The sequence below is a fragment of the Eriocheir sinensis genome, chromosome 67 (assembly GCF_024679095.1).
Source record: "Eriocheir sinensis breed Jianghai 21 chromosome 67, ASM2467909v1, whole genome shotgun sequence".
Classification (NCBI taxonomy): domain Eukaryota; kingdom Metazoa; phylum Arthropoda; class Malacostraca; order Decapoda; family Varunidae; genus Eriocheir; species Eriocheir sinensis.
This window is the reverse complement of record NC_066575.1, coordinates 7,155,460-7,275,459: the sequence shown is the minus strand read 5'-3', so window position 1 is coordinate 7,275,459 and position 120,000 is coordinate 7,155,460. Positions and strand designations below refer to the sequence as shown.

Below are 120,000 nucleotides of genomic sequence, written 5' to 3'. Positions count from 1 at the left end.
GAAAGAAAGAAAGATACATACAAAAACAAAAGCAGACATTTAAAAACAAACAAACAAACAGATAAAAAGAAAAAAACAAAGAATAAAACAAACACACACACACACACACACACACACACACACACACACACACATAACAACAACAACAACAACAACAACAACAAACAAAACACCAAATTAATTCACACAAAAAAAAAAACCAATTCATTTCTATTACATCACTTAAAACACTAGAATAAAAATAAAAGTAAAAATAATAAAAGATCTGACAGGGAGATTAATTAGTTTCCTCCTTTTTCTTGCATTTATGATTAACACACAAAGAGATTTTACTATAATAACACCCTTCCCCTCCCCTCCCCCCCCTCTACCTCCTTTACTTCCCCTCCCTTCTTCCTCTCTACCCCCTCCCACTCTCCCTTCATCTTCCCTCCTCTACCTCCATCCTCTCTACCATTCCTCTTCTATCTCCTTCCCTTTATCTCCTCCTCCTCCTTCTCTACCCCCTTTTCCCTCTCTATCCTCACTCCCCTCTCCCCTCCTTCCCCTTGAAACCCTCCCCTCTATCATCACTCCTCCTCCTCCTCTCCTCCTCCTCCTTCTCTACCCCCTTTTCCCTCTCTATCCTCACTCCCCTCTCCCCTCCTTCCCCTTGAAACCCTCCCCTCTATCATCACTCCCCTCCTCCTCCCCCCTCGATCTTCCCTCCTCCTCCTCCTCCTCCTCTACCCCCTTTTCCCTCTCTATCCTCACTCCCCTCTCCCCTCATCCCCCTTGAAACCCTCCCCTCTATCATCACTCCCCACCTCCTCCCCCCCCCTCGATCCCTCCCCCTATCCCCATTTCCCTTCCCCTTCATGCCAGTCCCCCCTTTCCACCATTCCCCCTACCCCTTCCCCCTCCCCCTCTATTAGTCCATTCACAGCAGCTATTAAGTGAAGAGTAATGACCCCCACACTTCCCCTTTTCAATGACTCACGATTCATTAAGGGAACCATTTAATTAATTTTCGTTTTCCCTGAGTGAGAAAATATTTTATCGCCTGGTCATTTTATTCTGCTTGCTGTTGTTGTTGTTGTTGTTGTTCTTTGTTGTTTGTTGGTCGTTTCTCAAATTGCTTCCGACGTTAATGACTCGTTAGTATTTCATAACTGGTTCAGATATTTCATTGTTCTCTCTCTATTTGTCATGTTTTCTGGATCTTCTTTTCTTATATTTTACGTCCGGTATGGAAATGAGTTAGTCTCTCTCTCACTCTCTCTCTCTCTCTCTCTCTCTCTCTCTCTCTCTCTCTCTCTCTCTCTCTCTCTCTCTCTCTCTCTCTCTCTCTCTCTTCCTTTATTTTTTCTTTCCTTTATTTTCTCTCATTTCTTTCCATTTGAATTTCTTGTCATTTTTCTCCTCTCTTAATTTTCTTTTCTTTTTTTTCTTTTCTTTTTTTTTCCTTTCTCTTCCATTTTTTACATTCCTTTCTTTCTTTTACGTCCTTTTTTTCTTTATTTTTTCTTTCCTTTTTTCCCCTTCCTTTTCTTTAACTCGTTTTTCATCTCTTCTCTCCTTTCCTCTGATCTCCTTCCCTCTCCCTCTCCCTCTCTCTCTCCTTTCCTCTCATCTCCTTCCCTCTCCCTCTCCCTCTCTCTCTCTCCTTTCCTCTCATCTCCTTCCCTCTCCCTCTCCCTCTCTCTCCTTTCCTCTCATCTCCTTCCCTCTCCCTCTCCCTCTCCCTCTCTCTCTCCTTTCCTCTGATCTCCTTCACTCTCCCTCTCCCTCTCTCTCCTTTCCTCCCTCTCTCTCTCTCTCCTTTCCTCTGATCACCTACCCTCTCCCTATCTCTCCTTTCCTCTGATCTCCTTCCCTCTCTCTCTCCCTCTCTCTCTCCTTTCCTCTCATCTCCTTCCCTCTCCCTCTCCCTCTCTCTCTCCTTTCCTCTGATCTCCTTCCCTCTCCCTCTCCCTCTCTCTCTCCTTTCCTCTGATCTCCTTCCCTCTCCCTCTCCCTCTCTCTCTCCTTTCCTCTCATCTCCTTCCCTCTCCCTCTCTCTCTCCTTTCCTCTCATCTCCTTCCTCTCCCTCTCCCTCTCTCTCCTTTCTCTCATCTCCTTCCTCTCTCTCCTCTCTCTCCTCTCTCTCTCTCCTCTCTCCTCTCCTCTCTCTCCTCCCTCCTCTCTCTCTCTCCTTTCCTCTCATCTCCTTCCCTCTCCCTCTCCCTCTCTCTCCCTCTCCCTCCCTCTCTCTCCCTCTCTCTCTTAGCATGCGCCGCTTAGAGTGTCATTAATTTCACGTACGTTGTCGTTGTTATGCTCCTCGTCGTTCCCTCTTGCTGTCGTTGTATGCATCTTTCATTGGCGCAGATGTCATCCGTCCGTAGGAGAGCTGATATATTTTGCTACTTGCTTTTTACCACTTTTTTTTTATATTCCTAGTTTTCCTTTTTCATTTTTTTCATTTTCCTAGTTTTCATTTTTCCCCTTTTTTTCTTTATTTTCCTAGTTTTCCTTTTTCTTTTTTTTCATTTTCCTAGTTTTCATTTTTCCTCTTTATTTTCCTAGATTTCCTTTTTCCCCTTTTTTTCTTTATTTTCCTAGTTTTCATTTTTCCTCATTTTATTTTCCTAGATTTCCTTTTTCCTCTTTTTTTCTTTATTTTCCTGGTTTTCCTTTTTCCTCTTTTTTCTTTATTTTCCTAGTTTTCCTTTATCCCTTTTTTTCTTTATTTTCCTAGTTTTTCTTTTTCCTCTTTTTTTCTTTATTTTCCTAGTTTTCCTTTTTCCTCTTTTTTTCTTTATTTTCCTAGTTTTCCTTTTTCCTCTTTTTTCTTTATTTTCCTAGTTTTCCTTTTTCCTCTTTTTTTCTTTATTTTCCTAGTTTTCCTTTTTCCTCTTTTTTCTTTATTTTCCTAGTTTTCCTTTTTCCTCTTTTTTTCTTTATTTTCCTAGTTTTCCTTTTTCCTCTTTTTTTCTTTATTTTCCTAGTTTTCCTTTTTCCTTTTTTTCTTTATTTTCCTAGTTTTCCTTTTCTCCCTCTAATTTAAGTCCATTGTCAAATTGAGAAATTATACATATTTTATTTTTCTTTGTATTTTTTCAAGTATTTTTATTTTGCCTATTTCTCTTTTATTTCGTTTTTTTCCAATTTCTTTTTCATTTTTTCATATGCAATTGTTTTCTAATTTTCATGCTTTTCATGTTTACTATTAAGGTTTCCATGTCACCCGTCTATCGTACATTTGATCTAGTATAATATTTTTCATTCCTTTCATTTTTATATTTTTCATTTTTCGTCTGTGTGGTAATTGTTTTTTTCTTCCTTTTATTCTTTTCTTTGTCTGTTTTGGTTGTCGTCTGTCTATCGTACATAATTTTATCATCTCTTACTATTCTCTTTTTTCCTTATCTTCTTTTATTTTAAGTTTCTATGTCAAGATTCTCGAGAAATTCAACGTTTTGTATTTTCTATCTTCTCTTCCATTCTTCATCTTTTTTCTCATCTTTGTTTTCTTTATCTTCTTTTCTTCCTTTTTTTTTGGTCTGTAATTGAGGTCTCTATGTCATCCGCCTATTGTACTTTTGAATATATTTTATTACTATTTTCATTTTCTTCCTCATTATTTGTCTATAATTAAGTTCATTTCCCTCTTGTTTTTCGTCTAATAATGAAGGTTCGCATGTCAAGAATCTCAACAAATTAAACACGACACTAATAATTTCCCCTTGTATAATGACACACACACACACACACACACACACACACACACACACACACACACACACACACACACCCACAGAGAGAGAGAGAGAGAGTAAACAAACAAACACAAACACACACACCCACTATCAGCACAACTCCCCGGGGTTACCTGCCCAGGTGAGCCGCGCGGCCACTCTGCGATAAGGCCGTCGATCGTAAACACAATTAGATGAAAATATTCCCTTGTCAGTTTTCTGTTGTCAATTTTCTCTTGTCATTAAGGTGAAGACAACCCACTCGAGGCGCTCTTAAGGAGGAGGAGGAGGAGGAGGAGGAGGAGGAGGGGGTTCACTTGACACAATTATATAAAGTCATCAAGTTCTTATCAAAATTACAACACGACAATGCACTACACTTGACGAAGACGAGACAGGGACGTGTTCGCTCTGACTGACTGACTGACTGACTGACTGATTGACTGACGGACTGACTGGCTCTCTGAAGGATTGATGGACTGAGTGATTGCCGGCCTGTCCGTCTGTCTGTCTTTCTATCTTCCTGCCTGCCTGCCTGTCTGTATGCCTGCGTGCTTGTCTGTATATGTGTCTGTCTGTCTGTCTTCCTGCCTGCTTGCCTGCCTGCCTGTCTGTCTGTCTGTATCTGTCTAGCTTTCTGTTTCTCCGTCTGTCTGTTAATATTCTTTCATTAACCAATAAACTATATGACTGTCTTGCTAAGTGACTGATTAACTGACATCCGGAACTAGCCTCAAGTGGATATTTAAAAAAAAGATGAGCCAAAATGAATGACTGACAGACTGAATGACAGGCACTGAATGACACCTTTTTTTTTTTTACAACAAAGGAGACAGCTCAAGGGCACAAAAAAAGGAAACAATGATAAAGAAAAGCCCGCTACTCGCTGCTCCTAAAAAGAATCCAAAGAGGTGGCCGAAAGTGGGGTCAATTTCGGGAGGAGGGGGGTCCAGATACCTTGGCCGACTAACATAATAAAGTCTTAATTATTTATACAAAAGAGACTCTGATTGACTGACTGATCGATTTGCAATGCCTAACCTAACCTAGCCCAACTTATCCTAAACCAGTCTAACCTATCCTATCCTATCCTAACCTAACCTAACCTAGCCCAACTTATCCTAAACCAGTCTAACCTATCCTATCCTATCCTAACCTAACCTAGCCCAACCTCACCTAAACCAGTCTAACCTTTCCTATCCTATCCTAACCTAACCTAGCCCAACCTAACCTAAACCAGTCTAGCCTATCCTATCCTATCCTAACCTAACCTAACCTAGCCCAACCTCACCTAAACCAGTCTAACCTATCCTATCCTATCCTAACCTAACCCAGCCTACCCCAACCCACCCTAACCCAGCCTAGCCTAACTTAACCAAACCCAAATTTAACCTACCTTAAAATAATTGAATCTATTATACATCCGACAAGATGAATGCTGATTGATTGGTACGCTGACTGAATGACTGACAGGCTGACTGATCAACTTGCAACACCGAACCTAAGCTAACGAAACATATTATACAACATGCTGAGTGACTGACTGATTGGCTTGCTGACTGAATGACTGAATGACTGACTGACTGATTGACCGGCTGACTGACTGACCGACTGACTGATTAACTTATATGAACTGGGGAAAAAAAGTATATATAGAAAAATAAATGAAACAAAGTACAACAATAGATAGATAGATAGATAGGGAGATAGAGAGAGAGAGAGAGAGAGAAGTGAGCTATCATATCCAGTACAAACATTACTTTTCATCACCTCCTCCTCCTCCTCCTCCTCCTCCTCCTCCTCTTCCTCCTTCTCCTCCTCACACCTGCCCGGATGCATAAGTCTCCCTCTCACACGTCTCTCTCTCCGTCATTAGTAAGGATAACACCTCTCTCTCTCTCTCTCTCTCTCTCTCTCTCTCTCTCTCTCTCTCTCTCTCTCTCTCTCTCTCTCTCTCTCTCTCTCTCTCTCTCTCTCTCTCTCTCTCTCTCTCTCTCTCTCTCTCTCTCTCTCTCTCTCTCTCTCTCTCTCTCTCTCTCTCTCTCTCTCTCTCTCTCTCTCTCTCTCTCTCTCATCTTCTCTCATCTTCTCTCATCTTCACTTCTCCTCTCTCTCTCTCTCTCTCTCTCTCTCTCTCTCTCTCTCTCTCTCTCTCTCTCTCTCTCTCTCTCTCTCTCTCTCCACGTACGCAGACTGATCAGCTTCGGGAAAGAATTTACGAGCAGGTAATCGCCTCTTCCTTACGTCTTCATTGAGGAGGAGGAGGAGGAGGAGGAGGAGGAGGAGGAGGAGGAAATGAGAGAATAAGATGCGAGGGTTTGATGACAGGAAATATTTTGCAAGTAAAGTGAAACGAAGAGAGAGAGAGAGAGAGAGAGAGAGAGAGAGAGAGAGAGAGAGAGAATAAGGGGAAGGATCCTCTCTACTCTAACACACACACACACACACACACACACACACACACACGAACAAACAACATCATAAACCAAATTCATGAGGTGATTTTCATTACTTATGGAGTCTCCTTGAGGGGGGGGTGGGGGGGAAGAGGAGGGGGGGAAAATATGAAGGGCGGAGAGAAAGAAGGGGAAGGGAAAGGTAACGAATGGGGAGAGAGAGAGAGAGAAGGATCCTGTCTTCATTTCCACACACACACACACACACACACACACACACACACACACACACACACACCAGCTTGCATGCCGGCGGAGTATTGATATTCAGGCGGCTGGTAACAAGGTGCTTAATTTGACAGACTTACAAAGATGCTGACCCCCCCTACCCCCTCCCCTCCTCCCTTCCCTCTGACCTCCCTGCCCCCTTCCCACTGACCTTCCCTCCCTTCCTCCCCTCCTGGTATGTGCCCTCTCCTACCCCTTCCCTCTCCTACATCTCTTCTTCTCCTCTCCCCTTCCCTTCTTCCCCTCCTTCTATTCGTCCTCCTCCTACCCCTTTCGTCTCCTTCATCTCCTCTTCTCTCCTTCCCTTCTACCTCCCCTTTCCTCCCTTCCTCCATCTTCTCCCAATTGTTCCTCCTCCTTTCTTGCTTCTTTCTCCTCCTCCTTCACCTCTCTCTCTCTCTCTCTCTCTCTCTCTCTCTCTCTCTCTCTCTCTCTCTCTCTCTCTCTCTCTCTCCATTCACTATATTCATTCAATAACTTAGTAACTCCTTTCTTCTTTATTTAATTCCCTCTCACTCTCCACTAAGACCTCCCTTTCTATCCCTCCCTCCCTCCCTCAGTCACGTTTCTCCCTGATAACAAGAGAACACAAGGAACAATTGACTCTCTATTGATACTCTTTTATTCCTTCCATTCTCTTTGTGTTCCACGATGCATTTCATAATTCAATTCTTTCATTTTTTTCCTTCTTTTTTTAAACCCATAATTTCTTTCTTTCTTTCCTCCTCAAGAACATTAACAGCTAATACACTCTTCTTCAAGCTCGCTTTTATACACCTTTATCACATCGTCTTCTGGCAATTCACTCGACACAAAGAAACTCGGAGAAAAAAGCTGATAACACGATTGAACATTGAGAAGAGTGAGTGAGAGAGAGAGGGAGGGAGAGAGGGAGGGAGTCCGCCTCGCTAAACACTGCAAGGGAAACTGAGATGAGAGAAGCTGTGCATGTAGTATCTCTTTGTATGATGATGCTGTGCGTGTATTGGTGTGTTGCAATTTTACTTCGGCAATGAGGAAGAAGGAAAACGAAAATAACAAAAACAATGAGAATAAAGGTTAGGAATGACTGGAAAAGAAGAGAAAGGGAAAGAAATATAAAAATTAGGATGACACGAAGATTAAAATGTGTATATTGACGTGGCGTATATTGGTGTGTTGCAATTTTACTTCGGCAACGAGGAAGAAGGAACACGAAAATAACAAAAACAATGAGAATAAAGGTTAGGAATGACTGGAAAAGAAGAGAAAGGGAAAGAAATATTAAAATAAGAATGAGACGAAGATTAAAATGTGAGTATTGACACACATCCTCGTAGGAGTCAAAGATTTCAAGCTGCACATTTTAACCTTCGCCTATTTATAATTTCCTCCCCATTATATTTTTTTTCACTCTTACCTAACCTGTTTTCCCATCCTCTTTATTGTTTTCTTCTTCCCTTCCTCATTGAACAGGTATGCACTGTTTTTCTTTCAAGGGTGTACATATTTTGCTTGTATTCTTTGTGTGTGTGTGTGTGTGTGTGTGTGTGTGGGTGGGTGGGTGGGTGGATGGGTTTATTCATCGGTGCTCTTCTTCTTCTTCCTCTTTTCCTCTTCTTTTCTCTTCTTCATCTTTCTTTCTCTTTTCTCCCTTCCCCTTTTTTTCTTTCTTCCCTCTCTTCCTTTTCTTCTTTTCTCTTCCTCATCTTTCTCTCTTTCTCTTTTCTTCCTTCCCCTTTTTTTCTTTCTTCCCTCTCTTCCTTTTCTTCTTTTCTCTTCCTCATCTTTCTCTCTTTCTCTTTTCTCCCTTTCCCTTTTTTTCTTTCTTCCCTCTCTTCCTCTTCTTTTTTTCTCTTCTTCATCTTTCTCTCTTTCTCTTTTCTCCCAGTCCCTTTTTTTCTTCCCTCTCTTCCTCTTCTTTTCTCTTCCTCATCTTTCTCTCTTTCTCTTTTCTTCCTTCCCCTTTTTTTCTTTCTTTCCTCTCTTCATTTTCTTCTTTTCTCTTCCTCATCTTTCTCTCTTTCTCTTCTCTCCCTTCCCTCTTTTTCCTCTCTTTTGCATATCCTGTTCTTCTAAGCGACTTTTTTTGTTCGTTACTTCATTCTTTATCGGGAGTGTATCTTTTGCTCAACTCTCAACTCTCCCTCATGGCTGTTCAATTTATCGTTTGTAATTCATGTTTGCTTTTTTTTGGAGTCCTCGATTTCACATTTTTTTACTCATCTAAGTGATCAGTTATTTTTGCAGGAGTAAGTTTTTTTTTCTTCAGTTAACGGTGTATATTTGATTTTCTTCTTACTTATTACACAGAGCTCGGGCGTCTTAAGATAGATTTACCCACAAACAATATATACAGTTATCTTCTTAGAGTTCTTAAATCCATAGAGGTGAATGTCTCGTGTATTCTGCAGCTCCAGGAGAAGTGAGCGTGTCTTGAGAGTTCCTTGCTGGCCATGGCTGATTGTATCTTCGTCTGTTTTGCAAAGGTTAACAGCTTAATTATTGTCTTATTAGTGACAGGGTGAGTTTATTGTATTTCCTTGCTTCACATTTCCTTTGCTATTGTCTTGCTCTAGGTCGGATTAATATTTTTTTCGTAATTCTTAATATATTTCGTATTTATTTGCTCCATTAACAACGACTTTCTTAGCATTTTTATCTTCCTCCACGAAGGGCGAACATTTGTCAGGTTTTATTAAATATACTGAGGTTGAAAGCCGTAGAAAGTTGGAAAGTTTCGTTTAGTCGGCGCAACATCTGTGGTCCTATGCCGGAGAGACAGAAGGGGAAGGAATTATAGGAGAGGGAACAGACCCCAGGAGACGGGACACAACCCCCGATTAATACCTGGTACCCATTCACTACTGGGTGGACAGGGGCGTAGGGTATCGGAAAAGCCGCCAAAATTTTTCCACTCCGCCCGTTGAAAGCCGTTTGTATCCTTCTAGTCTAAGGATCAAAGCTTTTTATATATTCATCAATCCTACAAAACGGTGAACAGCATTCGTATTCCCCGCTAAGTCACCGGACCGTTGGGGACAAAGTTACGGGGGCACGCCTTCCATTTGTCGCCGTAATTAATGAAACGCGTGGAGGTGGCTGAAGCAACTGGGGACTTTGCATTACAACGGGGAAGGAAGGACGGATTCACAGGTCCAGGCGAGGAGAATATTTCCGTCACCCCGCGAGACAACCTCAACTCACCCCTTTGCATTTCAACGGGCACAGGAGGGGCGAGTTTACCGGTACGGGTGACAAAGAGTACCCATATCTCCGCTACTGTGACAAAACCTACCTCCTGCCTCGAATATCAACAGGTAAAAAGGTGAACGGACGCCCAGGTGTGAATATTAGAGGGAGGTAATTTAGCACAAGTTCAGGAGAGGGAAAAAGTTTCTTAACCCTCGCCAGTAAGGTGAAACAGACTCGTTGGCCTGAATACCAACAGGAATAGAGGTGAAGAAAACTCAGGTGTGACCATCAAAGAGAAAGGAAATTTACAGGTTTTGGCGAGGACAAAAAAAGGACATTAACCTTTGAGTGTGTTACAAGACTGACTTGACGCCTAGAAGAATACCACAATATTAATGAAAGAAATTTTACGTGTTGCTGTAAAAAAAAAAAATAAGTGGAAAGGATGACAGGTGTGACAATGAAAAGGGAAGGAAAAAAAATAAAGGAAATTAATTATATGGCTAACAAAAAACAGAAATGCCGTATATTATTTTGCAAAAACTTCTAATAAAAAAAAAATAACTTGGTAAAATTAACATCAATATTTATTTTTTACTGCAGAACGTCATAGAAACAGGTAAAATCTACACTATCATCATTGACAATATTTTTCCTTCGTGATTTTGTTATCATGAAGTAACTGTAACGACCTGGTACAATACATATCATTCCCACAAACTCAAAGGGACAATGCAACGGCTTTCTTACCACCGCACCGCAACCACGCTCACCTATAGCGTATACCCCCAACTCTGCCATCATCACTAACATTATTTTTTTTCTTGATCTATTTGCCCGGCGAAGATGACGGAGTGCGCGGGTACACTCATCTGATAACACGATATATTTATAAATCTTCGTGATGTGAGTTATGTGGTCCATCTCTCCGCTGTTGTTGTTCTCCTCGGACTCACGGTCGGCGGGGGGTTGGGTGGACAGTCCCCTCGGCGCCGTCCCCTTCAAGTTATCTTCCCTATGTCAGTTTCCTATTAAGTGCATTCACCCCACCCCACCTCACCCCCCCAAAGAAACATCGAAAATAAGTCGTCAAATATATCTCCAAGTAATATCCTCGGTAAACTAACACTGAAATGAAAAATTACCGAAAACAAGTACTTAAGTATATTTTCAAGTGTTATCCTCGGTACACTAACCCCAAAAATAAATAAAAAAAGCATCGAAATTAATTATGCATCTATATCTTAAAGTGTTACTACCCCGAGCACACCAAATAAACTCATACTTCACCGAAAACAATAAATCAAACCGCTCTTTTTACGCTCTTTAAACCCAGGAGCACACTGTATACTTATCGAGCATTATACGTATTGTTCTCTATTGACTCTTCATCACGCTAACAATACAGTGGTAAGAACGGGAAGAGGGAGGACGGGAGGATGTACAAAATGATATACTGGCGGAGAGAGAGCGGCGGAAGGAGCGGGCGGGAGGTGAAGGGACACTGATCTCGGGCTGGCCGTGTCCGTAGAGTTTCTTTTCCGCTCGTCAATTTTTTTTTTTTTTCTCTTTTCCGTTCCTATAGAAAATTAATCATCTTCTTCCTCCTCCTTCACTTTCTCCTCCCCCTCTTCTTCTTCTTCTTCTTCTTCTTCTTCTTCTTCTTCTTCGTCTTCGTCTTCTGCTTCTTCTAGTGTTTCTTCTTCTTCTTCTTCTCTACTCCTCCGCTTCTCTCTCCTTCTCTTCTTTCTCCTCCGCAGTCTGTCTCTACGAGTCTTGTCAATACCATCAATGCGACGCCGTAGTGGTGAAATAAGATAATGAGATAATAAAAACAGCCCTTCCCTCTGAGTGTAGGATTAAGCTCATCTCCTTAGTAGTGTCGATCCTCAATCTATCCTCTGTGGTTGTCTTTTAATTCCTCAATATTTTTTTCTCCTGTAATCACACGTCTGTATCTACCAATAGCTGCCTCCTCCTTGCATCCATCCTCAGCATCTATCCTTAATTATTTTGTCAGATTTATTTCCTCCTTGTGTCTTGGGTAATTTATCCGTAATGTTTTTTTTCTTCACTTCCTCAAGGACAGCAGGTGAGGGAAAAATGGCCGGTGCTGTTCATGCAAATAGTGTGTGTTCTTTCTTCTCATTCTTAAATTTGCCTTCTCGTTGACTCTTCTGTTATTCTACGCAACGTTTCTTCGTCACTTACAAATAGTTTCTTCTGCAATATTGTCATCCTCGCATCCATCGTCAATAAACTTCCTTCTGCGTTATAGATTTGCAGCCTCTAAAGTTTTCATATAATGCCTACATACTGTTTCTCCTTCAGTTCTCCTTCCTCTGTGTCCGCAAACATCTCCCTCTAAAATGCGGTCACTTTTGCATCTACCCTCAGCAGATCTTTTTCCTAAGCGATTTTTTCCCTCAATATGTCTTACAAGATCCGTAATGCTTCTCCTTCAGTTCTTTCTTTGTGCCTACATGAAACTTCCTCTAGCAATAGTGTGTGTGTGGGTCCCTTCAGTCAAGCGCTGCGTCCCGTCAGTACGCCGCCGCGGACGGACTGACGTGCGATAAGCGGCCGAAGGAAGGCAAACACGCTTCCGTAAGCCTCCTGCCGCCGCTAATCTTCCTCCGCTCATTGCCACGCGAGTCACGAGGCAACGAGGGAGGCGAAGGAAAAGTGTAGAGCCCACTCCGAGGCCTTGAAGATGCTGTGTGTGTGTGTGTGTGTGTGTACTGGTATATATAAGGTTATTGAGTGTGGTAATGGTGGTGGTGGTGACAGTAGTAATAGTAGACGACTAGTAGCAGCAGTAGTAGTAATAGTAGTAGTAGTAGTAGTAGTAGTAGTAGTAAAAACAATAATAATAATAATAATAATAATAATAATAATAATAATAATAATAATAATAATAATAATGGTGATAATTTAAGTAGTAGCAAAAAAAAAATCAATAATCCCAATAATAATTAGAGAAATACACAATAATTATCAACTTTTCACAAACATTATTATTATTATTATTATTATTATTATTATTATTATTATTATTATTATTTATACTACTACTACTACTACTACTACCACCACTACTGTTATCAATATCATCATCATTACTACTCACATGCTTCATTACTTCCCCCTAAAGCCATGCCATAATCACCTTTTAACGAGACGCACACATTCAAAGGAGGTGGTCAGAGGGTGAAAAGAAACATGCATCCCGCACCTTACCGACCCAAGCCACTTCCCTTAACCACACCTGCGAACACCTGGCCACTTAACATTCCCCTCGGCGTTACCTGCACGGAGTTTTCGATCCATTCACGGCCTTTGATTCTCACTGATGTTATAGATATATTTTTTCTCTAAGCGTTTGACGTCCACGATTCCTTTCAGATGATCAAAGACGAGGTTATATTCACTCTTATTCACCAACATGTACACACACACACACACACACATATGTCATTAGAATGAGTTTTTATTTCCTTTTTTCGTCATATCCTCCTCCTCCTCCTCCTCCTCCTCCTCCTCCTCCTCTTCCATGTCCTTGAACGCTTCTACACGTAAATATATGACCAATAAGAACTTAGATAAATAGTTTTGAGTTATAAAATTTTAATATCCTCTAATTATATTGGTGATCAAAAATGCAATGGTAATAAAAAGTGGAAATATATTAGGAGAAGAGAAGGAAAAAAACATTCATTTATAACAAATTAAAGAAAGATATTAAGAGACCAAACCAAAGGAAGAGAATAAAAAGGAAATAATGACAATAGAAACCAAGAACTGATAAAAAGCAAAGAGAATATGAAAGAAAAAATAATACCAAAGAAATTAGAAGAAAAGAAATTGAGAAAACCAAAACCTAATGCAAATAAAAAAAAAAATAGAGAAGAAAATAAAGAATTAAAGACGAGAGAACATAGAGAGAATAGAGAATAAAAGAAAATAAATAAAGGAATAACACGTAAATGAAATAAATAAAAACAAATAACAATATCATAAAAAGGAAAATAAATGGAAAAAGATGAAGAGCAAAAAAAATATTAATACCAAAACAGAAGACAAATTAAGATCAAGCACAAAACAGACAGCACAAGAAAAAGAAAAAAAAAGTCACCGAGTCAGACAACATATCAAAAAGAAAAAAAAGAAAATAAAGGAGATGGAAATTTAAACAAGAAACACACACTCACACACACACGTTGCAAAAGAGAGAGAGAGAGAGAGAGAGAGAGAGAGAGAGAGAGAGAGAGAGAGAGAATATGAAGAGATAATTGGAAGGGTGTCAAAACAGAGATTAGAAAAGTGACAAGCGAGGCGAGACAAAGATAAAAAGAAACATAAAACACGTACAAACACACACACAAACACACACACACACCGACCACAAACACACAGACAGACAGACAGAAACAAGAAGACGAGACAACAGACAACAGACAACCCAGTTACACCACCACCACCATCATCACCACCACCATCATCATCACTTGCGGGCTAATAGCGACCTAGCCACACGTCCCCCGCAGCGCCAGCCTTCACCGCAAGCCACAGATGAAGACAGCGAACACCAGAACTCGGAAGAAAAAAAAGGGGGAAAAAAAAGGAAAAAAAGAACTCAGCGTAAGAATCCCCCGCTTAATTATGCTTCCACGCAGTAGCCTCCGAAACGACAGGGCGGGGCGATGATTTACGAGTGTTGGGAATGGTGGGGGAATCACTAGCGTTAATATCACCGTGTCAACGCAGAGGGTAACATCAGTGCGTCAGGGGGAAAACGTCAGTCACATAGTGTCGTTTGTTTTGCTTCCGTCGAGGCTGCGTTCCGTCCTTCGCTCGCTCACGCATGCCTGGTTGTCTGTCTGTCTGTCTGGCTTGTGTTTCTGGTTGAATTTGGTGACTTCTGTTTTGGTTGTTATTGTTGTGGTTGTGGTTTTGGTGGTCAGTGCCGCTTACGTGAATCAAAGGTTGTAGCCTAAAATAATGATCTCTTTTGTTAGTGAGTGAGTGTTAGTGTCTGTCTGTCTCTCCCGCTTCTCCTTCAGCGACTCAGGTAAATGATTCTCCGCTACTGTTCCTGTTGCTGTTGTTGCTTTCCTTGTTGTTCCCGGTTAGTCATGAGCTTCTAACGTGACTGGAAATGGGTAAAATAATGGCCTCTTTCATTAGGCAGACATAAAGATACATGTCGGGAATATTTTACACGTGGAATATAACTCGTTGCGGTGAATTAAGTGGGCAGTCGCATGCTACGGCGCGTCTCGGAAGGAGGACGGCCGACTCCTCCCCGTGGGCGCGGCCTCGGTGACGTGCGAAGATGGCGGGCGGCGAGGGGCGGGGCGTGCGAGGCTGCCAGAAAGCGAGAGGGTGTACCAAGCTTATCTCTAATGGCGTTTATTGATCGGTGCGTGAGGCGAGGACAGCACCGAGCCCTCTCACGCCCAATGAATCGCCGTTATCAAAATGGAGGGAGAGTCGAAGTAGGAGTGTTCCAAGGGTAGAGGCGTGGAGGAAGGGCAAGAGGATAAAGCGAGGCTCCCCTTGTGGCACCAGTCAGGCCGCCACAAGAACAGTTAGTCCGCAGATTGAGTTTCAAGTTATCAGTTGATTTTATACACTGGCGGATCGTGTAGGTAAGGGAATTATCGGTGATTTAATGGGTTGTTTGCGGACATGCAACAACAAACACGGGGACGAGGGGAGGGGAAGGGAGGGGAAGGAGGGAGGAGTAGTGACATGTCAGTTACGCGAAGGGAGAGAGGGAGAGAAAGAATAGCAGAAAATATGACTGTCGGAGGTGCAGGCAAGGCAACAAATTCACCTCTGCGGGAATAGTCTTGCCTCGCCCGGCTGTCGCATTTCAGAACAATGAAGGAAGGAGGACGCCGCAGGAAGGACTAAAAGAGAAGAAGAGGAAAAGGAAGAGGAAGAAGGCCCTAGGTGGTGGTGGTGGTGGTGTGTCTCCGTCAGGCTCCGCGCTAACCATTACCGTAGATAATCGCTTTAATCTCCGCGGGATGATAGATAATTTGTCTGTCCCCGTCATGCTGTCACTCCACAATACATTATTATTAATTTCCGAGCGAGATGGCGGGAAAAATGCACCGCTATGAGACCAGTGGCTAAGGAGAGGGCGAAGGCGAGACAAAGGGAGGCGAGGCGCGGAGAAGCGAGTCAGGGTGTCGGAGTGGCTGCGAGAATGTGTTATGCATACGACGCCTTGTCCGCCTTGTTCTCCGTCACCACCACCACCGCCACTAATCCCACCGCTGCCACCATTTATCATTTTTTTTATTATTGATTATTTTTGTCATTTTTTTATTATTTGGGTCTTTTTTTATGCCACCACCATCAATATTTTCGGATCCTGCTACTCAAGGTTTCTTTTTTTTCTTAGTTTTTCAATCATTCTTTTCCTCCACGTAAGATAGATGTCAGACTATTTCTGCGACACAACCACGACCATTACCTCGTCGCCTTCACCACCACCGCCATCACCTCTGACACCACCATCATGCACCACTGATCACTCACTGCCATGGACTTGATAACACCGCAGCTACCACCATGCACCACCAGCACCACCAGCACCACCACCAACACTACCTCCGTCACAATACCACCACAACCTCCAACACCAACACTACCACCAAAACCTTCCATAACGAAACCAGCAATACAAACTTATATAGCCCCTCCATCAGAACATCCCCCCACCACCACCACAATCATCATCGCCACCACCACCACCACCACCACCGCCGCCACCGCCACATCCGCCCGCCTTCCACCATGTAATTTGCACCTTATTCAACGTCTCATAGCGAGGTGGGGAAGGCGATGAGCGGGAGGATTCGCGCACTTAGCAGGGAATAAATCAGCCGCTGTATCATCGGCTACTTCCTGGAGGAGGAGGAGGAGGAGGAGGAGGAGGAGGAGGAGGAGGAGGAAGCGCGTGTCCCCAGCGGCTGCCCCTCCCTGTGGAATCCCTGGCTACTGAAGGAGGATCGGGAAGCGGGGGATGGGAGAGGCGGCGTGAAGGGTCTCATGGGAAAGCCCGTGTCTTCATTTGGAGATTCATGAGTGTGGCGGTGTTGTGTGTGTTTCATGGGGAGAGGAGGGAGGAGATGAACAAGGGTGGTGGTGGTGGTGAGTTATTGTTTTAGTTGGTTTTTTTGCTTTGTTGTTGTTTTTCGCATTACTGTTTTCTTTATTTCTTCATTTTTCTTTCACTTCAAACTGACTTTTTTTTCTTTACACATCGAGAAATTTGGCAAGGAAGACGATAATGAAGCACACACACACACACACACACACACACACACACACACACACACACACACACACACACACACACACACACACACACACACACACACACACACACACACACACACACACACACACACACTACACTAAACCTACACACACACACACACACACACACACACACACACACACACACGTCTATATACTTACTGTCACACAACTTAGCTTACAAGTATAATTACAACTCGGGGTGAAAACGCTTCGCTCGACACACATTTCCAAGGATACGGAGGAGGAAAACCCGCGATTAGAATTAATAAGGAAAAGGAAGCTATACACTGCGATACTTATGAGCTAAATAGGCGCCCGGGACTCGTATAATCATGAGCGATAGATAAACTTTAAGTGTATAATTTGACTCACCCAGCGCGGACGTCAGCGGCTGATCAGTGGACCTTCTGTGTACCTGCCTGGCCGACACGCTTACCTGGTAGTAGAGAGAGAGAGAGAAGGTTGTTAGTAGTGGTAGTAGTAGTAGTAGTAGTAGTAGTAGTAGTAGTAGTAGTAGTAGTAGTAGTTTTAGTAGTAACTGAAGGAGAAGAGATAGAATAAGAAAAAGATGAAGTAGATATTGAGGTTAAAATGTCAAGGATGATAAAAAAAAATAGGAATTACAGAAAACATTGATGAGGTTACATTTTGACTTTCTGACTGACCGACTGACTGTATTATTATTATTATTATTAGTAGTAGTAGTAGTAGTAGTAGTAGTAGTAGTAACAACATATACAAAAAAATATTAAATGCCAAACAAGAAAAAACGCCCAACAAAAACAAAAAAAAACAGCTTGACACCTTCCCTCACCTGTCTGTCAGCTCCGTGTTTACCTGGCCACGCACCTGCACCCTGCCCCTGCCTCGATTTACACACCTTGCAGGGTAAGTACACACACACACACACACACACACACACACACACAAACACACACACACACGTAACTAGTGGCAGATTTCCCAGAAATCTGTGCACTTGATTAAGAATGTGTATGTGTGTGTGTGTGTGTGTATTGATGTATGCTTGTGTAGTAATAGTAGTAGTAGTAGTAGTAGTAGTAGTAGTAGTAGTATCAATGATGAAAGCAATGTGAAAACAATGATGATGATGAAGATGATGAAATTAATAATAACAACAATAACAATAATAATAATAATAATAATAATAATAATAATAATAATAATAATAATAATAATAATAATAATAATAATAATAATAATAATAATAATAATAACAACAACAACAACAACAACAACAACGACAACAGGAACAAGGAAAACGACAAGACAAGTGTATCAAGCAATTCGACTTCATCTACATACAAGATTACGGCCATAAACACGCACACACACACACACACACACACACACACACACACACACACACACACACACACACACACCCACACCCACACAACCTTTCCCACACACACAAAACTCCCCCCCCACACACAACACAACCCCCGCCCCACAACCCCACAACCTTTCCCCCCCACACAAACACACATATCCCCCCCACCTCCCCCCCCCCCACACACACAGAGAGCAGGGCGCGTGTGACACCGTTCCCTCGCCGGCCGCATTATCCTGCCATTACCCGTCATTACCTTGTTAACTGTTCATTATTGTTTCAACAGCTAAGAGTACCAACGACATAATGACCCCTCCCCTCACTCTCTCACTCTCTCACTCTCTCTCACTCTTGCTCCCCTCACACTCTCTCACTCTCACTCCTCTCACTCCCTTACCCTCTCACTCATTCCCTCACTCTTCCCTTCCCCTCTCTCAATCCCTTCTCTTCTCACTCTCTCCTTCCTTTCCTTTCTCTCTCGTTTCTTTCTCTGTTATTCACTTCCTTTCCCTCATTCACTCTTTTCCACACTCATACGTTTCTGTCTTCCTCCTTGCTTCCCTTTCTCTCTCTGTTATTCCTTTCTCTGTCAATCCCTTCTCAATCTCTCCTTTTCCTTTCTCTCTCGTTTCTTTCTCTGTTATTCACTTCCTTTCCCTCATTCACTCTTTTTCACTCATACGTTCCTGTCTTCCTCCTTGCTTCCCTTTCTCTCTCTGTTATTCCCTACCTCCTTTGCACTCATACTAAACACCTCCCTTCTTTCCATTTCTTCCTTATTTCCTTTTTACCGGTCCTTCTCTCTTCCTATCCTCCCTGTCGCCCTATTCTCTTCCTCCCTCTTTCCTTCCCTCCCTCCTTCCCTTACTTTTTTATACTTCTTTTTCTTCATTAACACTCATCATCTACAAGACCTCTCTCCTCTCTTAATATTCCTTTCTGTATTCATTTTTTCTATCCTTCCTTCCTTCATCACCTCCTTATCCTCCCTCCCTTTCACATTCTTCCTTCATATTTTCTCGTCCACTCATTCCCTTCCTCAACAAGTTCTCTGTTCTCCCCCTCCTCCACATTCCTCCTTTCTTCTTTATCTTTTTCTCCTTCCTTCTGTCTCCCTTACGTGTCTTTTCTTCCCCTTGTCTCAGTGTACCCTCCATTCTCCTCCCTTTCCCTCTCTCTGTCTCTCTCCCTCTCCTTCCCCGTGTCCCTCTACCCTCTACCTCTCCCTCTCTCTTACTCACCTGTCCTCATCCCCTCTCCATCCCTCCTTACCTGCCCACCTCCCTCTCCTCCCCCTCCGTCATTACAGGTGATTTTCCATTATCTTCACGTCAGGCACTGCACGTGTTTTATTATGGTAAATGAGCAATTCCCGGAGACGTGCTTTGTCCGGCGCAGCGGCGAGACAATTGGGCGATATTTTACATTCTAACACGTTTGCGTTGGTCCGCGGGGAGAGGCCTGACGCGGCGGGTGAACTGGAGTGTCTAAATAACCTTTGTTTTACCTGTCTGTCCCGCGCACCTGCCGAGACAAGCCGCTAAGTGGAGGTTTTAATGAATCTGGGCCATTCAAGGCAATATCTGCTGCTTCCTCTTAGGGCGAGTGGAGTAGATGGGGTGTTTTGGGGGGAAGGAGGGAGGATGAAGTGGGTTAGGGGGGAAGGGGGGTGGGGCTGTGTGTACGTGTGTGTGTGTGTGTGTGTGTGTGTGTGTGTGTGTGTGTGTGTGTGTGTCACGTGTATGGCGTTGATGAGGTTGTAGGTGTGACAGGATGATGGTGGTATAGTGGTGGTGGTAGTGAAGGTGTTGGTTGAAAGAGTGATAATAATGAGACTGTAGAGTGGATGGTGGTGAATGAAGTGGAGAAGAAAGTGGAGGATGTGGAGGAAACAAGGCTATACAGAATGACAAGAAATGGTATAAATAGTGGAGGTGAGGAAGGATGAAATGGAATGAATGAAGCCAGAATGATAGGTGAAATGGGGGTGAGGGTGAGATTGATGGGGGGGGGGGAGGCGGTGGAGTGAATGAGGATAGGGTGAAGAGGGCTGAGCTGTGGGTGTGTTGGAAGGTGAGGTTAGCGAGATGAGGATAGGGTGAGGATAGAGTGAAGAGGGATGGGCTGTGGGTGTGTTGGAAGGCGAGTTTGGCGAGATGAGAATAGTGAGGATACAGTGAGGATAGAATGAGGATACACTGAAGAGCAATGGACTGTGGTTGTGTTGGAAGGTGAGGTTGGGGAGACCATAAGTAGTAGCAGCTTTGGAAGTATACTAGAATGCGATGAAGAGTGAGTAGTGTCCGCGGTTGGACCAATGCGGCTGGGTGTAATGAAGGTCAGGAGAGGGAATGTTGATATCGTGAAAGTTAGGTGTGAAGTTGATCGAAAAACTATGCAGGCGAAATACACTTGTGAGGATTAAAACTGGATATGAGGAGAACTAAAACAGCAACTCAAACACAATAATAAGGTCAAAATATGAAAATAAAGGAAGGAAACTCTGAAAGGACATAAACCAACCGAGGAAAAGATGAAAGAGAGAGAGTAAAGTAAAGTAAAGGAAAAGAAAGTAAAGAGAGAGAAAATAAAGAAACAAAATTACTTCTGAGAGATGGAACTGAAGGAGAGAAAGGTTAAAACAGCACCCAAGAAAACTAGCAAGGAAAATAATATATGAAAAAGGAAAGGAAATTTGAAAAGATATAATAAGCAACGAAGTGGATGACATAAGAAAATGAGACAAGGGAATGGGTGATAAAAGGGAGACCACAAAGAAATGAATGAAATGGGAGAAAGAGGAAAGAGAGAGAAGGATGCCAGAGGAAAATAAATGAGAAAAAGAGAATGCAGCGAAGCGAAACAGAACACACACACACACACACACACACACAAACACGGACACAGACAAACCACAAAATCACACATAAATAGCGAACAGTAAGAGAAAATAAACCACAAACGCACCAAAAAAATAAATGAGAAGAGATAAGAAAAATGAACACTCACAAAAGAGAAAATAATGCGTACGAATAAGTAAACAAATAACAAGATAAATGAAAATAGTAAAAAAAAAAAACAGGAACTTCCGATTCGCATCCTTGCACATTACGAGATAAATGATGATGATGATGATATTGATAAACAGGAAGAAGAACAAGAACAAGAACAAGAAAAAGCGAAAAAAAGAAGAAAAAGGAGAAAGAAGAAGCGGAAGAAGAAGACGAAGAACAAAAACAAGAACAAGAAGAACAGGAATAAGAAAATAATAAAATAACAAGAATATGGACAAAACATGAAAAAAAAACGAGCAAAAGGAAAAAGAAAAAAGGAAAGAAAAAAAGGAAATGAACACCACCAAAAAAGAAAAAAAAGAACAATAATAATTAATAGAACGATGAACAAAAACAAGAAAAAACAACAATAACAATGACAAATAACAACAACAAAAACAACAATATAATCCCCAACCGAGCAAGATCACGCACACTCCTTAATACGACAACAACAGCAACAACAACAACAATACTAATAACAAAGACTAACTCCCACAAACAACCAAAAAAATAAATAACCAAAACTCAACCACCCAACCAACCAATCCTTCCTTACTTACTTACTTAACTTACTCTCTTACTCTACCATCGCGTTACTTAAGAGACAGAGTAAGTGAGATGATTAGCTCTGATTTACGCCTCACATCGGCCCGAGGGAACCAAGACGGACGCGAAAATTGATACATATGTTGGCAGACCCCATTCATCATGTACCTGACTTCCTTGCTGAGCTGATTTTTGTTTTGTTTTGTTTTGTTTTGAGTCAGGTTCGTGTTTTTGGTTTCGTATCTGCTAAGTGGAAATTGGTTCTGCGTCTGTGTGAGTGGGAGGGGGGTTGGCGTTGTGTGTGTTGGGGGGGCGTTGTGTGAATGGCGGGGAGTTGTGTGAAGGGTGGGGTTGTATTTGTGGGGGGAGAGAGGTTCTGTGTGGGGGAAGGGGGGTTGGGGTTGTGTGTGTGGGGGAGTTGTGTGAGAGGTGGGGTTGTGTTTGTGGGGGGAGAAGGGTTCTGCATGTGTGTGGGGGGGGAGGGAGGGGGGGCTTGCGTGTATGTGTGTGTGTGTGTGTGTGTGTGTGTGTGTGTGTGTGTGTGTGTGTGTGTGTGTGTGTATTTTAGTTGGTTAATTAGTCAGTCAGTCAGTCAGTAAATATGCCATTCTTGCAACTCATTCTCATCATTTTATTATTCAGAATGTGTGTAAAATTTAAGTAAAATATTGCAAATTAGCCTGTAGTTCACCTGTGCGTGTGCGTGTGTGTGTGTGTGTGTGCGAGTGTGCATGTGTATCACCAAACATGTACACACGTTCCTGAAGCTCCCACTAACCAACACGTACACGGATATATAAACAGGATGTGCGGGCGACGTGTCTGTCTGTGTGGAGCGAACGTGGTGTTTCCCCTGAACACTCCCTCCCACGTTACTCACCAAGACAAACGGCGTAAAAACAGGGCAAACAATTAGGGTGTTTTAAGCGCTATCGTCCACAATAAGCATTACACTCTAATAAATGAGAAAATAGACCAATTTATTCTGATCCTCACAATTTAATACTTAGAATAATAATCGTGACGTGGATGAATATATATACCTTGATGGATGGGAGAGACGTACACACACACACACAAACACACACGCACACACATACACATACATACCCCCCCCCCCCACACACACACACACACAAACAGAATCCACTCCCTCTCCCCATCCCACCTCACACACCTAACAAAAAAGAAATACCTAACAATCCCTTGAAACATCCACAACATCCATCTCCGTTTTCTTCGAGGGCACAATAATTACGCAAGCAAGCAGGCGAGCGAGCGAGGAAGAAGAAAACGAGAAAGAATGAAAGATAAAAAATGGGATATGACTCGCCGATTAAAATTCTGGGCTAAACACCGACTCTGTAATAACCCACCAAAATACAACACTGATTACTAAGACACACAGGTAGCACCCTTCACCTGGCCAACCTCACCTGTTCCCCCCTCCCCCTCCCTCACCTCCCGCTCACCCCCCGCCAGGTAAGCTCCATAAATCTTACCTGCAAAGCCCCCGCACACAGGTATATTATGTCGTAATGGTAATTGGTGTATGATTTTCCAGTATGTTTGTTAATCTCTCTCCCTGGCATTCATTTAGGCTAAAATTAGTCCTGGTGTATTGTCTCGTAAATCCCGAAGCGGCTCAGCGAGGAGACGTTCATTGCGGAGGAGGAGGAGGAGGAGGAGGAGGAGGAGGAGGAGGAGGAGGGGAGTTGTGGAGGGGGGGATTGCGAGAACTTCCCTCCCTTCCTCCCTCCCTCCCTGTTTTGCCTTTGGATTTACGAGGCAGACAAGTGTGTTTCTGCTTTATTCTTTTTTTCGTTTTGCTTCGTTGTGCTTTATTTCTTTTCTTTTTCTTCTTGTCTAATGTTCTACGTCTCCATTTTTCTCTAGTTTTCCTCTTCCGCTGTTTTATTACTTTGGCATATCTTCTGTTTGGTCGTAGACATTTTTTTCTTTCTTACTTTTACTTTAACTTCTTTCTTTATCTTTATACGGAGACAATAAAAGGTGTAAGTTATTCTATTTTATTTTTATTCTTGTCTTATTTTCTATCCTCACATCCCTTTTACTTTCCTCTTCCATTTCTTTTTCTTTGTCACCCAACACACAAACACACGTAAAAAAACTTCCCATGCACACACAGTCCCCACCACAACTCACAGGCACACTTTGTATCCCCCACCACACACGGGAACCTCCCCTACACAATCCCCTAGTCACCCCGTCACCCCCACACTACCCTCTCCAGTAACCAACCCCAATCTCTCACCCTCACGAAAGCAAATCCAGGTGAGAAAGAGCGTGTTTCCTCACCGCCAAGTTCTCATTAACCTGGCCGGGCGTTATTACCCTTCCTCTACCTGGCGCGGCTGTCGTAAGGGGCCCGCACACCTGTCCCGCATTTTACGACGTGCAAATCACCGCGTGCTCAGGTGCGTCGCTTAATTGTAATCTCGTAACTCAGGTGTTCAGCATGCGAGGTGTGGTGCGCGCGTTCCGGGGCGTGAATTATTTTGTTAAGATTAGTTTTATTTGCGAGTTTTTTTTTCTCTTTTTTGTTTGGTCTCTCTCTCTCTCTCTCTCTCTCTCTCTCTCTCTCTCTCTCTTGAATAATTTTGTTAAGATTAGTTTTCTTTTCGTTGTTGTTTTCTCTCTCTCTCTCTCTCTTCTTTACTTTTATTTACTTATTTATTAATTTAGTCATCGTTTACAAGGCTATTCGTCGAAGTGGGGTTATATTTCGTTACTCATTTACGCTTTTCTTACTTTATTTACTTAGCTATATTTATTCAAACGTTTCCTTACTCCTTTTTCTTCCCTTCTCTTCTGAGGGTCTTTGTGAAGGGGAGGTTTTTTCTTTCTTTCTTTCTTTCTTTCTTTCTTTCTTTCTTTCTTTCTTTCTTTCCTTCTTTCTTTCATTATTCTTGTATTGATTTGTCTTTGTTTTATTGCGTCTGGTCGTGTGTTGCATATGTTTACTTTTGTGTTGAATTGTTATAGTTGGTGAAATTGCAAGTATTTATCATTATCATTATTATTATCATTTTCATTAACAGTATCATCATCACAATTATTATCAATAAAAAGAGAAGGAAAAGGTGAAGGAGGAGGTGAAGGAGAAATAGGAGGAGGTGAAAACGGTCAAGGGTGAGGTTCTGAATTATCATAATTTTGCATCATATATTTTTGTGTTCCTGCAAGAAGAAGGATGCTTACGAGGAGGAGGAGGAGGAGGAGGAGGAGGAGGAGGAATAAGAAGAAGAAGGAGTGGGAGGAGAAGAGTAGGAATGTAGGAATAAGAAGAGGGAGGAGGAGGAGGAGGAGGAATAAGAAGAAGGAGTGGGAGGAGAAGAGTAGGAATAAGAAGGAGGAGGAGGAGGAGAGTAGGAACAAGGAGGAGGAGGAGGAGGAGGAGCAGGAGAATAAGAATATGCAAAGGAACACGAATAGAAGAATAAAAAGAAAAAGGAAGAAAAGGAGCATACGATAAGAAAATGAAGGAAAAGATTAAGATACACACGAATGAGGAAGCATACGAAGGAAAGACAGCCAAAGAAAACAAGGAAAAAAACAGAGATTAAAGGACGGAAGCAGAAGAAGAGGAGGAGGAGGAAAAGGAAGAGGAAATATAAGATTCAGAAGGCACATATTACCATCATTTCTTACTCTCCCGCTGAAGACTGGAGGCAAAACAACGCACAAAGCAACACACAACACACGCACCCCCCAGCATGACCTCTTCGTACTATACCCTTGATTTAAAAAAAAAAAAAAAAAAAAAAAGAGGATTATCCCACCAGCACATAAGGATACAAACAACAGCGGAAGACGTACAATTATTAACCGCATAATTTCCCCTCAGAGTCGCTTCTTGCCTCCCTAAACACACCGGCGTAGCTTGGGAGGCGCGCAAAACCTTCGTACAGCTTCAGATGACGCTTAATTCCCCGTCGTAAGCTAGGATATAAGAGAGAGCGCGAGACGGAGAGAAGGAGTTACGGAAGACAGATGTAACAATGTTCTTTTATTTTCTGTTGTAGCTCGAAAGAAGAGAGAAAGAAAGGAACAGTAAAAAGGATATATGAAAAGCAATGAAAAGGAGAAGAGAAACCGAATTAGGTGTCTTATTTTTCCTTCTAAAATTTAAACGACTCGCAAAATCAGGCAAATAAAACACAGAAAAAGAGAAAAATACGGAGCTAAGAGGGAGAAGAAGAGAAAAGAAATACTTGTCCTTTTTCTGTAATTCGAACGACTCACAAAATCAAAGAAAAAATATACAGAAAAAGAGAAATATGAAAAACTAGTAGATGAAGAAGAGAGACAAAGAGATAAAAACGAATTAATTATCTTCTCTTTCTTTCTAAAACTCAAACAACCAAACCAAACAAAAGCTAAATTAAAAAAGAAATTAAAAATGACCCCCCCCAAAAAAACAGACCGCTAAACTTCGTCATAAGCAAGGATAGGAAATAAACAGAGAAAAGGGGAAGAGAGAAATCAAATAACTTCATCTTTCCCTTCCTTAAAACTTGGACGACTCACACGAGGAAAAAATTAATAGATAAACTTCACCGTCATAAGGATAGGAAATAAACAGAGAAAAGGCGAAGAGAGACACCAAATAACTTCATCTTTTCCCTTCCTTAAGACTTGGACGACTCACACGAAGAAAAAAATATATAGATAACCTGCACCCTCGTATGTAACAATAAGAGAGAGAAACAGAAGACAGAGAGACAAGACAAGGAGTTAAAAGACATAATTGCTTCACCTAACTTTGCCTTGCCTCTCTGCAACTGAAGATTAGGAGAGATGGAGAGAGTAAGGCGAAGGTTTAAAAAGTCAATTATACTCTATTTCTTTTTATTTTTTTCCTGCAGTTGAGGAATAAGAAAAAAAAAGACCCTAAAAAAAGTTAAAAAGACATAATTACTTCACCTAACCTTTCCTCGCCTTTCCCTCCCATTCTTGTCCTTTTCATTCTCTTCCTTTCCTTCCCTTCTTTTCCTCTCCTTTCCTTCCCATTCCTTTCCTTTCCTTACCTTTCATGTCCCTTTCCTTCCCTTCCCTACCTTTCCTTTCCTTTACTATCCTTTCCCTTCCCTTCCCTTCCCTTCCCTCCCCTTCCCTTCCCTTCCCTTCCCTACCTTTCCTTTCCTTTAGTATCCTTTCCCTTCCCTTTCCATTCCTTCACATGCCTCTCCTCTCCTCTCCTCTCCTTCCCTTTCCTTCCCTTCCCTTCCCTTTCCTTCCCTTCCTCTACTTTCCTCTCCTCTCCTTCCTTTCCCTTCCCTTCCCTTCCCTACCCTCCCTCTACTTTCCTCTCCTTTCTCCAGCTTAAGCCACCCACAAAAAACTCGAGAGATCAAGAACAGTCACAACAAAGGATGCGAGACTCAAAACCACATAATTATTTCACCATTTCTCGTCCTTTTCCTCATCGTGGCCGCTCAGAGAAGGAGTTACGAGCGCGAGAACATCAAAAGAAGGTCGTGAATGCGTTGGTGTCACGTCCAGTACAAAGGATTCTGGACCAGGGGAATTTTAAGCCTTTGCAAGAATGAGGAAAAGATGATGGCGTGTTGGGCTAAGCTACGGTGGTGACATGATAAAGAGATGAGCAAAAGGTGTTAATGAGCCTATAAAGAGTGTTTTTAAAAGGCCATAGGAGTTTATTAAGGCAGTGCATGAGAGGTTAAGCTACGGGGGGGGTTGAAAAGGGTAAAAGAGAAGAGAAAGAACTTGTAGTTAGCATAAAAAGAAGAGGAATATGTAGGAATTAGTGTGACAGGAATATTTTAAGACGCCTTTTTCTTCACTTTTTTTTTTTTCAATTCTATTCTGTCCTATTATATTTTGTTATATATTTTTCTTTTCTTTTCTTTTCTTTTATTTTATTTTCATCTCTTTTCATCTCTTCTCTTTTCTCTCTCTCTCTCTCTAGCTAGCTATCTGTCTATTTATCTATCCATTCATCTCTCCCCCCTTATCTCTTCCTCCTCTATCTCTCCCCCTCTTCTTCTTCCCCTTTATCTCTCCCCCTCCCTTCTCTCTTTCACCTCCTCCTCTTTCTCACCCCCCTTTCTCCTATCCCTCTATCTCTCAAAACCCCTCTCTCTCTCTCTCTCAACCCCTCTCTCTCTCTAACTCACCCCACTCTCTCAACCCCATTCTCTCTTACACCATCTCTCTCCTAACCCCACTCTCTTTAACACCCCCCCGCCCCCGCACCCCTACAAGCCTCACCTCACCTGCCCCTTCTCTCCCCGTAGGATACCTGTCGGGCGGCGGGCGGTCATCCCCATCCCCGGCCTCGGTCATGGGCGTCGGCAAGGGCCCCAGCGGAGGACCCACGCCCTCCACGCCCGTCTCCTCCGCGTCCCTGCACTCCCCGTCCTCCCCAGCACACAAGGGCGGCTCCATGACACCCACGCAGGAGGAGGACAGCATTGAACCCGACGTGGATGTGACGGATGAGGGGGAGATGGAGAGTGAGAAGGGCGTGGGGGGTGACGGAGGCGCTGACGGAGGGGGTGGAGGTGGTGGTGGCGGCGGAGGAGGCGGGGGAGGCGCAGGGGACGGGGATGAGTTCACGCCGAAGAAGAAGCAGCGTCGATATCGCACCACCTTCACGTCCTTTCAGTTAGAGGAGCTTGAGAAGGCCTTCGCGCGGACCCACTACCCCGACGTGTTCACCAGGTAAGGGGGGAGAGGGAGAGGGGGAGGGAGGAGGGGTTAGGGGGAGGGATTGGAGGGAGGGGATGAAGGGGGGGGTGAGGAGGGAGGGGGAGGGGTGCGGTGGCGGGGGGGTGGGATTAAGGGGAGGGATCAGAGGGAAGGGATCAAGAGAGGGGGAAGAGAGGGGGAGGGAGGGGAAGAGGGGGATGGAGAGGGGATAGGAAAAGAGGGGTAAGAGGAGTGGTAGGAGGAAGAGGAAGAAGAGGAGAGGAGGAGGAGGAGGAGGAGGAGGAGGCAGTTATGTTGTTGTTTATTTGAATGTCTAAGTTAATAATGTGATCCTCCAATTATTATTATTATTATTATTATTATTATTATTATTATTATTATTATTATTATTATTATTATTATTATTATTATTATTATCTTTATTATCATTATTATTACATCTACGTCCTCCTATTTATCTTCCTGTTTTCCTCTTCCCCTTGAACAAACCTCTCCTTCCCTACTTCCTTCCCTTGGGTCCTTCCTCCCTTCACCTCCCTTCCTTCCTTCCTTCCTATCAGAACTTCCGTTATCTCCCTTCCTCCTCCTGTTCCCCTCATAACTTTCACTCTCCCTCCTCCCCTCCCTCCCTCTCTCCCTCCATTTCCTCCTTTCTCCTTTTACGTTTCCTTCCTTCCTCCTTCCTTCCTCTCCCTTGCCTCACCATTCAGTTTCTTCCTCTCTCCATTTTACTTCATTCTTCTATTTCCCTATTATTTTTTTTTCTCTCCCACCATCTCCCTCTCCCTCTCTTTCTCTCCCCCCATCGCCTCATTAGCCACACTTGTCGGTCAATTAGAGAGATTCTGAAGGACTTTAATGGGAGAGAGTTTCCGGAGATTGGGGGATGGGGTGGGGGGAGGAGGGGGTGGGAGAGTGGAGGGTAGGAAGGGAGCGGAGAGATAGGGAGGAGGAGGGGGAAGGGGAGAGGGAAAGATGGGGGAGGGGGAGGAAAGGAAAGTGGGGGGGATGAGGAGGAAAGATTGGAGAGATGAGGAAGGAGAGAGAAGAGGGATAGGAGTGGAGGAGAGGGAATGGAGAGGGAGAGGGGAGGGAAGTGGAGTAGAGTGGAGGGAAAGGAGAGAGAAATGAGAGGGAAAGACGGGGGAGAAGAGTGGAGGGGAAGGGAAGGGAACGGAAAGAGAGAAAAGTGGAGAGGAGGGGAGGTAGAGTGGAGGGAAGGAAGGGAGGAAAAGAGAGGGTGGAGGGATGGAGGAAGATTAGATAGTGATAAGGGTGGAGAGGCGAGGATGGAGAGAAGGAAGGAAGGAAGGAAGGAAGGAACGAAGGAAGGAACGAAGGAAGGAACGAAGGAAGGAAGGAAGGAAGGATGGAAGGAAAGAAAGGAGGGAAGGAAGAAAAGAAGGAAGGAAGAATGGAAGGACAAATGGAAGGAAGAAAAAGAAAAAAAAGAAAGGAAGGAAGGAAGGAAGGAAGGAAAGATGGAAGGAAGGAGGGAAGAGAGGAAGGAAACTAAGGATGGAGGGAAAGGAGGAAGGGCTGAAGATGCGAATAACAAAAAACAAAGAAAACAGTAAAAGAAAAAAATGAAAAGAACGAAAAATAATTAAATAAAATCAAGAAGAAAAAAAACAGGACAGGTGAGGCAGATCCGTAATGCTGACAACCCGGGCAATAAACACCGTCAATTAACCTGGGCATCCCAAGGCGCGGCGAGCTGATTGGCGCGCGCACACACACACACACACACACACACACACACACACACACACACACACACACACACACACTCATTAACACTTTTATCGCCCTAATATTGCCGCCGGGACGCACAATCACCGCGCTTTCTGCATTAACTCTGATCAGCGGTTTTAATTAATCTCCCAACCGGCGATTATTATTTCTGCGCCCGATGTTTATTTCCCCATCAATTTGTAAGACTGGATCGTAAGTTGAGTCGGGTTAGCATATGTAAGAGTTAGTATATGTAAGAGTTCGTATATGTAAGGGTTAGTATATGGAAGAGTTAGTATATGGAAGAGTTCAGTGTATAGCTCTAAATCATATAGTTGGGTTAGGTTTTTATATGTAAGGGTGTTGGATTCCAAAAACAAAACATTCAATCCTCTTATATGTCTCGTAAATTTTGTACCCGATGTTTTCTTTTATCATGAATATGTAAGTTTAAACCATAATGTTGGGTTAGGTTAGTATACAAGGAGAGTCGAATTTCCACACAAATTTTTTATTATTTCATCAAACTCTCTTATTCTGAACGTATATTTTGCACCGGATGTTTGTAGGTCACCATCAATTTGTAACTCCAAATTATGAAGTTGGGTTAGGTTAGTTTATGTGAGGGTGTCAAATTCTCCCTTTAAAAACTATTCAATCCTCTTCTATTTCAAAGTTGCGATGGGTTACTTTATACAAAAGCGTCAAATTATATATAAAAAAAAGCTATGCAACCCTCGCAAACCCTTAAGCATAAAGTTGTTCTGGGGTAATTTATATAAAAGCCTGTACAAGCCTCCTTAGACCCTTATTTCGATTGCATAAAACAGTTCGACCTCTGATATACCGTTATTTTCCACTCTCTTTTCCTCTGTTATCTATCAATATCATTTTTTTTTCATCTCAAAGTCAAATTCTGTCCCAATCAAAACTTTATCCCTTCCACAACGCTATTTCACCTTCTTATATTCCTCTCTCATCTATCAATATCATTGTTTTTTCATCTCAAAGTCAAATTCTGTCCCAATCAAAACTTTATCCTTTCCACAACGCTATTTCACCTTATATTCCTCTGTTATCTATCAATATAATTTTTTTTTTTCATCTCAAAGTCAAATTCTGTCCCAATCAAAACTTTATCCTTTCCACAACGCTATTTCACCTTCTTATATTCCTCTGTCATCTATCAATATCATCACTTCAAACTCCTATTCCTTTCCAACCTAAACATTTCGATCCCTTCTATAACGCTATTTCACTTTTTTCACCCATTTGGTCCATCTATATCCTTTCCTTATCCTCTCAAACTCTTATTCCGTTGCTACAAAAAATCCAGCCCTCAAGTAACGGTATTTCCCACTCCTCAGTCTATCAGTATCCCTTTTTTTGCTACCCTCAAACTTATTTATCCCGTGCTACTCAATACATTTCGTTACCGTGTGTTACTTCATCATGGCGTCTGTGCGTGTGAGTGTGGCTTCAAGTGCTACATGATCAATACTTATCCTCCAATTTGTGGTTAAGTTTAAAACCGTAAATCGAGAAGCCAGTAAATATTTTCCAATTAGCGAGTTTCTATTGCGCGTTTTATGCATTTCGTGATTGTTAATTATGTGTTATTGAGCGACTGACAGGCATGCGGGGAGATGGATGACCCGGCACTGAGGGAATGAAGGAGGAAGGGAGGGAAGGAAATAATGAACGAGGAAATAAATTAGGAAAAAATGAAAAGAGTGAAGGAGGGAAAGGAAGGCATAATTGATAGTATAGGAATAAAAGTAAAACGAAAAGTAGTAATAATAATAATAGTAGTAGTAGCATAGTAGTAGTAGTAGTAGTAGTAGTAGTAGTAGTAGTAGCAACAGTAGTTGTAGTAGTAGTAGTAATAATTAGAAGTAGTAATAGGAGTATTAGTTCAACCTCATATCACAACTACTACTAATATCGCTACTACTACTACTACTACTACTACTACTACTACCACTACCACAACCATCACCACCACCACGATCACCACCACCATTACCATTACTACTCTTGACATCTGCAACGGTGCCATAAAGCTCTTCACTGTTAAATAATTCACACACACACACACACACACACACACACCGCCTTATCGTAAATACTTAATTCTCGTTATAAGCAGGATCATTAGCCGTCGTAAAGGTTTATGGCTGTAGGGGAGGAAGAAGGGAAGGAGGGAGAGAGGAAGAGAGGAGGGAAGGGAAAGGGAGGGACGAGAAAAGGGAGAATATAGAAGAAGGGGGAAAGAAGAAAGGTAGAGAGAAAGGGAAGGGACATAGAGGAAAAGTGAGAATAAATATGTAGGATATGAAATAGAGAAGGAGAGAAAGAAAAGGCGGAAAAGAAAACGATAGAAGAATAGAGAGAAAATATAGTTGAGAGAAAGGACATAGAGGAAGAATGGATAATAAAGGAGGGAATAAGGGAAAATGTATATGTAAGGTTCTGATACAGGAGAAAGTGAAAAAGGGAAACAGAAGGGAAGGGGAGGAAGAAGGGAAAGGGAGGAGGAAGGGAAAGGGAGGTGGAGGGAGGGAGCGAGAATGGTAGAATGGTGGATGGAAGGGAGGGGAAAGGAGGGAAGGAAATGGGAAAGGATCGAGAAAAGGGGAGATAAAAAAAGAGGATAATTGAGATAGAGGGAAGGAATAGAAGGGAGAGAAAAGTAGAATGGAGGGAGGAAAACGGGAGAAAACGAAGAGGAAGGGAGGGAAAGAGGAAGAGAAGGAGAGAGAAAGGGAGCTAAGAAAAGGAAAAAAAGAGTAGAAAGGAGGAAAAAGAAGATAGGAAAGAGGGAAAAGATGAGAGAGAGAGAGAGAGAGAGAGAGAGAGAGAGAGAGAGAGAGAGAGAGAGAGAGAGAGAGAGAGAGAGAGAGAGAGAGAGAGAGAGAGAGAGAGAGAGAGAGAGAGAGAGAGAGAGAGAGAGAGAGAGAAACGAGAAGGAGAGAACGAGAACGAGAAAGAACGAAAACGAGACAGGGAGAACGAGAGAAAGAACGAAAATGAGACAGGGTGAACGAGAAAACAAGAAAGAACGAAAACGAGAAAGAACGAGAAAGAGAGAGAGAGAGGGGGGGGGATGATTGCTCTCTTATATCCGGGTCTTAGAGAGGTGCGGCCGTCCTTAGATCAGGCTCACGAGGCGGCGAAACGCGTAGTGGCGAAACACGAGCCGGGACCCGGAATTAGTGGTGATGGGAGGTGTTTATGGGAGGAGGAGGAGGAGGAAGAGGAGGAGGAGGAGGAGGTGATGATAAAGGGCAAGAGGAGATGTTTAGCAAGAAAGAGAAAAGATGAAGAAGAATGAAGATGAAGAACGAGAAGAAGAGGAAAGAAGAAAAAAAAGGGAAGGGAGGAGGGAAGGAGAAGGGAAGCAAGTAATAGGGAGGGAAGGAGAGAAAGACGAAGGAAAGATGTAGAAAGGGAAGGGGAGGAAGGGAGGGATGGCAGGCGAGACAGGAGATAAGGGATGAGAGAGAGAGAGGAAGAGAAGTGATGAAGGATTGAAGGAGGAAGCGAGATAAGAATGAACTGAAAAGAAAACATGCGCTACACGAAAATAAGACACAAAAATCATTCATATCACAAGCCATACGATTACACAACAGCCTCTGAAGTGATATCATGAACCAAAAGGAAAATGAAGCTATAAAAACAGGGTACGCAGGAAGCTTATTATACCGAAATGACTGTTTACGGAAAGGACGGCGTGAAGGATCGCAGAAACAATGTTATAAGAATATTGAGCCCGAAACGAATCACACTGAAGCAAATCGCAATGAAGAAGAAACATACGCTATAATTACAAGGATCTCAGAAACAATAAGTAGGAATATTAAACCCAAAACCAGTCACATTATTAACAAATCGTGATAAAAGAAAAAATATATATACCGTGTTATTGCAAACGTAGAGGAATGTATATGAATAGAATTAATGGGGATAGAAATAAATAGCAGGATGAGAATATATATTTCAAGCCATAATGGAAAAAATATATATACTGTGTTATTGCAAACGTAGAGGAATGTAAATGAATAGAATTAATGGGGATAGAAATGATACATAGCAGAATGAGAATATATATTTCAAGCCATAATGGAAAAATGAAAATAAAATGAAGTAGTAGCACCATTAAATAAGAGGATTAGAATCACTATTAGAATCCAAAATGCGAAATAACAGACTGGAAAAATATAAGAAGCAGAAAGGAAGGATAAGGACACAGGGTCACATCAAGGCCGGCTTTTTTGCAGCTTTTTTTTTTTTTTTTTTTTTTTGACTCCTTACACATTCGAAAAAGAAAAAGAAAAAAAGAAAGGCCATTATCGTAGCCATACACATAAAAAAGAAGATGGAAAAAGAAAGGGCGATATCACAGAAGGGTCATTAAAGTAACATTAAAAGACACATAAAGAAGAAATAAAGGTCACATCACAGAAAGGTCAAAAGGTCAACATTCAAGCATGACCAGAGAGGAAGATGAAATTAAGGTCATATCACAGAGGGGGTCATTAACTTAACATCACAACTAATATTCATAAAGGTCAATTACCCTTCGATACGCACGGTACTAACTTAAAAAGGTCAAGGTGAGTACGAAATGGAAAGGTGGAACAAAAAAAAGGTCACTGCATTCTCTCGCTTCCATACCTGGCTTACGTGACCTGACCCCACGTGACCTGACCCCCACGTGACCCAATCTTACATGACCTGCGCCCCCCACGTGACCTGATCGTCCCTTGACCTGACCCCCCAACGTGACCTGCTCCCCCTCTAACCTGACCCCCACGTAACGACCTCCCTTGACCTTTCTCTTTTGCATAATCTCAAACTGTGACTTTTAGTGCTTTGGAGAGAAAGAATTAGGACGAAGAAAGAGAAGATGAAGATGAGGAGAACTAGGAGATGCAGGAGGAAAATGAGAAAGACGAGGAGGAGGACGGGAAGGTAGAAGAGGAAAAGGAGGACGAAAATGAGGAAAACTAGAAGATTGAAAGGAAAAACAGGAGGAAAATGAGGAGGAGAAAGCAGACGATGAAAAAGAAATATAGAGCACTTAAAGATTGATATAAAGAAGGAGAAATAGGAAGAGGAGGAGGAGGAGAAGGGGTAATAGGGGGAAGAAAAAGTAATAAAAGAAAAGAACAAAAACAGCAACAACCTACACGGCACCACAAAAACATCAACAACAACAATAATATGAGTAAATAACAATAAAAATAAGAAATGAAAATAACAACAGCCACAACAATCGCCATATCCTGATCGCCTCCAACACAATAAAAAATAATAATGAACACAACAACAATAACAACAACAACAACAGCCATCGCCCTGCCACGACCAATCAGCAGCAAATGAAGGCGATAAAAACAAACACACAAACACGCTAAGGGAAAAAAAAAACAGACCAGGAATAAGAAAATTGCTCCCGGTGCATGTTGCTGTTAATTGCCTGCCCCCCCCGAGAGAGAGAGAGAGAGAGAGAGAGAGAGAGAGAGAGAGAGAGAGAGAGAGAGAGAGAGAGAGAGAGAGAGAGAGAGAGAGAGAGAGAGAGAGAGAGAGAGAGAGAGAGAAGGCGGGTAAATAGGCAGGTACACACAAACACACATACATACATACATACAGACAGACAGACAGACAAGTTTACAGACAGGTGTTTTGAAGGTGTTAGCACATGATTTGCTTGCTCTGTGCTACGTGGAGAGATAGGTGAGGAGTCAATCGCCCACCTGAGCACACTTTACCGTACACCTGGCCACACCTGACCCACTAATACTTTCACCAACAACACCTAGCTCATACCTGGTCTTTTTTTTTACAGCAGAGGAGACAGTTCAAGGGCGTAAATAAAAGAAAACAATAATGAAAAAAAGCCCGCTACTTACTGCTCTTGAATAGAGTACATAGGTCTACTCTTTCATCAATACACCTGACTAATCTCATACGGGCGCTAACCAATCAGCCTCTACTCAGGTGCCTCCGACTAGCTGTGTGTTTTGGCAGGCTTCTCCTTCTCCTTGCTCGTCGTACCCGTCTCATCGTGTCTCTCTTTCCCTTTCTCATTTCCTCGACATTAAAAAGATGATGATTACACGTTTCTTGATTGAGGAAGACGACTGCAATGGGAGGAGAAGGAGGAGGAGGAGGAAGGCGATGATAAAAGGCAAGAGAAGAAGAATTTGATGTTTAATTAGAAAGAGAAAAGATGGAGAAGAATGAAGATGAAGAACGAGAAGAAGAAGAAGAAGAAGAAGAAGAAAAAAAAAAGAAGAAGAACAACAACAACAACAAGCAGAACAAAGAATAAGAACAAGAAGAAAGAACAACAAGAAAAAAAACTACAACAGAAAAAACACAAGACAAAAAAAGATAAAAAAAAAAAATAAATAAAAAAATAGAACAGAAAAAGAATGACAACGAAAAAAAAAAAAAAAGAAGAAGAAGACGGATAGAAGAAAAACTGCAAGGAGGATGAAGATAACACGAGGAGGAGGAGGAGGAGGAGGAGGAGAGGTCATCCTGTGTAATGTTATAATGAGGAGGAACAGAAGGAGGTGAGGAGTAATTTATGAGCAGAAAAAAGAAGACAGGAAAACATGATGAGTGTGTGTGTGTGTGTGTGTGTATGTGTGTGTGTGTGTGTGTGTGTGTGTGTGTGTGTGTGTGTTGAGAGAGAGAGAGAGAGAGAAACGTTCCTTCCTTCCTCTTAACTAACATGCAATGACCACCACCACCACCACCACCACCATCATCACCATCACCACCACCATCACCATCACTGCCACCATCAACACCACTATAACATGACCAATATATCTCCCTCCTCCTCCTCCTCCTCCTCCTCCCCAATTTTCACCTAAGAACTGGAAAATGAGTCAACTCTTTCATCTTTTTTTTTTCCTCTCTTCCTCCTCCTCCCTCCCTTCTCCCCCTCCTTTCCTCTTCCTCTCCCTCCCTCCCTTTTCCTCTCCCTTCTCTCCTTACCCTTTGATCCCTCCCTTCCCTTCTTCTTTCCCTCCTCCCTCCTCTCTACCGTACCTACCTATCCTCCTCACATCCCTCCCATCTCTTTCTATCCTATCTCTTTCTTTCCCCTTCTCTCCCTCTCCCTATCTTCACATCCTTTATTTTCTACCTTTTATCTGGACAAGCCTCTTTTTATCTATCATCTTCCACACCTTTGATATTATTTTTCTTTTTATTTAATCAATTTTTAGTCTTTCTTTACAACCTCGTCTCGCAAGATCGTGTTCCCTGAGTCGCCGTGGAAGGGACTCGAAATATAAGTCGCAATGGACGCAAGAAATAAGTCGCGGGTGTTTCTTATTTTCCTCCCATAAGCCAAAGATTACTCCATTATGCTCCTCTTTCAACTCCTGCTCATGTTCCTCCTCCTCTTTTTCTTCTTCTTCCACCTCCTCTTCCTCCTCCTCCTCCGCCTCCTCCTTATCTTCCTTCCTTTCATCTCTAATTCTCAAGCAGATTTTCTTATGACATTTCGTTTTCTTGAAAGGGTTTGGTAATTGTTGTTGTTGTTGTTATTTTCTTGTAGTAGTGGTAGTGGTGGTAGTAGTAGTAGTAGTAGTAGTAGTAGTAGTAGTAGTAGTAGTAGTAGTAGTAGTAGTAGTAGTAGCAAACCAACACACACACACACACACACACACACACACACACACACACACACAAACACAAACAAGCAACACACACACAGACTTCAACGCAACACACACACACAAAACAGGAAAACACCAACACATCACAACACGTCACAACGCAACACTGCCTCCCTCCCCCCCCCCCCAAAAAAAAAACACTGCAACCCAAGATTAAAAAGTAACACCGAGGCAGAAAAATAATGACACTAATTTGATCCTAATGGCCCAAAGGTTAATTATTTCTTTTGTTCAAGCAAGGAAGGTGAGAGGGAAGGAAGAGGGGAGGGAAGGGAGGGGAGGGAGGGAAGGGGAGGGCAGAGAGGGGGAAGGGTATAGGGAGAGAAGAGGAGGAAGAGAAGGAAGATAAAGAAAGGGAAGAGGGGGAGAGAGGATGACAGGGGGAGAGGAGGAGAGGGAGAGAAGAAGGAAAGGAGAGGAGAGGAAGGTGCAAAGAGGGATGGAAGAAGAGGAGGAGGAGAAGGAAAGAGAATAAAAGGGAAAGGGAAGGAGGGCGGTAGATGAGGAGGAGGGAGGAAAGATGAAGAAGGAAGAGAGAAAGATGGAGGAAAGATGATACAGTAAAAGAGAGAAGGAAAGAAGAAAGGAAGGAGGGAGGCAGGGAGGGGAGGGGAGGGGAAGGAGAGAGAAGGAAGGGGGAAAGGAAGGAAGGAAAGATAGATAAACAAAGAGAGAGAGAGAGAGAGAGAGAGAGAGAGAGAGAGAGAAATTCCACCTTCCTGTAAAATCTCTAATAAATTTCTTCTCTGTCGTCGTATATAATGTTTTCTTTCTCTTCCTTTGATACAAAAAATAATAATAATAATAACAATCGCGACAATTCCACGGCGAAAAAAATACTCATACACGAAATTGAATCTTGTCCAACCGCAGCGGTCTATAAAAAGACTATTATTATTATTATTATTATTATTATTATTATTATTATTATTATTATTATTATTATTATTATTATTATTATTATTATTAACGTTATTATTTATTTCGTCGCATTTATTCTTATGTGGTTTCATATTTCATTAGTCAACCTTGTGATCTTAATATTTATACCTGGTCATTACCTTTAACAACAAGAACAACAACAACAACATCTATATCTATTGGTGGATGAGTGGTCAACGTGCTGGCGTGGACCTAGGTTCGAGCCTCACCGAAACACGCTGATTTTCCAAGCCATAACCGAGTGTCGGAAGATTACCCACATGCTGCCCAGATCTTTAATTAACCTTAACTTCAACGGCTTCGTTCAAGAAGAGCACCGGGGGGCAGCATGGGTCAGGCAAGAGTCATACATCACGGCAGCCACTATAAAAAAAATTCGCCCGCGCCACTAAAGGCCGGGGCCGTCCAAGATGCCCCTCAAGAAAGACTACCAGCGGGCTACTTGCAGCACCCAAAAAACTACTACCGGTACTACTACTACTACTACTACTACTTCTACTACCACCACCACCACCACTGTTACTACCACAACTACAAAAACAATGATAATGATAATGCCTTTAACAAAAACTTCATTACACATAATTTACCTTCCTACTCACAAGGTAATTTTCCAACACCAAAAAAAATTTACACCTCCTTCTCCTCCTCCATAGCCTTCACTTTTTGCCCCCGTCCTCCTCTCTCTCTCCCTCATCAAGGCTTTTAACAACACACAATTAATTCTTTGCCGCCGCGAATCTTCTCACAATATAATTCTCCTTCACAGATTGTTCTCCCCCTCTCCCTCCTCCTCCCTCCCTCCCTCACTCACTACTTCCCTCTGGCTCTCCCTTCCCTGCTAACTCCTTTTTCTCTCCCTCCCTCCACCATTTTATACCTCTCTCCCTTACGCAGTCTTTTATTCTTTCAATCTCTATTCTTTTCTGCTTCCATCCTCTTCTATCTCTTTCTCTCCCTCCTTGTCTTACTCCTTCACTTCCTCTTCTTATTTCCCTCCCTACCTCCCACTTCCCTCCCTATTTCTCCATCCTTACTTCCTTATCTCCATTTCTTCTATTCTCCCTTCCTTTTTCCTCTCTCTCCTAACTCCACTTCCCTCCCTCCCTCCTTCTTCCCTTCCTATCGCTCCCCCCTTTCTTATCTCAATCTCTTATTCACCCTATTTTCCTCTCCTTTCCTTCCCTTTACTTTCCCTCCTTCCCTTTCCGCTTGTATTTATTTTTGTTATTTATGTCTGTGAAAGACAGAGAGAGAGAGAGAGAGAGAGAGAGAGAGAGAGAGAGAAATCAGAAGCGTATCCAACACTCCTTAAAACTTAATTGGATTCCCACGAGAACAAAAGCGAGGGAACAGGACGAAAGAAAACGGACAAGCGAGAGAGAAAGAGAAAACGGGACAAGGTTGGCTGTTCTTACTGCGTCTCTCTCTCTCTCTCTCTCTCTCTGCTACAACTATTTTTCCATTTTTCTTTTCTTTCCTTTTCTCCTTTTCCTTTCTTTCCCTATTTCCCCTCCTCCTCCTCCTCATCCTCCTCCTCCTCCTCTTCCTCCTCTCTCTCTCTCTCTCTCTCTCTCTCTCTCTCTCTCCATCCTCTTACTTTCCCCTTTTCCTTTCTCTCCTTTTTCCTTTCACTTCCTACTCCTCCTCCTACTCCTCTCTCTCTCTCTCTCTCTCTCTCTCTCTTTCTCGCGGGTAATTCAGATGTTATCGGTTTCCGGGACATAATTTCGGCTTTGACACAGGAGGCAAGGAAGTCAGGATCCGGGGGAGGAGTCCTTCGCGTAGGATGTAAGGACTCGGAAACGACGACGAAGAAGAAAAATGTCCCGTGAAAAAAGTCGCGTGGAAAAAAAAGTCCTTATCTTGTTGTGCGTCAATCCTTTCTTCCTTCCTTTCTTCCTTGTTACTCCTTGTTCTGTCCTCTCCTTTCTTCCTCCTCCTTTCTTTCCTTCCTACCCCTTGTTCTTTTCTCTCTCCTTCCTTCCTCCTTCGTTCTTCCCTACTCCTTGTTCTGCTCGTTCTTTTTCCTTCTTCTCTTCTTCCTCTCTCCCCATCGTTGTTTATTCATTTAATTTCTCCTTCTTCCTCTTCCTACTTTTCTTCTTTCTCTTTCTTCAATTTTCTTTTTTCTCAGTTTATTTGTAGTTTTTTTTGTATTTTTTGCTACAATGATGTTTCCTTCTCCTCTTCCTCTTCCTCTAATTTTGCTTATCATGTTCTTGTTTCCTGTTTTTTTTCTCTCCTATCCCTTCCTATCCCCTCTTCCTCCTCCTCCTCATCTTCTTTTCCCTTATCTCTCTTCCTTGTGTTATTTTCCCTGCAATATGAGTGTACTTTGTTTTATCGCCTTCTTCCTCTTCTTCTTCTTTTTCTCATTATCTTGTCCTTGCTTCCTGCTGCTTTTTCTTTACTATTTCCCTCCCTCTCATCTTCTTTCCCCCTTATCTCTTCCTTTTTATGTTCACTATAATATTGTTTTTTTTTTTATCTTCCTCTTTTTTCTGATTATCTTGTTGTCTTCTCTTCCTGTTTCTTGTTCTCCCCTCTTCCTCTTCTTCTTCCCTTCCTTTCCTCTTCATTCCTTCCCCGCCTCTTCTTCTTCTTCCTCTTCCAATTCTTTTTTTTTTGTTTCCTCTCTAATGTTAGTTTTTTCTTGCTTACCTTTTCTTTTCTTCCTCGTTTTTCTTCATCCCTTTTGCAACCGAGGTCGTCATCATCAACACCCTCATCATCACCATCATTATCACAATTATGACCACCCTCCTTGTCATTGTTACCATCATTATCGCTGGTCCGCGGCCTCGTCTTCTGCTTCCATCTCTTCCTCTTTTTTTTTAATTGTCATCAGTCGTCATCATCATCTATCTTATGTACACGAATTCTAGCTTAATTTCCCTTTTTCTCTAACCATGAACTTTCCCGGACTCAATTTACTTCAGGACCATATCACAATCATTTCATAATCTATAATATATTCCTTGATTCAGCCAACATTACACGAACCTGAGTAGTCTTTTCAGCTTCAAACCAAAGACTTTCTATTACAGCCTTTAACATCCTCAATACCATCCTAGCTTTGCCTTATCATGGTATCCCTTCACAGCCACGATACTGTCCTTACTTCAACAAATATACTGCAGACTGCCCTAATACCCACCCTAACTCTAACATACAATTTTACGCCTTTTTCAATTTCTCATTTTATTCTTCATTTTCCAGACATATACCATTGCTTTGTCTTCTATTTCAACCTTATATATCCTCCATAATGTCATAACTCTAACACATATTTAACTTTTTTATCAATTTCTCCTTTTATTCAGCATTATTCAGACATCATACCTATCTTTCATCTTTCTATTACAACCTTTAACATCCTCAATACTGTCCTAACTTTACCTTTTCATGATATCCCTTCACATCCTCGATACTGTCCTTACCTTAAAAAATATACTGCAGACTGCCCTTCCTCTTCCCTCGGGCGCTTTTCAATGATCTTACAAATGTCACTTGATTCGAGGGTAACACACAAAATAGCAACCACTGAAGCTGACCTGACTCACCCAAAACACACACATGCACAGCGGAGCCTCACTTACACACCTTGATTTCACCTTTTACTGCGTTGCTTATTGCCGTGAACAGGTGGTGAGCGGAGCGGCGCGGAGTGGCGAGTCAGACAGGTAGGCAAGTTAGGCAAGCGAGTATATAATCATTACCATCACTTTTTTTTTTCGCCAAGCTCCTCCAATTTCGTGCGCTGGCCAGGAACGCAACGAGGGTCTAAGGAGAGCAAAGATACGGTATAACACAATAGATTATACGCGGGAGCAAGTAAGTATATAATCATTAGCATCACCCATTCACCAAGCTCCTCCAATTTCGCGTGATGACCAGGAACGTAACGAGAGTCCACGGGAAGCAAAGATGAAGGGAGTGATATTCTTCAACATACTGGCGTCCAAGCGCACACACATTCAACAAGGCTTTCGTGGGAGTTGTGAGCCTTTCCATGGGTAGTTTTATGGCCCTGGTGGTAGTGTGACTCTTCTTCTGTAGTGTGAACGTAAGAAGACACTCATTAAAACCCGATTTCTCTCCCCATCGGTCTTTGGAATTACTTGATCTGAGATGTGATGTGAGATGTGAGATGTAGAATTACTTGATGCGAGAGGAAGAAGCATCTGGAAATACGGACGAAGAGGCGGTATTTCAAACGCTTCCACCTCCAACATCAACTATTTCCAACAGCCAAAAGGAGATCAATTGGGTTCTAATGAGTGTTGTTTAGGTTTAAGAGGAGGGTATCAGGACACCTCTCCTCCCGAAATTGACCTCTCTTTCGGCCACCTCTTTTGATTATTTTGATAGGAGCAGCGAGTAGCGGGCTTTTTATATTATTGTTTCCTTTGTTTGTGTGCCCTTGAGCTGTCTCCTTTGTAGTAAAAAAAAGAAAAGAAAAATGGTCCATCTACCACCATAAAACCAACCTTGGAAATACACAGAAATCCAATGAAAGAAAGCCTTGCCAAATGTGTGTGCATGGGCGGTGAAGTGTTGAAGAATATGCCCCCAGGATAAGACTACCAGCACACACACACACACACACACACACACACACACACACACACACACACACACACACACGAGACAGCTGATGAACGTAACCGCAATCCCATCAGGCAAGTGTGTATCTTATCTCGTCTTTCCGCCAAATTACCGTGACCGCCAATGAGCTGTCCAAGGGGTGGCAGTAAAGATCATGGATAGCGGTAATGGTATACACACAAGACAGACGGTTAATGACGTGGGTGACAGGCGAGTAAGAACATAAGAAAAACAGCCGCCTTTTCCGCCAGGTTATCGTGAACGGTTTAATTTTGCGAGCTGCCAAAATATGACACAATGAAGGCACAAATCAACATCAATAACAAGTGTACCTGAGACGCGGGAAACAGGTATATAGAACAGGTAGGAAAGTGTGTATTACCATAATTTTTTTCGCCAACTTATCGTGAACGGTCCAATTTTACGAGTTACCCTTGAATGACACAATGAAGGCACAAATCAACATCAATAACAAGTGTACCTGAGACGCGGCAAACAGGTATATAGAACAGGTAGGAAAGTGTGTCATTACCATCACTTTTTTCGCCAATATATCGTGAACGGTCCAATTTTACGAGTTACCCTTGAATGACACTATGATAAAAACCACATATCAACATCCATGACAAGTGTACCTGAGACGCGGCAAACAGGTATATAGAACAGGTAGGAAAGTGTGTATTACCATCACTTTTTTCGCCAACTTATCGTGAACGGTCCAATTTTACGAGTTACCCTTGAATGGTACAATGATAAAACCACATAACATCAATAACATTTGCATAGAACGTTAACGAGAGTAGATGGGAAGAAGATAGGCAAGTATGCGTTAGTCCAGTATGCTCAGACGCTTAAAAAACATCATGAACGGTCCAATTTTACGAGTTACCCTTGAATGACACAATGGAAAAACCACATATCAACATCAATAACACATGCATACAACGTTAACGAGAGTAGATGGCAAGTAGATAGACAAGTATGCGTTATCAAGACACCTCTCCACCCGAAATTGACCTCTCTTTATTTTTGTCTATTATGGGAGCGGTGAGTAGCAGGCTTTTTTTTCTACACTCTTTTTGTTGCCCTTGAGCCGTCTCCTTTGCTGTAAAAAAAAGAAGTCCGGTATTCTCAAACGCTTTCGGTTCCTAAACAACATCTATTTACAAAGACCACGAAGGAGATTAGTCGGGTTCTCATAAGTGTTACAAGTTCATAGTGCAGAAGCCTTGTCAAACTCTCACAAGGCTTATGAAACTGCACGTGGAAATACTGACACAACCTCTACGGAAGCCTTGCCAAATGTGTGTGTGTGTCTAAAGATTTATAAGAATACATCATAAACATCATAAACGGCTTAATTTCGTAAAAACGCCAAAAAGTGACAATTATATATACACAAACCAACATCACTAACACTTACACACTTACACAGGAGAGACGAACAGACAGAAACACAGACAAAGAAGCAAGTGTCTTAATACCATCACCTCTTCCGCCAATTTATCGTAAACGGGACATATTTTTCAAGCGCTGCCTTCGAGTGACAAGCAACGCAAAGACACGCAAGACTCGCAGTGACCAACGACAGCTGGTCAACGGAGCGGCAAGCAGTAGCAAGTGTGTCCATCCCCCCTTCCGCCAGGTTATCGTGAACGCGCCAATTTGGATCGCGAGGTGCCGACAGGTGACACAGCAGAGGTAGAGCGAGATGAAGGAGATAGGACGAGCGTTTGAAGGGTGGCTTAAACGTTTTCATTTCCGCTGGGTCGTTTTCTACTAGGGTTGTTGTTTTTATGTTCTCTTTTTTTTCTTCTGGTTCTATTATGTGTTATTTTACTGTTTGTTCTCTGTTTCTCTCTCCTGTTTCTTTACTGTTGTTCTATTCTTTTCATTTCCGCTAAGTCGTTTTCCTCTGGGTTTTCTTTTTCGTGTGTTCTTTTTTTTTTCTTCTGGTTCTATTATGTTTTATTTTGCTGATTTTTCTCTGTTTCTCTCTCCTGTTTCTTCACTGTTTTTCCATCCTTTTCATTTACACTGTTTTCATTTCTGTTTATATTTCCACCGTTTTCGCTTTTATCTCTTTCTTTTCCCTTATCTTAAAAAATCTCTGTTCTGCCTCGTTTTTTGGTTTTCATTTCGGGTTTTATTTCCTGTTTTCTTCTCTTTTCAATGTGTCTTTCCTCCTTATTATCTTTATTGGTGTTCTTTTCCGTATTTCTGTCCTTTTTGTATTCTTTTTTTATCCCCAGTCTTTCTTCTATAGTTAACTTTATATCATCTTCACTGTTTTATTGTTTTTGTTACTTTTTCCAATTTCCTTTTCCTCCGAGCCGTTCTTTCCTCTTTCTTCTCTTAGCCGTTCTTTGTTCGTTCTTTATCTTCACATTTCTGTCCGTCTCCATAACTGTTCCGGGGGTCGTTCTTCATTTCGTTTTTCGTTCTTCGTTCGTTCTTCTTCATTCTTTTTCCCAATTTCCTTTTCCTCCAGTGGTTCTTTCCTCCTCCTTCTCTTAGCCGTTCTTTGTTCGTTCCTTATTCTCACTTTTCTCTCCGTCCCCATAACTGTCTCGGCGGTCGTTCTTCAGTTCGTTGTTCGTTTTTCGTTCTTCGTTCGTATTTCTTCACTCTTTTCCAATTTCCTTTTCCTCCTAGAGGTTCTTTCCTCTTTCTTCTCTTAGCCGTTCTTTGTTCGTTCTTTATTTTCACTTTTCTGTCCGTGTCCATAACTGTAAAGGCGGTCGTTCTTCAATCTCTTCATTCTTTTTTTTAGTTTTTCTTTTCCTCCTCGCCGTTCTTTCCTCTTTTTTTCTCTTAGGCGTTCTTTGTTCGTTCTTTATTTTCACATTTCTCTCCGTCTTATAACTGTTCCGGCGGTCGTTCTTCATCATGTTCTCACGTTGTCGTTCTCCTCCTTCATTACGTTCATCCTGCCTCTTATCGCTAACATTTCCGCGTTACAACTTCCTTATCAACCCCTGACTTCACCGTAACCCTCCCTTCCTACCCCACCACCTCAACGCTTTCCTCCCCCATCAACCTTACTGCCCACAACCCCCCCCTTCTACTCCCTACCTTTAAATCTTCCCCTTCTATCTCTTTCCAATCCTCCCTTCCCCCTCATCAACCTTACTACCCACAACCCTCCCCTTCTACTCCCTACCTTTAAATCTTCCCCTTCTATCTCTTTCCAATCCTCCCTTCCCCCTCATCAACCTTACTACCCACAACCCTCCCCTTCTATTCCCTGCCCTTAAATCTTCCCCTTCTATCTCTTTCCAAACCTCCCTTCCTCCCCCACCACCTCAACGCTTTCCTCCCCATCAACCTTTCTACCCACAATTCTCCCCCTCACACCCCTTCCCTTTAGATCTTCCCTTCTTCTATCCCTTTCCAAATCTCCCTTCCTCTCATCCATCTCCCTTTTCCCCTTATCATCAGTGTCCTTACTCTCTACCTTCCCCTTTTCTCGTCAATCCCAAATTCAACCCATCTCCTTCCCCTGACCCTCATCCCCCTTACTTTCTATCCTCCCCTTCTTCTATCTCCACAAACCTATCTCCATCAATCGCTCTCCCCTTCCCCATCAACTTCCTCCCCTCACTTTCCTTCTTTTCTTCTTCCATCCCTCCCTAAGCTTCCCTTCTCTCATGTGTTTGTTTCTCTCTCTCTCTCTCTCTCTCTCTCTCTCTCTCTCTCTCTCTCTCTCTCTCTCTCTCTCTCTCTCTCTCTCTCTCTCAATTCCCACCCCTTAAATAACCCTTTTTTACACACACACAAACACACACACGTACCCTTCCTCACTCCCTCTGTCCCTCCCTCCTCCCTTCCTCCCCCCGCAGGGCTCCACAACCGGCCAATAAATCAAACAAATTACAGTGACAGTCGGTTAGCAGAGCGGCCGGGGACTAACAACCGCCGGGGAGCCAATCTGCCGCTAACAAGGTCGTAACAATAGGCGATAAGGCGGCCAGGGCGAGCCGTGGCGAATCGGTGTTGTTGGTAGATTCGCCCCTTTTACCTTCTCGCCCGCCCTCCCTGTGTCCCTCCTCCTCCTCCTCCTCCTCCTCCTCCTCCTCTCTCTCCCAGTCTCCCTTCATACCTACCTGCCTCTCCTGCCTTCTACTTCGCTGTCTCTGTGTCTGTCTCTCTCTCTCTCTCTCTCTCTCTCTCTCTCTCTCTCTCTCTCTCTCTCTCTCTCTCTCTCTCTCTCTCCCTTCATCTTCGAGCCTCAAGTTCTCTCTCTGTGTTTCCATCCCTCCTTTTTCATCTACCTACCTATCTATCTATCTATCTACCCTCCTGTCTGTTACCTCGCGCTGTCTATGTCTGTGTCTCTCTCCCTTCCTCCCTGACTCCTACCACCTCTGTCTGATCCTCCTCTTTTCCACAGCCTTTGCTACCTCTTATCCCTGCTTCAATTCAGCATACTTACACATCTATCATATATCAGGCTTCTCCGTTTCGTTCTTCCAGCATTCCTTGTCTCCTTCCTGTTATCATTACTTTCTTCCTCTTTCCCTTCCTTTCTCAACCCTTTTCTTTCCGATTTTCCATGGTTTTTTGTGTGTGTTCATCCCTTCCTCTTACTCTCCCTTTCTTCTTCCCTAACTACCTTCCTCTCATCATCATCTCTCTTACATTAATCTTTCTTCTTTTTTTCTGTTTAATCTTTAAATCGTATAAAAAAATACATACATATTTTACATATTTTTCTTCTCCGTCTCTTACGTCAACAAGCAAACACACATCATCATCTTGTTTTATTGATATGCTATAAAAGAAGTAAAAGAAAAAGAGGAAAGATTAATGTAAGAATAATAACCAACCTGGAAATTAATCAACAATAAATCACCCGTGTTTTAAAATTTATTGTGTTTGCTCTGCCTGGCCTTGCGTGTGTGTGTGTGTGTGTGTGTGTGTGTGTGTGTGTGTGTGTGTGTGTGTGTGTGTGTGTGTGTGTGTTCATTACCGGTGTTTGGAGTGTTTATTTCTTAGCAACTTAATACATTTTTCAATTTGTTTCGCTTCGTGTCATAATTTTTCAACTTTTCGATCAGGAGAGAGAGAGAGAGAGAGAGAGAGAGAGAGAGAGAGAGAGAGAGAGAGAGAGAGAGAGAGAGAGAGAGAGAGAGAGAGAGAGAGAGAGAGAGAGAGAGAGAGAGAGAGAGAGAGAGAGAGAGAGAGAGAGAGAGAGAGAGAGACGGCCCCTGGCTCTCTAATTACAATCATGTTTACAAATAAAATCCCACTGAGAGGGAGCCAAAAAAGGGAGAGAGAGAGAGAGAGAGAGAGAGAGAGAGAGAGAGAGAGAGAGAGAGAGAGAGAGAGAGAGAGAGAGAGAGAGAGAGAGAGAGAGAGAGAGAGAGACGAAATGGTGGTGGGGAGAAGAGATGAGAAGGGAGCGGAGGAGAAGACTGTGAGGAGGAAGAGGAGGAGGAAGTAAGCGAAACCCGTGGAAAGGAAGGAAGCGAGGGAAGAAGAAGTGAGGAGGAGGAGGAGGAGGAGGAGATAAAGAGAGGAAAATGAGAAATAGGAAAATAGGGGGTGAAAGAAAGCAGGAAAAGAAGGTAACAGTGAAAGAAAAGAGATAAAGTTGAAGGAAGAAAAGATGAAGAGAAGGAAAGGGGCAAAGGAAGAGAGGAAAGACAGGAGGGAAGCGGTAAGGTAAGACAGAATGAAGAGAATGAGGAAGGAGAGGAAGGAGGAAGGATGAAGAGAAGGAAGGCAGAGAGAAATGAAGGAAGGAAGCGATACAAGGAAGCAGGGAGAAAAGGAAAAGTACAGGGAGAAAGGGAGGGAATAAGAGGATGAGGAAAGAAGGGAGAACAGAATAGAAGACAAGAGAGAGGGAGAGAGGAGAGAGAGGAGAGAGGGAGAGAGAGAGGAGGAGCCAATGCTACTGATGGAAATTACTTACAGCTAAACCACTGTTACACACACACACACACACACACACACACACACACACACACACACACACACACACACACACAGTTAATTGACAAATACTTACAAATGTGATCTGATATTCGAAGTACAAAAGAACGAAAGAAATAAACACCCAATTATTTTATTACAAAGAACAATGTATTATCTATTATTTGTCCAAAGAATAAACTAAAATATATTTCTCTGTAAGTAGAAGGTAACACATATCATCTAATTGAAAATGTTGAACGCTTCATGAATAGGACCACACACACACACACACACACACACACACTACCACCACCACCATCACCACCACCAACAACAACAGTAGCAGCAGAAACCATAAAATAAAACCAGTAGCAGCAGTAGAGAAGGAAGGAGGAAGAAGGAGAAAGAGAAACAAAAGAGGACGGAGAAAAAAAAAACTCAAACCTAAAAAAAAGAAGTAACGGAAAGGAAAGGAGAAAAAAAATACGAGAGAGAAAGAAAGAGCAAATTACCTGTGTCGTGAGCCGCGGTATGGAGTGTTATGGCAGGTAATGGGGCAGGTGAGGGGGCTGAGGGCGGCCTAATGGAACAGGTAGACAGCAATTACCGGCCTTGGCTAAACAGGGCGACTCATTAAGGGCGGCAATAAACTCGGAGGTCAATTGTATCGCCCGAGAGGCCTTATCACAGAGCCGAGGCGGATAATGAGACTAATGTGACGATAATTCCTATAATGGCGCCGGAGAAGGGAAGGGAAGGAAGGGGAGGCGATGGATGGATGGGGAAGGGAGGAAGGGAGAGAGGGAGGGACGTAGGGAAGGAGGAAGACGTAGGTATGGAGGGATGGAGAGAGGGTAGGAGGAAGGAACAGTTAGTGAGAATGGGATGTTGATTAAGGGAGTGTGGGAGAGAGACAGACATGTGGGGTGGTATTTAGATAGGTAGGGAGAGAAGGAGGGATGGAGAGAGAACGAGATCGAGGAAAGGAGAGGTAGGGAGAGTAAGATGTCGGTAAAAGGTGAGAAGCGTGTAGGGAGGAGGAAAAAGAAGAGGAAAAGTAAAAGGAACTATTTTGTGTGTCTTACGGAGGGAGTGTAAGAGTGATAGGCATATGGAGGTCGACGTTCAAGATAAACTTTAAAGTGAATAAGGTTTAATGATCAAGAAACTGTTAAGGAGTATCAAAAAGGTCAACAATGGAAGGAAGGAAGGAAGCCAACGAAGAGGAAGAAAAGAAGGAGGGAAAGGACATATGAAGGAAGAGAATAAGGAAAATCAAGGAATCTATATTGTATTCACTTCACGTATAAAAAAAGGACAACAAACAATGAAAGGAAGGAAGGAAGTCAACGGAGAGGAAGAAAGAATGAAGGGAAAGGAGACAAATGAAGGAAAAGAACAATGAAAATCAAGGAATCTATTGCATTCACTTCACGTATAAAGAAGGACAACAAACAATGGAAGGAAGGAAGTGAACGGAGAGGAAGAAAAGAAGGAGGGAAAGGAGAGAACTGAAGGAAGAGAATAAAGAAAATCAAGGCATCATCTATTGTATTCACTTAACGCTAAAAACTTTGACCAGATAAATAGTGGAAAAGAAAAATAAAGAGTAGAAGGAAGAACCAGGAAGAAAGAAAGGAAGGAAGGCAAACAGGAGAAAGAAAGGAAGGAAGGCAAACAGGAGAAAGAAAGGAAGGAAGGCAAAACGGAAGAAAGAAAGGAAGAAAGAAAGGAAAGAAGGAAAAACGGAAGAAAGAAAGGAAGGAAGGAAAAACAGAAGAAAGGAAGGAAGGAAGGAAGGAAGGCAAAACGGAAGAAAGAAAGGAAGGAAGGCAAACAGGAAGAAAGGAAGGAAGGAAGGCAAACAGGAAGAAAGAAAGGAAGAAAGGCAAACAGGAAGAAAGGAAGGAAGGAAGGCAAAACGGAAGAAAGGAAGGAAGGAAGGCAAACAGGAAGAAAGGAAGGAAGGAAGGCAAAACGGAAGAAAGAAAGGAAGAAAGGCAAACAGGAAGAAAGGAAGGAAGGAAGGCAAAACGGAAGAAAGAAAGGAAGGAAGGCAAAACGGAAGAAAGAAAGGAAGGAAGGCAAAACGGAAGAAAGAAAGGAAGGAAGGCAAAACGGAAGAAAGAAAGGAAGGAAGGCAAACAGGAAGAAAGAAAGGAAGGAAGGCAAAAAGAAAGAAAGGAAGGAAGGAAAAACGGAAGAAAGGAAGGAAGGAAGGTAAAACGGAAGAAAGAAAGGAAGGAAGGCAAAAAGGAAGAAAGAAAGGAAGAAAGGAAAACCGGAAGAAAGAAAGGAAGGAAGGCAAAAAGGAAGAAAGGAAGGAAGGAAGGAAAAACGGAAGAAAGAAAGGAAGGAAGGCAAAAAGGAAGAAAGGAAGGAAGGAAGGAAAAACGGAAGAAAGAAAGGAAGGAAGGCAAAAAGGAAGAAAGAAAGGAAGAAAGGAAAACCGGAAGAAAGAAAGGAAGGAAGGCAAAAAGGAAGAAATGAAGGAAGGAAGGCAAAAAGAAAGAAAGGAAGGAAGGAAAAACGGAAGAAAGGAAGGAAGGAAGGAAAAGGGAAGAAAGGAAGGAAGGAAAAGGGAAGAAAGGAAGGAAGGAAGGAAAAGGGAAGAAAGAAAGCAATTATCCAAGCAAGCAGTTCTATTCCAGTCATGTCCGTCACTGAAAAAAAAAGAAGAAAAAGAAAAAAAGAAAGAAAGAAAACCAGTAATCAAGCAAGCACTTCTATTCCCCTCACGCCTCTCACTAAACACCAACCCACAAAAACAAACGAAAAAAACAAAACAATCAAACCAGACGAACTGTACATACAAAACCACAACAAAAGAAAAAGCTAAAAGAAAAGGCCTCGCGCGCTAATAAGAGACGGTCGCCGCGTGGACGTCGACGTTTCATGATAATAATAAAGCGGACGACCATCAATTTGACGAAGCCTCGGGAAGCGAAATTAAAGACGCGGGGTTAATAGGAGACATTAGACGCGCGCAAGACAGCCACAGCAAGTCGACGTTCAATAATGATAAAGTGAAGGATGAACGAGTGGGAGAGAGGAGTTGCTATTGATGTTGTTGTTCTTTTTGTTTTGGGGCTTTGTTCCTTGTTGTTGTTTTTTTGTAAGGAAGATGGGATAAAAGGAAGGAAGAAAGGAAGGGAGGCTGAGGGATGGAAGGATGGGAGGAAGGAAGGAAGGAAGGATAGTTGGCTGGGGGAAGGAAGGAAGGAAGGAAGCAAAGGTCAGTTGATAAAAAAGGAAACAGGTAACTAATTAATTGATAAAAACAAGGAAATAAGACACATTCAAGTCGATGTTTGATAAAAAAATTAAAAAAAAAAGGATGAGTGAAAAGTGCTTAGTCTTTCGTTATTTACTTTGTCTATAAAGAGGGAGAGGAAACCAAGGAGACAAGCTAATAAAATAAAATAAAAACGAGGAAAGATGTAATATTAGGAATTAGACGCATCAAGTCGAGGTTTGATAACGATGACATGATGGCCGAGGAAGAAGTGGTTAGTCTTTCGCTATATCTGCTGTGTTAGTATTGAGGAAGAGGTCAAAGAGGCAAGGTGATGGAGGAAACAGGTAAAGACGTAATACTAGGAATTAGACGCATTCAAGTCGACGTTTGATAATGATAACATAAGGATGAGTGAGGAATCTTGTTATTAGCCAGTGACCATAAAGCAAAAGGAAGGAAAAACGCAGAGTAAATAAAGAAAAGCAGTAGAGGTGTAATAAATGGAATTAGTCGTATCCAAGTCGACGTTTGATAATGATAACATGAAGGATGAGTGAGAAATCTTGTTATTAGCTAGTAACCATAAAGCAAATGGAAGAAAAAAGAAAGAATAAATAAAGAAAAGCAGTAGAGATGTAATAAATGGAATTAATCGTATCCAAGTCGACGTTTGATAATGATAACATAAGGATGAGTGAGGAATCTTGTTATTAGCCAGTGACCATAAAGCAAAAGGAAGGAAAAAGAAAGAGTAAATAAAGAAAAGCAGTAGAGATGTAATAAATGGAATTAGTCGTATCCAAGTCGACGTTTGATAATGATAACATGAAGGATGAGTGAGAAATCTTGTTGTTAGCCACTGACCATAAAGAAAAAGGAAGGAAAAAGAAAGAGTAAATAAAGAAAAGCAAGATGTAATAAATGGAATTAGTCGTAACCAAGTCGACGTTTGATAATGATGATATGATGGAGGAGTGAGAAGTGGTTAGTCTTTCGTTATTTACCGCTGTTTGAGGAGGAAGGTAAACCGGAGAATAAATAATAAAAGAAAACAGGCAAGGATGTAATATTAGGAATTACTCGTATCCAAGTCGACGTTTGATAATGATAACATGAAGGATGAGTGAGAAATGCTTAGTCTTTCTTTATTAGTCGTTGCCCATAAGGAAAACGGAAGGAAAAAAGGCAAATATGTAGAGAAAAACAGATAAAGATGTAAAATATAAGGAATTTGTTGTATCCAAGTCGACGTTTGATAATGATGATAAGATAGATGAGTGAGAAGTGGTTAGTCTTTCGTTATTAGTCATTGACCATAAGGAAAAAACAAGGATAAATAGCAAAGTATGTAGAGAAAAACAGATGAAAATGTAATATTAGGAATTAGACGCATCCAAGTCGACGTTTGATAATGATGACAAGATAGATTAGTGAGAAGTGCTTAGTCTTTCGTTATTAGTCATTGACCATAAGGAAAAAGCAAGGATAAATAGCAAAGTATGTAGAGAAAAACAGATGAAGATGTAATATTAGGAATTAGACGCATCCAAGTCGACGTTTGATAATGATGATAAGATAGATGAGTGAGAAGTGGTTAGTCTTTCGTTATTAGCCATTGACAATAAGGAAAAAGGAAGGAAAAATGGCAAAGTATGTAGAGAAAAACAGATAATGATGTAATATTAGGAATTAGACGCATCCAAGTCGACGTTTGATAATGATGATATGATGGACGAGAGAGAAGTGGTTAGCCTTTTGTTAATATTTACTTTTGTCCGTAAATAGGAAGAATTTAAAGAGACAAATTAATAAAAGAAGAAAGCAGGCAAAAGATGTAATAATAGAAATCAGATGAACGAAAGAGATAAAATGAAGAATGAGAAAAAAATGGTTAGGCTTTCGTTATTTACCGGTGTCTGCAATGAAGAGGAAGATAAGTAAAGAAGAAACAGGAAAATAAGTCAATCATAAAATAAATTAGACACCTCAAGTCGACGTTTGATAACTATGCCATGAAGGATGAGTGAGAAACACCTAATCTTTTGTTATTTAATGCTGTCTGTAATAAGAGGAAGATAGAAACGAGTATACTGAGGGAAAAACAACAAACAAAAAAACTGACAAGGGAATTAAACACATCCAAGTCGACGTTTGATAACTACGGCATGAAGGATGAGTGAGAAATACCTAATCTTCTGTTATTTACTGCTGTCTGTTATGAGAGGAAGATAGAAACGAGAATACTAAAAGAAAAACAACGAACAAAAAACTGACTAAGGCGTAATAAAAGGAATTAGACACATCAAGTCGACGTTTGATAACTACGGCATGAAGGATGAATGAGAAATACCTAATCTTGTGTTATTTACTGCTGTCTGTTATGAGAGGACGATAGAAACGAGTATACTAAAAGAAAACAATAAACAAAAAACTAATATTAGGAACTAGACACATCAAGTCGACGTTTGATAACTACGGCATGAAGGATCAATGAGAAATACCTAATCTTGTGTTATTTAATGCTGTCTGCTATGAGAGGATGATAGAAATGAGTATACTAAAAGAAAACAATAAACAAAAAACTAATATTAGGAACTAGACACATCAAGTCGACGTTTGATAATGAAGACATGATGGAGGAGTGACAAGTGGTTGGTTACTCTGTTGTTTTCCTCGCCGCCTGTCTATTCTCTCGACTTAATAGTATTTCCAACAACAATATAAAAAAATACATAAGCGTTAGGCCCTTAAGAGTAATGGTTTGAAGTCTGTAATACACGAGTCGCCGCTGTGTATTTTCTCGACTTCATTTTTATCTTATTCATTTGTATTTAATCTTATATTTATTAGTATTGCTACAGCCCTTCTCTTCCCTTCCTTTCCCTTCTCTTTCCTTTCTTTGCCCTTCCTTCCTTGCTGCATCCTTTCTCTTCCCTTCCTTGTCCTTCTTTTTCCTTGATTTTCTTTGCCGTTCCTTCTTTACTCTTCCCTTCTATTTCCTTCCTTTCATTAATCTTTCCTTCCCTTTCCTTGTCTTTGCTTCCTTTCCCTTCTCTTCCCTTCCTTTCTTTTCTCTTTCCTTCCTTTTCGTTGCCTTTTTCTTCCTTGCTATAACCTATTTTCCATTCCTTTCTCTTTCTTTCGTTTTCCTTGTCTTCCCTAACTTGTCCTTCTCTTCCCTTCCTTTCCCTTCTTTTCCTTCCTTTTCCTTGTCTTCCCTACCTTGCCCTTCTCTTCCCTTCCTTTCCCTTCTTTTTTCATCGTTTTCCTTGTCTTCCCTTCCTTGCCCTGCCCTGTTTTCCCTTCCTTTCTTTCTTCTTTCCTTCCTTTTCCGTCTTTCCTTTCTTCCCCTTTCCTATCTTCCCTTCCTTTCCTTCTTTCCCTTCCTTTTCCTTGTCTTTCCTTCATTGCCCTTCCATACGTTCCCTTCCTTTCCCTTCTGTTCCTTTCCTTCCCCTTCTCTTCCTTTCCTTTCCTTTCCCTTTCCTTTCTTTTACTTCTCTTTCCTTCACTGCCCTTCCGTACCTTCCCCTCCTCTCCCTTCTCCTCTTCTATTATCTGTTTAAGTTGCCCTTCAGGTTCTTGCATTGCCATAAATAAAACTAAATAATAAGTAAATAAAGAATGCAGTAAATTATGAACGCTTTACACCCATGAAGTGATTCTGTTCATTATCTTATTCTTCAGTCTGATGTACTACAAATTATTTAAACTTTTTTTTTTACTTGTCTTCATCTCTCTCTCTCTCTCTCTCTCTCTCTCTCTCTCTCTCGTTTACTCCTTCATTTTCCTTCATTTCCTGTCTTTTGTCGTCTCATTTATTGCGTTCTCTCTCTCTCTCTCTCTCTCTCTCTCTCTCTCTCTCTCTCTCTCTCTCAAGATGACTTTTTGATGGAAATTACTCGCTGTCTGTTCGTCTGTCTGTCTGTCTGTCTATCTGTTACTCAACCCGCCTAAACCTGTTCGGCGTTTTTTAATTAAAGACGAGAGAGAGAGAGAGAGAGAGAGAGAGAGAGAGAGAGAGAGAGAGAGAGAGAGAGAGAGAGAGAGAGAGAGAAACATGATATACTACTATTACTACTACTACTACTACCACCAATAACAACAACAACAACACCAACGACAACAACAACAACAACAACAACAATAACAATAATAATAATAATAATAATAATAATAATAATAATAATAATAAAGCAAAAAGCTCCCTCCCCCCCTCATTTCCTCCTCTCTCCCTCCCTCCCTCTTTCCTCCAACTCAACACATTTCCTCCCTTGTTTTTCTCCCATTTTTTCCTCCATCTTAATACTGCCTAACTGCCTTCTCTCCCTCCTTTCCTCCGCTCCCCTTCCTTTCCCTCCCCTCCCCTTCCCCTCCTCTCTCCCTTCCCTTTCATTTTCTTCGGCTCACTCCCTTAACTATTAAATTTCTTCCCTCTTCTCAATTTCCTCAACTCCCTTCCCTCCCTTCCCTTCATTATCAGTTTCATGGACGTTCCCTTCCCCTTCACCTTCCCTTTCTCCTTCTTCCCTTTCGCTATTCCGTCTCCTCTCTCCCATCCACCTTCCCTTCCTTCCTTCCCTTCCCTTTATCATCAGTCTCTTATTCATGCACCTTCTCTTTCCCTTCTTCCTTTTTTCTTTCTTCCCTTTCTCTCTATTCAGTCTCCTCTCACCCATCCACCTTCCCTTCCTCCCTCCCTTCCCTTCTTTCACAATGAGTCTCCCATTCACAGTCTTCTTCTTCCTTCCCTTTTTCCTCCTTCACCTCGCCTTCCTTCCCTTCCACACATTTTCCTTTATTTATTTCCCTTCTCCTCCTCCTCCTCCTATTCCTTCCCTTCACCTTCCTTCTTTCCTTCCTTCCTCCTAATTTTTTTTCTTTCCTTTATCTTCTTTTCCCTCTTACTCCTTACTTCCTTTCCCTTCCCTTCCTCACAGACCAACCTTTCCCTTTCCTCCCCACCCTCGATCCCTTCCCTAACCAACACACCACACCAACACACCACCAAACACACCACAACCATAACCAACACCACCACCCCCAACAACACACCACCACCACCAACCAATCTTAACCTTCTCAACACACCACACCAACACACCACCAAACACACCACAACCATAACCAACATCACCACCCCCAACAACACACCACCACCACCAACCAATCTCAACATTCTCAAATCACAAAGCACCTCGGCCAATCCCTTCTCACGGCCACACCAGCGCCAGATTGCCCGCCGCGCGTCACCCATGCATCACACTCACGTCACGTCACGGGCCGGCACAGAGGGGACCAGGGGAAGGGGGCGGGACGGCGGCGGTGGTTAGGCGGTAATTTAGACCCATGGCGACAAGGCGGCGAGCGATTTGCAAGTTAGGAAGGCAATCTGGGGGTTAGTAACATAATTTAGCTTCGCATTTCACGGCTATACGCGATCCCCTTGACCCCCCTCTCTCTCTTTCCCCCTTTCTCTCCTCTCCCTTCTCTTTCTCACTGACCAAGATAAAAGGAGAGAAGAGCAGAGGGGGGAAAGGGTTAGAAGGAGAAGGGGTAATGGAAGGGAGAGGAAAGGTGGAGAGGAGGGAAGGAGAGGGAAGGGAGAGAGGGAGGGAAGGAGAGGCAGGAGAGGGTGTAAGAGGAGGGAGGGTGAGGGAAGGAGAAGGAAGGAGACTGAATGAATTGGAAGAAGGGAAGACGGTGGGATAGGGATAAAGGGAGGGAGAGTAGGAAGGAGGGAAGGGGAAGGGGAAAGAGGGTAATGGAAGGGAGGGAGAGGGAAGGGAGAGAGGGAGGGAAGTGAGGGAGTGAAAAAGGAGAGAGGTAGGAAGGGTGGGAGTGAAGGAAGAGAGGTAAGGAAAGGAGGATGAGAGTGGGGGGAGTAAAGGGAGGGAAGGAGGTAAAGGGAGGGAGGAGCATCAAAGGAAAGGCATATAACGAGGCGAGACATCAAGGCGACTTAAGATGGGCGAATATCTGTGTTTTGCTGTGTGTGTGTGTGTGTGTGTGTGTGTGTGTGTGTGAGAGAGAGAGAGAGAGAGAGAGAGAGAGAGAGAGAGAGAGAGAGAGAGAGAGAGAGAGAGAGAGAGAGAGAGAGAGAGAGAGAGAGAGAGAGAGAGAGAGAGAGAGAGAGAGAGAGAGAGAGAGAGAGAGAGAGATTAGCGGAAAATACTGAAATGGGGATTATGAAGAGAAAAAATAGAGGAGGAGGAGGAGGAGGAGGAGGAGGAACACAAAGGAACACAAAGGAAGAACAAACAACAGCAGACCTAAGGAGGAGGAGGAGGAGGAAACACATCTGCTCCGACGAAGGACAATGGAATGCAAATCGTCGACCACAAAACGACAAACGAGAGAGAGAGAGAGAGAGAGAGAGAGAGAGAGAGAGAGAGAGAGAGAGAGAGAGAGAGAGAGAGAGAGAGAGAGAGAGAGAGAGAGAGAGAGAAACTACGTACTAAACAACAAGAAAAATGAATAAAATAGATAATAAATGACTAATAAAAGGAATGAGCAGTTAAAAAAATATCAGACTCAAAAAATTCCCCTAAACTAAAAAATAAAAATCCCCCCTTAGAAAAAAAATAACAACGAAAAACGAAAAAAAAAAATATACCGCCCACTTAACACAATATTTACTTCGTTTACTGACCACAAAACACTCATTAGAATATCACAAATTTATTCTTACTGTAATGCATAGAAATACAAGCATTAAAGTATATACAAGATTAGAAAAACACAAGTCATTTAAAACCATGAAATTATTAAAACAAAATCCCTTAAAATCACAGGTCAACACAAACATCTTTAAGACTCAACACAATCAAGGTATTCAACACTAACAAAAACCTCAGTAGATTATCTCCCTTGCCAATGTAGGAATCCAAGAGACAAACATAAGGTGACTTCTATACACTAATAACCGCATTCATACAACTCCTATACCAACTTTAGCTGACTTACGTACACTATAGCACTCAACACAAGCAAGGTATTCAACACAAACAGTAACCTCAGTAGACTCTCTCCCTTGCCAATGTAGGAATCCAAGAGGCAACACATAAGGTGACTTCTATTCACTAATAACCGCATTCACACAACTCCTACCAACTTTAGCTGACTTACGAATACACTCTAGCAACCTAATACACATAACACTCGTACCCAATTCAACACTCCAATCCCTTTACTAACTTAACCTCCCCAAGCAACACTATTTCCTCTCCCCAGGGATCAAAGGGGAGAGACATGGGGGTGACTTCTGTGTGCTGTGTGGTGAACCTGCTCCCCTTCCCCCTCCCTTTCTCCTCCCCCTCCCTTCCCCTTCCCTTCCCTTTCCTTCTCCTCTAGGCTAAGGTTTCTACTACTGTGGTCAACATTTGCATAAACTCCGGATACATGAACGGCCCATGAAGAAGAGAAGAGGAGGAGGAGGAGGAGGAGGAGGACGAGAGTAGTGTAGGAAGCAGAGTAAGAGATTGGGGAAGAGAGATGGAGGAGGAGGAAGGAAGAGGAAAGAAAAAGGAACAGAAAGGATGGATAGGTTAAGAAGAGGAAGAAGAGAAGATTGAAAAGAGTAGGAAAGGAGGAGAAAGAGAAGGAGGAAAAGAGAGAGGAGATTGAGGAGAAGAAGGAGAAGGAGGAGGAGGAGGAGGAAAAAGGACCAAATAGTGACTGTGTTAGAAGTAGACTTGAGGGAGAGAGAAGAGATAGAGAGAGAGAAACAAAGACAGACAGACAGACAGACAGACAGACAGACAGACAGTTCCTCTTAAAGTCGTCTATGGAGGAGAGAGAGACCACACGCACGGCTTCCTCCTCCTCCTCCTCCTCCTCCTCTTCTTCCTCCTCACCATCATCTTCATCCTCTTCTATTTACTCTTCCTCTTGTTTACATTAAAAAAAAGAGAAAAACAAATGAGAGAGAGAGAGAGAGAGAGAGAGAGAGAGAGAGAGAGAGAGAGAGAGAGAGAGAGAGAGAGAGAGAGAGAGAGAGAGAGAGAGAAGAGGTTAATAGAGGGGCGGCGAGATAATGAAGACATGGTGGGGAGGAGGAAAATGGTGGGGAGGGGAGAGAAAAATATGGTGGGGAGAGAGATGGAGAGAAGAGGGAGAAGGAAAACAAAGAAAAGAAAATCTGCATAAAAGTCAGATAAACAAAGGAAGAAGAAACTCATAGAAGAATAAAAAAGAAAACTATGAAAATGCGAAAACAATGTATGGAAAATATAAAGAAAAAAGAATGAATTGTAAATGGAAGAAAATTAAACCAGGTGAAGAAAAATTAATATAAAAAAATGGAAAGGGAAAAGGAAGAATAGGAAGGAAGAGAAGTAAGAAGAGGAAGAACAGCAAGAAGAAAAACACAAAAAAAAAGGATGAAAAGAAGGATTAATTAGATATCCTTTAAAAAGTAAAATAAATACAACGGAAAAGCAAAAAAATAAGATCAAAACAGGAAAACAAATTAAAAAAAATATATACTTGAGATTAAAAGAACGCAGGACAACAACTATTAAGAGGGAGACAAAATTTTAACTGTGATGAGGAAAGAAAATAGCGATGAAAAAATAGATATGAGAAGGGAGACTTTTAAAGAAGGGACGTTGGAAGGGACAAAAAGAAACATCATCACCATCATCATCAGCAGCAGCAGTAGGAGGCAACCCAAGGCGGCGGCGCTGCGGCGGGGAAGGAGAGCAAAAGAGAAATTGTAATTGCCACACGCAGACAGGCAAGCATGAGAGCCGGCACGAGGAGGAGGAGGAGGAGGAGGAGGAGGAGGAGGAGGAGGAGGAGGAGGAGGAGAAGGAGAAGAAGAAAAAGAAAAAGAAGAAAAAGAAGAAGAAGAAGAAGAAGAAGAAGAAAAAGACGAAGACGAAGACGAAGACGATGAAGAAGAAGAGAAGGAGGAAGAGGAGGCGAAGGAGGAAACATGGTCACAAGAAAGACCAGGCAACAGAAAGCCCATTGGTACATAACGGGTCTTCCTACTTAAGTGATTTCATATATTCGTTGTTCACTCTATTAATGACTTGAAGAACAGAGTGAAGCACTAGTTCTATATACGCGAGGGAACGTGCACTTCACTCTTACCACGAAAAAAGTAACAATGCAACTCAGTCCTTAAACGAGGCGATCATTTTCGACTGAACTATTCTGCAGGAAGTTTGTTTCAGTGGAGGAGAATGTAAAGCAAAAAGCGAAACAAGTTGGACAAGGAAAAACACTGCAGAAGTTACGTAAAACCAGAATGAAAATGGCAAGTTAAAAGAGGAAAAGAAAGGAAAATGATAAGTTAGAAGAGGAAAACAAAGTGATAAATTTAAAGAAGAGAGAAAACACAACACAGCAATTACATAAAACCAGAATGAAAATGGCGTTAAAAAAGGAAAAATAAAGGAAAATGATAAGTTAAAAGAGGGAAAACAAAGAAAAATGACAAGTTGGGAGAGGAAAACAAGGAAAAATGATACGTTAGAAAAAGAGAAAAAAAAACACAGCAATTACGTAAAACCAGAATGAAAATGGCAAGATAAAAATAGAAAAAAAAAAGGAAAATGATAAGTTAAAAGAGGAAAACAAAAAGGAAAATGACAAGTTAGCGGAGGAGAACAAAGAAAAATGATACGTTCGAAGAAGAGAAAATACACAACAGAGCACTTAAGTAAGACTAGAAGCAAATCAACAGTACTTAGAAAGAGGAAAAACACAACAAAACAATTAACTAAAACAAGACAAAATGACAAGCTGGAAGAGGAAAAACAAGGGACAGTAAAACACACAAATTGAGGCAACCGTTTAGAGAAGAAAAAAATGGACCGAGGAGGAGGAGGAGGAGGAGGAGGAGGAAGAGGAGGAGGAGGAGGAGGAGGAGGAGGCCATTTGGAGCTCCAGTTCTTGGACTAATTAGCGGAGGTTGTTTTGTAATGAGGACTAACTTCTCTCTCTCTCTCTCTCTCTCTCTCTCTCTCTCTCTCTCTCTCTCTCTCTCTCTCTCTCTCTCTCTCTCTCTCTCTCTCTCTCTCTCCCTCCTCCCTTCTCCCTGTCCCTTCTCCCTCCTTCCCATTCTCCCTTTATCCCTGTCTTCTCTCCCTCCTTCCCATTCTCCCTTTATCCCTGTCTTTCTCTATCCTCTTTCTCTCCTCCTCCTCCTCTTCTCCTTTTCTACTCTCCCTTTCTCCCTCTCTTCTCTTCTCTCTTTCTTTGTTTCGCTCCTAATTTCTCTCTCTTACTCTCTTCCTATCCTTTTCTCCTCTCTTCTTGTTTCTCTTATATTTCCCTCCTCCCCTATTTTCTTTTTTCTATCATTCTCTTTTCACTCATCTCTCTCTTTACTTAACAGTTTTTTCCCCTTTCTCATTTATTCCTCCCTATCTTATGTCCTTTTTCTGCCTTCTTCCCTTTCTCTCACCTTTTCTCATCACTTCCTTCCTACTTCCTTCTTTTCTTCTTCCCCTTTTTTTATCTTCTCCCCTTCCTTCTCTCCCCTTCACTTTCCTTCTTCCCTTTCTCTCAAATTCCCCCTTTTCTTCCTTTTTTTTTTTTTACTCTTTTCCTCCCTACTTCCCTCCATCTCCCTATCTTTATCCCTTACCCTAACTCTCCCTCTCCCTACCCATCCATCTCTCCCTCCTCCTCCCCCCTCCCTAATGAGCCCCCCCAGTAGCCGTCGCCCCAACACAAGAGAGAAAAACAGTAATTAAGTCTTAAGTTCCTCATTATTGCGTTGGTTTAAGTGACCACCGACCCTCCTCCTCCTTCTCCTCCTCGTCCTCCTCCTCCTCCTCCTGTTTGTAATGGCGCCTCCTTCTCTCAGTATGGGAACACCGCCACCCACCTTACCTCCTCCTCCTCCTCCTCCTCCTCCTCCTCCTCCTCCTCCTTCTCCTCCTCCTCCTCCTCTTCTCCTCTCCTCTCTTCTCTCTCGGGCCAGTTGCGTCATCTTAGGAGAGATTTTTTTTCCTGTCTGCGTCGTGTCTCCTTTCCGTTTTTATTACGACGAACTCACGACGGAAGAGGAGGAAGAAGAAGAAGAAGAAGAAGAAGAAGAAGAAGAAGAAGAAGAAGAAGAAGAAGAAGAAGAAGAAGAAGAAGAAGAAGAAGAAGAAGAAAATTTGATGATGATGATGATAAAGATGATGACAATGAACAAATTAAAAACTTGACTCAAACAATTATCCTCCATTTTTCTTTTCCATTTCACTTCCATCACATTTAATCCTCAACTCTACGACCCTGGCGATACAGCAACTACAAAACGTCTTCAGCGCCTCCTCACGAGTTCACGCGACATTAAGAAGAGCCTTACAGCCGCACAAACATCTTTTCTATATAGTTAACAAAGACCCAATACAACAATAACACCTCAATAACAACAAGAAATACAGCACCAGGATACCTTTAACACGTCTAAGGCTCACGGGAAGGAAAAAGAAGGAAGAAAGAAGAAGGGTAAGAAAAAAATTATGAAATGAAGGAAAACGTCGAATTAAGTCTCTCAGTCCTACAATACAGAAGACATACATTACAGAAGACTTTAAAAACAAGAAAAGCAGGTCCAGGGTAACGCCAACACCTTTTTCTGGGCTCACACGACGTCTAAAAGAGTCTCTCAGTCGCTCAAATATCCTTCACTAATTCACGAAAGAGTCTATACAACAATAAAACCTCAAAACACAATAACAAACGCAACACTTAGATAGTTTCAACGCCTCTTCTTGGGTTCCCGCGGCGTTGAGTGTCTCTCCGCCGCCTGGTTGTCTGCAAGATGGACGGCGGGAGACGCGGCTGGCGGTGTCGAGGAAGTTGTTAGCGGCCGGAGCGACAGAGCGAGCAGGGAAGCAGCGGGTGTCGCGAATTTGTTCCTCCAGCCTTGCCTCGCCGCTGCCTTTGTCTTGAAACGGTCTGGTCTCGGTCATGTCTCCTCTATCTTGTTTTATCCTGCCTTGTCTTGTTTTGTCTTGCTGTCTTGTCCTGGTCTGGTATCGGTCATGTCTTCCTCTATCTTGTTTTATCCTGCCTTGTCTTGTTTTGTCTTGATTTGTCTTGTCTTGGTCTGGTATCGGTCATGTCTTCCTCTATTTTGTTTTATCCTGCCTTGTCTTGTTTTGCTTTGCCTTGTCTTGTCTTGGCCTTGCTATACGCCTTGACGTTCAACCTTTCCGTGTGTCCAATTCAGAGTTGTTGTTTTGAGGAGAGTAAGGACGAAGAGGAGGAAAAGCACGAAGAGGAGAAAAGAGAAGGAAAAAGAGGACCAGGAGAGACGGAAAAGGAGGACAATAATGATAAGTAAAGGAAGAAAAAGCAGATGATGAAGGAGGAGAAGGAAGAGGAGGGAGAGAATCAAGACTGACTGACTGACTGCCTAACTGCCCAACTGACTAACTATCTGACTAACTAACTAATTGAAAGACTAAGCAATACACTAAAAAAGACTAAAAGACAAAACAATACTCTAAAAAAAGACTAAACTAAAAAAAAATACTAAACAATACACTAAAACAATACAGGAACAAGATCTAGCGAACATTAAACAGCTACACGACTTAAAAAATGAATATTGTTTATGAAGGACTTATCTGCTCCCTAAGTGTGTGAAGAGGAAAACATCTGATACCTCTCACGCCTTCCTCACCTGTCCCACTACCTGTTCGTCATTACCTGTATACTACTACCTCCGTTGAGCGCTGAGGGAAGACAGACCGCAGCGCTAAATAACAACCCTCGTCGGCGGGCGCACTAAAATAAATACACTAACGGTAATATTATTTTTACAGGCCGAGTCACGTGACGGATGACTTGTATTGTTAAAAGTGAGAACAGCTGCTGGGGCGTGGGAGTGTGTGTGTGTGTGTGTGTGTGTGTGTGTGTGTGTGTGTGTGTGTGTGTGTGTGTGGGGGGGGGTGGGTGAGAGAGAGGCACACACACACACACACACACACACACACACACACACACAGGCCTTCCTTTCCTCTTCTTTCTCTTCCTTTCTTTCCCTCTCTTCCAATCAACCTCTTTTCCTCTAATTTTACACTCCTATTCTGCTCTTATACTCTCTCTCTCTCTCTCTCTCTCTCTCTCTCTCTCTCTCTCTCTCTCTCTCTCTCTCTCTCTCTCTCTCTCTCTCTCTCTCTCTCTCTCTCTCTCTCTCTCTCCCTTCACTTTCCTTTCCTTCCCTTTCTCGTATACTTTTCTCTCCATCTCCTTTCCTTTTTAACAGATCTTTCCTTCCTCTCTCATGCTTTCTTTCACTTCCATTCCTTGTCATCACACCTTTCTTCCCACTCCCTTATACATTTTTCAACTCCATTCCACTTTAACAAATCTTCCTTTCCCCTGTCTTACTTTTTTCCACCTCCTTTCCTTTCAAATCGACCTTTCATTCCCCTCTATTATCTTTTTTTTTCATTTCTTTCCTTCTAAACAGACCTTTCACTTTTCTCTCATTATTTTCCACCTTCGTTTCTATACCTTTTTATCATACCTTTCCTTCCTCTCCCTACCTTTTCCTCCTCTATCACCCTCCCCCCTCCTCCCCCACCTCCCCCATCCCCTAGGCGGGCCATTACGAATAAACGGATGACTATCGTAACGAGTCCGCCGTCGTATTATGTCCGGGTGGCGGCAGGAAGGAAGCGCTAATGAGGGCTCTTAGGGGGGATTTGTGGTTGTTCGCCGCCTAATACTCGCCTAATACTCGCCCCTCTGACTTAGCTCATGCCTCCTCTCCTCGTCTTTCGCAGGGAGGAGCTCGCCATCAAGATCGGGCTGACGGAGGCGCGCATACAGGTGAGTCGAGAAATACAGGTAACAGGATTAATACTGATACACCTGTCCTGTTATTAATTAAGGCATGCTAATTATGGTCTACCTGCTTCTATTACTATAACTACTACTATTAATTCTTCTTCTGGTTCTGCTACTACTATTATCACTACTACTACTAATACAGGTAACAGGAGTGATGATTAATACTGATACACCTGTCCTGTTATTAAGGCATGGTAATTATGGTCTACTTGCTTCTATTAATACACCTACTACTATCAATTCTTCTTCTGGTTCTGCTACTACTATTATCACTACTACTACTAATACAGGTAACAGGAGTGATGATTTATACTGATACACCTGTCCTGTTATTAATTAAGGCATGGTAATTATGGTCTACCTGCTTCTATTACTGTGACTACTACTATCAATTCTTCTTCTGGTTCTGCTACTGCTATTATCACTACTACTACTAACACAGGTAACAGGAGTGATGATTGATGCTGATACACCTGTCCTGTTATTAATTAAGGCATGGTAATTATGGTCTACCTGCTTCTTTTACTATAACTACTACTATCAATTCTTCTTCTGGTTCTGCTACTACTATTATCACTACTACTACAAACACAGGTAACAGGAGTGATGTTTGATGCTGATACACCTGTCTTGTTATTAATTAAGGCATGGTAATTATGGTCTACCTGCTTCTTTAATTATAACTACTACTATCAATTATTCTGCTACTTTTTTTTACAGCAGAGGAAACAGTGCAAGGGCGTAAAAAAAATAGTATTATGCTATTATTATTACCACTAATACTAATACTATTACTAATATCAATACTGCTAATACTCGCTGTCTTTTTTTACTCGTTAACATAAACAAATATAAAACATCAACACTTAAAAAAAACCCATAACAACACAACCCGATCCCTTTTTAAGACCCTGTGATAAAGGATTCGTATACATGTTTAAGATAATATATATGTCATCGATACTCTCTCTAAGCACTGCATGAGAACACTGCATACGGGAAAGCTGAATGTGAAGGGCAGAAGGACCTATTTATATTATTATTAAAACACATTAATATTCAGTAGCAACATGTGTTTCCTTAACGACGAAAATAATAATAGATAATAAGAAGAAGACATGGAACAATTGCTCGGTGGGAATACACGTGCATGCCCTTAACAGCTGACTGAATATAAAATGCGAACAAATGCACGAGAAAAAACAATGATGAAGAAAACACCCATGATTGAAAAATAAGAAAGCTAAATTGTTTTCTAATGATGCAAGGGTCACTTTACCACCCCAATTCTGACTACTAAAACACTAATACAGGAAAGCACACACTAATATACAGAATAAAACCCATGATTGAAAAATAAGACAGCTAAATTGTTTCCTAATGATGCAAGGGTCACTTTACCACCCCACTTCTGACTACTAAAAAAAAACATCAACGGTTAAAATAATACAGTCACAAATTACCCTCGTCGAAAATTGAATGACAGCAAATGGTAGAGTAAAAACAACCATGGATTTAAAAAGAATAGCTGGATTGTTTAGTAACGCTGCAAGATTCACTTTATTCCCTCTTTCTGAATACTAAACCAAGACTACAACAGGAAACCACACACTGGTATACAGAATAACACCCATAAATGAAAAACAAGAGAGCTAAATTGTTTTGTTTTGTAATGATGCAAGGGTCATTTTTCTACCCCAATTCTGACTACTAAAATAAGACTACAACAGGAAAACACACACTAATATACAGAATAACACCCATGAATGAAAAAGAAGAGAGCTAAATTGTTTTGTTTTGTAATGATGCAAGGGTCATTTTTCTACCCCAATTCTGACTACTAAAACAAGACTACAACAGGAAAACACACGCTAATATACAGAATAACACCCATAAATGAAAAATAAGAGAGCTAAATTGTTTTCTAATGCTGCAAGGGTCACTTTTCCACCCCATTTGTGTCTACTAAAAAAACATCAACGGTTAAAATAATACAGCGAAATTACCCTCGTCGAAAACTGAAGAATAGCAAATGGTAAGGAAACGAAGATGTCTTGTAATATTGCAATAGATGGCTTAGTATTACAGTTCTGGCTGATAAAACGGCGGATAAGTGAACGAGCGCTTGATAGACATAACAACAGAATAAACTGCAAAAGAAGTAGAAGTTTAATACAGAGAATAACAACATGAATTTAAAAAGAAGATGAGCTAAATTGTCAGTAATGTTCCAATCGTCAACTTAGTACGTCAATTTTCATCTTGCTAAAACAAATGATAAGAGAATAGACGCTAAAAAATATATAATAATGAGAGAATGAATTGAAAAAGTAGACATTAAATATAGAGAATAACAACATGAATTTAAAAAGAAGACGAGTTAAATTGTTTGTAACGTTCCAATTGTCAACTTAGTACGTCAATTTCCATCTTGCTAAAACAAATGATAAGAGAATAGACGCTAAAAAATATATAAAATAATGAGAGAATGAATTGAAAAAGTAGACATTTAATATAGAGAATAACAACATGAATTTAAAAAGACTTGAGTTAAATTGTTTGTAACGTTCCAATCGTCAACTTAGTACGTCAATTTCCATCTTGCTAAAACAACTGATAAGAGAAAAGACGCTAAAATATATATAATAAGAGAATGAATTGAAAAAGTAGACATTTCAAACAGAGAATAATTATTAGTATTACAGTATAAATAAAAAAGAAGAGCTAAATTGTCTGTAATGTTCCACTAGTCAACTTATCACGTCATATCATTCCGCTAAACCAACTGATAAGGGAATAGCCGCTTAAATATACAAAATAACAGCATGAATTGAAGAAAAGTAGAGCTATTTGTGATGCAGCGAGTAGCGGGCTTTTTTTTATTATTGTTTCCTTTTTTTGTGTGCCCTTGAGTTGTCTCCTTTGTTGCAAAAAAAAAAGTGGTGGTAGCAGTGATGGTGGTGTCTGAAGGGGTTGTGGAGGGGGGATTAGTGGTAGCAGGTAGTGATAGTGGTAGGGGTGGTAGTAGTAGTATTCACATCATTGCAAACTTCTATAACATCAAGTACTGCAAGAATAGACGGTCAATAAAACATAATAATAGATGTAATAATAGACGTAATAATAGACGTAACATAATAATAGACGGTCAATAAAACATAATAATAGATGTAATAATAGACGTGATAATAGACGTAATAATAGACGCAACATAATAATAGACGGTCAATAAAACATAATAATAGATGTAATAATAGACGTGATAATAGACGTAATAATAGACGTAACATAATAATAGACGATCAATAAAACATAATAATAGATGTAATAATAGACGTAATAATAGACGTAACATAATAATAGATAGTCAATAAAACATAATAATAGATGTAATAATAGACGTGATAATAGACGTAATAATAGACGTAACATAATAATAGATAGTCAATAAAACATAATAATAGATGTAATAATAGACGTAATAATAGACGTAACATAATAATAGATAGTCAATAAAACATAATAATAGATGTAATAATAGACGTAATAATAGACGTAACATAATAATAGATAGTCAATAAAACATAATAATAGATGTAATAATAGACGTGATAATAGACGTGATAATAGACGTAACATAATAATAGATAGTCAATAAAACATAATAATGGATGTAATAATAGACGTGATAATAGACGTAACATAATAATAGATAGTCAATAAAACATAATAATGGATGTAATAATAGACGTGATAATAGACGTAACATAATAATAGATAGTCAATAAAACATAATAAATTTAATAATAGACGTGATATAATAGACGTAACGTAATAACATAGTCAATAAAACATAAAAGAATAAAAGAAAAGAAAAACTCAAGCTAAATTGTTTCCTATTCTTATTCTTTCTTTTTATCCATATCTTTTATCACAAGTTTCAATTATCACTTCAGTCCATCCTGCCATAAATAACATCAACTAAGTACCACAAGAAAATAAGCTTCATATCGATAATAAGAACATGAATTAAAAACAAAGAGAAGAACTAAATAATTTGTAATCCTTCAATAGACAACTTATCACCTAATTCCACCCTGTTAAGTCATCAGCCACTTCAAAAACAGATGCTCAATATCCATAACAAGAAAATTAATCACAAAAAGTAAAGGTAAATTGCTTGTAATACTCCAATAGTCAACTTATATCATTCCATCCTGTTAAATCATCAACCACTTCAAAAACAGATGCTTAATATACATAACAGGAAAAGTAATTACGAAAAAGTCCAGCTTAATTGTTTGTAATCCCCCAATAAATAACTCATCACATCTAAATTGTTTGTAATACTCCAATAGATAACTCATCACATCTAAATTGTTTGTAATACTCCAATAGATAACTCATCACATCTAAATTCTTTGTAATACTCCAGTAGATAACTCATCACATCTAAATTGTTTGTAATCCTTCAATAGATAACTCATCACATCTAAATTGTTTGTAATCCCCCAATAAATAACTCATCACATCTAAATTCTTTGTAATACTCCAATAGATAACTCATCACATCTAAATTGTTTGTAATACTCCAATAGATAACTCATCACATCTAAATTGTTTGTAATACTCCAATAGATAACTCATCACATCTAAATTGTTTGTAATACTCCAATAGATAACTCATCACATCTAAATTGTTTGTAATACTCCAATAGATAACTCATCACATCTAAATTGTTTGTAATCCTCCAATAGATAACTCATCACATCTAAATTGTTTGTAATACTCCAATAGATAACTCATCACATCTAAATTGTTTGTAATACTCCAATAGATAACTCATCACATCTAAATTGTTTGTAATACTCCAATAGATAACTCATCACATCTAAATTGTTTGTAATCCTTCAATAGATAACTCATCACATCTAAATTGTTTGTAATACTCCAATAGATAACTCATCACATCTAAATTGTTTGTAATCCTTCAATAGATAACTCATCACATCTAAATTGTTTGTAATCCCCCAATAAATAACTCATCACATCTAAATTCTTTGTAATACTCCAATAGATAACTCATCACATCTAAATTGTTTGTAATACTCCAATAGATAACTCATCACATCTAAATTCTTTGTAATCCCCCAATAAATAACTCATCACATCTAAATTCTTTGTAATACTCCAATAGATAACTCATCACATCTAAATTGTTTGTAATACTCCAATAGATAACTCATCACATCTAAATTCTTTGTAATACTCCAATAGAAAACTCATCACATCTAAATTCTTTGTAATACTCCAATAGATAACTCATCACACCTAAATTCTTTGTAATACTCCAATAGATAACTCATCACATCTAAATTGTTCGTAATCCTTCAATAGATAACTCATCACATCTAAATTCTTTGTAATACTCCAATAGATAACTCATCACATCTAAATTGTTCGTAATCCTTCAATAGCCAGCTTATCACTTCATCCCATCCTCCCAAAACATCGAGTCCAACAAGAATCGACGCGCGCATAAACTATACAACACCCGCCTGAACAAGACGAGAGAGACGCACTAAATCGCTACCAAGAGCCGGAATAGCCAACCCATTACCTCATTTAACGTGCATCGCAACCCCCACTAGAGGGACATCAACGTAAAATGTAGAATAACCGCAAGAGCTTAGAAAAAAAAAAAGTAAAATAAGACCCAATTTGTTATGTTATTGAGTGGCGGATGGACGAATCACCCCTCCACTCCACTCCACCACTCACGCCCACTTGCTAAAACCACCACGATCAGGATAAATAAACAAGAACAAAACCCACAAAAACAGCGACATTAACACAAAGAGCAGCGTCGGGGAGTCCTGTTGGTTTAGATAAACTGACAATGAGCGGGTGTGGGTCTGGGAGGTCCATTGTCAAGGTCTTTTATTAAATATTTAGGAGCGGCAAGCGATCGCGACGTATGATTAACTGATATGAGCCGCCCCGTCCCGTCGGCGCCCCACGTTCCCCGCGCCCATCACACCGCGGCGCCAGAGCAGAGGAGGGCAAGACCAGAGAGCCAAATGCCTGTTCTTTAGTGGCTAATGGATATCTCCCACCCGACGGCCGGCAATTTGGGGGAATTTGTACGCAGAGTGAACGTGTTATCGAGCCCCGTTCCTGCCCATTACTGGTTAGCGCAGAGGAGGAAGCCCGCTGGTGGTCCGCTGCTGGTGGTGGTGGGGGGAAGGTGGGTTGTGGGGAGGGGGGAAAGTGGTGTAGGGGGGGAGGTCTGAAGGTGGTCTGGTGGTGATGGTAGAAGTGGTAGTGGTTGTGGTTGTAGTGGTCAGGTGGTTGTGGAAGTGGAGAAGTAGGGGGTAGTCGTAGTAGTAGTAGTATGGTAGTAGCAGTAGTAGTAGTAGTAGTTGTAGTGATGGTGGTAATGGTGGTGATTGTAGTGGTGATGATAGTGGTGTAGTGGAATGGGGTAGTGGTAGTAGTGGTATCTGAAGGGGTTGTGGAGGAGGGATTAGTGGTAGCAAGTAGTGGTGGTCGTAACAGTGGTAGTAGTAGTAACATATGACAGTGGTGATGGTGGTGATATTGAGGGAGGTGGAGGAGAGAAGGGGAGGAGGGTGAAGGGGGGTCCACAAGGGTATCAACAACGCCCCAACTCTTCCCCATTCTCCCCCCATCACCCCCAAACCCCTTCACCCCATCACCCGCCTGGCCAGTTCGCTTCCTCCATTATGTACCTCCTCCATGATTTAGATCGCCCGGTGCAGATTCTCGCATTTCCTCTCATCCGTCTTCCCTAATACCCTCAAATATCCCTTCATCCCTTACAATTTAAATCAATTTCATATATCCTTCCCCCTCTCACCGGCCCCCCCACCCCTCACCCCCTGCCCCCAAGTCAACCCAGAAACCCGCGGCCAACCTGTCTGTCTCCAGCCCAAACTAAAGAAAACTAGCCCAATGTGTGTAAGAAGAGGTTGGTCGTATGTGGTGGTGTGGTTTGAAGAGATGTAAATGCCAACACGTGTCCAGCCGTCTATAACCTTGGTGAATGTGAATGAGGGATTGATATTGTGGCGTGTGGTGGAAGTCCTCATTTCTTTCATCATCTTTTTTTCTATTCTTTTTTCTCCTTTTTCTCTTTATCAATAACTTTCTCTTTTGTCATTCTCGTACATTTTCTTTTTACCTTCTTTCTTCTTTTCATTTTCTTTTCATTCTTGTTTTTCTTGTTCTTCTTCTTCACTTTTTTTCATTTTTTTCTTCTTTTTTCTGGGAGGGGTCAGAGTGGTAGGGCAGAGAGGTGGGTAGGGAGAGGAATAGTGGGGTGGGTGAGATGTAGGGTAAGAGTGCTGGGGGAGGGAAGGTAGTGAGGTGTGAGGGTGGATAGTGAGGGGAGGGGTAGTGGGTAGGTGGGATGGGTAGGAAGAGGAATAGTGGGGTGGGTGAGATGTAGGGTGAGGATGTTGGGGGAGGGAAGGGAGTGAGGTGTGGGGGGTGGAGAGTGAGAGGGGTGGGTAGGCGAGGTGGATTTATGGGGTGGGTTAGTGGGGTGGGTGAGGATGTTGGGGGGGGTAGTTACTGAGGTGTGGGGGGTGGAGAGTGAGGGGGTAGTGGGTAGGTGGGGTGGGTAAGGAGAGGAATAGTGGGGTGGATGAGGTGTAGGGTGTTGGGGAGTGAGGTGGGGGGGGGTAGTGGGTAGGTGGGGGGGGGGCTAGTGGGTGGTTGGTCTGCCTTTCATAATAAAAAGGTCTAGGTGGGTTTTAATCTCTTGATCTGCTCTTATCTTTATCGGCTTGGCTTCCGTCCCTCTTCCCTCCCTTTCCTTCCCTCCTTCCATCTGTCAGCCCATATTAGCACTCCCATCTATCCGTCTGTCTGTTTATCGCTTTTAATTGAGGAAGGTTTGTGTAATAAATAGATTAGTTTCCGTTCTTTTCTTCCTTTTCCTTCCTTCCTTATTTCCTTCTTTCATTCTTCTTTTCTTCCTCAATTCTTTTCTTCCTTCCCCTTTCGTTCGTTCGTTCCTTCCTTCCTTCCTTCCTTCCTTCCTTCCTTCCTTCCTTCCTTCTTTCCTTCCCTCCTTCCTTCCTTCCTTCCTTCCTTCCTGCGTTCCTTCCTTTCTTCGTTCCTTCCTTCCTTCCTTCCTTCGTTCCTTCCTTTCTTCGTTCCTTCCTTCCTTCCTTCGTCGTTCGTTTTTTTCCTTTCTTCCTTCGTTCCTCCCTTCCTTCCTTCCTTCTCTTAGTCAATATTAGCCCACCTATCAATCAATCTACCTATCTATCTATCAATCAATCTATCTGTCTGTCTTGTTTTTAAGGAATGTTTACATGAGAAACTGGTATCATACTGGTACATAAGTTTATATTTATCTGCATTTCCATCTATTTATTTGTCCACTATTCTGCTTATCAACCTCCTATTTCGCTTATTAACACAGGTATCCATATCTGCATCTGTCTACCTGCTTTTTCTTTCACCTGTCTTTTTTCTTATCTATCAATTTCTGTTTCTTCCTTTCTTTTATTTGCCTCACTTTCCCTGCACCTGGCTTTCTTTAATACCTATCTGTACTCATCTATATGTTTCTATGTCATTTCATCTCCTTACCTGGTTTTCCTTTCACCTGGCTTTCTTTCATATCTGTCTGTACTTATCTATTTCCCCTGCATCCAACTTCCTACTTTTCCCTCTTTGCAAATGTCAATCCTGTTTTACCTATCTGCATCCTATTCATCTGTTATCCCATACTACCAACTGCCTACCTGTCCCTTCCTCTCACCTGGCTATCCTGTTTTACGTATCTTTACCCATATATCTGTCTCTCTACCCATAATAACTCCTCTATTTCCTGTTTTTTATCTTGGAATCAACCTCTCTTTGAAGCTGTATAGACCCTCATTAAGCTATTCAATCTTCTAATCCATTCATCTCTCTACCTTCGTTTTCCTTACACCTGCGTCTGTTTCTGATCTATCTCTGCATTCATCTATCCTTCTATTTGTCTTCTTCCTCCTATCTTTATCTTCTTATATACACACTCATCTGTAATACTCTCTACCCCTTCATTTGTCTCCCTTTCCTCTTTCTCTCCCTTCTTTCACCTGTCTCCCTTCTACTATCTCTTCACACATCTTTATCATCTTCTTCCTAATTTTTCAACCCTTCATCTGTCTCCCTTTTCATTTCCCTTCTTCACCTGCTTCCCTTCTTCGTCTATATCTTCCCCCATCTTTCTAACCTTCTTCTAACCTGCCTCTTCGTCTATCTCTCTATCCATTTATCGTGTGTTATGCTTCCTCTCCTCCCCCTCCTCCTCCTCCTTATAACCCATGTACACACCCATCTATCAGGCTGCCTATCTGTCTATCTATCCATATTTTCTGAGGGTTTATTACTGTTATCGACGTCTCCTTCCTGTCAATGCTATCTATCAAAGTGTCGGTCTGTCTGTCCCACCTGTATTATGCAACCGGTCATTCGTCTGTCTGTCTATGAAGTGTTACGTGAGGTCAAGGATCTATGTTTTTTTTAGGCAGTCAGTGAGGATTTTTAAGGAGTAGGAAGGAAGGGAAATACTGTGGTGTCTGTCTGTCTTTCTGTCTGTCTGTCTGTCTGTGTATCTGTCTGTCAGTCTATAGATATGTACAGTTTATCATCTACTTTTCAAGCTATCTATCAGTCTGTTTTATTCTGTATCTATCCATCTAGCAAACTATCTATCTTCCTATCTATTGTTCTATCCAGCTATCTATCTATCAGTCTGTCAATCTATCTGTAATGCATCCAGTAATTCATTCAATCTATCTATCAGTCTGTCTTATTCTGTATCTATCTATCTAGCAAACTATCTATCTTCCTATCTATTGTTCTATCCAGCTATCTATCTATTTATCTATCTATCAGTCTGCCAATCTATCTGTAATGCATCCAGTCATTCATTCAATCTATCTATCAGTCTGTCTTATTCTGTATCTATCTATCTAGCAAACTATCTATCTTCCTATCTATTGTTCTATCCAGCTATCTATCTATTCATCTATCAGTCTGTCAATCTATCTATTATGCATCCAGTCTATTCATTCATCTAATCCATCACCCGGCTCATCATCTATCTATTTACCTGTCAATCTATCTACCTGTCTATCTACCTATGATTACTGACTGGACCAACTACCTCCCTCCCTTCCCTCCCTCCCTACCTACCAATCTACCTCACTCACTCCTACCCACTAACCTCCCTCCCTCCCTAACCTTCCTACCTTCCTCCCTCCCTACCTACATCCCTGCCTACCATCCTACCTCCCTCCCTCCCTCTACCCACCCCCTTACCTTCCTTCCTCCCTACCTACCTGTCTCTCGCGTGCTGTTACCCGCGCTCACCTGCCTGTAAACGATGGATTATTAAGGTGCTTACTCTGTATTGATGGGTCTCATTCTCTCCCTATGATAGTAATGATAGGGCTATTTCTCTCGCTCTCTCCCTCCCTCTCTCTCTCTCTCTTTCTTTCTTGGTCTCTTGTTCTCTCGCTCTCTCTCTTTTTCTTGGTGGTGGTGGTGGTGGTCTTGGTCTCTCGTTCTCCTCGTTCTCGGTCTCGGTTTTGGTCTTGTTGTCTTTCTTCCTTCCTTCCTTCCTTCATTCCTTCCTTCCTTCCTTCATTCCTTCATTCCTTCATTCATTCCTTTCTTCCTTGTTCCCTTCCTTCCTTCCTTTCTTCCTTCCTTCCTCTTTCCACCATAATTACCAACCACCATCACCACCACTAATACCACCACCACCATCATCACCACCACCACTACCATCATCACCACCACCACCACTACCATCACCACCACTACCATCATCACCATCACCACTATGACTCTCCCTTCCTCTCTACTATTCATTCTTCTCCTATTCATTCTCCTCCTCCTCCTCCTCCTCCTCCTTCTGTTCTCTCTCCTTCTCCTCCTCTCTACCTGCATCCTCCTTCCTCCTCCTCCATCATCACCACTACCACCACCACCATCACCACCATTCCCCAATCATCACCACCACTTAAGAAAGAGGTTCCATTGTGGTCTGTCCCTCGCGGGTGCCAACTTAACTGGTGGTGGTGGTGGTGGTGGTAGTGCCAAAATTAGACTTTCGGGTCCTTAAAAATAAATAAAAAAAGATCCCCTTGTCCTTCTTTCCTTCCTTCCTTTTCTTCTTTCCTTCTTTCCTTCCTACTTTCTTTTGTTCCTTTCTTCGTTCTTTTTTCCTTTCTTTCTTTCCATCTTCCTTCCTTCCTTTTGTTCCCTAATCATCTTTTTATCTCCCTTCTCTGTCAGACTTGTTCATCTTTTTTTCTTCAACTTCTACTTCTCTCCTCCTTCCCCTCCTCCTCCTCCTTTTTCTTCTCCTTTTTCTTCATCTTTTATTTCTGCTTCCTCTCCTTCTTCTCCTCCTCCTCCTACTCCTCCTCATTCTCATTCTCATTCTCCTCCTCCTCCTGAATCATCTCGTCCCCTAATGACCTCCATCTGTAATTTTCCTTTGCATAAATCCTCATGACTGATTGGGTGTCATTGTGGTGGTGGTGGTGGTGGGTGGAGTGAGATGTGGAAGAATGGAGAAAAAAAGAGGTAGCGTTAGAAAGACTAGAATAAAAGGGATGAGAGAGAGAGAGAGAGAGAGAGAGAGAGAGAGAGAGAGAGAGAGAGAGAGAGAGAGAGATTAAACCTTAGCCTCGACCCTGTAAACAATTCTGTAATCGGCCCCTTCCCTCCCTCTCCCCCTTTTTCTTTCTTTCCCCTTTTCCTTCTCTCTCTCTCTCTCTCTCTCTCTCTCTCTCTCTCTCTCTCTCTCTCTCTCTCTCTCTCTCTCTCTCTCTCTCTCTCTCTCTCTCTCTCTTTCCTTTGCTTTCCCTCGCCTTTATTTTTTTTCCTTTTCTCATATTCTTCCCTTTCCTCCCTCCCTTCCCTTCTCCCCCTTTCATTACCTCTTTCTCTGTTCCTTCTCTCCTTCCCCTCTAATTCTTCTCCAGCTTTTCTCCTCCACTTTATTTTTATTTCCTTCCTTCCCTTCCGTCTTTCGTATATCTCTCCAGTCCTTTCCTTCACTTTTCTTCCTTCTTTGCTCCATCGTTTTGTTCCTCACATCGCCTCCTCCTTCCGTCTGGAAATATCTCCCACGACCCTCCTCCTCCTCCTCCTCCTCTTCACTTTTCACCTTATTCTCTCTCCCACCGATCCTGTTCCCTTTATTAACCTCCTTCCCCTCCCTTCCCCTCCTTACCTTATTCTGTTTCCCACCGACCTCTATCCACCCCCCCCCCCTCTCCCCCGTGACCCCTCGCTTCCCCTCCTCGCCGCGTCATTACTGTTGTCATTTGCCGTAATATCACCTGATTACCGCGGGCAGCTGTTTCTGCGGGCCAATTACTCGCGTTATTTATGTCATTATCTCATTTGGATCATCGCTAAGAGGCCCGCGCGCCGCATCCCGGAGGAGCGTGATGGCGCCACCTCCTCAGCCGCTCCATCACAGCCTCGCCGCGCCATTAGCCTTTATTATGGAGCCCCGGGATCGCTGCCGCGCGGCCCCGCCATTCATAATTATATCCACGAGGCAGGGCACGTCGCGGTGATCGAGGGGACCCATTTTTACAGCGTCCCCGGCCCATTACGCCGCCCCGCCGCGCCGCGTCCCGGCTCCATTACGACCCTCGCCGCCCGAGCCTCAGTTTGTCCTGCCCTCGTGAGGCCGCGCCGCTCACGTCCACCAGCAGCGCCCTTGTCCCGCTCCAGCTCCTCCCTGTCCTCCCCAGCCGCCCACACCCACCCCTCCGCCTCGGTGTGTGGTTTCCGCAGTGAGCCTCGTGATTAATGCCGGCAATGTTGCCTCATCTGTCGGCGGGCGAGGCTTCCCAGGGCGGCGGGCGGCGCAGCGGGGAGGGGCCGCGGCGTAAGTGTTTCGTGAGCCATAAAACGCTCGGAACTTAATTAATTTTAAGACAGTGTACCACACAAAACGCAATCTTCGTAATGTCTGCTAATATCACAAAATTACAGTCAAGTATATAATTTCGGTGATCACGTATGGACGATGGAGTGCGTGTGCACGCCGCGCGGAGCCGGTGAGGAGAGGCAAGGCGAGGCGAGGTAAGGCGAGGTGAGGTAAGGCGAGGCAAGGCGAGGTAAGGCGAGGTAAGGCGAGGTAAGGCAAGGCGAGGTAAGGCAAGGTAAGGCAAGGCGAGGTAAGGCGAGGCGAGGCGCGGGTCCAGGACTAGTGGTTCCTGCAGCGCGGCGCCGCAACTTTCTGCTCCTGCACCACCTGACGTGTTCCTTCTCCCTCCCCCACAGGTGTGGTTCCAGAACCGGCGGGCCAAGTGGAGGAAGCAAGAGAAGGTGGGTCCCTCCACGCACCCGTACGGCGGCTTCCCCGTGTCGTCGCCGCTGCCGCTGCAGAACCCGGCGCTGCCGCCCACCATCTCCAGCCCCTTCGCCGCCAGCCTCGGCTACATCAGGAAGCCGCCGAGCTTCGACTCTCCGCTTCTGCCTCCCTCGGCGTCTCGGCTGCCGGCCTCGTACCTGCAGGCCACGACGGCCCAGCTGCTGCCCGGCGCCGGCTACCTGGCGGGCGTGTCGGGGCTGCGGGACCTGCACCAGTACCGCGCCGGGCTGCTGCACCCGCCGCACTACCCGCCCTCCTTCACGCACCTCCTGGCCGGCCTCTCCTCCAGGCCGAAGCTGCCTGAGTCAGACTACGCCGCCCTGCTGGCCTCCGTGCCCGGCCTCCAGCCCCCCCTGGTGGCCCCGCCGCCCCCTGTCACGCCCCCAGACCCGCCCCGGACGAGCGGCAGCTCCTCGCGGGGCCGCTCCTCTTCCCCTGTGGGCGCTGTGGGCGGCGTGGACCAGGACCGCCGGGCGTCCTCTATCGCGGAACTGCGGCTGCGGGCCCGGGAGCACGAGCTGCGCCTCGAGCTGCAGCGGAAACACGGCGACGTCGTGACCTGAGTCTGTTTTCTGACCTGACCCCGCCCCGACCCGCCCAGACCCGCCCCGCACGCACGCACGCACGCCCCGGCCCCGGCACACGGCAGGCAGGAAGGAAGGAAGTGCACGCAGTGCCGCCCACAGGATGCGGTGACTGGCCGCGGCGGGGGCGGGAACGCGAGACGTTGCGGCGCCGCGGGTGGCCGGGGCGGCGGCGGCGGCGTGCGAGGCGGCGGATCTTGCGTCGCCGTCCACCTCAGGGCCAAGGGGCCGCGTGCGTCCCTGGCCCCGGTCCACCTCATATATTTTCCCTTGTTGAACGCTCTTGCAGTCACTTGTTACTTAAGGTGCTTTTGTGAACCTTTGGCCTTCGATGATTCCTTCCCTAGACACTCCCTGTAACCGGCTCCGTCCGTCCGTCAGCTGTGCTAACAATACTAACGTAGCCTAAGTTCATTTTAAGTACCTCAGACCTAGCCTAAGTCTGTTGTCATATACGTAATGCCGTCCAGCGCGGGGGGAGAGGAGGGGGACGCGCCCGCCAGGGTGAGGGCCACAGGAAGACCATCTTGACCATGGCAATGGCAGCATGTATTATTTGCCATCTGATCTAAGATCCTTGAACTCTAGGCAAACACAGATGCGCTACACGGGAAAAAAATAACTTTTGGTGTGACGTTTCACTGAATCTATGCAAGACAACAAACACTGAACACTAGAAACCCTTAGATCCGAGATACTGAATGAAGCCATGAGGAAGAAAGATCCACAACTGAAGAATAGAGAGAGAAAGGAGTAGAAGGGGACTTGCAGTGAGGATAAAGGAGGAAGGTATATAGAGAATAAAGAACTATTTTTTTATATAGTAACATATAGGGTCACCAGGGCGCAAATATACAAAGGAGTACATAAGAACATAAGAACGTAAGGAGTCTGCAAGTGGCCGGTTGGGCTATAGAAGGCAGCTCCTATAAGTCAACCCCACCTTATCTCACTATCCATGAATTTATCCAACCTCTTATTGAATGTATCTATGGTATTGGCACCCACAACATGACTGCCAAGCCTGTTCCACTCATCCACCACTCTACTGGTGAACCAATTATTGCCATGAGTAAGAATAAGTAACAAAAACAAGCGTAAAGTATTAGAGGAACAAAAGTTATATGAATACAATGATGGCGCCCGTACCAGCACCCCTGTAAATGATGGTCCTTCGGCGCTCCCCCGCCCCCCCCCTGCCCCCTCTAAACCGTCCGTTCTCACCCCTCCTAACACGAAATCTCCCCAACCATACGCCCTAAAGACCCTTCACCTTGCCTACCCAACCCCCATCGCCCCATACTTGCCCTTCCTACCCAACATCCTACCCAACCATACGCCCTAAGGACCCTCCACCTTGCCTCCCCAAATCTATTCGTCCTCCCCCTCTCTAACACACAATCCCCCCCTATAGTATGCCCCTAACAATGCTCTCCCCACCTCCCCAACTTTCTTTCCTTTTTCAATCCTTCAAACGCAATCCTCCCCAACCTTCACCCTCCCCTCTATCCCATCTACCTCTAACATCCACCCACCACCTTAACCCTCACCCCCACCACAGTAACTAACCCCTACCTCTCTACCTGCCCTTACTATATGTTCTTGATCCACCACTCCACCTGCCCCCACCAACCCCCTAACATCCACCCTCCCCCCTACATATCTTAAATCCAACCCTCCACCTTCCTCTCCACAGCCCCATAACATCCTCCTCCACCTCCCCTAACCCTCATCCCTAACACAAAAAACTCTACCCCTCCTCCCTACATTCCTCCACCGCCCCACTTTTCCTCTCCCCAACCTCCTAACACCCTCCCACCTCTCCTCCCCTCTCCTAGCCCCCCCAACCCATGCCTCATCTCTCTGTTGCCATGTTCCTTGAGATGTTGTTGCAATACAGTTTTGCAAGGAGACACTGTGTTCTCATTATCCTTAATTAACCCTGATTCACCTGCCGGCTGACCTCCTGACCCACCTGTGCTGACGTCATCCAGGTGAGTCACGGCTTGATTGATGGTTTTGTGGTCTTATTGGAAGGTGATTTATTTTCCTTTCCTTATTAAAATGTTGAGGTGATTTTATTGTTTTATTCCTTAATTTATTTGTTGACTAAACGCACCGTGGCTTTAGTGGGTGATTTTTTTTATTACAAATTTTAGGTTAGTCTTTTATTTTTTCTTCATTTATAAGCTACTCGAACGCTGAGGGACTTTCTTGGATACTGATTATTTTTCGTTTTTCAAATTTCTAGATTATATTCGAACGCTATAAGACCTTCTTGATGCTGTTTTTTTTCTTATTACATTTTTTTTATGATATTCGAACGCTATAAGACCTTCACAAATTTTTAGATGATATTCGAACGCTATAAGACCTTCACAAATTTCTAGATGATATTCGAACGCTATAAGACCTTCACAAATTTCTAGATGATATTCGAACGCTATAAGACCTTCACAAATTTCTAGATGATATTCGAACGCTGTGAAATTTTCTAGATGCTGATTTTTTCGTATTACAATTTTTTAGATGATACTCGAACGCTTTGATACCTTGAATACTATTTTTTTTTTCTTATTTCAAATTTTAGGCCATACTTGTGTTTTATTTTTCCATTCATAAATTAACCAAAATATCTGTGGACTTATGCAATGCTGATTTCTCCTTTTTTTTTATTTTTTTATATATATATTTCGTGGCCACAATTTAAGAGCTGCATGAACTCTCTGACTCTAAAAAGCTAATAAAATGTTAATGAAAGGTAATCTAATCCTCTTATCAATTAGCGGAACATATTATCAAGGAGTAGTGGTAATAATTTCGCACAAGGCCTTCAGTTTACCAAGATTTATACGCAAGCAACACACATACAGGTCATGAACATGTATACATTTTCTTATAAATTAAATCAGTGAAGAAAAAAAGGAAATATATGGACATGAAGTACAAAGAGAAGAGACTAAACACACACACACACACACACACACACACACACACACACACACACACACACCACCCTCCGCCCCCCCCCCCCCACCCACCCCAAACACACACCACCCTCCCTTCGATAATTACTCCGACTCGTCAAAATAAACATCAAATAAAATCAACCTCGATAAAATATTTCGCATCGGCCAACAAATGTGTGTTATTAAGTTTTTTATTATCCAAATTATTGAAATTACCGCTCACGTGCAGCGGCCATATTTCTTAGCCGTTAGGGGAGAGGGAGGAGGAAGAGGGGGAAGAGGGGAGATGAGAGGGAAGGGGAGGGAGAAGCCGAAGAGGAAAGATGCGGAAAGACGAGGCGGTAAAGGAAGAGGGGAGAGGGGAAGAGAGGAAGGGGAGAGGGGGGGAGAGGCAGTGGGGGAGGGAGGAGCCGAAGAGGAAAGATGCGGAAAGACGAGGCGGTAAAGGAAGAGGGGAGAGGGGAAGAGAGGAAGGGGAGAGGGGGGTAGAGGCAGTGGGGGAGGAAGTGAGAGGGGAGATGCGGCAGGGCGACTCAGCTATAAAGGATGAGGGAGAGGAAGAAGTGTGGGGAGTGGGGAGTGAAGAGAGGGGGGAGTGGGAGGAATAAGGGGGAAGAAGGGAATGTGGAGGAAGATGAGGGGAGAAAGGAAGAGAATAGAGGAGTGAGTGCGTGAGTGAGTGAGTGAGTGAGTGAGTGAGGAAGAGTTAATTTGTGGAGTGAAGTAGAAAGAGTGTGGGTGAGAGAGGGAGTGTGTGAGTGTTTGTGAGGGAGGAGTATGTGCAGGATGGGTGTGGGGAGTGGTGTGCAAGAGTCGAGGTGAGGGAGGATGACTGGGTATTGGTGAGGAAGGAGGAGGAGAGTGGAGTAGTCGGGGAGTGTTTGATATGGTGTGTGAGTGTTTGTGGGGGTGGAGTGGGCAGGATGGGTGTGAGGAGTGGTGTGCAGGAGTCGAGGTGAGGGAGAATGACTGGGTGTTGATGAGGAAGGAAGAGGAGAGTGAAGTAGTCGGGGAGTGTTTGATATGGTGTGTGAGTGTTTGTGGGGGAGGAGTATGCAGGAAGGGTGTGCGGCGTGGGTTAGGGAGTGGAGGTGAGGGAGGATAAATGGATCACCGTTGCAAGATTGACGTACTCAGAGCATAGTATTTACCGTTTTCTGACGCCTAACTATTGCCAAGAAACATCAGGAATTAACTATTTTAACGATAATTTGAAGTGAATCTCCTTATTGGGGCCCACGAGACAGTTTTTGGGTCGGAAGTCGGTAAATATAAAAGGCTGAGTAAGACAACCAGGCAACTTTGATGTGGATGCTGGTGAGGAAGGGGGAAGGGGCGGAGGATGAGAGAGAATGAGTGCTTGAAAGTGGAAAGTGTGTATCTACTTAACCACGAGAGTTGCGCTTCACACGAGACTATAATGAAGAGGAAGGGGATGGAAGGAAGGAGAGGAGGGAAGTGGGAGAAGGAAGGAAGGATGAAAAGGGGGAAGAAATGGGGGAGAAGGGGAGGGAAGGGGAGAATAAGAGAAAGAGGGGAGGGGAGGATAAGAGAAAAAGAGGGGAAGGGAGGGGAGGGGAGGGAGGGGAGAGGCAAAATGCAACACACAATCACGCTTTTCAAATGGGTATAGTGCAACACAATCTCTATTTTCTTTTTTTTATCTTTCCACACAACAAAAGACTTACAGATGGATATATAAACATTTCTTATGATCAAATCGCTAGTGATATAAGTACCTCAATGTTTAATGTTACCTTTCTACGTACAAAAGAATACTAATACAAGTCTGGTCGAGTAAATGTTCCCAATAAACGAAACAGCAAAGTATTTTATGTTATCTTTCTTACACACAAAAAAAAAACGAATAAAAAAAAGGAAAAAAATGTCAGTTATACCACACACACACACACACACACACACACACACACACACACACACACACACACACACACACACACACACACACACACATGACCCCTTCCCCTCCACACACACTCCCCTCCACACACGGGAGCCCCCACCTCCAACCCTCCCTCACACTCACACTCACACATATACGCAGGATTTCCAACTCACTAACCTATAACGCTGATTACATATTCAACATAAGATCAATTTAGAGCGACGAGCCCAAAAGTCCACATGTGTCAATCAGGAACCAACACACTAACGAACAAGCGGACAGGTAACACGTGTGGCTAAACCGGTTCTTGTTACACACCTGCGTCGGCCGCCACAGGTGTGTTGGGGCGGCGAATTTGATCTAGGAAGGGAAGGACGTGTGTGTGTGGGAGGGTGGGGAGGGAGGGGAGGAGAGGGTTGTGTGGGGGGAGGGGGTTGTATGTGTGTTGGTAGGGGGGGGACATGTCGGTTAGTTAGTAAATGTGTCTGTCTACCTACGAGTATGTTTGTCTGTCTTTGTGTCGAGTATAGATTCTACCTATCTACCTTCATGCCTGTCTGTCTGTCCAAATCACTTTTTTTCTCTCTATCTATCTGTCTATCTGTAAGTCCTGTCTGTATCTTCTACCTACTAAATTCTGGGTTAATTCGTATATCAATTTAGAATAATGTTTTGATAATCGTCATGTGTTATATACCTCTCTACCCACCTATCATACTTTCTTCTACTACCTGATACTTCTACCTACCTATCTACCTATGAAGCGATCTGTCAACCTAATCATCTGCCTCTCTACCTTTTTATCTATCTATCTATCCACGTGAGGTAGGAACAGCGGTCTCGCGTGTGGTGGCGCTGCGGTGTGTCCTCGATGGCAGGTTGGTCCAGTCTGGTTTGGTCTCGTTGTTGCTGATGTCGAGTCGCTGTGAGTCTTTCATCAACATTGCGAGGAGTGTTGTGTGGCTTACCGCAGAGGAGGAGGAGAAGGAGGAGGAGGAGGAGGAGGAGGAGGAGGAGGAGACGTATCACCTTAATATTTTCTGCCAATCACTCCCTCCATCTGTCTCAGTCATATCTCCTCACTCGGGTCGTCCGTCTCCGTCTCTTCTGTCTCACATTAACATCGTCCCCCCTTCGTTATAGAGTGATGGGCGGGATGGAGAGGGAGCGCCTGAACGTGTTGATTGCTGTATTAGAATCACCTACCTTGCTTGGGGCCGCAGAAACACCCTCGACGTCTGACGCTGAAAAAAGGAAAAGGGAGTTGATTTTTTTTTTTCAGCTAAGGAGACAATTCAAGGGCGTAAAGAAAAGTATTAAAAAGAAAAAAGCCCGCTACTTACTGCTCCTGAATAGAGGTCAAAGGAGTGTCCAAAAAGAATTAATTAAAAGCAGGAAAGGTGAGTTCGATTTAAGGGAAGGATAAGGTTGAAATTGAAGAGGAAGAAAAGATGAGCATTGCAGATAAAATGTCGATAATTATAAATGCAAGTGTCCAAACTATATGAGAAAAAAGTGTTTAAACTATATGGGGATAATCTGAGATCGCTGGGAAAGAAGGAAAAGTGTGTTAGATAGATTAAAGGGAAGATATGATTGAAACTGAAGGAGGAAAAAGATGATCACAGCAATTACCATCTACAAATAATTAATAGCCAATGAATAAGCGCTCAAAATATATGGGCAAAATCTGAAAACGCTGAGAAAGGAGGAAAAGTGTGTTAGGTATATTTAAGGGAGGATATGGTTGAAATTACAGAGGGGAAAAGATGATCACCGCAGTTACCATTTTTTTCTTTTTTTACAACGAAGGAGACAGCTCAAGGGCACACAAAAAAGTAAACAATAATAAAAGAAAAGCCCGCTACTCGCTGCTCACAAAAAAAAATCCAAAGAGGTGGCCGAAAGAGAGGTCAATTTACAGATTATTAGCAACCAATGAAAAGACAGATGTATGGTTGGTGTATGGCTCATGTATCTGTGTAACTCTTTGCGAGGGGGGATGGTGGTGGTGGTGGTGGGGGGGGGGGGGGGATGAGGCGTGACCTGACCTCCTCCGCTTCACCCCTCCAAGGCTAATGTTCCCGATCCTGGTGTTCCCCTCGCTCGGGCCTGCCGGCGGCGCGGAAGGGAGAGTCTAATCCAGCGCTGAGCCTCCGTCTGGCCTGATTTAATTAAGTCACACGAAGGTCCTTCCCCTGCCACCTCCTCCCCGCCCATCTCTGACCCCCCCAACCCTGACCAACCACCCTACCCCGACGCTCCACCTGCCCCCTACCATCTGCTCCCTTGACCCATAACCACCCCCTGCCATCTATTCCCATGTCCCCTTCCACCCCACCCTGACCTGCTGTCCTGTCCTTAACCTCCACCCTGCCTCCTGTCCCCCTGCCATTTGCTCCCATGTCCCGTCACCGTTCCCTGCCCCTAGCCATCTTCCCCCCTGCCTTTTACCCCCCCCCCTCCCCGCCTTGCATTCCCCTCCATGCATTCACGTGTGCTTGCCAACTTTTCTTGCATTTTTTTTTTTTTTTACCGCAGAAATTGTTTCGTGCGCATAATTACCAGTGATGTGGCGATTCCCTCCTGTACGGCATTATCCGGTAACCTTCAGCAAGCGGCCCCGACCTCCACCCTGGTAACACTATTTCCTTACCACGACGGATAAAACACAACCCTGGTAACACTATTTTTTTACTGCATTGAATAAAACAGTAAAATAATTCTCATCTCGTCTCTAAAACTACAAGAATGAATAAAACACAACCATGGTAGCCTTATTTCTTTACAACAAGGAATAAAGCAGTAAAAGAATTCTCGCCTCTAAAACTATGAGAATGAACAAAACACAACCCTGGTAACCTTATTTCTTTACTACAAGCAATAAAACAGTAATAAAAAATCTCTCTCGTCTCTATAAAACTATAAGTCTGAAAAAAATATGACCCTGGTAACCTCATTTTTTTACAAGGAATAATGTAGTTAAAATAATCTCTCGTCTCTAAAACTACAAGAATGAATAACACAACCCTGGTAACCTTATTTCTTTACTGCAATGAATAAAACTAATAAAAACTCTCATCTCTAAAACTACAATAACAAATAAAACAACCCCGGTAACCTAATAATAGTAAAACGAACTCTCCCTCGTCTCTGAAACTACAGCAAAGAATAAAACAATACAAATAACACTCTCTCTCTCTCTCTCTCTCTCTCTCTCTCTCTCTCTCTCTCTCTCTCTCTCTCTCTCTCTCTCTCTCTCTCTCTCTCTCTCTCTCTCTCTCTCTCTCTCTCTCTCTCTCTCTCTCTCTCTCTCTCTCTCTCTCTCTCTCTCTCGGAATCTATTTGGGAGAGGAAATACCAACCTACAAAACACTACATTCATCTCAGTGGTTCAGCTTCCGTCCAGATCTACCTCGTGGCGGCTTCGATCACAAGACAGCCTCCTGAACTCCTCCAAGCACCGAAGCAGCCCACGACCTATCAGAACCAGACTTATGTTGAGGGAGGCCAAGACGAGCTGGGAGGACATCAGGGAGCGAGAGCAAGACAGGGATCATTGGTGAGGATTCATGGAGGTACTTTAGGTCGTATAACATTAACACAGGTAACAGGTAACAGGTAAGAAGGATTTTTTGTGTGTGTGTTCTCCATCCCCGCCCCGTCATCCTCTCTGGGCCACGCAGGTAACTCCACACACCTGCCCACCCTTGCCTCGCCCAAACAGACACGGGCGAGCCTATCAGAGAAGGCTGGGGCGTACTTCGAGGGTAAGGAAGAGAGGAACGACATGAGGAAACACGGAAAGTAGAACGCGTAGGTGAAGGGGAGAAAAAGAGGCGATGAGGAGGAAGCGGGAAGCGGGGAGAGGTGCATGAGAAGGTGTGGAAGAGGAACCGAAAAAGGTGAGGAGTAAGAGGCGAGCAGAGATGAGGAAGAGGAAACGGAAGCCGAAGGAACCGGGAAGAGGCCTGGAGGAGGAATCGGAAAGAGGAGAGATGGAGGAAACGGAGGCAAGTCAGGAGGAGGAATCTGGAGGGGAGAGAAGGAAGCGGGAGTAGGCCAAGAGGAAGAGAAGGCGGGAAGACAGCGACGGGAAGGTGAGCGGGGACCCGGCGGAGCAGCGAGCACTTGTCCGCCTTGGTAATGCCGGGGAGGGGCTGGGGGGGCTGGGGAGGCAAGGAGGGGGGGGGGCGGGATGAGGGCTGAGGGCCGACCCACCAATGGCGACGCTCGTAAAGTCGGCGCCGCACACATAAATATTATTAATACCTCTCGCCACCCCGCAATTAGGCCGAGGCTGCCATTGTTCTATTCGCTGCCCCCGCGCCGCCTCCTATTTGTTTTGGCATTTGCATATCCAATTACGGCCTTTTATTTGTATATCATTTGGTCGCGGTGATGGCGGTGGCGCGGGGTCGGGCGGCCGTGCGCGCCCACACGCTCGCCGGTCATCTCCGCGGCGCATTAATCCGCCGGGGAATAATTGGAATGATCTCAGTGCGCCGGGCGATGCGGAGAGTAATTTCTTTAATAACAGGCGGGGGAGCGGCGCGGCGCCTACCCCCGGCGTGATGGACGAGGGGGGGGAGGGGGCGCCTTCAGGAGGGCGGCGCGCAGTGACTCTTATTAAGGCCGTAATGTAAACACGAGATTTACAGCCTGACGGAGGAGCCGCCGCGCCTCTCACACTTCGGCGGCCGCGGGCGGGGACCAGCCTGCCGTGGCCTGCACCGCGCCCCGCTGCGGACACGGCCAGCGGGCAACGGTAGCGGCTTTATTTATTTATTTATTTATTTATTTATTACATCAAAGGACACTATATACAATACTATACTATCTCCTGTATCTACATCTGCCTTCTCTTTTCTTTTTAACTTTTCTTATTTCATACACATTTTCTTCATTTATTTTTGTTTCCCTTTCCATTTTTTCTTATTCTAGTCCCACTTCCACTTCCTTGTAGCAAAAGGAAACAAATTTGAGTTTTTTTTATTTTTTTTATTTTATAGTTCTAGTTCCACTTCCACTTCCTTGTAGCAAAAGGAAACAAATCCGAGTTTATTTTTCTCAAAGGATTCTGTTTTCATTGTATCAGCAGCACGGTCATTAAGTCATCCCCTTTTCAGCCCCTGGTCAGACTCTTACTGTGGGAAGAAGGAAAAGAAAAACCAAATTCAGGATCAGAGAAACATCCCGAACGAAGTAAATGAGAGTTTTGACGTCCCGCTGATCCGTCCTCCGTCACGGTTTATTGAGGAAACACGCAATTTCTCCTTCCTCAAACACCCTCAGCTGACTGTCTTCTGACTCTTCACTTCAACACAATCCGTCAGTCATGCCCGTCCCTTACGAGCTTCCTGTGAACCACTTTTTGGGGGAAATGCCTACACCCAACATATTAATATTCTGTTAATGATAATATGGTGTAAACAGGCCTATAAAAAATTCCCTTCTCTCTTCCCCCTTGGCATTCCTACCTCTCCTCCCCCTTCCCTTTCCCTTACCCTTCACCTCACCCCTTCGCCTACCAATCTCTCCTTCCCCCTCCCTTCCCCTACCCCTCACCTCACCCCTTCGCCTACCAATCTCTCCTTCCCCCTCCCTTCCCCTTCCTCCTTCTTCCTCCTCCTCCTTCCCCTTCCTTCTCCTCCTCCTTCCCTCACCTTTCAGCCTACTACTTTCAGCCTCTCCTCCCTTTTCCTCCTCCCCTCCCTATCCCCTTACATCCTGACCTCCCTAGTACTTCTTCACCCTCCTCCTCCTCCTCCTCCTCCTCCTCGTAATGGCCGCTTCTTCACCGCGCGTAGCTCCTCACTCTTGCTCATTAGCGTAACAAGGTATTATTACTCACATTAGTAACGCTCTCTCTCTCTCTCTCTCTCTCTCTCTCTCTCTCTCTCTCTCTCTCTCTCTCTCTCTCTCTCTCTCTCTCTCTCTCTCTCTCTCTCTCTCTCTCTCTCTCTCATTTTGTTTTCATCTTCATTTTCCTTCATTTCCTGTCTTTTGTTATTTTATTTATTACTCTCTCTCTCTCTCTCTCTCTCTCTCTCTCTCTCTCTCTCTCTCTCTCTCTCTCTCTCTCTCTCTCTCTCTCTCTCTCTCTCTTCATGGTAGTTTTATAACCTTATTAGTGCAGAGTAACCACCACCACTACCACCGCCACCTCCACCACCACCACCACCACTCCTCATCTCCCTCCACCATCAGGGGCGAGAGGGAGGGGTGAATGGGAGGACAGCTGACTCTTATTGCCCCTCTCCCACCTGTCTCTCTCGCCGCTACCTGCCCGCTGCTACAGATTGTTACCCGGAGGAACGGACGGGCTTGGAGGAGGAAAAGACGTGGCTGTATAGGAAGGAGAGAGGAGAAATATAAAACCATGGAAATACGGAAATCCAAGCAACAGAAACCCTATTGGCACATTTTACAAGGCTCCCCGCTCTGGTGATTTAATCTGCTCGACAGTTACTTGGTGCCTCCAGAGCAGATGAAAGCACTTCGTACACTCAGTTTACTCTTACGCAACGAAATAGCAGTAGATTCGATTATTAAAGGAGTTGGTATCTGCACTTCTAATGGCGGATAACTCGGTTTGAGAGGAAACTTTTGCCAGTGTCTGGACAACATCGTCTCGCTTGAATGGGTAGACCGTTATGCCTAGATCTTGAGTTGGTTTGCATTTCAATGAACTTGGAGTGATCGGCGTTATTGAACTTCTTCAGGTATTTGAAAACCTGAATTAAATCTCCTCTTAAACGTCTCATTTCCAGCATAAAGAGGTAAGAAAGAAAGAAGAGGACAGGAGAGGAGTAAGAGATGGAGGCAATGATGGAGGGAGGAAGCAAAGGAAGAAGACGAGTAGGTAAGAAGACGAAGAGGGGGACGGGGGAGGAGTAACAGATGGAGGGAGTAAGCAAAGGAAAAAGACGAGGTGTAAGAAGGCCAGGAGAGAAGAGGAGAGGGAGGCAGTGAGGCAGCAAAGGGAGGGTGGGAGGGAGTGGCCCAGAACTCGCCTCATCATTATTGAATCGTTACCCGGGCAACGAGTCGCTCACGAGGCTTTCACACCCTCGCCGCGCCATGACTCTCCCTTTGTCTCGCCATCAGGGATTCACCTCACATAATTTGATATCGAATTTTTGCCCGCCGCTTAATTATGGATTCCTGAGTCAGCAACTTGGGTAAATCGAATTAGGCTACCGGCGTGCCACGGGGGCGGAATCCAGCGCTGTTGTTGGTCCCGGGCAGCCACAGGGGGCGACACATGTGGCCTCGTACCCTGGACACACGGCGTGGTCCGAGTGAGTGTTGGTACTGAAGGAAGGAATGAAGAACTGAATGCATCCACTCTCTCTTGCTTCTGCTCCTCGTCTTATTAATTAAAGGCCTGAAGCATCTGACGCATCCCTCCCTCCCCTCGGCCGTTGTTTTGGTATTGAAGGAAGGACTGGAGAACTGAATGCATCCACTCTCTCTTCTTGCTTCTCCTCCTCGTCTTATTAATTGAAGGCCTGAAGCACCTGACGCATCCCTCCCTCCACCCCCTTGCCCGCTGTCTTGGTATAGAAGAAAGGGCTGAGGCGCTGAATACATCCTCCCTTCTTCTTTTTGGTCCTTATCACTTAAAGGGAAGAGGAGAGAGAAAAGATCAACACCTACAGAAAAGCAGACCAGGACGAGATAGCAAAGAGATGGAGTTATATTAAAGAAGTGAGGTACTGAACACACCCTCCCTCCCTTCTGGTCTCTGTCTTATCATTAAAGGGAAGAGGAGAGAGACAAAAGATCAACACCCACAGAAGAGCAGACCTGAACAAGATAGCAAAGAGATGTAATTATATTAAAGAAGAACTATGGTACTGAACACACCCTCCCTCCCTTCTGGTCTCTGTCTTATCGTTAAAGGAAGGAGAGAGAGACAAAAGATCAAGACTCACACAGAGCAGATAAGAACGAGACAACAAAGATATGCAGCTGTAAAGGTTATCTCTGGACACTTTTCTGCCACCTGGTCTATTTGTGTCTTATTGTTGAAAGAAAAGGAAAATAAGAGACAAAGTTCAAAGCCACAGAAGAGCAGATAAGAATAAGATAAGAGATCCAGTTGCGGGCTATTACGAAAACTATCCCTTGACCCCACAACCAAACAGAAGGAAGCACCGGACACGCCTCCCCATCCTCCGTTCTGGCCTTTAGATGAGAACGAGTCCAGACCATTGCCGCCTTGTCCTGGGAACGGCCCGGCGGCGCGTAGGGCAGCGGTAGGAGGTAGGCAGAGGTCGGTAGGCCAAGGGGGAAGCGAGGTAGAAGTAGCGTGTAGTTCCTTCCCTAATGCACCTGACGACGGTAAATGATGGAGGGATAAAGCCACGTCCACGGGGGTGCTCGCGGCCCTACAGCGTGGCCACCAAGTCTTCACCCGCGTCATACCCTCCGTCCGCCGCCGACCACCGCCGACCGCTGCCGACCGCCGCCGACCACCGCTAAAGCCGACACTCACCACCTTTCACCTGTGTCTCATCCCCACCTGCTGTTGTCTGTCTCACCTTACCTAATCTCCTTCTTCACCCGTTTGTGTTTCATCTTCCCTGCTGACATTTCCTCCCTCACCTTACCTTACGTCACCTCAACCGATCCAAATTTAGGCTCCCCTGCACTCTTCTCGTCTCCACTATGTATATGGGTCCTCATCTCCACTGCTCTCATATCCCTCACCTTACAAATCCACGCCTATTTCCTTGCACCTCCTTCCTTACCCTAATCACCTCCCTTCCTTCCTTACTTCCGTCCTTCCTTCTTCAATAAACCGAGCCATCAATACCAACACTTGCTATTCTCCTCTTCCTCCTCCTCCTCCTCTTCCTCTCCCTTCTCCCAGCTCGTCCCAACCTCACTCCTCCCTGTACCCATTTTTAACGAGACGGCAAAGTGACCTCATTCTTCCTGGCCAAGACAAAACGCGTCTCGCCAATGGGCCACGATCGCCGCTGATTACAGGAGCGTGAGTGAACAAATACGGCCATTGTCAGGCAAAATAGGTTTCCACACATTTCGCCGCCGCCCCAACCCTCGCCAGTCCCCTCACGCCCGCGGCCGCTTCCTCCTCCAGCAGCCGTGAAATCCCTGTGGCAAATTGCGACGCGCGGCTTTTCAGGAAGGTTTTGTGCGGGAAATAGCCGTGAAGACGAGGCGAGACGGAAGGGAGCGACCAGGCCTATGGGGGGGGGGGGGGGGGGTAGAGGGGGTGAAGGAGGAACAGGTAGTAATGGTGGTGGTGGAGATGAGGCGAAGAGGAAGTGGTGATGGTGGTGGTGATTTTTTTTTTTTTTTTTTTTGGAGGGTTGGTGTTGTGATATTGTTTGTTATGGCCGGTGTTAGGTTAGGTTAGGTTAGGGGCATGTTAGTAGTAGTAGTAGTAGTAGTAGTAGTAGTAGTAGTAGTAGTAGTAGTAGTAGAAGTAGTAGAGGTGACTCTCGATTTACGCGAGTTTGGTTTAAGCGTTTTTTAATTAACGCGGGGTCCAAAATCCAAATAAATGTTTAATTTACACGTTTTTTCACCTATACGCGATATTTTATGGAGTTGGAGATAATGAAAGCGTAGAAAAAGAGAAATAAGTGTTACCAACGATGGAGGTGAGGAAGCAGGAGGCATTGGTGTTAGCGTTGTTTGTTGGTGTTGCTGGTGTTCTCGGTGGTGATGGTGATGATAAACAAACAAAAACAAAATGGAGTTAATAAAAGCGTATAGGGATAAGCGTTAAGAATGGACGCGAGGAACTGGCTGGCATTGTTAGCGGTGGTGATGTATAGAAGTGGTAGTCGTAGTGGTAGTGGTGGTGGTGGTGGTGGGTGGGGGGTGGGGGGGGTGGGGGGGATTGTCGCACACGAACCCTGACCCCTGGTGATTAAAGCGTCGAGCTCGCTGAGAATAACAACGACCGAGTATTGCAAGGAGTGAGGCGCCTCGTCCATCATGGAGGAGGAGGAGGAGGAGGAGGAGGAGGAGGAGGAGGAGGAAGAGTAGTTATGTTGGGGTAGGACACAGGAAAGGAAAAGAGGGAGAGGTAGGATATGAGGTAAGAAAGAGGAGGAGGAGGAGGAGGAGGCATATCGAATCTTTGTGTATTATGGAGATGTTCTGTTGGCTCTTCGTGTGTGTGTGTGTGTGTGTGTGTGTGTGTGTGTGTGTGTGTGTGTGTGTGTAAATGTACTGAGATGGAGATGCAGTGGAAGTGGTTGTGGTTGAGATTGTAGTGGTGGTGGTGATGGTAGTGGTGGTGGTAGTGGTGGTGGTGGTGGTGGTGGTGGTGGTGGTGGTGATGGTGGTGGTGGTGGTGATGGTGGTGGTGGTGGTGGTGGCGGCGGTGGTGGTGGTGGTGGTGGTGAAGCTGCGTCATCTTGTAGTAATTACCAGCTCTACCCTCCTCCTCCTGCTCCTCCTCCTCCTCCTCCTCCTCCTCCACCTCCTCCTCCTCCTCCTCCTCCTCCTCCTCCTCCTCCTCCTCCTCCTCCTCCTCCTTCCTTCATCGACTCTTATCTCGCCAAATAATCTTTCTCATCAAGTTATTTCAGATAAGTATCAAATCTTGTTTTATTCTCCGGCTGAGTGATTGAAGAGCTCCCAGTGTTGAGGGGAGAAGGGGAGGAAAAAACGGAGGGAGGAGGGGAGGAAGGGAGGAAGAATGAAGAGGAGGGAGGGGTGGGGAGGAAGGAGGAAGAGGAGGGGGATAAATGAAGGGACAGAGTGGGGAGGAAGAAGTGGAGGAAGAGGGTGGGGAGAAAGGAAGAATGGGAGGAGAGAGGAATGGAGGGGTATGGGGAGGATTGGAGAGAGGAGGGAGGGGAGGAAGAATGGAATGGAGGGAAGTGGAGAGGAAGAATAGGAGGGAAGAAAGGAGGAAGGAAGGAGGTAGCTGGGAGAGAAGGAGGAGGAGGAGGGTTTTAAAGAGGAAGAAGGAGAGAGAGTGGGGAGAGAAGGTGGAAGAGGGGAGGAAAGGGTGAAAGAATGGAGGGAGGGGAGAGAGAAGAGGGGAAGACAGGGAGGAAGAAAAGAGGATGGGAGAGTACGAAGGGAATGAAGAGGAGGATGAAGAAAGGAAGAAGGGAGGGAAGAGGGTGGAGGAGGAAGGGGAGGGGGAGAGAAAAGAATGGAGAGATGATTCATAATTAAAAGCAAGTTGAGTAAGAGAACGAGTGGCGCAGGAGGAGGAGGAGGAAGAGGAGGAGGAGGAGGAGGAGGAGGAGGAGGAGGAGGAGGAGGAGGAGGAGAAAAGATTACAATGAAGGAGGAATAAAGATAGATAGAAGAGGAAGATAGACAGAGGAGGAAGGGAGCGGAAAAGAAGACAGAGGAAGAAATGAAAAGGGAGGAGGAAGAAGGAAGAACGAGAAAGAAGGAAAAGAAGTAAAGGAGGAAGAGACGAGAGGACATTAGAAGATGGATATTTAGAGGAAGAGGAGGAGGAGGAAGAAGGAAAACGATAGAGGAGAGGAAGATAAAAGAGGAAGAGGAGGAGGAGATGAATTAGGAGAGAGGAGGAAAGAAGAAAATACAGGGCAGTGGAGGAAGATGAAGAGAGGAAGAAGGAAGAAGGAGAGGTAGGAGGAAAGGGAACGCCTTACCTAATATCCTTGGTATCCTAAAGGAATGAGCGCTAACGTGCATCTGTTTGTGTGTGTCCTTGTGATGTCCTTACTTAACGCCCACGTCCTTTTACGAGTGTCCTTGATTTGGATTCTATAAATACCACATTACATTTTGTGTTCATGTGCAGCTGGATAACTGACTACCAAAACAACAGGCGATACGAGAGTTGTGGTAACCGAAGCAAGTGATACCATTGAACTGATTATACCAAAACAGCCAACTCTACCAAAACAACAGGCGATACGAGAATAGTGGTTACCGAAGCAAGTGATAGCATTAAACTGATTATACCAGAACAGCTAACTCTACCAAAACAACAGGCGATACGAAAATAGTGGTTACCGAAGCAAGTGATAGCATTGAACTGATTATACCAAAACAGCTGACTCTACCAAAACAACAGGTGATACGAGAATAGTGGTTACCGAAGCAAGTGATACCATTGAACTGATTATACCAAAACAGCTAACTCTACCAAAACAACAGGCGATACGAGAATAGTGGTTACCGAAGCATGTGATACCATTGAACTGATTATACCAAAACAGCTAACTCTACCAAAACAACAGGTGATACGAGAATAGTGGTTACCGAAGCAAGTGATACCATTGAACTGATTATACCAAAACAGCTAACTCTACCAAAACAACAGGCGATACGAGAATAGTGGTTACCGAAGCAAGTGATACCATTGAACTGATTATACCAAAACAGCTAACTCTACCAAAACAACAGGTGATACGAGAATAGTGGTTACCGAAGCATGTGATACCATTGAACTGATTATACCAGAACAGCTGACTCTACCAAAACAACAGGCGATACGAGAATAGTGGTTACCGAAGCAAGTGATACCATTGAACTGATTATACCAAAACAGCTAACTCTACCAAAACAACAGGCGATACGAAAATAGTGGTTACCGAAAAAAGTGATACCATTGAACTGATTATACCAAAACAGCTGACTTTACCAAAACAACAGGCGATACGAGAATTGTGGTTACCGAAGCAAGTGATACCATTGAACTGATTATACCAAAACAGCTGACTCTACCAAAACAACAGGCGATACGAAAATAGTGGTTACCGAAGCAAGTGATACCATTGAACTGATTATACCAAAACAGCTAACTCTACCAAAACAACAGGCGATACGAGAATAGTGGTTACCGAAAAAAGTGATACCACTGAACTGATTATACCAAAACAGCTGACTCTACCAAAACAACAGGCGATACGAAAATAGTGGTTACCGAAAAAAGTGATACCATTGAACTGATTATACCAAAACAGCTGACTCTACCAAAACAACAGGCGATACGAGAATAGTGGTTGCCGAAGCATGTGATACCATTTAACTGATTATACCAAAACAGCTGACTCTACCAAAACAACAGGCGATACGAAAATAGTGGTTACCGAAGCAAGTGATACCATTGAACTGATTATACCAAAACAGCTAACTCTACCAAAACAACAGGCGATACGAGAATAGTGGTTACCGAAGCATGTGATACCATTGAACTGATTATACCAAAACAGCTAACTCTACCAAAACAACAGGCGATACGAGAATAGTGGTTACCGAAGCAAGTGATACCATTTAACTGATTATACCAGAACAGCTGACTCTACCAAAACAACAGGCGATACGAGAATAGTGGTTACCGAAGCATGTGATACCATTGAACTGATTATACCAAAACAGCTAACTCTACCAAAACAACAGGCGATACGAAAATAGTGGTTACCGAAGCATGTGATACCATTGAACTGATTATACCAAAACAGCTAACTCTACCAAAACAACAGGCGATACGAAAATAAGTGACTATCAAAACAAGTGACTACCATTGAACTGATTATACCAAAACAGCCAACTCTACCAAAACAACAGGTGATACGAGAATAGTGGTTACCGAAGCAAGTGATACCATTGAACTGATTATACCAAAACAGCTAACTCTACCAAAACAACAGGCGATACGAGAATAGTGGTTACCGAAGCAAGTGATACCATTGAACTGATTATACCAAAACAGCTGACTCTACCAAAACAACAGGCGATACGAAAATAGTGGTTACCGAAGCAAGTGATACCATTGAACTGATTATACCAGAACAGCTGACTCTACCAAAACTGGCGATACGAAAATAAGTGACTATCAAAACAAGTGACTACCATTGAACTGATTATACCAAAACAGCTAACTCTACCAAAACAACAGGCGATACGAAAATAAGTGACTATCAAAACAAGTGACTACCATTGAACTGATTATACCAAAACAGCTAACTCTACCAAAACAACAGGCGATACGAAAATAAGTGACTATCAAAACAAGTGACTACCATTGAACTGATTATACCAAAACAGCTGACTTTACCAAAACTGGCGATACGAAAATAAGTGACTATCAAAACAAGAGACTACCAAAGAAATGACTATACTTAAACATCTATCTGTACCAATACATCTGACTGTACCAAATAATTGTCAATCAAAACAACTAACTTTACCAAGCAACTCAATACCGACCATGATCCAAGCTCTCCTTTTCTCTTTTCTTTTTTTTCAGTAAGGGAAGCAGCTCATGGGAAAACAATACGAAAAAAAATCAGCTAAATATATAAGAAAAGAAGCTAAATATGAAAAAAGAAAAAAAGACCCATTTAAAATAAACACATAAATGACTAAGAGATTTCTAATATTACCAAACCCAAAAATCTGCTTCTAAACCGCTTTCCGCCTTCATTAAATTTGACACACCCTACATTCAATTACTGTTTTCGTGATCCGTTTGCGCCATACCAATACTGACTAAGAAAAAGATAACGTGTTGGGTGTATCCACTAACCCGAAAAAGTGGCAAATGGAGAGCTTGTATTAGTGAGAGGGATCTAGTAAGAAAGAAAGAAAGAAAGAAAGAAAGAAAAAAAGAAAAAAAAAGCAAGAAAGCGAGAGAAAGAAAGAAAGAAAGAAAGGAAGGAAGGAAGGAAGGATGAAAGAAAGAAAGAAAGGAAGGAAGGAAGGAAGGAAGGAAGGAAGGAACAAAGAAAGAAAGAAAGAAAGAAAGAAAGAAAGAAAGAAAGAAAGGAAGGAAAAATCCGATAGTGTGTGTGTGTGTGTGTGTGTGTGTGTGTGTGTGTGTGTGTGTGTGTGTGTGTGTGTGTGTGTGTGTGTGTGTGTGTTCATCATCGCTAATCAAAAATCTTACCCTCAAAACAACAACCAAAAAGATAAACAAATAAACAAACATATATAAACCAAACCATTAACAATACACAAACTCATTCCAATCAGCTTTCTTTTCTTCATTTCCTTTTCTTATTTCTTTTTCCTTTTTCTTTCTTTATTCTTCTTCTTTCTCTATTTCTTTCCCTTTTTCTCCCACTTCTTCCTTTCTTTTTATTACTCTCATTTCAATCAACTTCCTTTTTCTCTTCATTTTCTTTTCCAAACACTCGTAGAGAACAAAGAAAGGAAAAAAAACAAATGTATAAACAAGACAAATAAACAAATAAACAAACAAACAATTCAATAAAAACATAGAGCCATTCCAATCAACTTTGTCTTCATTTTCTTTTCTTTTATTTTTATTTTTCCCAATCGCCCGCAAAGACTTGAACCCAAATTGCCACATCGATTGCACACTTTCCCTTCCTAATCGCGCCAATCCATTGCTTCAAATCGCCACTTCGTGTTGATTCGCATTGCTTCGCTCCGGGGTTCATATGGTTCGAATTAAGAGTTTCGAAGCAGTGAACCGAGCGAGGCCTCAATAAACGGCTCGGCGCGGCGGGAGAATCGAATCACGCTCAGGAGGATCAAGTCGTGTGTTAGTGTTCACCCTATACTCCTGCCTGCCATTAATTACAAGAGCTTTCTACTTTTTTTGTTTTTCTTCGTTTTTTTTTTTTTCTTTTTTTCTTCTTTGTCTTTTTCTACTTCTTTTTTTCTTTCTTCTTTCTTTTTTCTTTTTCGTTCTTTCTTTGTATTTTTCTTTTCCTTTGCTTTTCTTTTTTCATTTTTCTTTTTCGTTTTCGTTTTTCTTTCTCGTCTTTCTTTTTTCATTTTTTTAACTCCTTCTTCTTCTTCTTCTTCTTCTTCTTCATTTCTTTTTATTCTTCCTATTGCTATTGTTATCGATATTCTGTTCCTTCTTCCTCCTTTCTACTTTTAATCACTCTCTCTCTCTCTCTCTCTCTCTCTCTCTCTCTCTCTCTCTCTCTCTCTCTCTCTCTCTCTCTCTCTCTCTCTCTCTCTCTCTCTCTCTCTCTCTCTCTTTCAAGCAACAATCACAAGCATCCATCATCATGACCTAAACACAACGGGAACACGCACGCAAGAGGAGGAGGAGGAGGAGGAGGAGATGAAGGAGTACGACAAGACAAGGATGACGATGAAGAAGACGATGAAGACGACAACGAATAAATGAAGATAGCATAGGAGGAGGAGGAGGAGGAGGAGGGAAGACTGTTGCAAAGGAAGATATAAGAAGACAAGGCCGATGATGACGATGATGATGAAGTAAAGGGGTGCAGAGAGTGACGAGGAGGAGGAGGAGGAGGAGGTACAGGAAAAGGAAGAGAAAAGCCTATTGGCTCATTACGAGGTTCGCGCTTTGGGATGAAAGCACCTCGATATATTGAGGAGCAGGGCCCCTCGTTTTATTTTTACTCTGATGACGCGAATGACTATGGATGGTATTCGCATTTACTACTTCTGAGGAAAGATTGTTCAGTGGCGGATGACTCGGTTTGAAAAAAACTCCTTCAATGTCTGTGTTATTGAACTTTTAGATACTTGAAGACTTTGAATCATATCCCCCCTAGGCGTCTTTTTCTCCAATGTAGAGATTGAGAGTCGTTCGAGTCGTTCGTCGTGGTTGAGCCCTTAAGTTGGGAATCATCTTTTGCGTGTCGTTGTCCTTCCTTTTTCAGTAAAAGCAATGTCCTTTCTGTAATTGGGAGACCACACTGCATACTCGGTCTGGTGTCTTCTTACCAAGGATAGCAAGGATAGCATCATCACGTTGGTGTTTTACACCGAAGTTCCTCGCTATGAACGAGCTGTGCATTGTGTTGTATGTATTTTTTTTTTTTACAGTGATTCAGTCACCAGGTCACTGACTCAAGTGATTTTTTCCTCCTCCCTCTTTGCCATCGTCTCCCTCCATTGATGATTGATGTATGTTTACTATTTTGGTTTGTGGACTTGGGACTTTTTTATTTGTCAACATTTAAAATTTTTCCGACCATTTTCCGACATTTTTGATGATTGATTTCTGATCTTTCTGAATGTTTTTGCAGTGTCTCTGCTTCTTGGGGCATCTCCACCTTGGTGTCATCGATATCTTTTTTGATATGATATCTTCATTCTGATTTTCTCATTGATATATGATAAAGAGGATGGAGGAAAAGGAAGAGAACGATGATAAAGATAAGAAAGACTGGGAGGAGGAGGAGGAGGAGGAGGAGGAGGAGGAAGAAAAAGAACTAGAGAAGAACAAGAACAAGAACAAAAACAAAAACAAACAAGAAAAAACAAGAAAAAAGAAGAAAAAGAAGAAGAGGAACAGAAGTTAGACGAAGATGAACAGAAAGAAGTTAGAACAAAAACGAAAAAAAAACAAGAACAAAACAAAGAACAAGAACAAGAGGGAGTCATCCAAAGAACAAGAAGAAGAGGAGAGGAAGAAGAAGAAAAAGAAGAGTTATCCGAAGAAAAAGAAGACTCAAGAAGAAGAAGAAGAGCGCCTCGTTCTGGTGTGTGCCGTCGTGAGCTCGGGTTCCAGGCGGGTCAGGGGGTATCGCATTCCTTATCCCGCACCACCTGATCCTCCTAATGACGCCGGATCCGTGCGTCGATACTGCTACCCTGCCCCCCTCCCCCCTCTCCCCTACCTCCCTTACCCCCTCCTTCCCCTTCCCTCTTCTCTCTTCCTCCCCTTCCCCTACCTCCCTTTCTTCCACTCCCCCTTTATCTCATTCTTCCCCTTCTCTCTTCCTCCCCTTCCTTTACCTCCCCTTCCCCTACCTCCCTTTCTTCCACTCATTCCTCCCCTTCTCTCTTCCTCCCTTCCTCTTCCATTCCCTTCCCTCCTTTCTTCCACTCCCCCTTTATCTCATTCTTCCCCTTCTCTCTTCCTCCCCTTCCTCTACCTCCCCTTCCCCTACCTCCCTTTCTTCCACTCCCCCTTTATCTCATGCTTCCCCTTCTCTCTTCCTCCCCTTCCTCTACCTCCCCTTCCCCTACCTCCCTTTCTTCCACTTCCCCCTTCCCTTATTCTTCCTCCTACTTCCCTTTCTTCCATTCCCCCTTTCCCTCTTCCTCCCCTTCCCCTACCCCCCTTCCCTCATTGTTCCTCCTACCTCCCTTCCTTCCTTCCCTTCCCCTTCCCTCTTCCTCCCCTTCCCCTACCTCCCTTTTTTCCATTCCCCCTTCCCTCCTTCCCCTTTCCCTACCCCCCCTTCCCTCATTCTTCCTCTCTCCTACCTCTCCCAAACCCCCTCTTCTCCCCCCTCCCCCTATAACCTCTCTCCCTCCCAGCCCAGTGCCCCCTACCCTTTCCCCTTCCTCCCCTCCCCTTGTAGAGAGTCAAACCGTAATGGCGGTGAATATTTTACCGCAAAGTATTTATGTCAAGCTACAGTTCATCTCCTCTCCCCTCCTCTCCCCAGGTCATTCTCCCCCTCCCGTTTTCTCCCCTCTCTTTATCTCCCCTTCTTTCTCTTTTCTTTTTCTCCCGTTCTCTCATTCCTTTCCTTTCTCTATTCTTTCTCTCCCCTCGCTCTTCTCTTTTCTCTCCCCTTCTCCCCTTCCTTCCCCGTTCTCTCCGTTCTCGTCTCTACCATCTCTCCATTCCTCCCCATTTCCTTCTCTTTCTCTCCCCTCCCTCTTTTCTGTCTCTCCTCTTCTCCCCTTCTCTTTGTCTCCCTTCTCCCTCTTCTCTCCCTCCCGTCTCCCCCTTCTCCATCATCTCTTTTCGTTTGTTTCCCTCCCCCATTTCGCTCCCATCCCTACCCTGTCCCTCCTCTCTCCTTCTTCTCTTATCTTCTCTCCCCTCTCCCCTTTTCCCCCTTCTCTTATCCTTATCTCGCCTCCCCCCCTTCCCCCATATCCTTTCCTTTTTCTTATCCCTCAAATATATTCAAAGCAACCAAACAGCAACACCAAGACTCAAGGAAGAAGGACACCAATGCACTGTAACACAACGCAACACGGAGAACCTCGCAACACACAACCAGCACTTCGCAACACACACACACACACACACACACACACACACACACACACACACACACACACACAACCTCTCCCGGGCGACACGCTTTCTCACTTGGGTTGCCTTGGACATGACCCGCGGGGAAGCTCTTGTGACCCCGCGACCCTGGGGCTGATGGAGGGCCGGGGCCGGGGCAGCACCCAACACGCCCAGGGGTTGCATTGGAGGATTAAGGTGACACGGAGGCACTTTGGCGACACGGGAAAGGACTGAGAAGGTGCATAAGGTGTTGAGTTCACATGGGGAGGAGAGGAAAGGGATCTGATTCTACTGAGGAGGATTGAAAGGGTTTTAATGGAGATGGGGAGGAATGGAAGGGAATTTGATGGTACTAAAGAGGATTCAGAGGGTTTTAGTGGACATGGTAAGGATAGGAAAGGATTTGATGCTACTAAAGATGACTAAGAGAGTACCTGATGGCGCTGAGTAGATATATAGGGTGAGGAAGGAGTCAAGGCGCCTTATAGAGGATTTGATGTCACTGAAAGGAGTTGAGAAGATTCATGAAGGAGAGGAGGGAGTTTTGGACCGTCTAAAGAGGACTGAAAAGATATATAAGGTGTTGGGTGGACGGTGGGATGTAAGGAAGATCTGAATCCTTTTAAGAGGATATGACACCACTGAAAGGAGACACGGATTTAAAATAAGAAGGTTCATGAGTGGTAAGTGGACAAGCAGAGGAAGGAAAGAGGATCAGAATTGTCTTAAGAGGATTCAACACCACAAAAATAACAAAATAGCTTCAAAGATATACAGAGAGACAGACACGGTTCATAGAGTGTTAAGAGGACATGAGGATGGAAGGCAAGGGGATCTAACTCGTCATAAGAGGATTCGATACCACAGAAGGGATTTAGATGACACGAGAATGGACTAAGAGGATTCATGGTGTGCTGAGTGGACTTAAAGGGAAAAAAAGGGATCTAAAACGTCTCTGAACGGATACGACGTCGATAGAAGGGGTTGAATCGCTTATGAGGTACGGAGAGGAAAGGACAAAATAGAGGGAAAAAAGATAAATGAGGAAGGAAAGATACAAGGGGACAGTGGAGGAAGAAAGGAAAGAGGAGTTTGATAGGGAAGGAAAGGGATCTAAATCTAATTAAACAGGATACGACGCCACTGAGAGGAGTCTAAATCCCTTCTGTGGTATCGAATCCTCTTATGACGAGTTAAATCCCCTTGCCCTCCATCCTCATGTCCTCTTAACACTTTATGAGCCGTGTCTGTCTCTTACGTAAGTGGGATTAGGGGGAAACAATGGGACTTACATATACTTTGTCTGTACCTGTTGATGGGACTTAGAAGGAAGTGGAATGAGCCCTGGAAAGTGACGAAGTGGACTGGGGTGTGGTGTGTGTGTGTGTGTGTGTGTGTGTGTGTGTGTGTGTGGGGGTGAATGTGTGGGCGTGGGCGTGGGTGTGGGGGATGGGCGTGATCGGGTGTGTGATGCTGTGTGATCCAATGTCTTCCTCCGAGCTCTTCAAAGATATCACACTACTTACTCAAGCTTATTAGTCATCTAAGTCGCTTCTTTGTAAATTGAGGCCTATATACAGACGAAAGAAGGCAAACAGTTCTAAATAAGCTGTTCTGACTCTCCTCTCTTCCTCTCAAGTATTTTTCATTTTTATTTTATTTTTATTTTTTTACAGCAAAGGAGACAGCACAAGGGCACACAAAAAAAGGAAACAATAAAAAAAGCCCGCTACTCGCTGCTCCTGTAAAGAATCCGAAGAGGTGGCCGAAAGAGCAGTCAATAACGTGAGAAGTATTTATAACTCTCCTTTTATAACCTAACCTAACCTTACTACAACTTACTACTTAACACTACTATTATTTCTACAGCCACTACTTCACAAATAGACAATCAAACATCTCAGTAATAGTTCACCTTTCCCTTCCTCATTTCTCTTAAACTCTCCTTTTATAACCTAACCTAACCTTACTACAACTTACTACTTAACACTACTATTATTTCTACAGCCATTTCTTCACAAATAGACAATCAAACATCTTAGTAATAGTTCACCTTTCCCTTCCTTATTTCTCTTAAACTCTCCTTCCTTCATAACCTAACCTAACCTTACTACGACTTACTACTTAACACTACTAATATTTGTACAGCCACTACTACACAAATAGACAATCAAACATCTCAGTAATATTTCACCTTTCCCTTCCTTATTTCTCTTAAACTCTCCTTCCTTCATAACCTAATCTAACCTTACTACAACTTACTACTTAACACTGCTACTATTTATTTGTATAGCCACTACTTCACAAATAGACAATTAAACATCTCAGTAATAGTTCACCTTTCCCTTCCTCATTTCTCTTAAACTCTCCTTTTATAACCTAACCTAACCTTACTACAACTCACTACTTAACACTGCTACTATTTCTACAGCCACTTCTTCACAAATAGACAATTCAATACCAGTCCAGGGAATACAATCAAGTATCTCGGTAATAGTTCGTCTTTCCATTCCTTATTTCTCTTAAACTCTTCTTCCTTCATAACCTAACCTAACCTAACTACAATTTGATTACCCACTTGGTCAATAGATGTCTAAATACCAGATGAAAAAACCCACACAGTTCATCTTTTCTTCCTTTATCTCGTTTCTCTCTCTCTCCTTCCTTCATAACCTAACCTAACCTTACTACAATTTGATTCACCACTTGGCCAATAAATGTCTAAATACCAAATCCTTTCTTCCTTCATCTCGTTTCTCTTTCTCTCCTTCCTTCATAACCTAACCTAACCTAACCTAACTACAATTTAATTCTCCACTTCTTCACAATATAGGCGATTAAATACCGGTCAAACGAAGGAACAACCATCTCTTATAGCACACTCAAATGGCTTACAAATAGCTCGTGAAGGCAAGTGCTTAAAAACACAGAACCAGGTCGCACTAGGGAGTCAAGTGATGAAGCGTGGCTAGTCGAGCTCCTCAGTGTACCTTAATTATAGTGATGAATCAACAAATACCTGACTACCCGGGGCCGTTTCGTAGTTCCAGGTGACTAATAATGCGTTGATTGGAAAGCAGGTAAAAAAAGTTAAGGTGAGCGGCTTCTTTCTTTCTGTCTGTCCAGCAAACTTGATTTAAAGCGAACATCCTGGTTGGTCTCTCTCTCTCTCCTTCCTTCTCTCTTTTCTTCTCTCTCTTCTTTCTTTCTCCTTTCCCTCTCTCTCCCCTTCTCCCTCTTCCCCTCCTTCTCCTCGCTTTCTCTGTCCCCTCTTCTCCCCCTCTCCCTTTCCTTCTCTCTATCTTATTTTTCATTCACCTCCTTCTTCCCTTCTTTTTCTTTCCCTCTTCCCTTTCCCTTCCACAAATCCTTCTTTCTCCTACATCCCCTTTCTCCCTCACTCTCCCTCTCCCTCTTAACCTTCTTCCCCTCCCTCTCCTTATCTCCCTCTCTTCTCCCTCTCCCTCCTACAAACTTCTCCCCCCAACCTCCCCCTCCCTTCTGCATCTTCCTTCCCCTCCCCCCCTCTCTCTCTCTCCCTCTTCCTCCCTCCACCCTCCACCATCCTCTCTCTCTCTCTCCACTTTGGGCCATTCCGTCTGCCTGGGCGCACGATTAATAAGCTGTCCGCCTCACGAAGTCTTCTTTCAGCGGCTCCGCGAAACGAGTTCCCGAGATCGGCGTAAAAAGAGCTACAAATTGTTCCACACGAATAAGTGGACTGCTACTGGTCTTGAACACCCACGGAGAGAGAGAGAGAGAGAGAGAGAGAGAGAGAGAGAGAGAGAGAGAGAGAGAAGGGGGAGGGGAAACAGAATTAACAAACAGCAACGTAACAGGCTTCACAGAGGAGGAAGAAAAGAAAAGAGATGAGACATGATTGAAACCGTTATCGAAATCACTGAAAACAAGAAAAAGCAAAAAAGAAATACAGAAGAAAGAGGAGGATTAAGAAGCAGAAGCAGCAGTAGAAGGAGGAGGAAAGAGATTTTAAGATCAGCAGAAGCATTAGAGTAGAAGAATAAGAACAAGAAGAACATGAACAAAAAAATGGATTCTAATAACAGCAGAAGAAGAAGAAGGGAGGAGGAAGTTAAGACCACCAGTATCAGCAGGAGCAGCAGAAGGAACAGGAGTATCAGCAGGAGGGAGAGAGGTTAGCAGCATCAACAGCAGCAGTGGCATTCCTTAATATCTACGCCAGAGTCCGAAAAATCGTCACTCTCACCGATCATTAGCGCAACACATTCCGCGCATTCACCCGACGCGCAGCCGCCGACGGAGCGGAACAGCGGACGGCGAGGCGAGACACTCCGACCGATGAGTCTCCTGATAACCGGACGCTGCACGCCGCCGCCCTCGCCCTATCGCCTGGCTACCGGAATCGGACATCTATCGCACTTATCCGAACCTTCAATCTACAAACGTTCCGGGAGGCGGTGGCTGAGTGGTCAGAGTGCGGGCGCGATATCCCGGTGGACCCAGGTTCAAGTCCAGCCCACCGCTACTACTTGACAGTTTTTAACCCCCTGAATGTGGATTTCCTACAAGAAGACATCACCAAGCTACAGGTGTGGAACAAAAAGTGGCTGCTCCAATTTAGTGAAGAAAAATGTGAGGTCATGCATCTTGGGAGGGGAAATCCAGCATACCAATACCACATGGGAAACACTCCACTACCCACCACTGAGGCACAGAAAGACCTGGGAGCATATGTTACTAGGCTACCAGTGAAGGCGAAATCCGTGCCAATCGCAGCGGACGGGTTAATCGTCGTCGAGTGGCTGAAGGCTATCCACATGCTGTCTCGATGACCGCCTTTCAGCCCGGACTCTCGCGAAACACTCTAAAGAGGACCATTGAACCTCTGTGGGGGGAGGGGGCGGCGGCAGCATGAGCCAAGCAGGATGGTGCCACTCCAAAACACTTGCCTGAGACACTAACGGGCTGATGCCGACCTACAGGCCCCATCATGAAAGCCTACCAGCGCTATAGATAAAACAAAAATATTCTTACAAAATTAGTTATCCGGACACACAAGACTCGATAACCGGACACCCTGCACGCCTCCTCCCTCGCACTATCGACTAACTACCGGACTCGGACAACTATATCAGTTATCCGGACACACTAGACACCTTCCTCTCTCATTCAGACGACACTACCGGATTCGGATATCCTTTTTTTTAACGTCTACGCCTATAGCGCCGGTAGACTTGCTTGAGGGGCCTGGATGGTATTCGGCCCCAGCCCATCATGGCGCAGGCAAGTGTTTATAGTGGCGCCATCTTCTCATCTACTTCATTACCCTGACAATAGTAACACCACCATCTCTCCTCCCATCAACTAACTACAGGCTTCAGACATAATCTCAGTGATCCGGACGTTACAGACACCACCATCTCTTATCCGGACTACTAACTACCGGATTCGTACATCTATCTCAGTTATCCGAACTTTCAATGTGGATACGTCGAAGCATAATCAAATGCATGGTCACCTGTTATAGTTTACCTTGTACGATGTATATCAATATCAAACTATGTATATTTATGGAGAGATGAGAAGTAATTGTGTATGTGTGTGCGTCGGGGGGAGGGGGAGTAGGTGCGTGTGCGTGTGCGTGTGTGTGTGTGTGTGTGTGTGTGTGTGTGTCGGGGTCTCTGTAACATCACCGTTCTTGACCTCTCTCTCTCTCTCTCTCCTCACTTTCTCTTTTTTTCCCTCCGTTGATAAGGATCGCTATGAGTCTCGTGTTTTTTCTCTTCCTCTTTGTCTTCCGCGCGCACGATCACAATAACTCATCCTTACAGACTAATGTGCGCGGCCTTGTTTTGCTTTCATAATCACAAGCACTTCGCCATGACTCAATACTCCACACGGCAGCTCAAATGTTAACCCGTCCGCTGCGATTGGCACGGATTTCGCCTTCACTGGTAGCCTGGTAGCATACAGTCCCAGGTCTTTCTCTGCCTCTGTGGTGGATAGTGGAGTGTTTCCCATGTGGTATTGGTGTGCTGGATATCCCCTCCCAAGTTGCAGGAGTCTACATTTTTCTTCATTGAATTCTAGCAGCCACTTCTTTGTTCCATTCCTGTAGCTTGGTGATGTCTGACTGTAGGAAATCCGCAGTCAAGGGGTTAAAGACGAAAGCGTTGACTGTATTTATAAACATCACTGTATTCATTTACGGCACAGGAGATAGACAACTTAACGCAAATATAAAACACAAAAACAACGAACAGGACCCCAAAAAAAGCCAAAAGAAAATTATTGAGAGAAGCTGTATTTTTAGATCTCACAAATTTACCTACAGTAGAGGTAAAGGTCATAAAACTACCCTTGGAAATGCCTACAGCCACTCCTACGAAAGCCCTGGCAAATGTGTGTGCATGGGCGCCGAAATTAATAAGCCCACATTGTCCACATTGTTTGTCTGTAAAAGTGGTTAAAATTACAAGCTCTTATTTTCTTTACCAAATAGGACAACACACACATCTTTATTTTTAGCTTATTTTAGATTTGTTGCTGACTTATTTTTCTTATTGGCGAAGGAAAATAGTGTTTGAGTATCTGTTTGTCTGTAAAAGTGGTTATAGATACTGGCTCTTATTTTCCTTAACGAACAGGAAAACACACCCATCTCGCTTTTTAACTTATTTTAAATTTATTGCTGACTTATTTTTTCTTATTGGTGAAGGAAAATAGTGTTTGAGTATCTGTTTGTCTGTAAAAGTGGTTATAATTAGCTTTTTTTTTCTTTTCTATCGAACAGGAAAACACACCCATCTCGCTTTTTAACTTGTTTTAATTTGTTGCTGACTTATTTTTTTTTTTTTTTCTATTGAAGAAAATATTTTAGCTTATTTTAGATTTGTTGCTGACTTATTTTTTCTTATTGGTGAAGGAAAATAGTGTTTGAGTATCTGTATGTCTGTAAAAGTGGTTATAATTAGTTTTTTTTTACCCCTATCGAACAGGAAAACACATCCATCTCGCTTTTTAGCTTATTTTAGATTTGCTGCTGACTTATTTTTTCTTATTGGTGAAGGAAAATAGTGTTTGAGTGTCTGTAAGGAAGTCAGAATTAATCCCTACCCACTATGGCTAATTCCCTTAAGCCCGTCTGTTCTAATTGGTAAAGGAAAATAATGTTTGAGTGTCTGTAAGGAGGTCAGAATTAATCCCTGTCCACTATGCCTAATGCCCCTGAAGCCCGTCTGTTACTATTTATCATCTCTCTTATTCACGCGTGTGTTTTCTCCTCGCGCTTTCTCTCGCTGCGTTTCACCAATTAGTGTGTCCACGCATCTCCCCTTCGCCTCTTCACACCTCGGCGGCGACAGGTGGCAGAGGGGTGAAAGGGTGACAAAGAACACTAGTTAAGGTGCGAAGGGCGGAGGCTGAGAGAAATATAAGAGAAACAGAGACAGAAAAAAGATACTGACAAGAGAGAAGATAGACTGGCAGAGGAGATAGACTGACAAAAAGAAGATAGACTGACCAAAAAGAAGATAGACTGACCAAAAAGAAGATAGACCGACCAAAAAGAAGATAGACCGACCAAAAAGAAGATAGACTGTCAAGATAGAAAAAAAATGACAGCAAAAATAGACTGACCAGAGAGAAGATAGACTGACACACACAAGATGATTAAATAAAGTAAATAAAAATAAAGAAATAGAAAATAAAATAATAAATAAAAGGGACAGGTAAGCACTATGGAACGACAGGTGTGCGACAGGTGTGGGACAAGGACATGGTGCGTGCGTGCGTGCGTGCGTGCGTGTTTACCTGCCGCTAGTGCTTTCTTTCTCCATTTCTTTGTATTCCTCTGTTCTCTTTTTTTTTCTTTCTCTTTGTTCTTTTTTTCTTTTTTCTCTCTCGTTTTCTTTTTCTCTTTTTTCCTTTCTCTTTTTTCGTTATTCTTTTTCCCCTCTCGTTTTCGTTTTCTCTTTTTTCCTTTCTCTTTGTTCGTTTTTTTTCTTTTTCTCTCGTTTTCTTTTGCATCTCCTTTCTCTCTTTAATTTCTTATATTCCTTCATTCTCACATTCTTCCCTTTTTCTTACCATCATCTTTCTTCCCTCACTCCCTCCCTTGTTTCCTCCCTCCCTCTCTCCCTCAGACCCTCTCCCTCTCCCTATTTTCCCTTTTTTTCCCTTATCTCTTCGTTTTCTTTTCCTCTTCCTCCTTTTTTTCCCTATTTTCCTTCATTCATGTGATCGGGTATTCACTTATCTCCCTTATTCCCCCTCTCTTTCATCTTCATATTTCTCCCTTTCCTCCCTTTCTCCCTTCCTCATCTCCTTCACTCTACCTTCCCCCTTCCCTCCTTCAGTCTTCCTACCTCCTTCTCTCCCTTCACTTCTCTCTCTTTACCTCCCTCTCTCTCCCTCCCTTCCTCCCTCAATCTCCTCGTTACCACTTCTTCACCCTCGTAAAACAGGGAATTATCACGGACCGACACGACTTTTATCACTTGCCTCTGACGTGACCGAGTACAATTTCCAACACGAGAACGAGAGAAGCAATGGAAAAAAAGCCTCCATTATCCAGCGCGCTTCGGCCCCGCCACGTGCATTTTCTTATCGTCGAACCCGTAAAAGTGACAAAACTCTGACTCTTAACAACATCGTGAAATCAAGGGGAATGTGTGTGTGAGGGAGGGAGGGTAATAAAAAGCGATGCGAGGGAGGGATAGCAGAGAATGAGGTGAAAGAAAGATATAAAAAAGGTGGAATTATTGTATTTGCCTCGATTCAAACGCGATTTGGTGAGTTTGCGTTGGGAAAGGAAGTATTACAATTTTCTTTTATTTTGTGAACTTGCTGACCGACATATGTATTTTCCTTCTTGTGTGTGTGTGTGTGTGTGTGTGTGTGTGTGTGTGTGTTACAAATGAATATATATAAGTAAAATTGTCGAGAATCGTATCTTTTGCGGACTTACTGACTGACACATTTTTTTTCTTCGTTTTTATGCGTGTGGAGAAAATGAATGTGTGTCAAAATTGTCGAGATGCAAGACGGAATTTTTTTTATGAAGTTACTGATTAGCGCGGCTTTTTCTTCTTCTTTTTATATATGTGAAGAAATATGTGTAAAAAAAATCGAGAAGCAGGACATTACTAATTTTTTTTCATGTTTGTAGAAAAAAAATATAAAACGTCTAGAAGATAAGTTTTTTTAATGAAGTTACTGCACGACATTTTTTTTTTTTTTTTTTTTGTGTGTGTGTGTGTGTGTGTAAGTAAAATTGAATGTAAAAATTAGATGAGTGAAAACATTTGAACTTAAGAGTATGAAATAGCGAAGTTGTAAACGAAGCCAAGACTTTTTTTATTGATTTTCTACTTACCATATTTTTTTCTTCCTCTCTTTTTGCGTGTAAGAAAAATCGTACGTAAAATCGGAGGAGTGGTAACCTTTTACATTGACGAGTGTGAAACGGAGCAAAAATTATGACGCAAGAATACTTTTTATGGCGCTTCTGTTTAAGACATTTTTTTTTTCTTGCTACTGAATTTATGCGTAAGAAATATCCAGCGTAAAAATCGGAGGAGTGGAAAACTATTATATTTACGAGTATGAAATGGAGCAAAAATTATGACGCAAGAATATTTTTAATGAAGCTTCTGTTTGAGACATTTTTTTCTTGCTACTGAATTTATGCGTAAGAAATATCAAGCGTAAAAATCGGAGGAGTGGAAAACTATTATATTTACGAGTATGAAATAGCGAGGTAATAAAAGGCAAGGCTATTATTCTTTGTGGCGACTTGTGGCAATTTTTCCTTATTTTTACTTTTTTATACGTAAGAAAAAAATCAGAATAAAACTCAAGAGCAAACAAATTATATTCACGAGTACAAAATAACGAAGAAACAAAAATGTATTATGAAGTTCCTATACATGACACTTCTATCTCCCATGTTTTTATATCTTTAGAAAAAATCAAGCACATAAAATTCGAAGCAGTGCAAGCCTATTATATTTACGAGTACGAAATAGCGAGGAAACAGAAATTTATTATGAAGTTCCTATACATGACACTTTTATCTCCCATGTTTTTTTTCTTATCTATAGGAAAAATCAAGCACATAAAATTCGAAGGAGTGCAAGCCTATTATATTTACGAGTAGAAAAAGCGAAGTAATAAAACCGGCAAGACTATTTTTTATTAAGGTAATGACTGACACGTTTTCCTTCTTCCGGTGGTGAGCGTGCGAGCAACGGTGCCAGATTATCGTACTCAGATCATCGTTTTTGCCGGTTTCTGACCCACAACACCAATAATTAACTATTTTAACGATAACTGTATAAAACCAGTTAAAGGGGTGGAGGAGACAGTTTGAGGGTTGTAAATCGGCAAATGTAAGACCCAGAGGAAGACCATCTGGCAACGTTGCGTGCGAGGAAAATTACTCGCAAGAATTCGGGGCGTGCAAACCCCTTAACTTTACGAGTGCGGAATAACGAAGTGCTAAACGAGGAACAGCGTTATTTATTGCGTTTTTCCTTCTCATTGTACGTCAGGAAAAGATTAAATGAGTGGAAATTTGTAGAGTAAAAGTATATATATGTACAAAACTCAACACCTCATCTCATATCCTTATTACTCTTTTTTTGTTCAGTTTTTATCTTCACTTAAAGGAAGTGCAATACAAACATACGAAGAGAATGATAATACAAAATTTAGAGACAAAACAGAGAAATCGTAAAGGAAACAAGGCTATTTTTTTCTCCTGAAGTTACTAACATAATTCTCTTTTTTTCTCTCTCTTTTTCCTCTTGTGTGTTTTTTCCAACTCCTTTCTTTTCATGCTTCAATCATCTTTTTTCAGGTAATTGCATCCTCCCTTGTTTATTTATCACTTCTATTCCTTATTTCTCACAGTTTTCCCTCTTTCTAACCCTTCCCTTCTTCCCTCACTCCCTTCCGTGTTCCCTCCCTCCCTCACTTCGTTATTTTGTAAGGCTATTTTTTCTCCTGAAGTTAATAACATATCTCGCACTTCTTTTACTGTCAGGAAAGTCCAAATAAACACCTTGACAAAAACGAACATTGGATAACATTACCAAATTTACAAGTACAAGACAGCGAAGACGTAAAGGAAGCAAGACACTCCCAAATAAACACCTTGACAGAAACGAACATTGGATAACATCACCAAATTTAAAAGTACAAGACAGCGAAGACGTAAAGGAAGCAAGACTCTCTCCTAAAGCTGTCGGCATACTTTTTACTTATTTTGTGTGTCAGGAGAGTCTAAAATAATCACGCGAATAGACACAAACACAGAATAACATTAACACCTTTAGTACATGACGGGGAAGTCGTAAAGGAAAGCAAGATTATCCCTCCTGAAGGTGCTGGCGGACCATTCTAGTTATTTTTTTTTTATATGAAAGAAAAGTAACACAAGTGAATTTAAACAAAGAATAACATTACCAAATTTACAAGTACAAGACAGCCAAGTCGTAAATGAATCAAGACTCTCCTGAACCTGTTTAAATACCTTTTACATAATTCGTATGTCAGGATCGTTTAACACAATCACGCGGATAAACACAAACATCCAAAGCGTTTCAAAATATACACGTACAAAACAGCAAAGTCGTAAACGAATCAGGACTCCCCTACTGAAGCTACTGACATACCCTTTGCTTCTGTATATTTAAGTCTCAAAGAATCACGCGAATAGACAGAAACACAGACTAAAATTACCGGATACAAATGAGGAAAGTCGTAAAGGAACCATGTCTCCCCTGAACCGGCTGACATATCCTTTGCCTCTTCATATGTAAGTCAGAATCACGCGAAGAGACACGAACATAAAATAACATTACCAGATACAAATACCCTTCACTCTCAAATACCCTTCACTCTCAAATACCCTTCACTCTCAAATACCCTTCACTCTCAAATACCCTTCACTCTCAAATACCCTTCACTCTCAAATACCCTTCACTCTCAAATACCCTTCACTCTCAAATACCCTTCACTCTCAAATACCCTTTACTCTAAAATACCCTTCACTCTCAAATACCCTTTACTCTAAAATACCCTTCACTCTCAAATACCCTTCACTCTCTTATCGTGCAAGGCGAGTCTCAAAATACCCTTCACTCTCAAATACAAATGCAATACCCTTCACTCTCAAATACAAATGCAATACCCTTCACTCTCAAATACAAATGCAATACCCTTCACTCTCAAATACAAATGCAAGGCGAGTCTAAGGCAAAATACCCTTCACTCTCAAATACCCTTCACTCGCTTCTCGTGCAAGGCGAGATTAAGGCAAACACACGAGGGAAATAACGCCACTAAGCTAATGAGAACAAAATACCGAGCTCGTAAAAAGTCTATTCGGGGGGACTTATTTCCTAATGAGATTCTATTCTTTACCGGAACTAAACTTTTTTATTGCAGCCATTAAAACAATCTACACACCAAATCAGTGCTGAATTGACGCGTAAGGAGAAGCAGAAAAGAAGAGGAAGATGAAGATGAAGAAGACGAGAAGAAAATATGAACAAGAAGAACAAGAAGAAAGAAGTAAACACAACAAATTAGTACAGAACTGACAAGTAAGGAGAAGCAGAAGAGGAAGAAGATGATGAAGAAGAACAAGAAGAAAATTAAGAAGAACAAGAACAAGAACAAGAACAAGAACAAGAACAAGAAGAAAATTAAGAAGAAGAAGAAGAAGAAAGCCTTCGATATACAGTTCCCAGGTAGCAACGAATAACTAACTTCAAGCAGAAAAAAAAAAAGTTGGAAAAATTCATAGTAAGTAAGTAAGGTACGAGTGATTCATTTCTTTAGTCGTTTCTTCAAGTCGTTTGGTTTGTATATAACTTTCGTTTTACATAGGAATAAAAAGATATGCCAGGCAGTAACTTCATTGAAAAATCGGTACCTACTGAATTTACGAAAACGCGAGGGTGGGGCGATATGAGTCACTTATTTCTTTGGTTGTTTATTCAGGTCGTTGGGTTTGGATGTAACTTTCCCTTTACACAAGAATAAATAAAAATGTCAAGCAGTAACTTCACTAAAAAACACGGTGCTGAATTTACGAGAACGCGATTTTTTTCTGTTTCCTTAGGTGTGTTTTTTTGGATGTAACTTTCCCTCTGCACAAGAATAAAAAAAAATGTCAAGCAGTAACTTCATTAAAAAACACGGTGCTGAATTTACGAGAACGCGATTTTTTTCTGTTTCCTTAGGTGGGTTTTTTTGGATGTAACTTTCCCTTTACACAAGAATAAAAAAAAATGTCAAGCAGTAACTTCATTAAAAAAACACGGTGTTGATTTTACGAGAACGCGATTTTTTTTCTGTTTCCTTAGGGTTTTTTTTTTTTGGATGTAACTTTCCCTTTACACAAGAATATAAAAAAATGTCAAGCAGTAACTTCACTAAAAAACACGGTGCTGAATTTACGAGAACGCGATTTTTTTCTGTTTCCTTAGGTGGTTTTTTTTGGATGTAACTTTCCCTTTACACAAGAATAAAAAAGATGTGTCAAGCAGTAACTTCACTAATAATAACATCCTCTTTCTCGATTTTTTTTATATTTATTCGTGAGGTTGAGGCGGACAGGGGGCCTCCTCACACCTTTGCCTCGAGCTGTTAGCGGGCAGTCAGCGACACAGTTAAACATTTATATTCTACAGCAAACCACCTATATTTTTTTACAGTAACCCAATTTTATTTACTCTTTCTACTCTTACATCGACCCATTTTATATACCTAGCCATCCTATTTCTTACAACAACCCAGTTTTTTTTACTTTCATATTTCTTACAGCGACCTGGTTGTCATGAGAACTACCCTCATGAACTATTTTAAAGAGATTCGAAAGTCCTATAACCTGCGCGTCCTCTGCCGACTAATATTCACTTCCCTATTTGTAACGAAGTCAAAACACACAAAATAAACAGTCGTGGGGTTATGAGTAAAGTGGAAACCCAGCGAGTAAAATGTCTTGTGGTTATTTGTGACGAAGAGGAGTCCCAGCGAGTAACTATCGTGGGACGTCAAGAGCGCATCACATCCTAGGGAGCACAAAGGAGAGGGAGCATAAATAATAACCCAAACAAGTCTCCGGCCGGCGCGGGTGACTGACTGGCATTCCGTTCCGAGAGGGTTGTGGCGGAAGCATTTCAGGTTCTCAATTCCACATAAATCAAGTTCTCGCCCGGTATTTTCCCCTCCCATCCTATATTCTCTCTCTCTCTCTCTCTCTCTCTCTCTCTCTCTCTCTCTCTCTCTCTCTCTCTCTCTCTCTCTCTCTGTCATATATATCAGTTTGTATCATTATTATTTGTGGTCAATGAAGAATTATCTATCTATCTATCAGTGTGTGTGTGTGTGTGTGTGTGTGTGTGTGGAAAGTTGGCCATACGCAAAACACATAGACACACACACACACACACACACACACACACACACACACACACACACACACACACACACAATCAAAAACCTGGAAAACGCACTGAGAAACCTTTGCCCAACAATGAACTAGTAATAGTTGATGCTGATGCTGATGATAGTTAAGATCCTGTATACCTAGGGACGAGAGACTGAACGTGTGTACAGGGAGGAATCTTTTCATCTCGCTGGCATGATGGGGCGGTATTAGGGGCGGTGTTGTTAGTGCCCGCCGCGCCCCACCTCACAGCCCCGGGCCCTTGCGCTGACCGACCGGCGGGCAGGGCGTTATTACCCGTGGCCGCGTCTGTTGGTTTGCCATTACGGAGGCGATTACCGTGATGTCCCCGAGAAGTGGCCGTTTAATTAAAGTATACCTGTGTGTGTGTGTGTGTGTGTGTGTGTGTGTGTGTGTGTGTGTGTTAGTAGTAGTAGTAGTAGTAGTAGTAGTAGCAGTAGTAGTAGTAGTAGTAGTAGTAGTAGTAGTAGTAGTAGTAGTAGATGTGGCAATAGTTATGGTGCGGTGGTGGTAAAAGTCACAAAATAAAGCTTGTCTCCACGTTCGAGTCCCGCTAAAGAATAACCGTAATTTTTCCATCGTCATCAGCTTGCCGAGTACCACCACCATCACCACCACACCGAGCATAAATAACAGGTAATGCAAGTAATGTCAGGTGTGTGTACGTGAAGTTAATGAAAGTTTCCACCTCTCCGCCCCACACCTGTCCCCCAACATGCCCCCTCGACTCCCCCCTCGTCAGGCACATGCTCTACTAATGTCACGCCTTAAAAACATATCCTACACACGAAGGTTTTCCCGACACACTGCGTTGCTGCTCTCTCTCCCTTCATGCCCTCCTTTGTTTGTATTTCCCCTTGCCTGCGACTTAAACACTTTCGGGGAGGGTGTATTAACCCGTCCGCTGCAATTGGCACGGATTCGGCTTTTACTGGTAGCCTGGTAACATATAGTACCAGGTCCTTCTCTGCCTCTGTGGTGGATAGTGGAGTGTTTCTCATGTGGTATTGGTGTGCTGGATATCCTCTCCCATGGTGCAGGACTTTACATTTTTCCTCATTGAATTGTAGCAGCCAATTTTTGTTCCATTCCTGTAGCTTGGTGAGGTCTTCTTGTAGGAAATCCGCAATCAAGGGGTTAAGACACTTTTGCATCCGATTTTGACCCCCCTCTCGGCTACTCTATC

At 43.0% G+C, this 120,000-nt stretch overlaps 1 protein-coding gene across 1 annotated transcript; it reads left to right on the top strand.

Annotated features, from left to right (window-relative positions):
- Positions 1-28,113: 28,113 nt before the first annotated feature.
- Positions 28,114-82,466, top strand: LOC126988033 (homeobox protein aristaless-like). The gene is made up of 3 exons (XM_050845774.1): positions 28,114-28,580; positions 66,470-66,515; positions 79,879-82,466. Exons 1-3 carry the CDS (start codon positions 28,201-28,203, stop codon positions 80,530-80,532), a joined length of 1,080 nt encoding a protein of 359 aa, XP_050701731.1. The 5' UTR covers positions 28,114-28,200; the 3' UTR covers positions 80,533-82,466.
- Positions 82,467-120,000: the final 37,534 nt, after the last annotated feature.

What these genes read in the sequence shown, in the direction of transcription:
- LOC126988033 (XM_050845774.1), top strand. Translation starts at nt 28,201, where the DNA reads ATGGGCGTCGGCAAGGGCCCCAGCGGAGGACCCACGCCCTCCACGCCC. An exon ending in TACCCCGACGTGTTCACCAG is followed by an intron (nt 28,581 to 66,469) that starts GTAAGGGGGGAG and finishes CGTCTTTCGCAG; the next exon opens with GGAGGAGCTCGCCATCAAGA. An exon ending in TGACGGAGGCGCGCATACAG is followed by an intron (nt 66,516 to 79,878) that starts GTGAGTCGAGAA and finishes CCTCCCCCACAG; the next exon opens with GTGTGGTTCCAGAACCGGCG.